General features: G+C 45.9%; 2 protein-coding genes and 2 long non-coding RNA genes across 12 annotated transcripts; 2 read left to right on the forward strand and 2 right to left on the reverse strand.

The window, feature by feature from the left end:
• The first annotated feature begins 18,445 nt into the window (after positions 1–18,445).
• Positions 18,446–88,105, forward strand: ARID1A (AT-rich interaction domain 1A). 3 transcript variants are annotated; one of them, XM_025925832.2, is made up of 20 exons: positions 18,446–19,645; positions 44,002–44,214; positions 45,569–46,021; positions 47,217–47,333; positions 70,623–70,863; positions 71,146–71,235; positions 71,796–71,963; positions 72,661–72,973; positions 74,288–74,433; positions 74,531–74,640; positions 75,854–76,063; positions 78,593–78,800; positions 79,966–80,098; positions 80,272–80,447; positions 80,812–80,962; positions 81,044–81,178; positions 81,263–81,359; positions 81,834–82,725; positions 83,073–83,203; positions 85,014–88,105. In XM_025925832.2, the coding sequence occupies exons 1-20, from the start codon at positions 18,506–18,508 to the stop codon at positions 86,742–86,744; spliced, it is 6,855 nt and encodes a 2,284-aa protein (XP_025781617.2). In that variant the 5' UTR covers positions 18,446–18,505; the 3' UTR covers positions 86,745–88,105. The 3 variants fall into 3 exon arrangements, with proteins under 3 accessions (XP_025781617.2, XP_086572254.1, XP_086572255.1); XM_086716128.1 differs by having other exon boundaries at positions 80,275–80,447; XM_086716129.1 differs by lacking the exon at positions 18,446–19,645 and adding an exon at positions 24,127–25,018.
• On the reverse strand, positions 37,814–38,313 carry LOC147577860 (uncharacterized). The gene is made up of 2 exons (XR_015254558.1): positions 38,224–38,313; positions 37,814–38,003 (listed from the first exon to the last, which is right to left on the reverse strand). It is a non-coding gene; the product is annotated as an uncharacterized LOC147577860 (long non-coding RNA).
• On the reverse strand, positions 87,380–93,065 carry LOC147577861 (uncharacterized). The gene is made up of 2 exons (XR_015254559.1): positions 92,773–93,065; positions 87,380–88,352 (listed from the first exon to the last, which is right to left on the reverse strand). It is a non-coding gene; the product is annotated as an uncharacterized LOC147577861 (long non-coding RNA).
• Positions 93,066–94,215: 1,150 nt separating this feature from the next.
• PIGV (phosphatidylinositol glycan anchor biosynthesis class V) lies at positions 94,216–104,545 on the forward strand. 7 transcript variants are annotated; one of them, XM_086716133.1, is made up of 6 exons: positions 94,216–94,625; positions 95,833–95,927; positions 97,696–97,830; positions 101,001–102,122; positions 103,484–104,271; positions 104,514–104,545. In XM_086716133.1, the coding sequence occupies exons 3-5, from the start codon at positions 97,753–97,755 to the stop codon at positions 103,763–103,765; spliced, it is 1,482 nt and encodes a 493-aa protein (XP_086572259.1). In that variant the 5' UTR covers positions 94,216–94,625; positions 95,833–95,927; positions 97,696–97,752; the 3' UTR covers positions 103,766–104,271; positions 104,514–104,545. The 7 variants fall into 7 exon arrangements, with proteins under 7 accessions (XP_086572259.1, XP_025790935.1, XP_025790936.1 ...); XM_025935150.2 differs by lacking the exon at positions 94,216–94,625 and adding an exon at positions 94,656–95,532; XM_025935151.2 differs by lacking the exon at positions 94,216–94,625 and adding an exon at positions 94,656–95,147.
• Positions 104,546–116,993: the final 12,448 nt, after the last annotated feature.

Raw genomic sequence — 116,993 nt, forward strand, 5'->3', positions numbered from 1 at the left:
CCAAACCTCTTTACCACAACGAACACGAGATGTTTCACATCTTCTAGGTAAAAAGGTAGTAAGTGTACAGAAGGCCAAGTGACAGACAAAACTGTAAATCTGAAAATTTGAAGGAAAAAAAGTCAAGGGAAAAAACCAACCCCAAGGGTGGAATCATGGGACAGTATAGCTAACTGGGTAGAAGCAGTTTGGGCAGAAACGAATACAGTAATATATATGAACATATACGTCACATAGCATAAAACTTACCTAAAGCAGAAGCAGAAAATGGAAGAAAATATGAGTTAACTGAGGCAAACCAGAATTGGTGCTTGTCACAATTAATGGGATAAGGAAGCAAAAATAAAGAATTAAAGGTGCCCAGGTGGCTCACTCAGTTAAGCATCTGACTTCAACTCAGGTCATGATCTCGTGGTTCACGAGTTCAAGCCCCACATTGGGCACTCTGCTATCAGCGTGGAGCCTGCTGACAGATCCCTGGGCCCCTCTCTTTCTGCCCCCCCCCCCCCCCCCGCTCTCTCTCTCTCTCTCTCAAAAATAAATAAACATTAAAAAAAAGAATTAAAAGCTTCACAAAGCTGCTAGAAATATTAAATAAAAACTCAGAAAAAGCACAATTCTCACTGTCATTTATTCATTAGGGGACCATGCCATTGGTTAATGGAACTTGTGAATAGCTCCCCTGATTTAAGTCATCTCATATATCTTCACAGAAGATCCTGTCCCTTTAAACCACATTGACCCCTCTACATGTCTTCCAGTCACAGGTGTTTTAGAAAATTGCCTAAGATTATTTCTTCTTCTTCTTCTTCTTCTTCTTCTTCTTCTTCTTCTTCTTCTTTAACGATTTACTTATTTATTTAAGTCACCTCTATACCCAACATGGGGCTCAAACTCACAACCCTGAGTATATGATTAAGAGTCATATAGTCTTCCAACTGAGCCAGCCAGGTGCCCCATCTAAGATTTCTTCTTATTGAACTACTTCTGTACTTGTTCTCACCCAAATCTCAACACTATATTCCACCAATCCATTATCTGCCTTTGCACTCTGGAGGGGGTGTTCATATCCCTGGCCAATATTTGGCCATTTGGCTTTCCTTGGGCAGCTTTAGGTCTGCTCTTATGGAACCTAACCCTGGACTTTAAAAGATTTGGCCTTTGGCTTAAGCTGGGTTAGTCCAAGTTATCCCTAACCCCTCCTTCAGAGGAACATTGTAGCAACTGGAAAGAAGCACTTCCACTTTATCTTCAAATAATAATTGCTGATTATAGACACAGCTGGTTGGTTACATTTATTGCCAATACATCCATGGTCAAGTTGGTCACAATGACGAGAATACATGCTGAATACCCTCTTATTATCTCTCAGCAATGGTTTTAAGGAAGGCAATTTGGCTTAATAGAAAGGATGAGGACTTTGACAGTAGCTTTCTAGGTATGGGAACCAGAGAGAGAGAGGTAGGTGGAGGTAGGGAGATGGGCACCCCTAGTCCTTAACCCTTATTCATCCAGGAGCACCCAGATTCCCTATACCTCCTTCCCCTCAACACACAGGCGCCTGAAGTTTCCTCTGCACACTCCTGTCAGGCCACTACTGATCCAGAACAAGCTGGACCAGATGTGCCTGAGACAGAGTTTTGACCATGCAACTAAGGTGAAATCCCTATAAGAGAGAGTAAAACTGGGGTGCCTGGATGGCTCAGTCGGTTAAATGTGCAACTCTTAATTTCAACTCAGATCATGATCCCAGAGTCGTGGGATCCAGGGGCGCTGAACACGGAGTCTGCTTGGCATTCCCTCTCCCTCTTTCTCTCTCTCGGCCCCTCCCCTGCTCTTGCTCTCTCTCGAAATGAATAAATAAACATTAAAAAAGGGCGGGGGGAGCAAAGCAACAATATGAAAGGAACCCAAGTCCTTGATTGACCAAGTTGAGTAGAGCTGCCTGTGGTCCAGGATCTGCCAGACTGATACTGGACAAATAAACGTCTGTTTTCTGTTTTCTGAAAGAAAAAATTAGAAAATCCAGACTTTTGATTCAGGAATGGATTTGAATATCAGCTTTTATACTTACTATTTCTTTTTTATTTTTATTTTTAATGTTTATTTTGGAGACAGTGAGAGCAGGGGAGGAGTAGAAAGAGGGGGACAGAGGATCTGAAGCGGGCTTTGTGCTGACAGCAGAGAGCCCATGTGGGGCTCGAACTCATGAACCACGAGATCATGACCTGAGCTGAAGTCAGAGGCTTAACTGACTGAGCCACCTAGGCGCCCCCAGAATACTGGAGTAAATAAAAAGGAACATTGAACTGCCTTTGAAAGTCAGTACTACCCACTTTTAGGAAAGACTCTCAAATTCAAAACCTGTTTGCTCTTACTTTACACACAATGCTAATAAATTTGGTTATCTGGTTTCCTAGGATGCAGATTAGGGAGAGGATCACCAAAGCTAGGCACCCAGGAAGTCTCAAGAGGTACTATCTAATATCTTAACAAAATAGGGGGCAAAAAGCCAGAAAGAAAATTATTATTATGGAAGCAGCCCAAGTGTGCATTGATAGATGAATGGATAAAGAAGATGTAGTGTATACATATATATATGTGTATATATATATATATACACATATATATATGTATATATATATATATATACACATATATATATGTATATATATATAATGGAATATTACTCAGCCATAAAAGAGAATGAAATCTTGCCATTTGCAACAATGAGTAGGTCTATAGAGTATAATGCTAAGTGAAATAGAGAAAGACAAAAACCATATGATTTCACTCATATGTGGAATTTAAGAAACAAATGAACAAAGAAAAAACAAAGATAAACCAAAAGCTGACTCCTGGGGCGCCTGGGTGGCTCAGACAGTTAAGCGGCCGACTTCGGCCCAGGTCATAATCTTGCGGTCCGTGAGTTTGAGCCCCACGTCGGGCTCTGTGCTGACAGCTCAGAGCCTGGAGCCTGTTTCAGATTCTGTGTCTCCCTCTCTCTGACCCTCCCCTGTTCATGCTTTGTCTCTGTCTCAAAAATAAATAAACGCTAAAAAAAAAAAAAAAAAAAAAAAGCTGACTTTTCACTATAAATAACAAATTGATGGTTACCAGAGAGGAGGGGAGGTAGGTGGGGGCGATGGGTGAAATAGGCGAAGGGGATTAAGAGTACACTTATTGGGGCACCTGAGTGGTTCAGTTGGTTAAGTGTCCGACTCTTAGTTTTGGCTCAGGTCAGGATCTCACAGTTTGTGAGTTTGAGCCCCATGTCGGGCTCTGTACTAACAGTGCAGAGACTGCTTGTGATTCTCTCTCTCTCCTCTCTCTGCCTCTCCCAGTGCTCACTCTCTCTCTCTCTCTCTCTCTCTCAAAATAAATAAACTTAAAGAAAAAAAAAAGAGTACACTTATCATGATGAGCACTGAGGAATATATAGAATGGTTGGATCACTATGCTGTATACCTGAAACTAATATAACACTGTATGTTAACTATACTGGAGTTAAAATTTAAAAAAATAAACAAATAGAAGCACCTGGGTGGCTCGGTCAATTAAGCATTCGACTTCAGCTCAGGTCATGATCTCACGGTCCGTGAGTTCGACCCCCGTGTCGGGCTCTGTGCTGACAGCTCAGAGCCTGGAGCCTGCTTCAGATTCTGTGTCCCCCTCTCTCTCCGCCTCTCCTCCACTCACACTCTTTCTGTCTGTCTCTCTCTCTCAAAAATAAATAAACTTAAAAAAAATAAAGTGAAGATTAAGAATGTAAAAAAAAAAAACAAAAGGAAAAAAGAAAATTATTAAAAGGACATGAATGAACACAAAAACACACCAACCTTGGATCATTTTGGGTAGACTAAAAAGCCTAGCATATTTCTGTGTTTCTCAAAGATGCATTACTTTGCCCTCGAGTTCTGAATGCTAATAATGACCAAGAAAATAAGATACATTTTGAGAATGCAGAAATCTATTTTATTTAATATAATATTTCATTAAAGGCAGATTTTTAAGCATCTGCTACTTAAAGGGATTACTTTCAATTATTTAGAAAACTGATTCAGACAGTTATATTTTTCAAAGGTGTGGATAAGTGCAGCTTTTCTGAATTGTAATAGCAAAGTCAGAGTAAATACGCACCAGTTTATGTTGACAGGTCTTCTAAATGTGTCTTTAGATCTGGTTGGTTGCTTTGACCCCCAAGCAAGAGAAGATAAATAATGCATTCCACTACAAGCTGACTAACAGTAAAAGTTTAACAAGCTCCCATTGGTATGCCCAGCTCTGTGAGAGACAAAAAGAGTAGAAAATAGAAAAGGTATGTAACACCCTGTTCTAAGTTCCCAAGGATTAAAGGATGGTCACGCAAACAAACCCCCAATATAAATCATTTATGCAGCTAAATAATATGAAACTATATAAATTAACAAAGATTATGTATAAGAACAATTTTTAAGCAATGCCTGATACATATAAGCTATCAGCTAAGAATTCAGAAATATGAAATCCATTACCACCATGGTTCTTAGCCTTTGTGATACCTCGGTGGCTCTCGGGGTGATTCAAGTGTCAAAGGAAGTTGAAGGTAGAAGGTTCTGGAAGGCTACCAGCCAGGACCACATCAGTCCATCTGCTTTTCTTCCTTGATGTCCAAGACAGCAAGGTCTTTCTTGCCTGCTTCAGTCCGAGAGAGCAGGGCTCATTAAGACACACAGAGGGAATCGGCCAAACACATGACGAGTCTATTACGGCTGCAGTGTACCATTATACATCCTTCTCCACGTTCTCTCGTGCAAAACGCCTTGAGAGCTGGATCCTTGTCTGCCTTGTGTACGGCACAGTTCTGGAGGGCAGTAGGAGCCAAACATTTCCTGAATGAATATGACAGAGTGGCAGTGAGAGCTTGAGGTACCTGAAGCGTGAGTTTGGAAAGCCTGTCTCAGGAATAAGGCCATGACCGGGGGACGTATGGGCTACTCAGGAAGTATGGGGTAGTGTGCAACAACCTGTAGCCAAACTGCCCACCCCAAAATGAACTCCGGCGAGGTTCTAAATCCAGCCACGAGCATCTCGAGCAAGTGTTTTCGTTATTACGCTGATTTTTCTCTGGGACCGTTAATTTAGGTCTCATATCAAGAATTCTCCATTAAAGAAGACTATCTTGATATGGGAGAACAACAAAAAAAAAAACCTCTTCCTTGTCCTGCTTCTCAGTAAGGCAGAATGTTTAAACCGACTCTCTCTCTTTTTTTATGTAAATTTTTAAAATTTATTTTTGAGAGAGAGAGAAAGCGAGAGAGCACGAGTGGGGGAGGGGCAGAGAGCACGAGTGGGGGAGGGGCAGAGAGAGGGAGACACAGAAACCCAAGCAGGCTCTAGGCTCTGAGCCATCAGCACAGAGCCCGATGCGGGGCTTGAACCTATGAACCTCAAGATCATGACCTGAGCCGAAGTCCGACGCTCAACCAACTGAGCCACCCAGGCGCCCCTAGACTGACTCTCTTCTTTAAGAAGTAACTTAGTGAATCCAAATGTCTAAGTGCACCACTGTGGTGCTGCTGGAAGCACAAGAGAAAACAATCCAGGTAGAAAGGAAAGGGGAGAGATGTTTAGGTTCCCTATTCTGCGAAGAATAACATAGGGAAATGAAAGTGAAGCGAGGAGAGGAAGAGCAAATGGTGGCTGAAGAAACAGCCAAGAGAATCAGGAAGAGAGATTGCAAAATCATGTCCCCTTTCGCCCCAAGTGCATTTGCACTTGCTTCTTTCTCGGCCTCTTGGTTGTTTGAAGGTACCAGGCATGTGTTCCCACACGGCACACCCTCGACCTCTCCTGGTCACACTCAGTCATGAGTCACAACCTTCCTTGCTGTGGAAACAGCAGAGAGCAGGACTCTGGGGAGGAAGACAGTGCCTGACCCAGTGTCCACTACTTCAAGAAATGGGCATAAGGTGGCAGCACTCGTAGTGTGCCCGCAGGTGTTGTGGAGAGAAACTTGGCCAAGGGCCAGCTGTCCTTGAGCCGCCAAATCCCAGGGAGAAGATGGGCAAAGGGAACTCTTAAAGACCTCCTTATTAGGGTAGTTAGTAATGGGAAGAGAAAGGCTTTTCCTAGGGGAGCAGTGGCACTCAGGAGTTCCATAGGGAGGACTGGGTGATGGGTCCCCTGGCCTGGCACCCACACATCTGTTGAAAGAATAACTTCCACTTATGAGGAAGGATTAAGATGAATTGATGAACAACATGGATGAACTCTGAGAACATGGTAAGTGAAAGAAGCCAATCACAAGAGACCATATATTGTATTGTGTTATATGAAATGTCCAGAACAAGCAAATCTGTAGAGACAGAAAGATTAGTGGTTCCCTAGGGTTGGGGCTGGTGAGAATGGTGGGGGCGGGGGGGGGGGGGCGACTGCTAAAGAGTATGGGGTTTCATTCTGAGGTGATGAAATGTTCTAAAATTGATTGTGGTGATGGTTGCACAACTCTGAGTAAGCTAAAAACAATTGAATTGTGTGCTTCAATGGGTGAATTTTAATATATCTCAATAAAGCCGTTACTAAAAAAAAAAGAATGACTGATGAACATTTGGTTTAAAAACAGAAAGGAAAGGTAATAATGTGAATAATGTGAATAATTCTCTCCCTCCCTGGTCTTAGGAACAAAGATGACTTCAGTGTGGGTGAGAGGCATCCCTTTTTCTGGAATCATCCATCTCTAAGACAGTGCCACTTACACTTTAATTTGTATACAAAGCACCTAAGGATCTTGTCAGAATGCAGATTGTTTCAGAAGGTCTGAAATAGGGCCTGAGATTGTACGTTTCTAAGAAGCTCCTAGGTGATCCTGAAGCTTCTAGTCTTAGAAACACATTTTGAACTGAGAGACTCTAAGACATCCACAGAAATTATGCTTATTGTCTGATTGGGATCAGTAGTATGCCAGCTCTATACTAAAGTTAAAAGACCGATTAAATAGTTGTATTTTGACCTCATACTTGATAGTGGCATTAATATGTCTAGTGGCATATATATATGTATGGTGATGCATCTAATAAAACAGTTAATACTGGTATCTTGAAAAAGTACATTACCAAATACACTATGGCATTTACTCTCTATTTTTATTGAAAAGTCAGGACTTGGAATTTGTAAGAGAGCTAGGTTTGAATCCTGACTCTGTCATTTACAAGCATCATGGCCTGGATTGCTTAATCTATCTGAGCTCCAGTATCTTGGTTTATATTTGGAGATAATAATATCTATCTCAGTGGATTTTTGTGAGCACTAGAGACTAGATGGCATGCACATAGTGGTCACTCAAGAGATTACTATTATTGTCATCAAAAGTGTATGAGATGGGAGGATCTATCCACCTTTCTTTTTCATGTCTGTATTTCTCCATATTTTCTTCTAAATCTATCCTAAATCTTGAAATTTTGGTTGTGTAAGAGATGCTTCTGTATGAATATTTTTCTTCATCCATTTGAAGAAGGCATTGTCGTTCAGAGCTCTAGTAAAATCCATATGGAATATAAAATTTTTGATACATAGATTTGTGCTTTTAAAAAATTCATTCTGATATTAAGGAATTCAAAGTAGGGGCGCCTGGGTGGCTCAGTCAGTTAAGCATCTGACTTCATGATCTCGAGGTCCACGGGTTCGAGCCCCACGTCAAGCTCTATGCTGACAGCTCAGAGTCCGGAGCCTGCTTCAGATTCTGTGTCTCCCTCTCTTTCTCTCTGCCCCTCTCCCACTCACCCTCTGTCCCTCTCTCTCTCTCAAGAATGAAATAAACATTAAAAATTTTTAAGAAAAAAGGAATTCAAAGTAAATTTGAGGTATTCAATAAGGAATTTCGGCCTCCTTGATTCTTTTTTTTTTTTTAAGTTTTATTTATTTAACTAATCTCTACACCCTACATGGGGCTCGAACTCACGACCCCGAGATCAAGAGTTACATCCTCTTCCAACTGCACCAGCCAGGCGCCCCAGTCTCCCTGATTCTTATGTGTGAGGCTGAAATAATTCAACAACAATGATCCCTACTTTCATCAAAAAAAATTTCAGACTGAGTTGCTTAATTTCATTTTAGGGCCTCTGTTATTTTCCTTTTCCTTTACAGGTACAGCATGCAAGTTCTTCTAATACCTGGCCCTCGGGGAAGCCTACAGAGAGAGGCGATTTGGAAAACCCTGTTTTGGAACAGAGCTCCTCCTTAATAGCTCCCCATGGAAGGAGGGATTCCTGCTACAAATGACATGACATCATTGGCACACGGCTTGGGCTGGAGCAAAGCCTGCTGCTTCTTCCTTCTTGAGACTCTGACCTTGGAGGTTCATGGCCTACAGCCCTAGGTGAGTCTAGGTGCCTTGTTCCCCCACGTTACACTCGGGGTATTCTCTGGAAGTTACGGACATATAAGAGGCTGCCCAATGTCTTTCTTTACTTTTCTTTTCATATTCTTCTGACTTTTAGGCCGACTTCATCTCCTTGGTTTTCCTGGTTTCTGGAAGAAAAACTGGCAAGTTCCTGCCATGCAGCCTTAGCGAAATTTGTTTCTCCTTTTTTTTTTTTTTATACTTTTATAAATTTTTTTTTTAATTTTTTTTTTCAACGTTTTATTTATTTTTGGGACAGAGAGAGACAGAGCATGAACGGGGGAGGGGCAGAGAGAGAGGGAGACACAGAATCGGAAACAGGCTCCAGGCTCTCATCAGCCCAGAGCCCGACGCGGGGCTCGAACTCACGGACTGCGAGATCGTGACCTGGCTGAAGTCAGACGCTTAACCGACTGGGCCACCCAGGCGCCCCATACTTTTATAAATTTAACCTCTTGCCAACACATTTCTATCACCGTGTACTCAGCCTTACCTATATGAAGGCCTAAGCAGTATGGAGACAAGAATTTGTTTTCTTCTCTATTTGATTTTTAAATTATAGAAGACTCTAATGCTGTCAACTGGTAAGTGTGTAGAGTTTAAGGTAAACATCACTCCAACTTTTATAATGTTTAGAGTTTAAGATAAACATCACTCCAACAGCAAACTGGTTTTGAAGATGCCATTTAAAAAAATCCATCTTATAAACAATTCTCTTGAACACATGTTTTCACATTTGAAAAAGAAAACAGGAGTTTCTACCTGCTCAATGTAGCTTTGAATATTTAGGATTTCTTCTAGTAACTGTTCTGCTTTGCATCATTGCTACATGAGGTGCTCAAAAAGACTGAGCTGGAGACACCAGTCCCCTGAAAGGAATAACCACACGCTCATGGAGTGAGGAAGTGCTAGCTGCTGGCTGGGGACTTCCCAGGTCACTAATTTTGAAACCCTTCAAACACTGATCTAAAGATCAAATTCTTGTCTTCAATAGCAAGGATCAAAAGGGTGGAAGGCTGTATTCTGTTTCCTCATCTAGCACCAGGATTCTGTTGGAGAGGTGCAATTAAACGGACTCTAAGTCCGGCTTGTTCTTTTCGCCCTCATCTGTCCAATTAAGGACATTATTTGATTTGGTGCATCTCAGCCATTCGTTTTGGTGGATAGTTGTTTCTCTTCTTAAAAAGATCAAAGACCATTCTAAACTCAGACTCAGTCAAGTAGGTAGAACAAATACCGCATCATTCTACGTAACTGCCGTAGCAGCACTGAGTTCCGATCTATGCAGGAGTCCCTGTTATGATCACTGTTATGGACAGGCGCCTGAGCTTTGAAAGCAGCTGTGTGGCATAAATTGTACCTCATGGACACTTTCGTACTATTTAGTCAGAGTCCAATTATCCGATGTAAAAGCCTATGTGACACTGAGACAAAAAGGAGAGAGAGAAGAGAGAAAAGAAGGAGGAACAGGAGAAGTTATCCAAATTCACTTGTCTGAGTTCTCACGAGGGGAAAAGAATGACTAAAATATAACCTGCATGTAAGAGCATTACTAATATTATTAATAATAATACCTTTGATAACTAGGCCGGTGATCTCAAAGTACTTTTAACATTCATTATTTTCTTGGTACTCACCAAAATCTCAAGGACCTATAGAATGGGTATTGCCATGTCTTAAGTTTTTCTTTATTTCTCTTTTCTCTTTCTTCATCAACTTTCTCTGAAAATGAGGGATCTTGACCTGAGTGCTAAGAACTTATAAGTTTTGAGTGAAAAAGGCCTATGCTATTTTGGAGGCATGTCTTTCCTCTTAAGTAGACCTTAGCCTACAACGTACTTTATAGGAGGTACAAAGGTAGGATATATACAATGCTGTACGGCACAGCAAAATAATTGTCAAAGGGCCTCCCATTTATAGTAAACTGAATGAGAGAATTGATATCCACAATCAAAAAGTGGAAAATTCTAGACTGGTTTCAAAGCATCACAGAGCAGTGATAGTCATTTGCGTCATGGAGAGCCTCTGCTCTGATGCATCTGAGCATACATAGTCCATCTGATTAGATTTCGTGAGTCTAAGATTGATCATTACAATTTATAAACGAGGATAGCCATTTGGAAATCTGCCTTAAAATGAAAGTCCAGACATTTGTCTCAAATATTGAGATAGTTCTCAAACTATAGGCTCTTTGCCTTGAATATTAGGTAGGTCATCCTCCTTTAAATCTTGTCTTTCCCTAGTTCATCTTCCATCCCCACTCATCTCCCAAAAGACCTTGACCAGAGTTTTCATCTGTCTTTGTAGTACTCCATTCCTGTAAATTCCTTCTCCATGTTTTTGTTCTGTTTCACTTAGTTTGGAAAATGGCAGTGTAGAAAATGTTTGGTATAACTCTAATGCTGGCTGGCATCTGTGATCTCTTAAAAGAATTATATATACTGTATATGTGTGTGTGTCTATGTGTGTGTGTTCTGTGTTTGAAGTACAGAATTAAAAACCTCAAATAAGGCAGAAAACAAACGTGCCTTATTATCCAGATCCCCTCCATGTTTTTAGTTGTTTAGAAAATGTTTCTCCTGTTGTTCCTGCTAAATATTTCTCATTTTGGCATTGCACACCAAAACCTAACGTCAGTGTGTGTGTGTGTGTGTGTGTGTGTGTGTGTGCGCGCGCGCGTGTGCGGTAGAGATGAGGGAGGTAGGTCAGATAGCATAATGTGCAACGGTGAAGAACTTACTAAATTAATTAATCTTCAATTAGCAGATCACTGAGAATATGAATCACTCACAGGCAGTCAAAAGGTGATGTCAGTGAACGGTTAGGGCTCGGCATGACTATTCCTGTTTGTTATTGCATTTGGTCCTAGCGCTCTTGCTATGACAAGGCTGTCCTATGGGTCTTACTGTGGCACTTTAGAAATGTCTACACCAAACATAGCATTAATAAGTATTCCAGGAGATAGTTAAAGCAAGGAGCAAGGTACTTAATGAAGTTTATAACCATGGCTTTGGAATATTCTTGTTATTAGCAATAGTCATACTATTAATTTCTAGTTGGAAGAATAACATGCTCACAAGATTTCTGAGCCTCAGAAGAGGACCCGTTTTGGTGGGGATTGGGTCAGAACAGCACATGCAACTCAAGGATTGCTGAAGAAGGGCAGTTGCATAGGGTAAGGTTGCTTCATTATGAAAGGCGAGTTAATTTCAGGGGGAAAATAAGTGCCCTCGATCTGTGGTATTTGGTTATGTTTATAAAAATGGTTTCTGTCTAACCTCTCCAGTATTGTGCTAGTGATGGATTACTCAAGATCTTCAGTAGCCAATCAGGATTACTTCCTTACCTCTAAGTTTTTTTCCTAGAGAAGATCTTTTTGAAAGCCATGTAGTATTCCAACTCTCCTAGGATTCCATTTTAGAAACACCGGCTGCTAGTTCATAAAAAACCAGACAGTAGGTGTGGAGTCAACTATCACACTTCTTTCCTAGAATACTTTGGACTTCCAACTTTAGCTGGTTGAAGGGGAAACACAACATCAGCCATAAACTCCAGTTTTTGTTGGACAGAGTGTCCATATTTTTAGGTAGCTGTGGCTGATTAGGAAAAAAAAAATAAATGAGCTCTCAGACTTTGTTCTGAGGTCGAAAGGGACCTCACATTTTTTTTAAAAAATGTATAATCTATATCCTGGTCTTAGCGTTTGGGGCAAAAATAGTGCCTAATGTTTTATGGCATTGTGTATTCTTTCGTTTGAGTGTATTTTGTGGATGAACTCTATTGATGAAAATACACTGTAGTAGAGAGGATTGTGTGTATGTGTGGGTGGGGTGGTGGGTTCAGCACTGTTTTCTCAATGGCCTGTCAGATAGGTTCAATGAAGTATGTTGGGTTATTTCTCCTTTGTCTCCTGTTCTCTCCCTCCACAGCAAGACTGGAAGAACAACACACTTGTACACAGGTTTCCAAAAGTATCTTTGGAGGGGTAGGCCAACAAGAACCAACCTGGTGGTCCCCACCCTCCAGCCCCTCTGGGGGCTTCTGAATCCAGTGTTGTTTAATTTCGGGGCAGAAAGTGATCATTTGATAAAGTGCCAAAGCCCACTGTGATTTTTTTCCCCCGGCAGCTTGCCTTTGGTGTCATTGGTAAGTTGTGCATTTCACTGGAGTGCCACAACACTACCACTAAAGTATTCCACAGCTCACTTTTTTGTTTGGTCAACTTTTCTTTTATCTTTGGAAGAAGCCATTTTCTTTCTGTAGGAAGGATGGTTGAGTTTAAATTCTATTAAAGCTAGTCAGAATGCTTTCCCTTAGGGGCCATTCACTTCCTGTCTTATGCCTAATAGGTTCCTTTGGATTTTCTTTGATTCTTACATAAAAAGCCTGGGATGATCACGCCAGGAGTATTCTCTTGAGGTGGCTGTGTGGCAGAGAGCAGGCAGAACATTTGCTGTTTTAGCCTTCCATCCTGTTTTACAGGACTGCGTGCCTGCTTCCCTCCATTTTGTCAGTGCTCACAGTTTTTCCTTCTCTTTCTCACTCTTCCATTTAACTTGTGTTGGAGCAAAAGACTCCATTCCAGATCCATTCCAGAGTTGCAACAAGAAACTTCCCCACTCTCTCTTTTTCCTATCTCAGTAAAATGGCAGTGAAGAAAGCTTTATGCAATCAGGCTGAAAGAAATACCCACCTCGAATATTTTATTTTCCTTCTGATTTTCTCCTCCACCCTCAGCTTTCAAAAATTTCCCTTGTAATCATTTTACATGTGTGAAATTTTCCTCCATTGGTTTTAAAGTAAAGCAAAACAAAAGCAGCCTACATTGGTTTCATATGGAAAGTCAAAGATAACAAACTTTTCCTGTTCCTGAGAAATAGGCTTCAATATTAAGATTGCTGACCTGATCTTCCCTTGGTAATATCGTTGGTACTTAGCTTTCCAAATCTAAAAACAACTTGGTGTAGTAAGTACCAAATACAGCATCTTGAAGTTTCTCTTCTGATGGACTATAAAGTGGCTTTCAAGCTTCTTTGCAAGTAGGCTTTTCATCTACTATTTTTGTATCATTTGGGGAATACAGACCTTCAGTGAGGCTCAGCAGAAATGTCCAAATTCCTGATCTGCCAGTGGTTTTATAGAACTCCAGTTCAGGTATGTTTGTTTGCCTTTAAAATATTGTTAGTAGTTTTACTCTATCGTCTCCAAAGGAATAGTCAGCAAACTCATCAATGAAATTTGTGGATAAGTAAAATGTGCACTCTAAAATATTAGAGTGTACGCGTTGGTACCTATTTCCTCATGTTAGATTGAACCTGGGTGTTACATTTTGTTTGCAATCTGCCACAAACCAGACCAACGTGGATCTTTATTTTATTTCTGGTTTTAGTTTTTGGTGAGGTGATGGTGAGAAGCATTCTCATTCTACACTGATACAAAAAGAAAAAAAAAAAAAAAGCAAGTTGACTTATGCCTAGAGGTATTTTTACAGAGCTACTCTTCTCGTGGGGGAAAAAAATAAGAAAGCCTCATGCAGAAATGAACATTTCTCAAAATGTGTCCCTTATTATTCTAAATGTAAATTCCTCCAAATTATTTTAAAATCTTGAGATTTTATTTTAAAATCTTGAGTGGAAGAAAGCATCTACCCAAGCAGTCGTTGAGCGCCCGCCAGGCTCGATGCCTCTACGGTTGCTGCTGCTGCTGCTGCTGCTTTAGGATCCTAGGTGCTGGGCAGCCACAATTTTACCTCTAAGAGCTGTTGAGCGCCATTTAGACTCCATTCCATTTTTCTCCGTGGCGATCCAGTTCGTAACTTACAGCTCCCGTCTGGGAGCCGATAATATAATGAATTGCCTTGACTCTTGCTTCAATCCACTTTCCTCGCTTAATATGCAGCCCAAAGTTTTGCTGCTCGCTGTCAGATGGTAGTGCTAGACTTTCACACTGCTCCCAAAGCCTCCGCTGGGGCTGTTTCTGAACACCGAGTTACAAACTTTAAGAAGCAGACAGCTCCAGACGGAAATCCACGCCAGGATTTGAACTCTGCTTCTGGCTTCCGTCAACTGACATAGTTGCCCTTTTGCTCAAACTCGCAGCTCCAGTTCGCACTCGGGAGAGCTCCGCTGGGTGTCTGATGCTTTGCCGCGGCGGGGACGCGTGTGAGGGCCACAACCCCGCGCTCCCCCGATTCCCAGCGCCTTATTCAGAACAGAGGCAATTCCTCCACTAGGGTCCTAAGGCTTAAAACGCCTTCCCCCAAAAGGAGTGAGGAAGGGAAGGAGCCGAGACTGATCTTTTGTTTGTTTGTTGAGTTTTGTATTTCGCACACTTAAGGGAAGCAAATTTCGAGAAAGGAAGGGCTGTTTCTCTCCCTGCAAACGTTTCTCTCTCTTAACAAACCCTCCAGGCCTCGGTTCCACATTTTGCAGTTGACTGCGTGGATTTTAATAGGTTGTTCTCTTATTCTCGGCCCAATCCATGCACACTGTACAAGCCAGATAAAATGAGAACATCCTCTGCCATTTTCAGTCAGTTTGTCCTGGCAGCCCTGCCCCCCTCCTTGGCTGCCGCAGCCGCAGGAGTTAAAGCAGCGCACAGAAACTCCGCCTGATCCTCTGGGCGGGAGATCCAGTCCACGTTTGCCAAGTGCTTTGCGGTCGGGGATGGTGATAAGAACTCTCTTGTGAGGGAGCGAGCAAGACTTTAGTCCGGTTTCCATGTCAACGATTCAGTCCATATTTGCCATCAGGCTGTTGGTGGCAGAGGCGCTTTCGTGAGGGTAGCGCTGTCCTAGTCCTAGTTCTCCAATCTGCGCCGGGATTCCTGAGCTGCCTGGGTGTGGGGTTAAAACACTGGGGCCGTGGGGGAAAAAAAACTCCACGGAGAGAACCCGCAGCCCCAAACCTGGGTCTTGGAGCTCCAGCCAGCCACGTGCCCAGCTCCTCCCCTCCCCCCCCCCTTTCCCGCTGCCATTGCCCCTAGGGAAAGCTGATGGGCCAGTTTCTAAGAAAGTTCCCTTCAACTCGTCCGTCCCTGGGATAGTGGTGTGGGGCTCTAAAGGTAGAGGTGGAAGAGGACCCTGTAGGATTTGAGATTTTTTTTTTTAAGTGGGAATGGAGAAATCCCACATTACCTGCTCCAGTCCAGGTGGATAGATTTTTGTGCACTTTACCTTATTGCTAGAAAAAAATGGTGGCTGTTTTCAAAACAGCGTGCTCACGTGTAGGAAAGGGATTTGGGCACTTTCCAAATTTCACAGCCACTGAAAAAAGGAGATGAGGGCTTTCTCTGGAGACAAATCCATTCTGGCTTCCAGATTTTCACTGGGTTCCAGGTTTCCCATTACAGTCCAGCTCTGAGGAAAATGGCAGGGTAATTGCATGTAAAAACTCCTCATTTGTGTGCAGGACTCAGGACTGTTTGCCAGCTCAGAAGCAGTTGATTAAATAGCCAAGCTCCATTTATGAGGCAGCCTATAATTTGGTTTCTAGGACCTAATGCACTGGGAGAGTAGTTGCCCCTGAGGACTGTGAGTGAAACCAGGGCACTGGCCCGTTCCAGTCAGTCAGATCCTGGTAGTCCTTTTGGTTCTTGGCTAGAGGCGGAAAACCCACCACCACTCTTAGACTAACAGCAAGGTTTTTGCCTCTTTAGCGTAAGATCCTATTAAGTTTTCTTCAGAGTAGGAGTGGCTTCAGGTTTTTGGAATTATTCACAGTGACCAGTGGCATGGCCAGAACTTGTCCAAGGGGCCTGCGGGATCTGCCATTTCTAAGATAATGGCTCTGTGGCTATGAAGTCTCCATTTATAAAATCTGAGGGGGGAAAGAGGCCCTGGGGTTTAGTGACTACACTGGCCTGGGCCTCTCCCAAGGCAGCCTGGGCCTGGTGAGGAGCTGGAATCCCCTCTGGCTTTTGTAGCCTGTCACGTCAGAGCATTCCAAGTCAGCTTGAGGAGGAAAAGACTGCTTGGTGCTGGGATGTGGTAGGGCCTGTAGATCTAGAAGTTTCTATGTATGCCTCTAGCTCGATTGGCATCTCTTGGAATATAATGGTAAACTGTGATGAATCTTTATACTGGAGGATAGAAAATAAATTTGGTTACATTTATTTTCTTTCTTTCTTATTTTTTTAATGTTTCTTTTTGAGAGAGAGAGAGAGAATGGGAATGTGCGGGGAAGGAGCAGAGAGAGAGGGAGACACAGAACGTGAGGCAGGTTCCAGGCTCAGAAGCAGGCTCCAGGCTCTGCTCTGTCAGCACAGAGCGGGACACCGGACTGGAGCCCACGAACTTCAAGATCATGACCTGAACCAAAGTCTGATGCTTAACTGACTGAGCCACCTGGGTGCTCCTGGGGACCTGTTAGACTGTCCCTTTTCTCTCTTTAAGGAGAAAATGGTTTCCCACTGCGTGGCCGTCCCTCTTCTGCAAAGCCTCTTCTGTGGTCTGTTCCCCAGTTTTACAGGTATTGTCTCTGGAGACTGGCACTATTGGTCATTGTGGGCTAAGTTCTCTTGGGAAAAGATTAGGGTTGGGTTCTCCTGCTGGAAGGCTGTCTTAGGCCCCCAAAGTAGCTCCAGTGGTTACCATTTTACGTTAGTGTTGGGATGAGCTAAGACTGAGATGATCAGCTTGGTCTCAAACCCATTCTTACAGTCTGATTCCATTGCTGTATATGATGCAACTTGATCACTTCCCCCCCCCCCCCCCAAGGCTAAGTACGCGGGTAGCTTTGGGGGACTTTGCTACTTTTTAAAATCACCCTCCTCCGCCCCCTGACTGACAGGGCAGTCCCCTCCCCTCGGTCTTACAATTCTAGAAAATGGGGAGAGTCGGACCTCACGCCCCCAGGGCCTTATGAGGCCCGGCTAAAGAGGGCTGGGGAGTGGGAAAACGTTAAGTCTGAACAAATGATCTGTCATTCGGTAGGGCTTGCAAAGGGTGTAAAATGTTAGGCCCTGCTCGCTCACTCAGCTGGGTCTTTAAGAGCGGGTTTGTAAAAGGCTTTGAAGAATAAAAGTGCTGTAGAGGTGCTAAGTAGCAGCCAAGAGACCAGGACCGCTGCCAGAGGGTCAGGCCTGGGCCGAGGCGGCCGCGGTCTCGGGCTCAGGCCAATTTTGCAGCCGCGAGTAAAGTTCACGCTGCCCGCTCCCCTCCGTACGGCCCGGAGGGGACCGACCCGGATAGGAAGGAACGCCAGGAGGGAGGCGGCGCAGGCTCCGGGGAGGCGCGGGCTCCGGGCCGGGTTTTCCCCGAAGCTTTCGGCGGCGGCGCTGCCGAGCGAAAGCGGCAGAGGGCCTGCCGCCGCCGCGGCTCGTTCTCTCCCCTCCTCCTTTGTGAGGGGAAGGGAGCGAGTCCGTTCCATGGCCTGCGCCCGCTCCGCGCTCCGGTCCGGGTTTGCCAGGCGGCCGCGACGGCGCTGGGTAAAATGGCAGTGCTGAGCCTCGTGTCGGAGTGAGGGGGACTCGGAGGAGAGTGGGGCGCTCTAGCCGCTCAGTCCGGCCGCCCGCCCGCTCGCTCGCCCGCTGCCGCGCAGCAGCCTCAGCTCGCGCCGCGGCCGGGGAGGGGAGGCAGGGCGCCCGGCCCAGTCCGCGCTCCGACTCTGCCTCCCGGCGCCCGGGCTGCTGCCGCGCGCCCTCCAGCCCGCCCGTCCCGGGTCCCCCTCCCCCCGCTCCCTCCCTCCCTCCCTCCCCGCCCCCTCCCCCTCGCCTCCCTCCCTCCCTCCCTCCTCCTTTCTCCGGCAGCAGAAAGCGGAGAGTCACAGCGGGGCCAGGCCCTGGGGAGCGGAGCCTCCACCGCCCCCCTCATTCCCAGGCAAGGGCTTGGGGGGAATGAGCCGGGAGAGCCGGGTCCCGAGCCTACAGAGCCGGGAGCAGCTGAGCCGCCGGCGCCTCGGCCGCCGCCGCCTCCTCCTCCTCCGCCGCCGCCAGCCCGGAGCCTGAGCCGGCGGGGCGGGGGGGAGAGGAGCGAGCGAGCGAGCGCCGCGCAGCAGCGGAGCCCCGCGAGGCCCGCCCGGGCGGGTGGGGAGGGCAGCCCGGGGGACTCGGCCCCGGGGCGGGGTGGGAGGGGGGGAGAAGACGAAGACAGGGCCGGGTCTCTCCGCGGACGAGACAGCGGGGATCATGGCCGCGCAGGTCGCCCCCGCCGCCGCCAGCAGCCTGGGCAACCCGCCGCCGCCGCCCTCGGAGCTGAAGAAAGCGGAGCAGCAGCAGCGGGAGGAGGCGGGGGGCGAGGCGGCGGCGGCGGCAGCGGCCGAGCGCGGGGAAATGAAGGCAGCCGCCGGGCAGGAAAGCGAGGGCCCCGCCGTGGGGCCGCCGCAGCCGCTGGGAAAGGAGCTGCAGGACGGGGCCGAGAGCAATGGGGGTGGCGGCGGCGGCGGAGCCGGCGCCGGCGGCGGGCCCGGCGCGGAGCCGGACCTGAAGAACTCGAACGGGAACGCGGGCCCTAGGCCCGCCCTGAACAATAACCTCACGGAGCCGCCCGGCGGCGGCGGCGGCGGCAGCAGCGATGGGGTGGGGGCGCCTCCTCACTCAGCCGCGGCCGCCCTGCCGCCCCCAGCCTACGGCTTCGGGCAACCCTACGGCCGGAGCCCGTCTGCCGTCGCCGCCGCGGCGGCCGCCGTCTTCCACCAACAACATGGCGGACAACAAAGCCCTGGCCTGGCAGCGCTGCAGAGCGGCGGCGGCGGCGGGGGCCTGGAGCCCTACGCGGGGCCCCAGCAGAACTCGCACGACCACGGCTTCCCCAACCACCAGTACAACTCCTACTACCCCAACCGCAGCGCCTACCCCCCGCCCCCCCAGGCCTACGCGCTGAGCTCCCCGAGAGGTGGCACTCCGGGCTCCGGCGCGGCGGCGGCCGCAGGCTCCAAGCCGCCTCCCTCCTCCAGCGCCTCCGCCTCCTCGTCGTCTTCGTCCTTCGCTCAGCAGCGCTTCGGGGCCATGGGGGGAGGCGGCCCCTCAGCGGCCGGCGGGGGAACCCCCCAGCCCACCGCCACCCCCACCCTCAACCAACTGCTCACGTCGCCCAGCTCGGCCCGGGGCTACCAGGGCTACCCCGGGGGCGACTACGGCGGCGGGCCCCAGGACGGGGGCGCCGGCAAGGGCCCGGCGGACATGGCCTCGCAGTGCTGGGGGGCTGCGGCGGCAGCAGCGGCGGCGGCAGCAGCCGCCTCGGGAGGGGCCCAACAAAGGAGCCACCACGCGCCCATGAGCCCCGGGAGCAGCGGCGGCGGGGGGCAGCCGCTCGCCCGGACCCCGCAGGTACACAGCTGAGTGGGGAGGGGCCTGGGGCGAGCGGGGTCCTGGGAGTGGGTGGCGGCTGCGGGGAGCAGGCCACAGCCTTGGGATACCCCCAGTCCGGGGCCCCCACTGCTGGGGAGCTGCCATTGTCTGGCTCTTCTCTTAAAATGGCTGCCTGTCTGCCTTCCTCTCCTTCCCTCCTTCAGCCTTTGTGTGGGGCTTTCCCTGAGGTGTTTGCTCCCCTTCTCCCTCCCTCCTGGTCCCCTCGAACTCCGGGGGTCTTCAAGGGGGTGTGGGGCAGAATGTGCGGGGAAGGGCCTGGCCGGGGTTGAGGGGGGTGCTGGGGGCTCAGGTTAGGGGTGTGCGGTGTTAGGAGCTCGGGAGTGGAGTGAACAATTCTTTGCTCACCTGCCGCTCCTCTCTGCCCGCCCTCCTGTCTTTCTCTAGGCCGTTCCCCATCTGTGCGTTCAAGGAGGGGCCCCTCGGGTTCGGGGGTACCTCGAGGGAGGGCAGGGGCCTGCTTGGGGGCAGCTAGAGGCCGGCTGCGGTTCACCCAGGGCAGCCTGGGCCATCTCCTGTCTTAGTCTCCGTCGGCCCAGTGGCCTGGGCTTCTCCCTGGAAGTGCTGGTAAACAGCTGAGTGATTGGAGTAGTAAGTGCAGATTGCTTTGGTTTGGGATTTGAATTATGGAGGTAAAATCCTTCTGTCAAAGCCAGGAGACAGTTGGTCTTAGGTTGACATCCTATCTGTGATCTGATTGGCTCCCCATCTCCTGCTCTTGGCCATTTATAATTGCCTCTGATGTAATGGTACAACAATCCTGATGAGCTCATAAACTTTTACACTCTGCTTTTCTGCCAGAGATAACCCAAACCATCGCTGCCACTATCTGCCTTTTATTCCAGAGCTGAAATTGGCTGTGACCTTGAGGAGGGAGGTTTAAGCAGCAATACTGTATCAGCAGGAGCAGAGTCCCAGACAGGCTGCCCTTGTTACATTGTGCCGAAACAAAAGAGGAGGCAGTGGCATTTTGCTTGTACCTTGGATTTATTTTGCTTGTTATGTTTTATGCAGCCTGAAATAGATTCTGTGTTGTCAGAACAGTAGCTGAGTTTTTCTCTACAATGGGTTTGCTGTTTGTTTTGGTTTTGTGACTTTCCTGATGGTATAAATGACTTCTTTGATGGCTCTGAAGATGCATTTGTCTTGAGTAATTTTGACCCTGTTCGCTTTGCAGAATTGAAATTATTTTACTGGGGTTTTTATCGAGTGACAAATGTGGGATCTTTATGGGAGGGGGTAGGAGGAAAACTTTTATTTATTTATTTTGAGAACTGGAAGCTTTCTGAGAGAGAATTTCATATTAGGTTCAAGTGTTCTGTTTTAAGGACGACTGGCCTCATTCTTTGTTTACATGTTGAGTCTGGTTAACACTTTCTTTTGTTAATTGAACTTTGGGAGAGCAGCTCAATTTAAAGAGAAGCCGATGTCTTTCATGATCTTGTGAGGGACTTTCTCCTAAAGGCCTGGTTTGGTGAAATTTATCATTTGTTCCTGAGATATCAAAAAGGCTAGTTTTGTATTTTGTCATCTGTTATTTTAGAGCTTTGAAATAGAGGTCGACTGTTTTTTTCTTTGCATTTTAAGGTATGTTCCATTTCCCCCCCATCTTCCAAGATAATAAAGATACCACCTATAATGATACTTGATATTTGCTTAGAAATGACAACTTTAAGGTACATTTTTATGCATTCTGTTTTATTTTAATTTTGCTCTTCGTACCTCTTCATGTTCTGCCTTCAGTGCTTTTGTCAGGAGTCCTGTATCTTTTCAAAGAGGGGGAAAGCTCCTTTCATGCCCCCCGCCCCCTGCCCCAGCAGTATTCAGTTGTACCTTCCTGCTATGAGATTTTGTTCACTGATGAGTTGTGTTCCTTCCTCATTCTAGAACTGCTTTTCTCTTCTATTAAGGTAGGAATTTTGAAAACAGTTGTGTTAAATGGCAGGTTTAGAGTGCAGTGCCTTGACTCCACATTGTCCATAGTGTTCTGTGTTTGGGCAAGAAACTGGGAGAATTTTAAATTGAATCTCTAGTGTCTAGAGGATGAGCTTAGTCTTAGCAAAGAGAACATTCTCTTGTCTTTGGACAAGAGACATGCTACATCTCTTTTCCCTTGAGGGGAGGGGGGCTGAGTCATTTACCTTTTGTAAACTATTAGAGGAGTAAATTTGGGCTAAGTCAAGGTTCATTTAAAAGCAAAAATTAAAGTTGAAAAATAATATTCAGGCAAACACTTTGTTTTTGGGGGGTATAAAACCAACTCTTGCCATATAGTGATTTTCAGTCATTAAACGAATATTTGAGCACTTCCTTTGTGCTGAGTACTATGCTGTGTGCTGAGTAAATGGTAGGAAAGTAGATACAGTCCCTGTTTGGAAGTTTGTGCTGCCCTTGGGTGAATTTTCGGTTTCACTTTTAACATCACCATTCCTAGCACTTCATACAACATAGATTCCTGTTCAATTTCATTCCAGTTGCCCTGATGCCCAGAGAATGGGCTAGTGAGCATTCACTTGTGGAAGAGACAGTGCAACTTCCAGTTTTGTGGTAGTCTCTATGAGGGATGTAGGTGGGTAGATTTTGATAGGAATTTCTCTTTGCTACTTAAAGGATAAACCTCTTATCAGACCATGATGCCTTATTCTTAAGCATTCTTAAATAATGGGGTCTTGCTCTGTCCCTTTCTTTCCTTAACTGAATCTTGGATTAAGACTGTTTTGCAGAGAATTGATTGACATAGCTAAGGTTGTAACGTTCTCATTTGACTCTGCCTTTATGAAATAAAGATTAGCTGAGTGTTTGTATTGTGGCTCTGTCTTTTTCACAGGAGCCGGAAGATCCCAGCAGGCAAACTTTCCCTTTAGGGCTTTCCATAAGTAATACTGTATCTCAAGGTGTTGAATCCTGCTACTGATGAGATACTTTTTAGTCACCTATGCACTTGAACCTCGTGTAAAGTGTTTTATTGGGGATGCTTTTAGCTCTAGTACCTTGAGAGTAGTACCAGCTCATCAAAGTAAAAAATGAAACAGAATATGTAGTCTGGGATCAAGATGGATTTGATTGTAGAAGTTTGGCTGTTAGTTCTTGCTATGGAAATATCAGACGATATTTCTAACTCCTGGGAAACAAATACAGGCATCTTGGGCTTATTATGGGAATGCCTACTGGCAGAAATTCTGGGCTGGCTAAAATACAGGACTCTTGGAACTCTCTCAAGTAGGAGGGACCAGGAAAACCACACTGAGACGGCACTTCATTGTGAGGGCTTCATGTTTCTCTACTGTCCGTGAGGGAACTAGGGGTGATGGGGGTTGGGATGGTTGCAAGAGAAGAGAAAGCATCAGGACCAAGGTTGGCTTCTTTGTATTGGGCCCTGCAAGGACTTTTTAAGGTTCCTTCCTTTGTGTGTGACACAGAGCAACCAGTAACCATGACAAGTGGCACCTACTGTAATAAGATGTCTTGGATTGCATTAAACATTCATCTGTTGGATTGGCTCCTGTAGGGTGTGATGTCTGCAGCAGGCTTTAGCAATGAGGTTAGTGGACTTTTTTTCTAATGTGGAAATAGGCTAACAAAGTAATGGTCAGGACCCTTTCCAATCCTCCCCCCCGCCCCTCTGCCGTTGTATTGATTGGCTTCAAATCCCAAAATTCTAGAAGCAACTGAAATGAACCAAGCAAATATATGGTTAAAATACGGTATTCAAAATAAATTGGCACCGAATAGTTCTTTCATGCAAGTGAGCTGGGATACCTTGGTCTCTAACATGGAGTCCTAATTCCCATGGCTTTTATGTCTGGGTTTCTCCTTGTTTAGATTGGTCATTATCATTATTGATGCACACTGAGTTGTGTGTGACACAGTGGTGAGGAGTAAAGAGTGCAGGATTCAGGAGGAAGAGGCTTTGGTTCCACATGCAGATCTAGATTAAGCTGTGTGATTTGGGGCAAGCCACTGACCTTGGGTTTATTTTCTCTTCATCAGTAAAGTGAAGTTGGTGGACTGTATGGCCTTCTTCCTCTGTGATGCTACGCATTGGGCTGTGCTTCCACACCTAACTTGTTATGAAGGCAATTTCTGCCTGTACATTGACCAGTAGGGGTCTTGAGACCATCTTTCTTCCCTTGGGCTCGAGGAACTCAAGGCTGTTTTCTCTTGAGGGTTTACAGGAACAAGCTCTGAACAGTTGGGTACCACAATGGTCTGTGGCCCTTTACAGAAAAAGCCTTACCAGACTATTTTGTTTTGAAACTGTTTATGTTTGTCATTAGTCATTCCACCTGGCTGGTGGTTTTAAAACACTAAACATTAATTGAAAAATTGGGCAGACTTGATTAAAGCAAGTCTTGAAAAATAGTTGCCTCAAAATCTCTAAGAGGGGATTTTGGGAGTAGATTTGGGGTGGGGTAGGGAGTGGATAGTCATAACATTAACACTCTGCTTCTCTTGGGGGGATAGGAAGGTGGGGAGAGGTAGCATTAAGTTCTCCAGACTCTTCAGGTGTTTGGGCAGGTCTAGGTCTGGTTTGGGCAGTTGGTTGTAATCTGAGTGCCTGAACTTGCCCTGTAAGTTTTGCTGAGAGAGGAGCAAAAGTTCCTGAGACTGGAACGGAAAAGCTAAGCATTGCAGGGTCAATTTCATAGGCCTGTTGCCTTTTCTCATACCCTTAGTTTTTTAAACTATGTGGTGTGTTTTGCAAGTGGTCCTGGAAACGCTATTCTTTCCCTTCTCCAGCACACCTGAATTTCCATTCTTTCTCCTCCTGGCTGGATAGTTTAGAAGTATAATTTAGGCATCTTAGAGGTATGCTAGAAGGAAGAAGCTTCCCTTTATAAAAGAGGAAAAAAGGGAGAGGAAAAGGTGTTTGATAATTCTCTGCTTGACACAGCAGCTCCTTCCTCTTCTGAAGGAACCAAATGTTTCAGAGCTTTGTGTAAATACTTGCTGAGCTGTCAATATGTACCCAGGAGGTTTCTGTAGTAAGATGTAAACGGCTCTATAGAATGTTTGACAGGCAAATTAATAAACAGTTTTCAAGCAAAGATAATGCTAGTCTGTTCTCATGTGGTGGAATAAAATAACTTTGGAGGAAAGGAAATGTGGATAGGGAAGAGGGTAACACTGGGGGTGTGGAGGCGTGGATGGAGGCTAGGAGAGATGATCTAAAAGAGACTGGAAGTGAAAAGACACTACGCTGGAAGAGAAGCCTCCATGGTCCTGGGTCTAGGCGTAGTTCAGGGCACATGGAGCCCCGTTCAAAATGGATTGCAGTTTCAGAGAGAAAATAAACAGAAGTCTGGAAAGAAGATCCTAAGTTTCAATAGTGAGGTAAGTGTGCTCCAAAAGCTTGGTTTATGAGACTTTGAGTTTTAAAGCCTTGTTCTTTTGGAAAGGTTTTGTAGTTTGGTGAGATGTTTCTAGGGTTGGGTTTGCATTTTTGGAATACCAGAAAGGAGAAAAAAAGATACTGCAACTTCAGCGTCGTCCTCAGCCTCTGGCTGTGGCTCTTGGAATTATAAGCCCGCTTTAAGGGTTGGGTTTATTTGTATAGTTTTTACTGGACTTCTTCTGTGCATCATATATATGTATATTTATATATTTACATATATATTTACATATATATTTACACACACACATATACATATACATATACATATACATATACATATACATATACATATACATATATATGTATATGTATACGTATATATATGTTAATGCTCCCAAGTTCCTGGGTTAGTACAAAGTCCAAATGTTTGGGGACTCACTAAATCCTGCCTGAAGGGTTATATGGATAGATTCAATCTTTGTTTTTGAAATTGCCATTTTAGGATTAAAAACATTTCTGAGTTCCTTCAGTGAAACATTCTTTTTGTGGAGGAAGAAATATTTTAGAAGTATTTTAGCTGTGTGCCTGTGGTACTCTGGTTTGGTAGCCTTGTGAGATAACCAGATTTATCTTCTAAAAATCTCTTTTTAAACAAAATCCACTGACTCTGACACTGCTTTTCTTTACAAGAAGTGTTTTTAATGTTTATTTTTGAGAGAAAGAGACAGAGTGTGAATTGGGGAGGGGCAAAGAAGGAGGGAGACACAGAATCTGAAGCAGGCTCCAGGCTCTGAGCTGTTAGCACGGAGCCCGATGCGGGGCTTGAACCCACAAACCGTGAGATCATGACCTGAGCTGAAGCCGGACGCTTAACTGACTGAGTCACCCAGGTGCCCCAAGAAGTGTTTTTATAGACCAGAGTCCTGCAAGTGTCTTTTTGATTTAGCATAGCAGTAAGGAATATGAATGTCATTATGGCCCTGACCATAATTTTTAGGTTCTGCTGACTTACCAAAGGCTATCAGCTTGTTTTAAAACAAAATTCAAAAACTTGCGTTGACACAGACAGTGGTTGCCCAGGCCTTTGTCAGTGTGGTGGTAAGGATATTAGAACATGAGGCTCATTGCTGAGAGTATAATTTTTAGCTCAGGGGGATTTGGAGATTCAAATGGAAATAGGAAATAGCTCTATGTGAACACACCAGTTAGATATTAGGAAGGGACTTAAAAGAGACAGTATCTGCTTCAGAGGAATTTCGTTTTCTTGGTGAAGCATGCTTATGTGCATACATCTGGAAAACTTGCAAAGCAGGGTTTTATAAATGGGTATAGACCAACCTAAGTGTATGGGCTGAAGGAATTCCAGAATAAGGAGCAATCAGAGTTGGGCAAGGTTAACCTGGGACAGCTTTTCAGAGGCAATGATTTGTGAAGCTTAATGTTCAAGAGGGGGAAAGTTAAAATATTAATTTGCCTTTTCATACCGCTACTCTGAGTTCCATGGGCTTTATAGAATCCAAACTACACAACCCTCCCCAGACCTGTACTTGTCTCATTCTAGTGACTTTGAGAATTTGGACTGTAACTGTAAAATTCCGTGAGAGTGGTTCCAGGGTCTTAGTGGTTCTTGTGGTTATGTGGGGCCTTTAGTACAACCTGCCAAGTTCTTGGCCAGTTCAGGGGCTCTTTTGTAGTAATTTCGGGTTTGGAAGGTTGTGTCACCTTCAGAGTTGTGTGCCCTGGACAACTCTGCAGTGACGGTGGTTTAACTTTGGTTGGAGAGCCTGTTTTTCTTCTTCTTCTTCTTTTTGGTAGAGTTAATTGAGTTTTTTTAAGCAAAACAAGAGTTGTGAAGTACCTGTCCAGACACTTAGGCTGCTGCTATTTCTGAAGAGTTGGGAGCTGTGCTGAAGCTGAGTTGCTTGGATGAGACCTTCTATTGAGGGTTGATGGGTGGATAAGCCTGCATGTACACAGTTTGCCCATCTGTTCACAGAAATGGCCTTTAATATTGTTTTTGATTAGGTTGGCTGTGGCCAAGAAGCTCATAAATGGTGCAAACACATGCTTATTCCTTATGGGAGCCTCTGCAATGTAGTGATTTTGGTTTCTCTTTACCTGCTGATCCATGTGTGATTGGAACACACATGATTTCTGGCACTTTTCAAGGACTGTAAGTGGATGCTTTAACAGCTGAAAATGCATAGAGAGTCCAGTGCCAGGCTGCTACAGGGCTTTCACCTGGAAGAGAAGGATAGGTTACACTGTTCCAGAATACAAGTACGGAGTGGAGTCTTAAATACAGATTCTAGTTTAGAAAATACTCTGGCATTTGGCAAAGCAAATTTCCAGTAACTCAGAATTAGGGCGCAGTGGTTCATCTGCCATGGATAGCTGGTGAGTAGGGGCTTGAGATGAACTCCTTAGTCTAAGTTTTAGAGGAATCCAAGTTAGGGTGAATGTGGAATTAACTATCTTGAGTATTCTTCCCTGAAATTGTGCCCCCCCCCCCCCCCCGCCATTCAAATGGATGGAATTAGTTTTTGTTGAATGTAAAAGGACATCTGAGTGAACTTTCATTTGTTTTTGTTAGTCATTTATGCATACTAGAAGATAGTCTTGGGACAAGTTGAGTCTTTATTTACCAGTGGCTTCTGCATTTTCTAAGGGTGTACTGCAATGAGCAGTCTAATGCCAAGAATGCATTCCAACATGCTGCAGAGTAGGAAATTTGATCCCTAAAATGTTGACTTAGTGTTGGTTATGGTACATATTAGAAATCACCCAGTAATCCAGGACAGATTTTTGTCGCCCTCCAGGAAGTTAATGTTGATATGAAATACTAAGGAGCTTGGGGCACTGGGGCTATGGGCTCTGCAGGCCCAGAGTGCTGCTTAAATTGCCACCCATATGAAGAGGAAATGTGCCATGTGCTTTTTTTCCTCTTCTACATTTGGGCTTCCTTATGGCTTCGTTGCTTCTGGGTTCCCAAGTCTGCAATGTTAGATATTAGACTTCCTCCTCCCTTGGCACGGGCACATTTATGATTTTCTGTGGCTCATCACCAGCAGCCAAGATTTTTGTATGCTTTTTCCCTCTTAAACTTGTTAGCTTTCAGCTTGCTTGTTTATAGACATCTCTGTTAAAAGGAACTCCCTGCTCAAGATCTAGCACCAGCATGACTGCAGCAGGGGAGTTTAGGGGTTGGTGTGATACCAGTCATTTAAAAACCCATTTGCCGTGTACTTTGTGTTTTTTATTTTGCCTCCTGTTTCCCTTGAGGTCACAACTTGCTTGCTGGGCATGAGTGCATCTGGGTCCAGCTGTTTACTCTCAACTGACTTATGCCGGTGTACTTTAAGAAAGTGTGAGTTCAGCCACGTGGTAGATGATTGAAGTGCATGGCCCCTTCCTTTTAGAGGAAACAAGTATGTCTTCGGCCTCTTCTTGCACAGTGATTTCCCCCTCTCTCTGCGTGGACCTTATTATGGCTTTCTCTTGTCCTTAGCGAACAAGTCACCTAATGCTGGGAATTAATTGCTGTTTCTTGCTGTGCCTTGCCTGGTGCATACAGATGGCTTTCTCTCTTTTTTCCTCTGTTACGAAGGTGGTGGAGTTCTTGGGTTGGTCCAACAGTGGTAGACTTCTAACTATTTATCTGTTTAGGAATCTGATTGCCAAAGATAATTCTATTATAAAGGACTGCGGGAACGATTCTATAGGTAGTTTATCCGTAACTGTGTCCTGGGCCACGGATAGGCTGAAAGCCTCACTGAGATCCAAATTTTCAAATGATGGCATGTTGAGGGTGAGTATTAATGATAGCAACCATGCATTTGAGCACTTACAATGTGCAAGCTCTATGCTGGGTCTCTCCATGAATTTACTGATTTAATTTTCAAAACCATGTGAGGTGGGTTTCTAATGTTACTCCTCCTACTTTACACATGAGGAAACAGTAAAAATGAGAAATTTGCCCTAGGGCAATATGCTAGTAAAAGGTAGAGTTCTGATATGAATCAAGGTTTGTCTGATTCTCTAGAGTTGTAACGTAAAATACTAAATTTGCTTCTCTAAAATAAATGTTTTAAGCACTAAGGCTTTTTGGGACATTATTTTTGCAATGGCCCAGACCTCTTAAATGGGGTGAAAGACTGAAAAGTTACAATTTTACATTATGCCTAGATTTCTGTCCATTTAGAATTTTTTTTAAGTTTCTGATGAGTGGCCATGTGATCCCAGTGTAAGAGTTGGCAGCATTTGGTCCTCAGGCCACTTTCTTTTCGGGAGGGGTCTTTGAAAGTGTTGGTGGGCTGGGGGTGGGTGGGTGGTGGATTGAGGCTCAAAAATAGACTCCTTCACTTTGATCTAAGTGAGAGTAACTTGCATTACAAAAATATTTGCAGAGTGATTTTACTTTCTATGACTTGGAGCACTTGCAGGAGAGGCAAAGATTATTGTCTTAATTTCCACTTGGGGAAAGTGAACACAAAGATTAAGTGCCTCACACAGAGTTTCCTAGTAGAGTCAGCTCTAAAACCAAGGTTTAAAGTTCCCTTAGGCTGTGTGACTTTAGGCAAGTCACTTCTCTGAATCTGTATCCTCAACTGTGTAATGAGGAAAAGTATCTACCTTGCAGGCTTCAATAAATATTAATGAGATATGTGAAAATACTATTATCAAATAAAATTTGAACATGACTCCTGGTTGGTAGAGGCCCCTGCTTGAGAGGGGGATAGTATTGGTGGTTAAAGACTGTTGTTGATCTTCACTGAATTAAAAGCTAGTTGGTTAAGTGTCTGACTCTTGATTTCGGCTCAGGTCCATGATCTCACAGTTCGGGAGATTAAGCCCCATGTAGGGCTCTGTTCTGACAGCATGGAGCCTGCTTGCGATTCTCTCTCCCCCTCTTTCTCTGCCCTTTTCTCCCTCTCCCTTTCAAAATAAATAAACTGAAAAAAAAAAAAAGCTATCCCATAGTTTTTAGCTGCATCTAAGTTATATTAATACTTAAAAGAAAAAACCAACAAATTTTATTAAGTACCTGTTGTCAGTTTGAGAGACAGATTTGTGCAGTGGTTCTCCAGGGGATGGGGAGTGGGGGGTCCCTAACCATTAGCCTCAGCATTACCTGGGCCCTGTTTAGAAATGCAAATACTCGTCTAGACCTACTGAATCCAAAACTTTGTTTTAACAAACCCTCCAGGCCATTGTGATGCAGGCCCAAGTTGGAACTACCAGATTTATGCATCTATGCTCAACTGGGCTAGAGTCCATCAGAATGACCCGAGGGGCTTCTTCCAGATTACACCATAGGCTAATATTTCAGATGTATGTGTTTCTCCCAAGATGTGAAAGAGTTACTGGATACAGAAAAGGTTAAAAGTGCTTGGGGTTGGGGGAGAAGTAAGGAAATACTTTTGAGATGGATCTTCTATTATGCAATAATGATAAACTCTAGTGACAGAAAATGTCTGTTTTCTTTATAGGGCTTGGGGACTCCCTGCCTTCCATTTCTCTTTCTCTTAGCTCTTTGGTGACATGTAGCATGAGGATAATCTGAATCTGTGGTACTGGTTGTTTGATGAAGGTGGAAAAGATAATTTTAGGATGGTGACCTGTGGTCTCCAGGTATGACCAGCCAAGTAAATTGCTTAAGAAAGTGATTCTTGTAGATGCCAGTTTGGAAAGCTTTAATTGAACACCATGATGTCCCTTCTGCTTATGATGGCTTGTGATCTGAGAACAGGACCTTCAGTGATCTGCTGGTCTCTCAGGTCATCCTCAAAGACCTCCCTCCCTCTCTCACCTGAGCCCCAGTGGCTAGCCAGTTGTACTGTGATTTTTCCTTTCCTTGTGTCTCTTGTCTTAAAGTCCTAGCAAATAAACCCATTAAGTCAACTCCTGACAAATCACCCATCGTTGAAGTAGATGATGTCTCTCTAAGGGGTGGACATTTGAGCCAAGACCTGTCTCTAGTTGTATGTAATAAATAATGATTGTACTTGACCCAGAAATGGAAGTTAGAGAAATGGTCAGATAATAAACAGTAACCATGCAAAAGACCTAGTGGAGAACCCGTGTTCTGGTACACCTGTGCTTTCTGAAAACCTGATGTGGTTTCTGTATCATCCCCAATACAAGCAAGTTTCCTTGTACCAGGCCTCTTTTCCTTCCTGCCTGAGGACTGAAGCTGAGATCACTGTGACCCGGCTGCAATGAAGGCTGAGGCTTTCAGGAGGCAGTATGCTGACAGTTTGATCTGGGATTTAACATTTGTATGCACAGACAAAAATTCCAGTAGGGAGTTTTATGTTCTTTGTGTGTGTGTTTGTGTGTTTTAAACTCACTTTGTCGTCCCTCTGCCTTATAGCTTTCTTTATTTTCTCTGTTCTTTTTTTTCCTCTTTTTCATTCTGTCCTCTGGTGTCTAACTCCGTTAGCAGAACACAGAGCGCATGGAGGCCTCTGTAACTTTACCACACCAGAGCTGCGTAAATGTTTTAAAAGTACTGGAGATGCAACTTACACCACTTTCAGATCAACATCATTTTAGTAAAAATTCCTGATATCTGTGTACCTCTGTTGGAGTTGCCTGGCTAACTAGCGGCAGCCAGTGCCTTTATCTAATAAACTAACAAACAGAAGTTTTCCTAAATGATCTCTACCTCTTCTGCTCTCTTTCCCCACTTTATTGCCTTGGTCTGGAGACTGTTTCTTAGCCCTCCTTGATCTGTTTTTGGGGTTGTGTTGGGACATGACAGATTTGTAACATTTTTGTTTTTCTTTCTGGTCTGTGATTTGAATTCTCTGCTTTCCCAGCGCAGCTTTGAATCGGCTTCTTTAAAACCCCTGCATAAAACCTCAAGTGACCAATATGTGGTCTCATTATGGTATTTTGGTTTAAAATAAAATGAGATTGAGATAGCTGGGTTCATCCACCCAGACACATTCACCAAAAGGAAATTCTGTGTGCCTTGAATAAAAGTGTATGAGCCAAACACACTTGGGGGTAAGGGGGTGAGGAAGAGATAAATTTTAGCTAGATTTGCATAACTTAGCATGCCAAGTACACATCTCAATTTGATTATACTGGCCAGAGATAACAAATAAAGAGGAGAGACAAATAAGCTTCAGAAAAGACAGCTGGTAACATTGGTCTGGTCCAATGTATTTCTAGTATAAATGATGAAGCCAGGGTCTCCTATACACATTTGTGTGAACAGTGGTGTAGAGAAGGTTGGTACCAATGTACTTTTGGAGCTTTGAAAAGAACTGGACAATTTACGGGACTCTTGGCTTTTCATTCAGGGAATTGTTGACCTTAAAAAAGCCTGAGGATTTGGAGGCACTATAATCTTAGTAAGGTTGGCTGTGCCCTGGGCCATTCTTTAACTTACTTGATCGTGCCTGTTATAGTTCAGAGTGAACTTAGGGGGACCAGGTGAGAGACTGGCATTTTTGGAAAGTGGTCCAAGGCAGCACTAGGAATTAAATAAACACAGTGGCATTGCTGCTGCTTCTCAGTGTCTTTACTGAAATACAGGACTTGATTGGACTGATGACAAACGGAATCTCCGACTGCATGTAAATCAAGTTCCTACAGCTCAATGATGTGTCACAGACACCTTTTATAGTACAGAAGGAGAAATTTTGGCAGGATGTAGAACTGTGCACTTAGAGAAATTTAGGATCTTTTTATATAACCCATGCAAGACCAGTCCAAGTTTGGAGTTATAGATAAAATAAAAGGAGTGGGGAAAAGGAGAGCTTTTTAAAGAGAAAGCAAATGAGGCCTTAAAGTTTTATGACTAGGAGCAGTTTTTGCCTTTGCCTTTTTTTGTTTGTTTTTGAGCAGTTATCTGCAAAGCAGTTTAATATGGAAGAAGGAGGAGTATTTTAGAAACTAGGTCAGAAGTAGGTGTGATTTAGAAGTGTTATCTTTATTGAACTTTATTGAAAAGTTGCTGGGGTGGCTCAGTCGGCTGGGCTGACTCTTGATTTCGGCTCAAGACGTGATGTCACGGTTAGTGGAATCAAGCCCTGCATCAGGCTCTGTGCTGACAGCGTGGAGACTGCTTGGGGTTCTCTCTCTCCCTCTCTGCCCCTCTCCCGCTTGTGCGCACTACCCCCCCCCCAAATAAATAAATAAACTTAAAGATAAGTTGCTGTGTACCCTCCTGGGTGAATCTCTGTAAGGTTACATGACCCTTGCCTCTCCGTGTATTCCTTAAGTGTACCATATGACTTAATGATAAATGACAAATGAGCAGGGCAGAAAATGTCTAAAAAACTGCACCACTTAGTTGGGCTTGTGGTCCATCCACAAGGTCCTTTCCCTCCTAGAAACACCAAAGGGTGGTTTGTGGGAGAAAGTACCTTTTCCTGGTGTCAATCCATCCCACCTTATGTGGGTAGCAAGATCTGCCCATTGTTTTTAATTATTGGGCATTTACTGGGATGCAGTATCCCAGCTGATCTTTCTTGCACACCATCAAGATTTCCTAGACTTTGATCATATTCCCTGTTTCTCAGTTTTGGGGATAATAACATTTTTTTTGGCTCACTTAATTACCCAGTCCTGTTACTGACTTTGAAGCATACGATAGTTGGGACTTGCCAGTGTAATAAATCTTAGTGGCAGAACTTTTTTTTGGAAAACCTGTGAGTGCCTACCTTCCTTTTGCCAATTGCTTACAGTAACTCAACAAATACTTCCCGAGCTTCTACAATGTATCAGTCACTGTGTTGTGAACATGGGATTCATAATTTCTGCCTCCATGGAGTACTTTCTAGTGGGGAAAGATGTAAGTAAATAATCACAAATAACCATAATTAAATTGTAATAAGTGCACTGGAGGAGAAGTACCACATTCATTCAGTAAATTATCTTCCAACCATTTTTAAAAGTAAATTTCTATTTATGATTACCGTGGCTACTGGGTGACTTTGTAATGTTGGGCTCTTGGGATGGGTACTGGCCAGTTCTGATTCCCTTTCCCTTCACTGCTCCAGGGTCAAGTGTTACAGGAAATTCTCCATCTAAGATTGGACTTGTAATGGGCTAGAGTCCATTGTTTCTCATCGAGGCTCTTCTTTGTGTGGAGATGCATTGCAGGACATTTGGCATCCTGCTCCCCAGGTAATAAATGCCAGTAGCACCACAGAGTTGATATGATAACCAAAAAAAGGCACTTTGATACATTTATTTCCAAACACTTCTCAGGGATTTAGTACTGTCCTGGTTGAAAACTATTGGGCTTTATTTACTGTCAGGATTCTTGGGAGGAGCTACTGAACAAATTCCTTTGGGAGAACAGACTGAAAGTAGATGGAGCTTGAAAACTGGACTCAATCCTTTTGATGTCTGACTTGTGTGTTCTTGATTCTTAAGCATTTACTTTGAAACTTTGCCTTCAACCCATTCTGCTCTTCCTCTTATTGAGGGTAGAGAGAGGGAAGTAATGTCTGTTGTATGTATAGTTTATGAACTGGTACTTTAACGAGCATTTCACATACCTAATCACTTCAGCTGTCTCGTATCTTTGTTAGGTTTTAATCCCCGTTTTACAGATGGTTCTGGTGCCAAGGGAGGTGACTTGTCAAAGCCTATACTTTTTTCTCTGTTTTAAAAAGCATAACCTTAATTTATTTGATTGTTAGTTAACCTCTAATTGACCACTTTGGGTTTCTGGTCTGGAATGCATGGGGACCAGACCTTATGTGTTCTGGTTGCTAAGCTTCGTTTCTAGAAATTTGGGACTTGTGTAGGATGATAATAGCTAACATTTTGGGTGTTAGAGGATATAGCAGTCAATTAAACACACATCCACCTCTAGTTCTTCTAGACACATACCCACCCACTAGCTTATATATTCTAGTCTAGGATATAAACATTAAGCAAGATAAATAGTAAACCATAGAGTGTTCTAGTGATACATGCTCAGGAGAAAGATTTGTCATGGACCAGGTATAAGAGGTGTGCAGGATTGAAATTTTAGATGGGTTCACCAGGGAAGACCAGATTAAAGTGTTATTTGATGTGAAAGAGAGCTAGACTAATACCTGAAGAAAGAGTACCTGGTGGAGAGATAGTGAGGCCAGAGCATATCCTGCTGGTTTGAGGAACAGTGTTTTGTTTTAATGTATCAACTCATTCATTCATTGCTGAGGGTGCTACTACTATTGTCTCTATTCTGTTGTTGCAGAAACTGAGACAGAGAAGTTGAAGGCATTGCAGGGGCAGAGCTCTTAACCATTATGTGGGACTGGCCACCCAGGGCCAAAGCATTTCCTCTGCACGAACAAGGTTAGGAATTGCAAGGCCTCTAGAATTTCACTTTCTCTTCGACAGTTTTCCTACTTTTAAAGTAGGAAAGTTTGTTTTACACACAAATCTTTACCTTCCTGGAGCTTATATTCTAGTCTAGAATACAGATGATGAACAAGATAAGTATATAGTACGTTAGTGATACGTGTTCAGGTGAACAAGATAATCCAGGGACCGGGTATAGGAATTTAGGAAAGCTTGGCTTTGACTGAGAATGCTGCTTATTTGGGAATCTGGGAATCTGAGGTGCATTCCTGATTGTTTCTCTGTTGGCCAGGCACTGCCCTCTTCAGACCCTTTCTTGGCTAAGGAAATTGGACATGTGCATCTGCGTTCTAGAGTCACTTGGTGCTAGAGATGGGAGGAGTTTGGGAAAGAGGGCATGTAGCCCAAATGCTCCTAGACTGGACGTGAGAATCTCCTGAGGCGATTCTTGGCCCTGTCCCAGAGCTGCTGATTCAGAATCTGGAGGGCAGGATTCCATTGTGTTGCTGAGGAAGTTAAGGTACAACCCGGTTAGTGCCTTGCCCCTCCCCACCCCCAGCTCACCCCAGGGAGTCAGTCAGAGAACTGGGATGGGGACCCAGGTGTCCTCTCAGCTTAGTACTCCTCACCATGTTGTGCTGCTGCCTTACTCTTAAGATTAAAATATTGTATAGAAGGGGATGTTTAATTTTGTCAGATGGCATTTCAGTTCCTGTTTAATCATCTTCTTGAGGCCTTACTGTTTTTAGAGCCCTGGGATTGAAGCAGCACCTAAAGAGGAATTCTTTCTCAAGAAGTTGTATGGTTTCTAGTGTTTTGAGGCACCTGGGTGGCACAGTCAGTTAAGTGTCCAACTCTTGATTTTGGCTCAGGTCATGATCCCAGCGGTCGTGGGATGGAGCCCCATGCATCGGGCTCCACAATGGGTGTGAAGCCTGTTTGGGATTCTCTCTCTCTTTCTCTCTCCCTCAAATTAAAAAAAAAAAAAAAAGGAAGTTGTATGGTTTTCTCAGAGGCTTTTGTAAGTCGTTGGAAATGGGAGAGATTCGTTAGCTAAGTTTGGTCTTTCAAAAAAGTGATCTTTGTCATTTACAGAAGAGCATTTTCTGTGTGAAAGGTGGCTAATTGAAAGTGTTCTGGATGAGAAAGCCTTGATCATTTGTTAATAAGTTCATTAGTTTGGTGCTGTAGCTGCATTATTTGAAGGACTCTTTCTGGAACCCAGGAAGAAATAAAGAAAATACCAGCCACCTGGTTGTGGTTTTTCTGGCATGTCTCTTTTGGGTGGACAGCTGTGAGGTGGTTATTACAGTTGGCTCTCATAATCTGTTTGAGTTTTGCTAGATGATTCAATGACTCTTACCCCTTTGGTCTCTCTTTTTTTTTTCCTACCCTTAGTTAGCGTTCTCTGTTCATCTGATCTGGAAGGATGGAGCACAGTAGCCTGAATTTCTCTGAGCCAGGGAGAGAGGCACCTTGTTCTCTATCACTTTAGAGACAGGTATGGGTTGGAAGGTCAAGTCTGATGTCTGGTTGCAGCCCCTCTTAGGGGTTTGGTCAGGCTGGTGCTTCAAGTGATGTCTTTGAAATGAGTTCTTACTTAGTCTGCAAAGAGGAACATGCCCTAATCTTCTAGAATTGTTTCTGTAAACAGGGGCGCTTTGATGGTTCAGTTGGTTGAGTGGCCAACTTCGGCTCAGGTCATGATCTCGCTGTTTGTGGGTTCCAGCCCTGCATCAGGCTCTGTGCTGACAGCTCAGGGCCTGGAGCCTGCTTCAGATTTTGTGTCCCCATCTCTCTGTGCCCCTCCCTTGCTCATGCTCTGTTTCTCTCTCTCAAAAATAAACAAACATTTTAAAAAATAGAATTGTTTCTGTAAACAGAATAGGGTTGATTTTCATTGAGTTTGGATTTAAAAAAAAATTGTTTTTAATGTTTATTTTTGAGACAGAGAGAGACAGAGCATGAACGAGGGAGAGGCAGAGAGAGAGGGAGACACAGAACCCGAAGGAGGGTCCAGGCTCTGAGCTGTCAGCACAGACCCCGACGCGGGGCTCGAACTCATGAACTGAGATCATGACCTGAGCCAAAGTCAAATGCTCAACCGACTGAGCCACCCAGGCACCCCTGGGTTTTTAATTTATATTCAACTTGGACACTTGTGGAATTTGAAAAGATTTGGTTTTTAAACCTGTCTCTTCAGAGTGGTAGATGTTGGTAATTTGTCTCTCACCATAGGCAGATGACCAGTTTGTTTAGAATGTGAATGAACTAGAACTAGAATGAATTGTTTCCCATCTCTTGTAAAGTAGAAAATTTGGGGTATGATTCTGAGATTAAGAAGGATAATAAGAATCTTGGGCTGAGTGGGTTTGATTTCCGGGGTCAGGTGTTGGTATGTCTGATGAGATATTTTTCTTATCCTATCATCAACTTCAATTTAGCTTCAGAAAATCTTAATGACTCTGGTGAGGCCAATAGGAAGTTAAGGAATGTTTTATTGTCCTAGGTCACATAAACAGTAAGGAAACCTGTTTAAACGCAAACCCAAATGAAGGAAGTCTCTTTATTTTAGGAGGCAGAGTCTGGGGATAGAACTAAACAGATTTCTGGGCAGTTTCTCTTCAGTTGGAGTAAGGGTTTTTGAACAATTTTCAAAGCCACGAAATACTGGAAGAGTAAGTAAGAAAAGGATGAGGCGGCTTTGGATACAGATGTGTGTGGCTGGGGAGGGGGACACCATGAGAATGACTTATTCTGGTTAACTAATGTGTACCAGGGTAAAAAGGGTGGTTCGTTTTAGGGGAGTCTATTCTGTCCACCCTAGGATCCCAGTGGAGCCACGTGGAGCTCGCGGGAAGCTGAAAGCGTTGGTTGGGAGAGTCCTTACCTTTTATATTTGTCCCCGCCTGGAATGCTCCTCAACAGGGGAGGGTCCCTGGATCAACAGCTGCCGCCTGTCCCTGTAATCACAGGAAGCTGAGGCCGGGTGCCTTTGTATGGGAGCTCCGCGGCCAGACAATAGTTTGTGCTGGCGGGGCCATGTGGCGAGTCACGTGACCCGGGGCTGTTTTCTGCCGGGGTCCTTACCCATCTGTTCTCTCTCGGCTCTTTCTGGGTTATCAGGCGCCAGTCCAAGTCCTCCCAGGCAGCCAGCTTCATGGCCAGAGATTACGAGCACTAACCTTCCTGGCAGGGGCGGTGTGGCTTCGCGTTTATGCAGATTAGCCATGTGTTTCTCACTTCAAGGCGTTCCACAGGAAAAGCCTTTTCCTGTGTTTGGCTCTCAGTGGGCGGTTCCCAGCTTACTGTACTGGGACTCGCGAGCAGCAGGCGTGCACGAGAGGGATCACAGTACACTGGCCCCCTCCCATTCCACCTCCAGTGCTACGTCACCACAACACAACCGCTCGCGCTCTCATACTGTTGGTGTCATTCATTCGGTGCCAAGATTGCTTTAAAAAATTCCCTTGGCCCCAGTTCAAACAGGAGTACAGCTGGGATGTGTTAGATTTTAGGCAGTCTGCCCTCAATTTGAGATGAGTTATAAATAGCAGTGCCGACTTCCTTAACTACCGCTCTCTGAGGTAAAATGCAGGTTAATTACTGTGGGAATCAATTAGGGGGTTCTTTCGGTTAAAGAGCCAGGGATGCTTTTTTTTTTATTGTTATTATTAAAAGTCATACAACAAATCTGGCCAGGAATGAATTGAAAACACAAGGAGTAAGGAATAATATTTAAATGTCCAAATTCCAGGGTATGGCACCAAGTTTATACTGGCCCCGTCTAGTTGGCATTTAGGATGACAGAACAAATGGGAGGCAAGACTTCTGCTTTCTGATGGACACCGTCTCCGCAGCCCCGGCCCATCCATCTCCCCTCTTGTTCTTGCCAGTCTTGGGATACCAAATCTGGCTCCTTACGGTTGCTGCCTGGTCACGTCCTTTCTGCGTCTTTGGATTGAGACCAAAGCCTGGAGCTTTGCTCAGTCGGACTTTCACTTCAAGAACATTGAGTTTGTCTTTCTTGGTGCCACTGCAACATGGTGTGATACATTTTGGTGAATAGTATCTTTCTGCCTGGAAGTTTGACAGGAGGCAGGGGAGGGCGGGGGGCTTCTCTGCTCTCTTCTCTATCGGTCATGGTCAGAAGTTGGAGAATTTGAAGTCCAGTTTGTTGTATCCCAGCAACCCTGAGGATTGTTATGGCTTTCCTTGGGGTCAATAAGAAGTTGTAAGGGATCCTGTTAGCTCACTGGTCTGGAGGGGCATGTAATTCTTTCTGCTTAGGATAGGGGGACTCTATGCAAATGGACAGTCTACAACCTGCTAGAGGAAGGTCTAGCCTACTAGGCCTCCTTGGCTTTGATGCCCCTAAACTGTGTCTTTTGATGCATTTTATTTGACAGGCAGTTTGTCAGTAATCTGGAAAGCGATAAGTGGTGGATGGAGGTGGATTTTTTTTCTTATGCCTCTTTCCCCCCTTTTTAAATTTTTATGTTTTTATGAATGCAGGAGAGTATATACAGCAAGAGGCCCGACTTCCCTGATCAAGGGGGCAGCGTTTTCCTCTCAATTATGTGTCTTTGTGGCAGAGCCTTTGCTTTTGAAGTGTAATCACAGTAAAATCTACTCCTGTGGTTTCCCATTGAAAGGATTTCCTCTCCATCATTCCCAGAGTGGAATCTCTGGCTCTTTGCAGCCAGAATTTGGTGTTTCCCATCCCCTGCCTCTTTCTTGGTGTCTGCAGACTGCTGATACTGGCTTTTCTGTCTTGCATGTAGTAGGGATTTTTCTGGCCTGAGATTGCTCTTTTCCAGTAAAACTGATTAGTGATGATTTAAAGCCCCTTTTCTGTTATGAGAGATTGGAAGATGGCATTTCATCTATAACTGCAAATCACAAATCTTTCACAATGGTTTTAAATGTCACAAGTATGAGTTAGGTCCCGACTTACCTCCCCTTTTGATATGAGCAAATGTTTAACTTGGACATGAGATCGGAGTAATCAGATTGTTTGAACTGAATATATTTTAGTTTGCTAAACTGAATATTCTGTTGATTAGAACTCTTTGGTGAAGAGAGGAGGTCAGAAGTCTGATGTCCAGGAAAGGGAAATGTCTTAGTTTTATTTTTAGAATAAGAATTTCTTTGATTTGCATTTATTTTTGGACTGCAAAGATTTCCTAAAGTTGATGGAGAGATCCTTGAAATGCTTATTAACTAGCCTCTGCTAAGTAGGTGTCCTCCATTGGGGGTGCAGGACCCTAGATATGAGGGAGGAAAAGGTAACTAACTGGCCTTTAGCCTTTTGTTTTTAAGGAGTGGGTTTGGGGATGCCTTTGCAATTTTGAAGACCTCTCTGGTGTAGGATGGCGCGTAAGATTCTTCTCAGAAGTATGCTTGTTTCCCCTTAGCTGTTTGTTCTACCCTGCCCTCTTTTTTCTTCCAGTTCAATCCACATTTTTTTTCTTCCCTCAAAGTCATAACCTGGTTCAGGGTATGCCCCTGACCCTACGGTTCGAGGGTTTGATCTGGACTTTGTCCCCAGAGTAGCCCCTGCCTACTTCTTACAGTAGGGCAGCCTGGCACAGTGAAATTATACTGCCCTAACTCTGCACTTGGGGTCTGTGGTGGTGGGGCAGGGTGGGGGACGGCTCTGAAGGTAAAACACCCGATCTCTGGCTTCCTACAACGTAGTCTTGAGAGATGCAGTCAGTTAATTAGACAACTAAGTGCCATATCTTAGGATTCTGACGGAATTTGCCATAGGATGTTTAGAAACGTGACAGATCAGACTGTGCTAAAGAATGGGAAGTGGCTTCATGTTGAAGGGTTGGGTTTCTGCTAGTGGAGTCCATTGTGGACAGGAGGGCAGGGCAGGGTACCATTGCGTGGAGCCGGGCTTGTATCTGTGTGGGGAATTTTGGGGTGAGGATGAAAAAATGTGTAGAACTGGAGCACATTGTGCAGGGCTTTGGAGCCAGGCAGAAGCACTATTTATCATTATTGATAATGGCTACTATTTATTGGGCATTTAAATACCAGGCACTGTGTGTAGTGTGTTGTGTGCGTTTTAGATGAAAAAGTCACTGTTTAGATGGGCTTGTGTTCAAGGTCAGACAGTGGTAGAGTTAGGATTTGAACCCAAGTCTGTAGATGTACTACATTCTTTGCTCTTTCTATGCGATAGTGTCCAGGATGTAGACAGGGAGTTTGTAGCTATTGTTGGACAGGGAAAGATGAAAATGATTTGTGGGCATTGCTCTAGAACTGTGGAGTCCAATATGATAGTCACTAGCCACATGTGGTTATATGAATTTAATTAAAAGTAAATAAAAATAATCGAGTTCTTCAGTCACACTAGCTATATTTCAAGTACTTAATAGTCACCTGTCACAGAAAATTTGATCGGACAGTGTGTCTAGATCTCAGTAGTACACATCTGAATCATCCAAGGATCTTAAGGGGTGGAGGGGGTGGGTGGGCCCAAGCCCTTGCAGACTGTATAGTGCCTGCGTCTCTCCCTAGAGATTCCATTTGTGAAATTCACAGAAAATTCTGATCGGTAGCCCTGGTTGATAGCTGCTGCTCTAGAAGCTCCATAGTAACCATGGTAATGACTGTCCCTCTTGTGTTGTGGGGAGACCTGGACTGACAGAGATACCCAGAGTGGGCTGGTCTCCCTGTTCAGTAAATGTAGTCTCTTCACCTGGGAAGAGGGTGTCACCTGGGAGACACATGGAGAGCAGCTGCAGTTTGGGATGAGATGAGGATCTGGTCGTTATATGTGGCATAACTTAGCTGCGTAAGCCCCTGAGCTCTGTATGGGGAGGACTGGTGGTGTTTTGGCTTCACTGCCAGGTGTATCTGGGGAAGGCCACATGCCATTTATTACTCACTAGTCCAATTGTTGTTAAATCTGAATTTCCTAAAAAGCCCCAAAAGAATCTGTGTAGCTCCAAAATTAATGACTGAGAGCTTTCTTAGAGCTTCTGACACAGAGGCAGGACTTAAACAAAAATGGTTTATGTAGGATGATTGAAACAACACTTTAATAATGTTGACATGTAGTAGTAATTTGGGATACAGTTTTATTGTGATTCACTGTAGTTTAGAAACTTGAAGGGTGCTCCCATCATCATTGCTAACCTTTTTAGCTGAGATTTTGCTGTAGCCTAAGAGAATTTTGCCTCAGCTTTTTTCCTCTTGGTATTTAGAAGAATATTTCTGTAGCTTTTTGTCTTATCCATTTTCCTCATGATAGCTCGACTTTCCCTCTATTATAAAATAATTATGTAGTACTCTGCCCCCCAAGAAAGATATGTACAGAGAACCAGTTATCTGAATGTGCCTCCCTCCCCTTAGAGGGGTTTTGTTGTTGTTTTAAGGTCTTACACACCTTAAATTACAGAATAATTTACTAACTACAGAATAATGGAACAGGAAGGGGGACCCTAGATATAATCTAAAGTTCTTAAGTGTGGCTCCTGGACCAGCAGCATCAACATCACTGGGGAACTGTTACAGATCATGTATGCAAGGCCCAACCCTGAACCTGCAGAGTCAGATACCCCAGGTGTGTGGGTCTCATCAGTCTGTGTTCTAACAAGCCCTCTAGCTGATTTTGATGCAGGCTAAAGTTTGAGAACTACTGAACTCCTTCTTAATTTGAGAGCTAATGATCTTCAGGTCCAGGGTATTAATATCTACTGCCCATTCCCAAATTAAAATTTAGTTTCCAAGTTTTGTGTCTGGTCCAAGCCTACTTCTCAACTTGGGTGTATCTATTTAAGGTGTTTAGAGACACTCCCTCTACCCCACCCCCCATGCCCACATCGATATGGGTAGGCATCTCTGGCTGGGAAATATGCGGGGCTCTATCCTATGTAGCTCCAGTAGGGTAGAGTTATGTCAGAAAGTGAATGAGCTGATTGAACTTGTCACTCAAAGAGCTGAAGGAAAGCTATACATATAGCCAAATACTTGTGAATTGTACTTTGAGTTTCCATTATTAGTATACCTCTATGCCTTGTCCTTTAAAGAGACAAAAGTTATAATCCTTCTTACACATTCAAACTCTTGAATATTAAAGGAGATGAACTGTTCAGTTGAGATGCCCAAGGCTCTCAACAACTGTAACTTAGCCACGTTACCCATTTGGAAGAAAGCATAAATTTAAGTGCTTGTGGCATAGTATGAACGGTCTACAGATATGCAGAAAAGGGATTCTACTATTTAAAGAATGGAAACATCTAGATGCTTATGTATTTGAATTCCCAACCACAGTATTGAAGCATTAGTTTTGGTGGTGTTGAACAAGATATAGCAGCAATGTCCTCTCCCAGCTTGCAGGGCCTTTGTTCTGGTTTTCTACATCATAGAGTACATATATTCATTGCTCTATACATGGTTTTTCCCTTGGATCTCAAGTAGTACCACACTTATACAAGATGTTTTCATGGTGGTATTTTCATTTTGCAAATGATAAAATCAAGGTTCTGAGGAAGGTTAAGTGACTTGCCCACGGGTTACTGGGTCTGTACCATTGTTTTTTCACAGTAACTGTTTTTCTATGTGGCATACAGACCTATACGCTTGGGTTTATGTTCATATTGGCCAGGGGCTATCAAAGCTTCAGGTTAATGAAATGCTTTTTATTTTGTAGCCATCCAGTCCAATGGATCAGATGGGCAAGATGAGACCTCAGCCATATGGCGGGACTAACCCATACTCGCAACAACAGGGACCTTCATCAGGACCGCAGCAAGGACATGGGTACCCAGGGCAGCCATATGGGTCCCAGACCCCGCAGCGGTACCCGATGGCCATGCAGGGCCGGGCGCAGAGTACCATGGGCGGCCTCTCTTATGCACAGCAGGTAGATGGTGACTCCAGTTACCTTAACCCTTGTTGCTGTCCATGATCTGGTCTTGAGTTATAGAATCAGAATGTGTCTCTGGCATCTAAATCTCTTGAAAGGAGGATAGACCAACTAACTCAGTTGGCTCCGGTAGGCTGCTTACAAGGCCAAGGTTATGGGTACCATCCCCTGTGTGCTTGAAGGAAAACTCCCTGGCCACAGGCTGTACAGATCTGTGTTCTTTGACCTGGCTGGCCTGCTTGTATTCACTGACTAGTGATCTCTGGGAAGGGGGGAAGAAAGGCAGCAGCTAGGCACCTATCCACAGCTACCAAGAAAAGCCCCTCATGCCCTGAGCCCTGGGGATGGAAAAGACCCTTCACGTTTCCCAAGGCCTTCAGCATATAGCTGATTCAAAATGAATGGTTAGGAGGGACTGGGAATAGAAGAGAAGGGGAAGACCGAACCATAACGATGCTAACAGTGCTGTTAGAAATGCTAAGATTTCCCTCATCTCCTCTTGTCTGGCCATCTGCACCATTATCTTTTTATTGTCATTTTTTTGTTTTGACAGCATTTTCTATCATTTATATTTGAGTAATACTCATACTGAAAATGGTGATGGACAGAATATAAAACCTAACTTTACTTCTAAGACTTTAAAGTATGCTCTTAAATATAGAAAATAGGATACTGTCACTTTGGGGTTTTTTGTTGTTTGTTTTATTTTGTTTTCTTTTGTTTGGATTTTTTTTCCAATGAGCAAACGGAGGAAAAGATGGGTAGATATTATTAGGTTGGTTGTTTTTTGTTGTTTTTTGGTTTTGCTTGCTTACCAAATATATCCCCAGTGCCTAGAATCATGCCTCGTACAAGTAAACAGGTAGGCTTTCAGATATTTTTTGAATGAAGACTAAATGAAAAAGAGAGACCGAGTAGCTTAGAGATTTGCACACTGTCTGGGTTACCAAACCCAGTTTTCAGTTGGCTGAGCCAGGCTGCTGTTGACTATTCGTTGTGGCTAGGGTGCAGATTCCTAGCACTTACAAAAACAGTCTAGGCCATGATAAAAAGAGTAGGTTCATTGGTAAAAACAGCTGCTCTTGAACTCTTGTAAGTTGTTCAAATATTAAATAGTGTAAATTTTCTGTGGATGAATGCATTCTACTTGTAAACAAACCAACTAGTAACCCAGCTTGGCTGTCCTTCCTGGCTCAGTTGAGAGAGGGATGGTAGGAGAAACCATGGGCCTTCTAAGTGGGAGGCTTGGCTTGCCTGCTTTCTATACCCATCCTTAGGGCGTAGCTTCTGACAGAATACCTTTCTTCATCCAGAAGAGTCTGTGCTAAAAGTATCCTTTCCTTTCCTACAGATTCCTCCTTATGGACAACAAGGCCCCAGTGGGTATGGTCAACAGGGCCAGACTCCATATTACAACCAGCAAAGTCCTCACCCCCAGCAGCAGCAGCCACCCTACTCCCAGCAGCCACCATCCCAGAACCCTCACGCCCAGCCTTCCTATCAGCAGCAGCCGCAGTCTCAGCCGCCACAGCTCCCGTCTTCTCAGCCTCCCTATTCCCAGCAGCCATCCCAGCCTCCACATCAGCAGTCCCCGACTCCATACCCCTCCCAGCAATCCACGACGCAGCAGCACCCCCAGAGCCAGCCCCCCTACTCACAGCCACAGGCACAGTCTCCCTACCAGCAGCAGCAACCTCAGCAGCCAGCCTCCTCGACGCTCTCCCAGCAGGCTGCATACCCTCAGCCCCAGTCTCAGCAGTCCCAGCAAACTGCCTATTCCCAGCAGCGCTTCCCTCCACCGCAGGTAAGGCACCTCTGCCTTTCACCCTTCCCTACATGTGACTACAGGCAACTCGGGGATTGGTTGTCCCGAGAACTTTGCCATACAAATTGGTTCTCAAATGTGCACTTAAAAACCAATTAAACTCTGGGTAAACATGCTAACTGGATTGATTGAACTAATAAAGGCATAACCTTAACTGCATAAAAACCTGTACCTTTCCTTACTGATGAAGAAATAGGGCAATGGAAAGTTGCATAGACGGATAAGAAATTAAAGATAACAGGACTGTTTTTGTTTTTGTTTTTGTTTTTTTATACTAGCATTCAGAACTTGAACATCTAAGTGAGTTTGGTCTTTTTAAATACAGTTGCTTTGGAAGGCTGTACTGTACATTCATTCCAACTGCCATTACATTCTGCTATTGCTCAAGGTATTTCGGACCCCTTCATTTGAAACTGCCATCAGAGCTGACATCACATAGCTTAGAATATTCTCCATGGTGGCGAGTCCTTTCATTTGTTGAAGGTGGATTTGATTTTAGGAAATAGCTAACATTCATTTGTAGTCATGTCTGTGAACAAGGTAGGTGATAAAGCTTAAAAATAACAATTTGGGTTTTATTCTTTAAAAAGCAAAAAAGAGAAGAAATGACCGAGTGGTGACAGATCCACTAAAGATTCTGTGCATTGGTAGCATTATTGGAATGAATATCTCACCCTAAGGCAATGTCTTTGAAGGAAGCAGGACTTATTTTAATGCAGAGGGATTTTTTTTTTTAATTAGTCTCATTCCTTGATACATAAAATTATAGTTAGCCATACTTCAACATTTAACTCGAAGAAACAACACTCTGTGGTGATAAATGGTCAGCAGTGCCATTCAGAAAGAGTCTTACATCCATTTTGACAAGTCCTTTTTTTTTTTAATCCAACCAACAACTTTATTTTTTTAATTCCAATTAGTTCACAGTGTTCTATTAGTTTCAAGTGTATATTATAGCGATTCATCAATTCCGTACATCACCTGGTGCTCCTTGACATGTGTCTTAAGAGCCACACCTTGTATTTTTCTGCCTTCAGATAATATTGCGGGCAATTGGGCAGTTTCTTGTTCTCACTGGCCCTCTGTGAGACGGCCCCATAGCCCATTAACCATGAAGCAAGCTTGCCTGGTTTATCAGTACCAGGCCTTCACAGCTTTTGTTTTCTTATTTTAGGAGTTATCTCAAGATTCATTTGGGTCTCAGGCATCCTCAGCCCCCTCAATGACCTCCAGTAAGGGAGGGCAAGAAGATATGAACTTGAGTCTTCAGTCAAGACCCTCAAGCTTGCCTGTGAGTATTCTTGCCAACCTCTAAAAGATGTTGGGGCAGAGAGGAAAGCAAAGAAAACTGGTTTCTGGTTGGGTGTTTTGGTGGTATGACCTAAATAAACAATGAGCTATTCCTTGAATTCAGGTTGAAAATTCTAAATAGGAATTTATGGACTGACCTTGTGGAATGTCTGTTTTGGCTCCCTGCCTGGAGAATAAGTTTGTGATCTCTATTTAGAGTTTTTTTGGTTTGGGGTTTTGTTTTTTAAATCTTGGACTCTGCGGCATGGGCCAGGTGAGGGACAGAGATGATGAAGATGTTGGAAGCACTATGTGCTCTCCACCAAAGGGGAGAGAAGTCTCAGGGATGTTTTCACCTTACTTTTCAGGGCTTAATTTTTAGGTTTTTGTTTCAGTGTTTAGCTAGGAAGTATGATCTGGGGGTGCATTCAGCATAGATTATTGCATTGAGCATAGACTGAGTAAAAGTAGTTTTTCTGGTTGTTTTGTGTGAATAGGTGCTTTTGTCTAGTCAAGTGCTTGGTGCCCAGATGCTTGATTGGTGTTTATGGATGGACCGACTGTATCCTGAGAACAGCAGTACAGTCTGCTGATGAAGAGCTTGGGCTGTGGAGCCATTGTTACTCAGTCTACCTTTTGACTCTGCCACTAACTGTAGCCTTGGGCAAGTCACTTAACCTTGCCACGTCTTAGTTTTTGCATCTGTAAAATGAACCTTAAAGTACCCACTTTGTGGGGTGGTTACTAACGTGAGATAAGTTAAAATAGAGTGCTTATGAATATCTGACCCTACATAAATGTCAGATACGATCATCGTCACTTCTGAGGGCATAGAGACTCTACATGATACCTGAGAGATGGCACCAACTAGTTAACAGTAGACTGGTTCTGGGAACATTTGCCCCAGATCTTAGCTCTGGTGCTATATGTAGGCAAGTCAGTCAGACTCTGAAAATTAATCTGGGCACAGGAATAAAATGGGCTGCTCTGAAATCTAGTTAAGACAGTAGGTATCAAACCCTCCATGGCAAATCGTGCTTCAGTTATTAGTAAATAGGAATTCAGCCACATGTATCTAGATAAAAGTCTTTTGAAATTTTGATTCTACTCAGATTTGAAGCCTGTCTCTTCAGTTATTCTGACTTGGGAGAAAATGGTTTCTGGATCTTTAAGAAAGAGGTAGGAAGCAGGAACTCTGTTCATCATGAAGCCTCTCAGGCTTCCCCTGAAGATCTCTGAGCCATGACCTGAGTAGGGCAAGATCTGCGGAGTCCCTGGGTACCTGCTGTGCAGGCATCCCAGGCCAGGACAAGTAGCCACTGTCAGATGGGAGTCTGAGACCCTTGACTTTCTCAGTTGAGGAACTGGGTGAGGATGTGTCTGAATAAGGCAGTCCCTTTTTGTTCCCTTTTCACAAACGTCTGTCGCAATCCTTTTCTGCATCCTGAACCTCACTGGAACGTGTTTTTTAACCTGATTCAGTCAGAAATGTGTAACCACTCCCTCATCATCTGTGGTCTGTAGGTAAATCTTGGTGAGGTGCTACTGTGGCAAGAAACCAAATCAGTGGGTTTTTGCCGGTGCTTTAAGTTGCTCCCCGTCAAAAAGTTTCTGCTTGCTCCTAGTAAGCTTTCAACAGAACTGTATTTGTTGTTTTTTAGTCCTGGGAAGCCTCGCATACAAACATGTTGCATGTCTTCTAACGGTCGAGAGCCTTGAGCCAGAGCTTCTGATTTGACCTGCTGAAGGGAGGGTGCTGGCAGCTTTGTGGGCCCAGGGGAGGATTGTTCCTGGGCAGCCTATCACAAGCAGCATTCCCAAGCTCAGGCTTCTACTATAGATTCATCCAAATGGGTCATTTGCTCTGTGGTAGAAGCTCTATGTGGGAGGTGAGCTGGCTGGGTTATTGGCATCTTGTTTGTTGAATTGCTTTTTATCCCTCTGCTACTTGGACTAAGAAACAAAAGGTGGTTATTCTTTGAAATTTTGGTTTGATGCCAGATTTGCCTAGCCAGGCTGGGAAACCGTCACATCTGAAGAAAGGAGAAGTTGGGATTCCCTAGAAGGGGCCCTCTCTTTTCTTAAGCGGTTGTGTCAGGGATCCCTAGGTTTCCCAGTGTATTCCTTCACTCAGCAGATGTCTAGGGGGCACCTCTTTGTGTGTGGCTCCAGAACAGTAGCTAGCAGCTGACTGGAGGGTAGCCTTTCCAGTTTTCCACATCACCCTCTTCGCTCATTCACCTTACCCACTTAGCCTTAAAAGCATTATGATTGTGACCCTTGATTTAAAGACTCATTATGGTTTCTGATCCTGATTATTACAAAAATTAGATTTTGAGGAGTTTTTGCTCAGCTATTAATGCCAGACCATTTAGCTGCTGTTATCCTGATTATGTTATCCCTCTATTTAAAACCTCTCAGTTATTTTTCATTAATCTTAGAATAAAATCCAAAATCCTTAATATTACATAGGCTGCCCCCTGCTTCTGATTTAGATCTGGAATGAGGCCTGAGACCTTGCATTTCTAACAAATCACTTGATGCTGCTAGATCAGGGATGGCACTTTGAGAACTTCTGTTTCATCCTTTTTTGCTCTTTGCCTTGCTGTCGACTTCCTCTCAGTTTTTATAAGGCCCCATGCTTTTTTCTGCTTCTGGACCTTTGCACAGACCCTTCCCTTGCCTAATACACATTTCCTCCTAATTCTTGTTCATATTTCAGACTACATATTTAAGATTATTTCCTCAGAAAACTCCTTCCTAATCAAGTGTCAAAACTCAGCTTAAATAACTTCTGCGATGCCCTCACGGACTGAAGTCAGTTTTTATTTAAAAAACAAAAAACAGGGGCACCTGGGTGGCTCAGTCGGTTAAGTGTCTGACCTTGGCTCAGGTCATGATCTTGCGGTTCACGAGTTTGAGCCCCGCATTGGGCTCCGTGCTGACAGCTCAGAGCCTTCTGTGTCTCCCTCTCTCTCTGCCCCTCCTCCACTCACGCTCTGTTTCTGTCTCTCAAAAATGAATAAATGCTAAATAAATAAATAAATAAATAAATAAATAAATAAATAAATAAAACAACTCTGCAATATTTAAGACCTATTAAAGATACAAAGAGGGGCTCCTGGGTGGCTCAGTCGGTTAAGTGTCCAACTTCAGCTCAGGTCATGATCTCGCAGTTTTGTGAGTTTGAGCCCCACACCAAGCTCTGTGCTGACAGCTCAGAGCCTGGAGCCTGCTTCCGATTCTGTGTCTCCCTTTCTCTGACCCTTCCCTGCTCACTGTCTGGCTGTCTGTCTTTCAAAAATAAATAAACACTAAAAAAAATTAAAAGATACAAAGAATGATTCAGCCTGAGGACCCATCGTTAGCAAGCAAACCTTGCTGACATAGGTAAAAGCACGTTATATAGCTCTCTGAGATCACTTCCCCATCCTTGTACCAAGGGAAACACTATCCAATATCTGAGGTTTCTTTCCTTCATGTCACTAGAGCAATTTGCTGATACCTCTACTTACTTGGGTCTTTTCCACTTGATGGTAAGCTTCTGGAGGGCAGGCACTGTGTTAATGACCTATCTACCCCTAATATCTATCACATGATGCCCCAGACCAGTGGTTCTCTACCTTGGCTGCATGTCAGAAATGCCTGGGGAACAAACGATCTTTAAAATCCAGTGGCCAGGGTTCAGAGTTCTGAATTGTTTGGCGGGGGGTGGGGCTTGGGCTTTGCTGTGGTTAGAGGCTGTCCCAGGTGACTGTGATTTGCAGCCCTGGTAGAAATCCACTAATCCAAACTGTGTCAGGTTCCTTTGCTAAAATAGACTGTCTTAGCACCCATGTTTTTTCGTCAGTATCTTTCTCAAGTGTAATTTCAAATTTAAATAAGTGTTACTTATTTAACACAAACTCATGAGGGCTGACTGTCTTGTTCCTTGGCATCCTAGTGCCTGGCATAAAGTAGGCTCCACTGAGCAGCATCTATTACATTGTTCATTCACAAAGTGTATGTCTGACAGGGGACAGCTTGACCATATTATAAGATTGTTGTTTTCACTACTAGGGCAAGGCAGGTATCACAACCTGTTACAGGAAAGCCCAAACTCCATGGTAGAGGATGGATTAATTTATTTGTGCTTCCTGACAGTGGCCTTAGGAAGAAGTGGGGTTAGGGTTTGTCATCTGTCTTGTAAAATAGCAACTACTTCACCTTATGGTAAGAAGGTTCTTGGGGTGCCTGGGTGGCTCAGTTGGTTAAGCATCCGACTTTGGCTCAGGGCATGATCTCACGGTTCATGGTTTTGAGCCCCACATTAGGCTCTGTGCTGACAACTCAGAGCCTGGAGCCTGATTCAGATTCTGTGTCTCCCTCTTTCTCTTTGCCCCTCCCCCGCTGTTTGTTTGTTTTTTTTTTTTTTTCTCTCTCTCTCTGAAAAATAAATAAACATTTAAAAAAAGAGAAGAAGGTTCTTGTAAGGGATGGGTGAACAAGCAAACAAAATGGGTGTGTTTGGGGTTTCTTTAGTTTGGGGCAAAATCTTTAAGGGTCTCGTCTCAAAATTGGTATCTGACTTTTGATTATAATCATTTCTGGGAATGGCTAGGAGTTGCAGCTTTAAAAGCTTCTGTTTGGGGTACCTGGGTGGCTCAGTCGGTTGAGCGTCCGACTTCGGCTCAGGTCATGATCTCGCAGTCTGAGTTCAAGCCCCACGTCGGGCTCTGTGCTGACAGCTCAGAGCCTGGAGCTTGCTTCAGATTCTGTGTCTCCCTCTCTCTCTGCCCCTTCCCTGCTCATGCTCTGTCTCTGTCTCAAAAATAAATAAAAACTTAAAAAAATAAATAAATAAATAAAAGCTTCTGTTTAAGTGATTCATTCAAGTGTATGTGGTTTCCCTAGAGAATGCTTCCCAGTTTTTTTTCTTACTGAGGCACATTTGTAAATTTACATTTTAGTCTTGAAATTTTACTTGGAATACAATTTCCATTCAGCGGTGGAAAATAGATATAGAATTGAAAATCCAGATCTAGAAAGGTTAGCTAGATCAGTGCTTCTCAAACTTTAGCATGCACTAAGAATCATCTGGAGATTAATTAAAACACAGATTACTGACCTCTACCCAGAGATTCTGGGTGTAGAGTGGGACCTAACAGTTTGCATTTCTAGCAAGCTCTCAGGTGGTGCTAGAGTTCTAAAAACCATACTTGAATAATAGTGAGCTTAGGTAGCCCTTCGAAAGGGGAAGAAAAAAATCAGAAGACTAGGAAGCCACAATGGTAACTTGAATAATAGTGGTGACTTAAACTGTAGTTTGACTCTTGGTGATCTGGAGGGAAGGCTGTGACTTGAAAAAGGTGGAGAGAAAAGAGACTTGGGAGAAATAGTCTGCCCACAGTTGTGGGCTCAGTGCAGTCTATTCCTGGGGTAGGGCAGCCCTTGCACTGCCAACACCACCCTGGGAGTTCTCCGCTCTATGGCACTCGTCACTGAAGCCCTTCTAGAAGTTGGCCACCAAATCCCAGTCTACCTCAGAAATGGCTTTTGGCTCTGGTTTCCCCCGTCCTACCCATTGCCTTTTTTTTTTTTTTTTTTTAAGTCCCCTGTTACTTCTCACCTAGTGTCTTCCCCCCAGACTCCCAGCTGTTCTACTTCTTTTCCTTCCAAGTCTGTCCTCATTGCAATCATCTTAAAAAGTCAAATCTGGCAAGTTAACATTACTGCTTTAAAAGCCTCTGGCTACCTGTTGCCTGTAGGTTTAAGGCCAAGTGTGACATTCAAGTTCTTTTGTGATCTGGAGGATGAGAATATTAAAAAAAAAAAAAAAAAAAAAAAAGTGTGTAAGTTTCCTGTCCCTGGAGTAAAAGCTAGCACACTGTTTGCTGTGGGCATTCTATAGAAGGCAGACAGGCATTAGACAAGGGTTAGACTTTGATGACTTCTGAGGCAGCCTGTGATTCTGAATATGACATGGTTGCTACCCTCAAGGATCCTTCTCTGTTTCATTAGTAAAACAGGTAGAAGAATGTATACCTGAATGTCATAATGGATACTGCCAAGTTTGGTTAAGTCAGTGGTCATTTATGTCTACATAGTTGAGGGAAGACATCATGGCAGAAGTTTAGAATGACCTAGATATGGAGATACTTGGGTGGTTAAAAAAGAAAAGTATAGCCTGAGCAGAGGCCAGGTGGGGGTGGGGTATAGTATAGATGATATTAGGGGGTTGGTCAGGATCCAGCTTCCAGGGGGTGGACAGTAACAGGAAGGAAAGCTAGATTAAAGGGATTAGGACCCTGGTGGGCCAAGTAAGCCATTTGGATTTGATCTTACAGGCCTGCAGACTAGATATGGAATTAGAGCAGTAACGTGATAAAACTAATGTTATAAAAAGTAATCCATTCGTGTATAGTGTGGTTTGAAAAGGGGAGAGTCTGGAAGCAAGGGCAGCAGTTAAACTGTTGAAAAAATTCTGGTGAGAGGCGTGGAGTTGTACCCCTTTGTCTCATTTGCATAGCCAAGTAGTCCCATTTATGAGGTATGCAGGAAAAAATGTATAGATCTGAGAGAGAAAGTGGCTTCTACTGGGTAGAAAATTTAATGATCTTGAAGGGTGTGCGGAGAAAGATCTCGTTGACGGAAAAGTTAAAAGGAAAACTCATTTTGGGGGAGAAGTTAAGTTCCATATAGTGAAACTTAAAAAAAAAATACTTATGGGTGCCTGTCTGACTCAGTTGATAGAGTATCCTACTCTTTTTTTTTTTTCTTTTTTAAGTTATTTATTTTGAGAGAGACAGTGTGAGTTGGGGGAGGGGCAGAGAGAGAGAGAGAGGGAGACAGAGAATCCCAAGCAGGCTCCGCACTGTCAGTGCAGACCCTGGCATGGGGCTTGAACCCATGAAACTATGAGATCATGACCTGAGCTGAAACCCAAGAGTCGGACACTTAGCCAACTGAGCCACCCAGGCACCCAGAGCATCCTACTCTTGATCTCAGGATGGTGAATTCAAGCTCCACGTTGGGTGTGGAGCCTACTTAAAAAACAAGACAAAAACATATGCTGAGTTGCTAGTTGGAGAGAGGAGACTGCAACTTGGGAAAGAGCTGAGACTAGATAGAATTGGAGAGCTGTGTGTATAGTGATTAACAGTTAAACTGTGGCCTGAAGGAGGCCTCCCAGCCCATGGCTTACGGAGAGAGGAGTCAGATGGAGCCCTGGACAATGCCTGCAGTCATCTGGTAGAAGCGCCCAGCAGATAGCTGGTGAGCTCTGAGTAGGACCAGGATTGTGTCATATTTATGGAAGCCAAAGGCAAGGGGGAATGGTCCACATCGAATTTATATTTCAAGGAATATAAAGTGGGATCTGTCATGAAGCAGGTTATTGGGATCCTTTTTAGGTGTGGAGAGGACCTGGTTTCTGAGGGCTGGAGGAAAAGGAAATTCAGGGAAAGGTATAAAGGTAAAGAACACTCCTGAAAGGTGTTGGGGGGTGGGGGCGGTGACAGCTGAATCAGCCCAAATTCCTCCACTTCATGTGAAGACCCGCATGTGTATACTGTAGATAGGAAGAAGGTTGAAGATGCTGGCAGAATATTAGGAGGGTGTAAACAGACTTATCTCTCAAGAGTTGTGAAAAAAAAGGCATCAAGGGCACTCACTGGGTTAGCTCACAAAGGACACTGTACCCTTGACTGGAGAAGTCTTAGAGGCCAGTGTTGAAGAGCTGGATCATACTTGTTTCTTCTCATTAGGTAGGAATGGAGGTTATGGATGCTGGGAATGAGGTGGAGAATAGGATTAGGATTTTTAATGTCTGTTAAATTATGTACAGATTTTTTTTTTAATCACCTGGGTTTTCAAGCCCTTTACTTAATAACACTTTACTTAATAACACTATAGCTATTAGCACTCATGTTTTACTACTGTCAGACTGCTGGGAGCTTGGGTTACAGTGATCTAGAAAGAAGAAATGGGAGGGAACTACGTTGTTTCTGTAGCATCCAGATCTTAAGACGGTAGGAGTGAGGCCAGGAAAGGAGCTATAGGCAATACCAATCCTCCTAGAAGAGCAGGAATTGAAATGTAATGAGTAACCACTCCTTTTTTATGTTAGAAGAAACTAAGGGTCAGAACTAGGATTTGAATCCAGCTCTCTCTGATATTTCAGATGAAATATTTCCTCTAGCATCCCACACAGCAGAAGAAAGGCTTGGAGAATCTGAATTTCTCTCTTCAAGTTTAACCAGAAGCCTCAACCCCTTTGTCGTTTAACATTTACCAGGCTTGTCCTGAAAGAATTGCCATTTCACTTCTGTTTTTCCAGACCTCCTTGTCATGGAGCACCGATGAGTTGTGAAAAGGGCAGCTGGGGGGGCAGGGAGGGGTGGGAGAGGGAACATGCCCAAATTGATAGGGCGCAGGGTTGCTGGAGGAAGTAACCAACTAGGGAATCGCCTCAAACAGTGGGAAGTTGACTCAAATTTGGTTCTTTTGTTCCCCTTGACTTAAATGGGAGCAAACCCTGTTTGTGCCTTTCTTCTTAGAGAACAGTGTCCTGATTAATGGTGATGTTAATCAGAGCCTTGCTACTGAAAAAATGTGGTCCTGTATCTAGCAACACAGGCATCACCCGGGAAATTGCTTAGAAATGCAGGTTCTTGGGTCCCACCCAGCTTTATTGAATCCAACACTGTTAACAAGATCCCCAGGTGATTCATTTATCTAATGGTTTAGAAACAAGGAGTTAGGGGGACTCCTGAGTAACTCAGTCGGTTGAACGTCTGGTTGACTCTGGATTTTGGCTCAGGTCATGATCTCATGGTTCCTGAGATTGAGCCCTGAGTCTGGCTCTATGCTGACAGTGCAGAGCCTTCTTGGGATAATCTGTCTCTCCTGCCTCTCTCTGCCTCTTTCTTTCTCTCTCTAAATAAATAAATAAACATTAAAAGAAAAGAAGCAGCAGCAGCAGCAAGGAGTTAGACCCTGAGAACTGAGAGTAAAATTTTCAAATGAAATGTCAAGCTTGGGGACTTTGGAATACATGGATTTTACTGACTGTGTCCAGTAAACTGTAAATAATCTCTGAGTGTGTGGGGTGGGAATGGAAGACCACCACCCGTTGTTTTGTGGTGCTTTGGGGGCCCTGGCTCTCCATGCCTACAGGCCAGACCCCATTCATTGTGGGACCAGCCACAGCTCCCAGCATACCTGTGTAGCCTCGTCCCCAGCCACTCAGGTGTGCCTCAAACTCCTCACAACTCCCAGTCCTTCCTGCCAGTGTCTTCTTGCTTCCGATGACTGCCCAGTCACTTTCCCTGTCTGTCTCTTTAATGCCTGGCAAACTCCTACTTTGGCTTCAGAACCTAGCTGCAATACGTTCTCTGGGACTTTTCCCGATTTCTTCATGGTGGCCTGGGACCTCTGCTCAGGGACCAGGTCTGCGTGTAGCACCTGTGCGAGGCAGCTCCTCGGTACACCTGTGCTGAGCAGCCCTGGGCTCCTGCTGCCCACGTGAGCTCGGGGGCCAGTGTTTTGTCATCTGTGTTTACTGGGGGGAGTGACAGAAATCCTCTGAAGGCTTAAAAAAATTGGAATGCTTGAAGGATTAAAATTTTACACTGTGTTGCCTTTTGTCACATTTCATGGTGAAAGGAAACAGGCCAACAGTTTTTGCCTAGGCTTTTGATGGCTTATTTTCAAGGGGCTGACAAAAATGCCACTAGCACTTTTGGTACTCAGAGAAGCTGGGCTTTTCTGAGGTTGGTGACCTGTTTTCTTTATATCTGACTGTGTGTGCTTGCTCCCCTTGAATTGTAGCCCAGGTGCTCTCAAAAAGTCTCAGAAAGGAAATCCCCACCCCCTCCGTCATATCTGCCCAGACTGCTCAGAGCAGCGTGTACCATGTGCAAGTAGCCGCCCCTTCTCTAGAACGCCTGTTCTCTGGCAGGGCTAGCCAATCTGCTTCTCCATCCCAGTCACGCTGCTCCGGCCCTGATACTGCCTGGTGCCTGCCGGAGCCTGTGCTGCTTGCAGCACATTACTGTATGCTTGTTCCTGGGCCCATTTCCTGTTTCTATTCTAGTCGCTGGTGGCTCAGCTCTGCTTCCTGCCTGTGTGTCTCACACAGATTCCTCTTGCTAGTACCTTTTGTTTTCTTCGGAACAACTTCAGTCTGAAAACTAACTGAGCCTTACTTCTAGTGTGATGGCTCCTGGGGTCAGTACCCTATGGAGGACTGGCAGGAAGTACCTCCTTCCCACCAAGCATACTATACCTGTTGGATTTGACCTTGTTCTTCAGTTGGTCCCCAGTCTTGCTACAGGAAGCTGGTGGCTCATTGCTTAGACCAGAAATTGCTATAAGAAGATGAGCTGGGATCTTTTGCAGCCAAACTTGTCTTCACTCCTCAGCTGCACAGGGTTGTCAGGACTGGTTCTTTTTTTTACCTGGCGCTTAAAAGCATTTCCTGCTGCTGCCAAAGACACTTTGTAGCCCTTTCTAGCCCAAACCTCCCCCCTCTAAAATCCAGAGAATACTTATATGGGGTTGGGCAGGTAATGCTATCCTCAGCAGAGTAATAGCTTGCAGAGAGTATAGAGATGGAAAGAAAGCATGTGCTGACTCAACCTTCTGTCCTGTGTAAGCAGTTCAACACCCCCACCCCCACCCCAGGGTTAGAGTGGGAGGGAGAAAGTGCAGGGAGGTTGTTAAAAAAAATTAAAGAAATGAAGAAGTGAAGGAGATTGTTCTGGACAAATGTATTTTAATGCTCTAATGCTCCTCCATCTTGCCCATTTTCCCCAGAAGATGCTGGCTTAGCAGAGAGTAGGCCTTGTGAATAATTCTATTCTCCTCTCTCCTTCATAACAACTCTTTTGGGATCATCTGGTAATCCTGTGTCAGATCAAGTGGTTTCTACACTGAACCCTAGGCCTAGGTATATTTAATAGAGAGGAACTTAATGCAGGGAATTGGGCTTACAAACTTGCTAGGAAGGTTGAGGAAGCATGCTCTAGGCTTGTCCTCCAGAAGGAAATTCCTACCTTTGAGCCACTATCAGATTAAATGCCCTAAGTCTGCTATCCAGGGATCAGTGAGCTGGAGTCAAGAAGGAGCAGCTGCTGCCGCCAGAACCAGCATCCAGTTTACTGGAAGAGGAAGCCAAAACGCTGCTGCAGAAACAAGTGAAGGAGACGGAAATATGGTCTCTGCCATACTTTGATCTAACCTCGAGTTTGCTCCTAATTAGGAGAACCTGAACTATATCTAAACCCATCCACAAGGGATCCTGGGAAATTCGGTTTTTAGCTTTTTAACCTCTATAATTAGGAAAAGAGTAGAATGGAGACAGCGTGAGCTAGGCCACAGAATATTCACCACACTAACACAAACACTACCCCTCCCCCTTACCCCCACTTTACATATGAGGAACCTAAGGCCCAGAAAGGGTAAAGGACTTGCCCAAGGTCATTCAGTAAATGAGAACATTGGGTTCCTGACTCCCATTCCAGTGTTTTTACTATTAGGACCTGTTTTTACTATTAGGAGTTTTTACTAAACTCCTCTAAAGGATCAGTTTAAAAAAACCTCCTTTAAGAGAAGGAAGAATACCATAGTCTCTTCTTTGGAGAAAAGGAAGGAAGAGGTATGTAGAGATGCGGGGTTGAGATTTCTAGGCAAAGGTAGTGATACTATACAGCTTCTGGATTTAGGTCTACTCTCCAGGAAGATGTAGGAAATATTCTGATAGGAAGAAACCTCAAAAACTAGAATTTCCTGCAATTCCTGAGTCAACATATGGATGAACTCAGTTGCCTTGGTGACCATGGCTCTCTTTCACCCCCACCCCACTTCCCTTTCTCTCCCGTTGGTACATTTATAACGTTCTGCAAGCTGTTTGGACGATTACCTCAGTGAAGTACATGCCCTGGCTTCTGCCATTGTCCTTCTCCAAAAAGACCAACAAAATCAGAAATCCAGCCCCCAGATGTGTGATTGCCAAGCTGTTTCTCATCTGTCCTTGGGGCAAGGGGGGTGTTGGGCTTTTTGGACAAGAAATAAACCAAGTTGGGGGTGCCTGGGTGGCTCAGTTGGTTGGGCATCCGACTTCAGCTCAGGTCATGCTCTCACAGCTCGTGAGTTTGAGCCCCACACCGGGCTCTTTGCTGACAGCTCAGCCTGAAACCTGCTTCAGATTCTATGGTCTCTGCCTCTCACTGCCCCTCCCCAACTTGTCCATGTTCTCTCTGTCTCTCTGTCTCTCTGTCTCTCTCTCTCAAAAATAAACATTAAAAAAAAAAAAAAAAAGAGGGGCATCTCGGTTAAGCATCCGATTTCGGCTCAGGTCATGATCTTACGGTTCGTGAGTTCGAGCCCCGTGTCGGGCTCTGTGCTGACAGCTTGGAGCCTGGAGCCTACTTCGGATTCTGTGTCTCCCTCTCTCTTTGCCCCTCCCCTGCTCACACTCTGTCTCTCTCCCTCTCAAAAATAAATAAACATTAAAAAAAATAATAAAAATAAATAAATAAATAAATAAATAAATAAATAAATAAAAAAGAAATAAATGAAGTCTTCCTAGAAATGCTATAATTTAGAACCATGAGGGCCTCCCCCTCCAACCGGACACCAGAGTGAAAATCTGTTCTGGCAAACTTGGTCCAGAGGGGAGGACCCCTGGGTATGGAGCTGTGTTAACATACCTGATAAATCAAGCATAGAATTAGTTCTGTTGTCTTTTTCTTCATATTTCTAAGATATTTGGTGTTCAACCTTTGGGGACTGGTGCTTACTCTCTTGCTCCATCCACTTCCACAGCCTGAACCTGTTCTTTCTTCCCCACCTGCTGTCAGCATGGAATTGGCTGGTATTGTGACATAGTCTCTGATTTCCGTGAGGTGTAGCTCACCTCCAAGCTGCTAGCTTGCTTCCCCATTTGACCTTTCCCAAGGAAACTAAGAAGCCATGTCTTGTTGAAAGTGGAAACTAAGAGTGGAAGGCTCAAGCTGAGAGTCAGAGAACCTGTCCCTTAAGACCAGCTTTCATGTGGGAGGAATATTGAATATTATTTACTGAGATAAGTGAAGGTAATTTCCTGACATTCTGGGGAAGGTAGGTGAAGAATTAAGTTCCAAATAAATGGGATCAGTGTCAGAAGAACTGTTATTAGGACTGTTTGGTTGTGGGGCTCCTGGGTGGCTCAGTCGGTTAAGTGTCCGACTTCAGCTCAGGTCATGGTCTCCCAGTTTGTGAGTTTGAGCCCCAATTCGGGCTGTCACGGAGCCTGCTTCAGTTCCTCTGCCCCTCCCCTGCACGCATGTGTGCTCACGCACTCTCTCAAAAATAAAAATAAATATTTAAATTAAAAAAAAGAATATTTGGTTGTTTTCCCCCCTCATCTTCTACTTTCAGAACTTGACTGTGTCTCTCCCCATGTTCAGAGTTCTGGTTTTCAGGCCTTTGGGATAGATGGCTGGCTGTCTTTTCTGGGTAAAGATGCTGTCCATTTCCTACTCTCAGATCTGTTTGTTCCCTATCGTCCCCCAAATCTTTGGATTTTATCTAGTAGGCCATGGTAGAGAAGACCACTGGCAAATATAAATTTAGGGGGTTTTAATACCAAACCGAGGAGGCCTTGGAGCTCCCTAGACCTTGGTCTAAGCTGTGTGCAGCGCAGTGCCAGTCTTGCCTTCCCTAGTTATGCACTTTGTATCCTTGCTTGCTTTCTGCTTGAGGTGGAAGCCTAAGGCCACACCCCTTCTCCCTTACACTTTTTTTTTTAATTTGAGAGACAGACAGACAGACAGACTCTTAAGCGGACTCCACACAGCCTCCGCCCTTGGGATTATGACCTGAGCTGAAATCAAGTCAACTCGCTCAAACCGACTGAGCCACCCAGGCACCCCTCCCTTAACACTTCTCCTTTCTAGAACTCTGCCTTCTTTTCTGTGCTTCTTTGCTCTTCCCTCCCCTACCCGCTCCTTGCTCAAGTTCTAGGATTTCAGCTGATGATCATGATAGAACAAGGTCTATGTGGTTGGCTTTCCTGACAGGAAATGCTTAACTTGGGGAAAGTAGGGAGTTCCTAACTTCTTTGCTTTCTCAAACTTTACAGCACTTGTTTCCTGCTGGGATTAGAACAGCCCTATTCCATAAATATGCACTGTTCTTGACTGCTCTAACTCAGGCCCAGCTCTGACCCAGTTTCATTTTTTTTTTTCAGATTTGAGTCCGTTAGCTAGTGACCCTTAAAACCCTGTACATTTTTGGCCAAGAGGTGATTTCTGACTAGATAAGACATTCTCTCCTGGCCCAAGTGAGAAAGAAGCCTTTTCAGGGGAGGGGTATGTGTCCAAAGGCTGGTCAGGTAGGTAACATGGTATTATACAGGCCTGGTGGGGACTGTGACACATTGGAAAACAAGTTAGCTCGCTACCCTATGGGAGTTCTAGGATCTGTTTTTTTCACAAGTTGGGAAACTGGAGTTTTGTGGGTTTTTTTTTTAAGTTTATTTGTTTATTTTGAAAGAGAGAGTGTGTGCATGGGAGGGGCAGAGAGAGAGAGAGAGTGGGAGAGAGAATCCCAAGCAGACTCCTCACTGTTAGCGCAGAGCCTGACATGGGGCTCGATCTCAGGACCGTGAGATAATGACCTGAGCCAAAATCAAAAGTTGGACACTTAACTGACTGAACCACCCAGGTGCCCCGGGTTTTTAATATAAAATCTTGGGATTATTAGAAGAGTCTATATGGGAGTGTCAGGCAGTGGGTTAAAAGGTTCTCTGGCACCTGTGGGTCTGTCCCTGCAGCTTCTTGTGGACTACCCATGTAGTTTTGGCTCCCTTGGAGCTGGTATTTAGAATTTTTGTGGGGGTGGGGGCCAGCTGTGGGGAATGCCATCTACCCATTGCCGGCTCTCCTTGTGTTTGGTGTTTGTTTTATTGGTTTGGGGAGGGGGAAGTGCAGGGGAGATGTTGAGCAGAAGCACTCAATGTGATTAAACCTCTAGCCGAGCAGATCTGTGGGAGCAGAATATCGACCCCTGGAAAATCAATGGCTGCTGCAGTGGCCCAGGCTGCTGTTTGCAGGGGCTCCCGCCGCAGGAGTGCAGGCAGCCCCACAGTCTCTCTTCCCCCCTTTTTCACCTCAGAAACGCCCTCGGCCCCCACCCAAAGGGTCAGAACTACCTCAAGAGATTTTGCTGAGGTGGATTAGAACGGCAGGTTCTTGTATTTTTGTAATTAGATTGAAATTTCTCCAGTGACACAGAGCCCCGCCTCCCGGCAGCCTCCTTTCCAGGCGTTCCTTCTCTGCACTGCAGTTCTATCAAGAGCTCTTACCCAAGTGGCCAGGGCCTATTCGGGGTTGTACTTGGCAGTTTTAGACAGGAGAGTTCATTCCCCTGATGCCGGCACCCAGGAGTCTATCCCTCCATCTAGAGGTCTAGAGCTCGGTCGGGTATGGGATTACTGTGGGAGTGAAGGTTAAACGAAAGAGAGACGACAGAGAGACTGGGTCTAAAGAGGATGCTTTTGAGTAGATTGGTTCATTGAGTAACATTTATGAAACATGTTGTCTTTTGTGTGCCTGACATTTTTCTGGTTACTAATAACATAAGAGGGTATAGCCTGGTCCTGCTCTGGTCCCACAGGCAGATTCAACACAGTGCTATCAGTCTTGCCGCACTGGGTCAAGGGGAACCCTTGGAGGGACTCTGAGCATCGCCCGCGGGGTGAGAGTGAAGGGCCAGAGAAGTTGTGCAGGGACTGTGTAGGCTTTGTCCCCACGAAGCTATTCTTATCTTTGAAGTCTCCAAGCCAAAAAATAAATGATTTTAGTCCATAGTTGCTGCACCTATAGCTTCAAGTAATTGGTTTTCCCACCCAGTTCTCTGGTGGCTGGGAAATGGGCCACCCGGCTGTGTGAGAGGAGAGCTCTGGTGCCCCCCTGTTGGAGAACAGCTGTGGTCAGGGGGTTGAAGCTTGCTTGCCTGCAGGTCTGGGTGAGGGTTTGAAATCGCCTGAGATGAGGCCATCTAGAGGCCAGGCATGTTTTGACTTCTCTCTCTGGGCCACACCCCTGTGCTTGATAACATTATTAGAGCACATGCAGTATGAATACCTGCAGAGACCAGATACCTTCATGGGACTCAACTTCCTGCTGGTCTCCCTGGAGTCTCAGTCACACTGTCCTTCCTCCTACCCCCTGTACATTAAGTACCCCTCTAAGGGCCCAGAGGTGAGAAGAAGTACCATACCCTTTAGTGTAGCAATAGTAAGTTTAAATTAAGAGAGTTCTAGATGAAAGGGCCAATTTGAAATAAGCCATGAAAGAAGGTCTAGAAAGGAAGGTCTCTTCTAGGAAGAGCAGCTAGGAACGAGGGGAGTGTGAGGCATTGCAGACTAGTAGAGCTAGCTTAGCTAGTTTTAGTCTTCCCTTCTACAGAGGAGCCAGGCAAGGCCTAGTGAGGTTAACTTGTTAGAACCATGGAGGTAGGCCCTCAGCATGTCCAGAGACAGGTTGTCGCCAGGCTTTTTGTGGAGCGTGGAGCATCGCCTCTCATGGTGGCAAGCTTCCCCTTTACAGTAGAAAGAGTGCATGCTCTGGAATCAGAGGGCTGTGGGTTTGAACTCCACTGCTTCTGTTTAATAGCTCTCTGTCCTTGGGCAAGTCATTTCACTTCTGAGCTCCTGCTTTGGTAAAATGGGGAGGATGCCTGCATCAGAAGACGGTTGCGAGAGTTAAATGTGAGTCAGCCATGTACCTGAGGGTTAGACACACGAGAGTCCCATATTTGTATCAGTTGTGCTTCCCTTCCCACAAGGAGACTTGCTTTATTCCTCTTTCCAGCATCCTTTGAATTTGGAGATTTGGTCTCCTTGAGCTTTATTTATGACTTCTGAAGTGTATATATAGGGGGTTTCCCTGTGGAGGTGGGCTCCTGAAAAGCATTCTGGAGACCAGAAGAGTTCTGACTCTCCTTTACCGTGCATTCCCCACCTGGCGGCCCGAAGGTACCAGGAAGAAATGTCCCCTTATCTCCAGAACAATAGCCTATTGTGAGGGAGTTCAGTGTTGGGTTTTGGGAAACTTGGGGTAGGGGTTAGGTAGGAAATCAAGTTCTCTTAGCCTTTCCCAAGAGCAGTTTCTGCCATTCCAAACAGTGGGTGTAGTTCAAGCAGGAGATGGTGTTTGGTCCTAAGCTAAAACGATGGTGCCAGCCTCTCTGCCTTTCCTTTCACCTTGTTAATCCCTGCTTAGCCCCTGACTTGAAAGTACCACCAGTATGAGGCACCTGGGTGGCTCAGTTGTCAGTTAAGCATCCGACTTCGGCTCAGGTCATGATCTTGTGGTTTGTGAGTTCGAGCCCCGTGTCAGGCTCTGTGCTGACAGCTCGGAGCCTGCTTCAGGTTCTGTGTCTCCCTCCCTCCCTCTCTCTCTCTCTCTCTCTCTCTCTCTCTCTCTCTCTCTCTCTCTGCCCCTCCTCCACTCTCTCTCACTCACTCGCTCAAAAATAAACATTAAAATAAAAAAAAAAAAAAAGTACCACCAGGATTAAGAGACAGCTTGTTCTGTGTATTGATTCGTTCTTGGCATTTCAGCCACCACCAGCTAGCCTGCTCTCTGGGCAGGGATGGCAGCTCGTCTGTTGGACTGTTGACCACTCATTGGAACAAGGGCAGAGTTTTGTAACTCTGGAATCCCTACCAGTCTGGGGTGGGTCAGATCACCCTTTCTTCCATTTAGCAAATACTGAGGAAAAGAGAACCTACAACTGAAGCTTTATTATACTGAATATCTTTTAGAAGCATTTGAGGTAGCTTCTTTTCCCCTGACACTTGACAATTAAGTTGCTTAAGGAAGTCTTTATGAAAAACCAGGCCTCCCCCAAAACTCACTTGCCTTAAGTAGTTCCTATATAATTAAGTTTGCCATACTCCATTTTCCTTGAAGTTTGTCCAGGCTGTTGCCTCCTTCCCTGCTGTCTGCCTTTCTTCAAGAATCAGGTCTCCCAGCCTTTTCTGTGTTCTTCAGGATTTCCTCCCATTCTCCAGCATGGGAGCAGCCTCCCGCCGTGGCCATGGATCTGTTAGGTATGCTGCCGGAAAAACACTTGACAAATGCCAGTGCAGATTTGGTCATTTCAGGCTGTGCATTTTCATTCAAGGAAAAGTCATTTAAGTGAATGTGGCTGAATTTCAAGGTTCCCCCCACCCCCACCCCAACATACACACCCTGTAAGTATGTGTATAGGATTTACCTGGTTCTCTTGGTGGGTGGTTTCCTCGCCAGTAGTCTGCACAACTTGGCAAAAGCACTCCTCAACTGAAAGAAGACGAGAACTCCATCTGGGGGTTAACAAAAGCTCCATTTCTCAAGGATTCAGCCAAATTTGAGAGAAAACCCTGAATCTGAGCATTTCCACGAGCCTGTACTTGAGACTTGCCTGTTGATGTTATTTAATCCGCGCAGCAAAACGAACTGATGTCATCCTCAGGCTCTGTCAGGAGATTGTTTGAATCCCCCCCCCCTCCTCTAACCCTAATCTGGTATCTTCCTGCTTTGAAAATGTACTTCATCAGACAGCCAATTCATGTTAGAGCTTGCAGCCCTTCCTGTGAGAGCACTGGCTGGCCTCCCCCCACACACCCCCCAGTGAGGTATGGACTGTGTGATTTCAGGCATGGTTTTGTTGTGGTGTGAAGAGAAGGTGTTAGCTGCCGAGTTCTGTTTGTCAGCAGAGCCTGACAAACCCATGCTGGCACTTGCTGGGGCTGGGCAACCAATCACAGCTGGAACGGTTATCGTCATGGAGTCCCTATGGGCTTCCTCTATCAGGTCACATCCCAAAATAACATTGGGCAGTATTTCAAGTGAAGAAACGAAGGCTTTCGGGGCTGTAGCCAGCCTGGAGTGTGAGATTCTGTGTGAAATACTTGGACCTGCTCCAGCGCTTTTGATCTGCATGGTAGATGAGCAATAAAATGCATGAAACACGTTGGAAACACGTGAGGAAATTCTCCCTGGCCCTGCTGCTTCCTTGGAACTGGCAGGGCACTGAGTGGGCTGATCCTTACCTCCCATCTCTCAGCAGGATTATGCTTGGAAGATAGCTAACCCGGGGAAAGAGATCTTTCCACTTAAGGGGCATTGCTACAATTCTTTCAGTAGAACTCCTGGAAGGTACCTGTTAGGTGGGCCCTTTTGGAAGAACTGAGACCCTGAGTTTTGAAATGCTAAAAGCGGCCCCCACCAGGGTGAATAGGGGCTTAGGCTGATTGAACTTTGTCTGTGTGATAGGTGTGTTGTAGAAAGTCGAACTTGTTCGGCACATTGAGGTCTGACTCAACAACCAGACATCCGGCTTTTTGTGGAACAAAAGACCTGAAAAACTGGCTTTTTGTAGGGTAGAAAGTAGAGGTGTGTCCCATGCAATAAAAGGACATGGAGTTCAGAGCACTATCTGTCCGTGTGGATAGAGGGGAGAGACTTCTCCCCTTCGGAGTCTTCCTCCCCTACCAGTCCCTCCTAATTCCCAATAAACACACTTGCTGTGATTAGCCATTGGGACTGATAGATACATCTTACATCTTTACACTGCTTATGTGTTGTCATATCTCTCATTCCAGGGTGTTACTGCCGGTAACTGCATATTCCATATGGCCCCAACCATATGGTGCCAGTGGACTTTCATGCATAGGCCCCAGGGGTACCACAAACTCCGATTTGTCCAGTCCTCCTTTGTATAACTGAGAGAACGAAGCCCAGCTTGTTGCCAGCTTTTGTCCAAGGCCATAACTGATAAGTGCCAAGCACTAGGTCTTGGTCTCCTAACACAAAGGTGTGGTGCTTTCCCCTTAGTTCATACAGTATCACAGCGTAATGGAGGAGACAGAACATAGGCTTTGGAGTTCAGCAGACCTGGGATCACAATCTCGTTTCTGCCACTTACTTGCTGGATGACTTGGACATGTAACCCAGTCCCTCTGAGCATCAGCGTGCTCATCCTCACATGTGAACGGGAGTGCTTCCAAGAGTGGTAGGAAATGAAGGAATTCCATAAAGTGCCTGGCACATCATACATGCTCAAATGGGAAATGATCTGTCTCTTCCTATGCTAACGTTTGGGTTCTTAAAAAAAAAATTTTGTTTCCTCCAATCAACTACCCCCATGCTGACCAGTTGCCATCTGCTGAAAATGACAGTTTGAGAGATTGGCCCCAAACCAACCAAATCAGAGAGATAAGATTAATGCTGCTTCCTTCCCTACTATTATTCTGTGCCCAGGCATCCCAGCCCACGTGGGGCTGCTGTTGACAGTGGTTTATTTCGCACTTTTTCTCCAAGGAGCTCAGGGTACTTTACCAAAACTGACAGCCCTCCTCAGTGTGTCTCTGAAGGAAGCCACCACACTGCCACTGCAGATACCTCCAGGGTCCTGAGAGCCCTGTCGCAGGGGCTGCTGATGTTTTCTTCCAACTCCTGGGACCTCTCAGCAGGACTAGAACATTCACTTGTGGATCTGTGGAGAGCCTGGTTTTTTAACAGAAGTTGTGGCTGAAGGAGCATCCGTAGGCCCTGCCCGACCTATATAACAGTGGTTGGTGGGTTGTTGTTGGGTTTTTTTTCTCCCCCACCCCACCCCACCCCCCCGTGAGTTCCTCGGAAGATTTCAAGGATATACACCTAGTTGAGCAGGGTTCCTCAGCTGAGGGCAGCAGAAAGAGAACAAAAGGGGACTTTGGCTTTACCTGTACTGTTGGAACTGTTTTTATCATGAGAATATTTATGCTTTACTTACTCAGTTAAAAAGAAAAATGTTCAAAACACTTACTTAATTTTTTTTAAGATTTTTAAAAAAGTTTATTATTGAGAGAGAACGAGAGAGAGCACAAGCTGGGGAGGGGCAGAGAGAGGGGGGAGACCCCGAATCCGAAGCAGGCTTCAGGTTCTGGGCTTGTCAGCGCAGAGCCCGACACGGGGCTCAAACTCCCCAACCGTGAGATCATGATCTGATTAGAAGTCAGACACTTAAGGGGCGCCTGGGTGGCTCAGTCGGTTAAGCGTCCGACTTCGGCTCAGGTCATGATCTCGCGGTCCGTGGGTTCGAGCCCCGCGTCGGGCTCTGTGCTGACAGCTCAGAGCCTGGAGCCTGTTTCAGATTCTGTGTCTCCCTCTTTCTCTGACCCTCCCCTGTTCATGCTCTCTCTCTGTCTCAAAAATAAATAAATGTTAAAAAAAAAAAAAAAAAAAAGTCAGACACTTAACTGACTGAGCCACCCAGGCACCCCAAAACAGTTAATTTTTCAAAGCCATTTGAAAAGAGCCAAGTTCTTATGGATGGACCTTTGATTCCTATTCTGTTTCAAAATACACTGATTTCTTTTTTCTGCAAGCAAGTAATTCTTACTACCAGAAGCTGGCAGATTGATAAGGAATGGATACTGAGGGAAGGAATGCTGAGGGAACCTACTGGCCCCTGTAAAAGAGAGCATTGAGCTGTGGTTTCTGATACAGACCAGAGCCTAGCAGGTGGCTTTCAAGGCCTACACAGTTGGCTCCTCTTGTCTTCTTGCTGCCTCTTTTGAGTTTATTCTCTTTGGCTTAGAAGCCAGCTGTCCCTGGTATAGCTTAGCCCTCAACATGGGGGTGGAATCCTCCTTTCTTGGAATGAACCCAGGGCTTTTTATAGCTACAGGTACTTTATTCCTTTGGAAGGGAAGACACTCTGGTGTTACCTAGAGGAGGGCCTTCTTGAGTTCTTGTCCATGATGGGACTAATTCTAATTGTATATTTAAAGTATGCTATGGTGTTCTAGGTCTGCTGCTTAGAGGAAAGCTAGATTTTCTGACTTTCTGAGCTAACACTGGAGAGCTAGACACATCCACAAATGCATACCTACATGCCTGCCTTGCGTTGAGGGCAGGCTTTGTTCACACAGTACTCAGCAGAAATGTTCTCAGCTTAGTGAAGTAACCCATGGTTTGCAGAAGGTCCAACCAACCTGGATACTTGGGAGAGAGCCTAAGAGGTACCTTCTGTCCTTCAATGTTATCATCAGACTCCAGAGTCAGAGTCATCTCGAAATAATCTTTCCAGGATGAGCTTGTTGTGGGAGTAGCAATAGACTTAGATCAGGCCATTTTGGATCTCCTTTCTCTTCAGATGTGTCTCTTTAAGAGAACTTCTTTCTTAACCATTTGAGTATTAAGAGTTTTCCCAGACCTGAGCCCATACCCAAAGCTCTCATCCTTTCTTCAGGATACAGTTAGTTCCCAGCTTGAAGTTAATATGTGGTGTTGAACCAGTGGTATTGCTAGAGAATGAAGCTGGGGCCGGCGGTGCATTTGCTGTGGCGAATATTTTTCATATTGAGCTCTTGGTTGCCAATCTTGGAGTTTACTGACCTAGAGTGAACTCTTTACTGATTAATTCAAGGCAAGCAAGGCCCACCAGTAAACATCAAATTCTCACTAAACAACAACAACAAAGCTAGGACAAAAACTGAATTTGTTCACTTGGTAAACATTTGTACATTTGTTCATCCCTGTTGTGGGCCACTTGTTAGGAATATAGTCCCAGACCTTCTTGGCAGAAAGGGAATTGTCTTTCCTATACAATACATCTTTTTCCCACCTCCTACACTTTAAGTTTATTGTATGGTAACTTGGAACAAGTGTGTCCTTGGTAAATGTACTTTATAATAACCTGATGGAGAGGGGAACTGTAGCCAACTCCTGGTGCCATCCTGGCAGTGTTTTATAAAGTTTCCCCATTGGAAAAGAACTAAAGGCTCACTGAAAGAGCAGCTTTCCTATGACTGTAGATGTTGGGGACAGGAAAGAAGACGAAAGTACTAGATGATCTGCTTCTGGTAGATAGACCATGGGTCAGCAAACTCCAGCTTATGGGCTAGCAAACTCCAGCTTATGGGCTAGTTACCTTTTTTTATAGATGTAAATAAAGTTTTATTAGAACACAGCTAGGGAAGAGTAAAAAAAAAAAAAAAAGAACGCAGTCACACCCATTTGTTTATGTATTATCTGCTTATGCTTTTGTGTTATGATGGCAGAGTTGAGTAGTTGTGACAAATGCTAATGGCCCACAGAGTCTAAAATATTTTCTATCTGGCTCTGAATAGACTTTGCCATCTGTAAGCTTTAGTATCAGGACTATATAACGTGTGCAGTGTATTTGCTCTTGGTTGGTTAAGGAAGATGTTAACCGTATAGTACGACTGTTGAAAGAAGAGTCTTTTTGCCTAATATTGCTAATATATGTCCTTGTGTGTATGTTTCAGGATCTGTCTGGTTCAATAGACGACCTCCCCATGGGGACAGAAGGAGCTCTGAGCCCTGGAGTGAGCACATCAGGGATTTCCAGCAGCCAAGGAGAGCAGAGTAATCCAGCTCAGTCTCCTTTCTCTCCTCATACTTCCCCTCACCTGCCTGGCATCCGAGGCCCCTCCCCGTCCCCTGTTGGCTCTCCCGCCAGTGTTGCCCAGTCTCGCTCAGGACCACTCTCGCCTGCTGCAGTGCCAGGTACCCTCAAATGCTGGACTTTGGGGAGAGGGAAAGGGGACTAGTCCCCAATGATATCAGGGAGCCCCAGCCTTCCACTGCCACAGAGAGCATGTCCGCAAAGTTTCCCTTCAGCATTTGAAGAAGAGAGATGGGAGCCCCTTGGTTGGGTCCCTCTGTGTACGTGGTATTGGGAGGTGGTATTGGTATTGGCCTTCCCAGGAGCCATTTCTCTCTGAAATGACCTTTGAGCTAGAATTTCCAGGCTTAGCCACTATTGGCTTCTTTCTTTGTTTGGAGCAGGCAACCAGATGCCACCTCGGCCACCCAGTGGCCAGTCGGACAGCATCATGCATCCTTCCGTGAATCAGTCGAGCATTGCTCAAGATCGAGGTGAGACCCTGGGCTTTCAAGGAGGTGCAGAGGTCTAAGGGAGCCATTTGATTATCCTGTGCAATAGCTTTGGGAGAGCTGTATGACCAGGAAGCTTAGGACAATCCCAGCAGCAAATTGTGAAGTTAGAGTGGGTTTAACCATGTTAGTGGCTCCAGAATTATGTTCCACTGTGCATGCACCACTCCTCCCACCCCGCCAGTCTTTGTTTCTCAGTGTTTGTGTTCTGATGGATTCCTCCCTACATTGTACCTAATTTGGTCAGCAAATACTGAAGACTCGGCATCAAATCTTTACCCTTCAAATCATGTACCTTTTTGTTGTCATTGCTGTTTGTCTTTTCAACCTCCATTTAATAGAAACAGTTGGCATGCCCTGGTTAATGGCCATGTTACTTCGGAGGGTCCCTAAAAGGGCACCTAATTATATAGCAAATAACATAAGAGACTTCATGCAAGTATTTGCTAAAGAAATGTAGATGGTGAAGTCCTGTGATAAGGGAGCGCATTTATTCTCATTGTATTGAGGTAATAACTTATATGGACACTACCCACAAATAGGTTACATGCAGAGGAACCCCCAGATGCCCCAGTACAGTTCCCCCCAGCCCGGCTCGGCCTTATCTCCGCGTCAGCCTTCGGGTGGACAGATGCACACAGGCATGGGCTCCTACCAGCAGAACTCCATGGGGAGCTATGGTCCCCAGGGGAGTCAGTACGGCCCACAGGGTGAGTATATTGCCCAGTTAGGAGTACATACAGGTGGGAGGGAGGAGAAAACAGTTCCTTGTCTGATATGCTGCTATCTGGGTTGCAAGAGTAGGATTGCCCTTTGCTTTAAATCCACCAAAGCCAGGCCCTAAAATAGTCTATGTTTACATAGCCAGGCCCTAAAATAGTGGAAAGTCTCTGAGCCTTTTTTTCATCTGTAAAATGGGGAAGAAGGTGTTTAACCCAAGACTGGGCACAGACACTTAATGGTAATTAAAATAAATTAGTCCTTATAGAATTTATCTTTGCTCAAAATGAGCCCTGGACAGTTGTAAAACTGAATGTCTTACACAGAGCATGGGAGAGAATGCAGGTTTTGCACGTAGAAAGGAAAGAGTTCCGGGAGTTGAAGGGCTTGGATAGCAACAAAGCTAGCCTCGCCAGCCAGCCAGCCTTGCTTTGTGCTGTGTACTGTCTTTAAGATGAGAGGACAGCTGAGGCCTGCCTTTGTATGCTCCTGGCCTCCCCCCACCTTTTTTTTTTTTTTTTTTTTTTAATGGGGTGAAGGCTGCCATGAAGTTGGTCTTACCAGACCAAATATTGAGTGATTCCCATCATTTATTATCTTTGGAGTTTTAGAGCTGAGCAAGATTTGGGAGTTGCTAGCGAGTCACTAACCAAATCTCTGTGTCTTCTCTTCTTCTTTCCCTCCCAGGAGGCTACCCCAGGCAGCCAAACTATAATGCCTTGCCCAATGCTAACTACCCCAGTGCAGGCATGGCTGGAAGCATGAACCCTATGGGTGCTGGAGGTCAGATGCATGGGCAACCTGGCATCCCACCTTATGGCACACTCCCTCCAGGGAGAATGAGTCATGCCTCCATGGGCAACCGGCCTTATGGCCCTAACATGGCCAATATGCCACCTCAGGTTGGGTCAGGGATGTGTCCCCCACCAGGGGGCATGAACCGGAAAACTCAAGAAACTGCTGTCGCCATGCATGTTGCTGCCAACTCTATCCAAAACAGGTAAGGTCTGGGAAGTGAAGAGAGTGTCAGCACAAGGAAATAAATTGTAAAGTGATTCAGGTTCTTGAGACACTTCTGGTTCTAAACCATGTCATCTTGGTAAATATGTATTTTATTGAGAGCTCTTTTGAAAACTGAGTTTCCTTACAGTGAAATACACAACAAAAGTGCTGGTTCTTTTTGTGTGTGTGTGTGTGTGTGTGTGTGTGTGTGTGTGTGTGTGTGTGTGTGTTAAGTTTATTTATTTTGACAGAAAGAGAGAGAACTAAGAGAACCAGTGGGGAGGGGCAGAGAGAGCCGGGGTGGGGGGGTGGACACAGGATCCAAAGTGCTGATTCTTAAGCGTCTTCAGTTGGTATCAAGTTTCACATGACCTGATGTTGTATGTAAACATAGATTATTTTGATGAGTAAAATAAGTCTTCAGAGTTTCTTTATTTCTTGTGTTAATCTAGTTTTTTGGTTTCCAAAAGGATTTTTAATATACACATGACTTGGATCTGTAGTGTGAGAAATAGAGGATGGCAGGGTTGTGGTTTGCCATTTTTCTACTGTTCTGTATGGTTCTTTGTGTTTGAGTCTGGTACTAAAGTGCAGAGAGCTCATGTGATTTGGTTTAATGACTTGAAGATTCATCCATTCTTCCTTGGCCACTCAATTTGGTGGCTGTTGACTTCAGTGAATATGATTCTACTAGTTTTTGAAGGCTCTGTCCGTGCACTCCATTGTTGGTGGCTACAGTTCTTAAAGTGACTCTTGTCTTATGGAAATCTTGATGAACTAAGGTAGAATAGGGTGATTAATGGTAAAGAGGTGAGTTTGATAGTACTTTGAAGAATGATGGAACCATAGGGTTTGCAGTAGGTCCATCCAGGTGCAATGCTGTGAGGGGTCCAGTTTGGTTGGGATTTGACGTAACAGAGAATGGTAAAGTTGAGCATTTAATTTAGGCCTTTTGCCATACAGAAGGTCCTTATACGGAAACACATTTTGACACTGGAGGTGCCTTAGAGGGAGGCAGTACTTAAAGAGAGACGCTGTAGGACTTGCTTCTTCAAGTACTGTATCGTTTAAAATTGAGCTTTACTGTGTCCTGTTTGGAGCCTGAACCCTCTTAGAACTTCTGGTGGGAGGTAGAAGATGGGAATATCTAGGTCAGGTGGTACATGGTTTTGGTTTGAGAAACGCATAAACTTTTTCCTTGTATAAGCCTCACTAGATAATCTTGGTTCACAAACTCTATTCAGCTCAGGTCCAAGTGTGAAGCTCAGTGTCTTCTCTCTCTCTCTCTCACACTTTCCATCTTCTTCCTCAGGCCACCAGGCTACCCCAATATGAATCAGGGAGGCATGATGGGAACAGGACCTCCCTATGGGCAAGGGATTAATAGTATGGCTGGCATGATCAACCCTCAGGGACCCCCGTATCCCATGGGTGGAACCATGGCCAACAATTCAGCAGGTAAGTACAAGTCCTTGCTCACTCCAGGAATTTCGTCTAGAATGATCTTCCTGTCACACGCTTGTTGGACTTGAGATTTTTTTCCCCTCTTTTATAGGGATGGCAGCCAGCCCAGAGATGATGGGCCTTGGGGACGTCAAGTTAACTCCAGCCACCAAAATGAACAACAAGGCAGATGGGACACCCAAGACAGAATCCAAATCCAAGGTAATGATTTATATCTTGACTCCTCTCAGCTCTCTGTCCCATGCTTTCCAGTGATAGGAAGGAAAAAGAAAAGAGGGTGACTAGATTCTCTAGTCTTTTATGACATGGATTAGATCATCTCAGAAAAGGCTGCTCTTACCTCTTCTAATCATGAAGGTTCCCAGGCTAATAGCTCATGGAATTAGATTTCAGTTAGCCTAAGGGGTCCTGATGTAAATAACACAGTGTTCTCACAGCTGTCTGTTATAGACTAAGTGCCAGGCCAGCAGTGTAGAATTCTCTGTAATGCCCTCTGTGAAACTGCACCCTGTTCTCATGCATTGATAGGTGGTGTGTGCCATAGGCAACTAGTTCCTCTTCTCTTCCTGGACCTTACTCAGAGCAGTAGGAATGGTTGGTGCCCTGGGTTCTCTAAAGAAGGAGATGAGGCAGGTGGGGTTTGGGCCCTTGCTTGGCCTCCCTGTAGGATGGTCCTGAGCGTGCTATCTATTGGGATACGTGGCAATCTGGGGACCTGCTCAGTGTTTGAGTCATTTGAAACATTTCTGCCCTTTGTCATACCCCATTTTCCCCATCTTATAAAGTAGGGGAAAGTAAAAATCTACAGCTGCCACCTCCTGTGGACCTTCACCTCTGGCTCTCAGACCCTTTTAGCCATCTTCCTGTCTTGGACAGGATAATTAACATCCAGAGCCTTTTCAGGCACGTAGGAGACCCTTCCTTTCTTGAGAGGAGGAAGTTTCTTTTTGTTTTAGTCCATCCCATTGTCTCAAGATCATGTTTTGAGTTTCTTGAATTCTCAGAAACAGTGTATAAAAGCATGCCTAGGCTCCTGGGTGATAGCAGGGGAGTAGTAGTGACATTGATGTGAGGTGGATAAGGGTTTGACACTTAGCTCTGCTGCTTAAAAACTATGAGATTTTAGGAATGGCCTCCATGTGCCTGCTTCCTTATCTTTGAAGAGGAGAATAATTTATAATACCTAATATGAAAAGGCATTTAGCATAGCACCCAATGCATTATATATAGTCAGTGTTAGCTTCCTTCCTTTACAGGAAGAATTTCTAGCTCTCATTTGGTCTTTTGACCTTGCAAATGCAAGGTACCCCAGAATAAGAAGCTTTACCACTACTCTAATCAAGGGACTTCTGAGACCCTTAGCATAGGCTTTGAATCTGACCGATTCCTATGAATCTTGACCTGCCCCTTCCAGAAATCCAGTTCTTCTACTACAACCAATGAGAAGATCACCAAGTTGTATGAGCTGGGTGGTGAGCCTGAGAGGAAGATGTGGGTGGACCGTTATCTGGCCTTCACGGAGGAGAAGGCCATGGGCATGACAAATCTGCCTGCTGTGGGTAGGAAACCTCTGGACCTCTATCGCCTCTATGTGTCTGTGAAGGAGATTGGTGGATTGACTCAGGTGAGTGCCTAGCACTTGGCTTCCCCTGTGGTTTCAACAAGCCTCTCTCTAGGTGCTCAGTGGCTTCACCTGGTGCAAAGCATCCCACAGGGACGTCACCGTCTCCTGCTCTCTGAGGCACATACTGATAGACTGGAAGCATGGGGCTTCCATAGGCAGGAGGCTGAGACCTCCCTGGCTAGTATGAAGTATTAGCATTGAGTTTACCATATGTCTAGGGTCTCACTGGGGTGCAAAGATAGGGAAAATGTGGACATTCTGATTCCATGGGAGGCAGTCTGGCATTGCAAGCAAGACCATGGTTTGGAGAGATGGTCCTGGTTTTGAATTCTTCCTTAGCCACTTAACAATATATGTCACCTTAATCAAGGTGTATGGCCACTCTGAGTCCTAACTTTTCTTATTTGTAAAGTAGGGATAGTGTGTATCCTGCTAGATTGTCTAAAGCTGGAAATAATATGCAAAGCTTACAGCAAGATTTCTGCCACGTAAATTGGTTTGTGAGATGGTACCCAGGTAGCCAGAGTAGTGGCTGACCCTTTCATTCCTGGAAACTTCCCGGTGAAGATGGGATTTCAGGAGCTATTTAGTAGAAATAGTTTATGAAGGACAAAGTAGGTTGGGAAATTGTTTAGTTACTCTGTATGGGATATTTAAGTGAATGGATTCATTTCTGCTGAAAAACTCTGAACTGAACTCCATCCTGAGCCCTGCCTCTGCTCTGAAACCTTATAGTTTTGCTTTACACTCAGCCCATGAGGCACACAGTTGAGGCAATGCTGTGCCTTGCAAACTTTCCTCCTATGTGTGTTACGTAGTCATTAGATCAGGAGCCTGCTGTTGGATCTGAGTTTGTGGCTTAGCTCAGGGGGAGGCGTGGCAGGGAGAGATGTGTTCCAAACCTTCTAAATCAGAAGAGGAAAACAGCTGTCACCAGCAGAAAAGAAAGTGATTGGAATGAAGCCAGCCAACAGTCAGTTATGAATTCCTTCTCCCTTCAGGCTTTATTCCCCTCCCCCACAAAGGAAAACAAAACAAAACAAGACACGTGCACACTGCCACATAACTGGCGTGGGAAGCAACGCCACAGCAGGCTTCTGAGGTGACCCTGGGCTCATTCCCGCCGTTATCCCTGGCGTTGAGTTTTCCTAGCCAGGCTTCTCCTGCCTGTGGGGATGGGGTCGGGGGTGGGGGGGTCGTTGGCTTAGGTTTGGCACGCTTTTGATTGAATGGGCTTCTGGATTCATTAAATGACGTAGGATGAGGTACAGAGGGAATCCTGAAGCCTGCGCCTGTCTTGCAGTTTGTGAGAGAATGCCAGCCTTTTAGGCGCTATGATGTAATTGAACGCTAAAGACGGGGTTCAGAGGAGAAATAGCGCTGTTATAAGCTAGTCTGTAATGCTTCCAAGAAGGCAGAAAATGAGTCCTGAGCTTCTGTGAAGGATTAAGTAGGGTGTTAGGCAGAGGAAGGGGCCATTCCAGTTGACTGGCCTAAGTGGCATGGAAATAGGAGAGAGTCTGGAATATACACAACCAACACCATCTCCAACCTTCAGAATTCATCTCAGACATTACCTGTTCTAGGGAAGTGTTCTGGTCACCTCCCCGCCATCTAGGTTGTCCCTCTCTTTGCTTCCTTATCACTCTTCTCTCTGGTATCACGGGTACCAGATCAGTAGATATGACAACATATTGAACTTCCGTTATGGGTTAGGACTGGAAAGCTGGTGTTCCCAGCCTTTGAGGTAGATGAATAAGTGTAAGAATGCATGAAGAAGGAGGCCTGCCTGACTAGAGCAGAAAGACTGTCTAATTGTAGGGATTGGGGCATGGTCTTGGTCAGCGTGTCCTGAAGCTTAGGAAAGGAGGCAGAAGGGTAGGTTAGCTGCTGGGAAGGCACAGAGAAGTTATAGGGCCTGAAGCATCTCCTGAACAATCAGGATAGTGACTAGTAGGGAAGGGCTTGTAGTTAGTTACATGTCACTGAGAAGGAGGGCAGCAGTGGCACAAGAATGTAAAATGTGCAAAGAGCCCCACACCAAGAAAAAAGAAAAGAAAAGAAAAACCCGGAAACCTCCAGTTTGACAAAAGTAAGTCAGGCAGAGTGGTGGCTGACAGTACCACATCTCCGTTTTTGAAAACTGATTTTTTATTGTTGCCTTGAAAGGGGTTTGGATCTGATGGTGATTTGCACAACAGTTTTCAGTAATATACTTGTGTAAAGCATCATACCTTCTAAATTCTGTTCTCTCCCACTAACAGTGATGTGAAATTTGCCCTCATGTGAATAAGCACTGTCTGCTAGTTGCAGTGATCTGTGGATAGAGCCTGCTGAGGGTGGAGGGACGCTAGCCATGGATTTAATACTTGTCATGGACTTACGCACCAAGCGGGGTTAACTTTGGTGGTTGACTGAGAACTGTGATTCCCTAAGAGATGAGAACCTGGAAGCCTGATGGGGTCTGGGGCTTGTGGGCAGGAAGATCAGGTGGAAGACGTACCCCGACTCTTCTGGTTGGTTGTACAGGTCAACAAGAACAAAAAATGGCGGGAACTTGCGACCAACCTCAATGTGGGCACCTCAAGCAGCGCTGCCAGCTCCCTGAAAAAGCAGTACATCCAGTGTCTCTATGCCTTTGAGTGCAAGATTGAACGGGGGGAAGACCCTCCCCCAGACATCTTCGCAGCTGCTGATTCCAAGAAGTCCCAGCCCAAGATCCAGCCTCCCTCTCCTGGTAAGGATCTGGGTGAGCCGCCCCACCAAAGCATTCAGGGTCCAGGCTCATTATCCGGCAGTGCCTGGCACCGGGGACGTGTACTCTGCCCTGTCCTACCACAGGGCTTTAACGAGTTGGCAGACTGAAGAGCGGACGGTGGCGACTCCCTTGAGATGTAGTCTGTAGCAGCCCTTAAGTTTTAATTTTCATTGTGCACCTGGCATCTTGCCAAATGTTTGTAAACTAGTGAGTGGGAGGGACACCAGAGGAGTGGGGAAATCTGACAAATAGCAGTGAGGCAGGGCCATCTGGGAGCTTTGGCCCACTGATGTCAGCGCCTTAGAATGCCGCTCAGACGAGAGCCCTGAATTCCCCAGGGAGCTCAGATGCTAATGAATGGGAAGGAGCGGGTAGGGAGGGATATGAATGGAACTCTCTGATGGGAGGGCCTCTGCCCACCCTCCTTTCTGAGAGGAGGCTGGGTCCTGGGCAAGCATGGGAAGGAGAGGGAAGAGGGCCAGGGCTCCTAGAAGGTGGGTGTAAACACATGTGCCCTGGTATTGACCTCTGAGGGTGTAATGAGTGCCTGAGATGACTCATCAGCTGGGGAGGCCTAAGCAGTGGGATGTCTGCTGTTGGGAATGGTAACTAATGGAAACATTAATTACTGGTGGTTCTGCTCGCATCAGCTTAGAGGAGGAACATTGGAACCTAAGTGGTGACACTGCTAGATTCTTGTGAGTAGGAGCTCCTAGGTTCCTAAAGCACGCTGCAGGTTTAGGGCAAGATGGAGCCTTGCTACCTAGGATTCTAGGGGCTCTGCCTGGGAACTTGGGCTCCCGCATTACAGGGTTTAGTAAGTTAGCCAGAGTCCTTGGGGAAGGAAAGCAAAATAGTCAGGGAAGCTGGCAGAGAGTCCAGGAAATCACTAGTGTGGTGATGGCATTGCCACACTACTCCTGTTCTCCAAATGTGAAATCGTAGCAAGGAGCAATAGACCCCTCAAATTCCCTCCTCTATTACCTGGCCTTATAGATCGATCTCCTGCTGAGAAGGGTGCTTCAGGCTTTAAAGAACCCCAGCTTTAGCCTTATAGCAATCCCTTCCAAAAAGATCCCGGGGCATTTGTGTATTTCTGTGAGAGTTAAACACTTGCTGGCTCACCCCACATCTCTGTCCACAGCGGGATCTGGGTCTATGCAGGGGCCACAGACACCTCAGTCAACCAGCAGTTCCATGGCAGAAGGAGGAGACCTGAAGCCACCAACTCCAGCATCCACACCACATAGTCAGATCCCCCCCTTGCCAGGCATGAGGTAAGGCCAGGAGCAGGGGCAGGGGGGTTGAAAGACCTGAGCAGAAGTGCATGAGCTTCTGTGCAGCCCAAGAGTGGTCCCTGCTCTGCCTGCCCGGCCAGTGACTCGCATGTGCCCTGCTTACTGGAGGAATTGCTTTATTTGGGGTTTAATTGGCTTTCCTCACTCTGGAGCAGGAGCAATTCAGTTGGGATCCAGGATGCCTTTCCTGATGGAAGTGACCCCACATTCCAGAAGCGGAATTCCATGACTCCAAACCCTGGGTACCAGCCCAGTATGAATACCTCTGACATGATGGGGCGCATGTCCTACGAGCCAAATAAGGATCCTTATGGCAGCATGAGGAAAGGTGACCAATTACTGTTGGCCTCGTGCCCTTGAGGACAGGGCCAGGGAAATGGGGGGATGTCTTGAGAGTGGCTCAGGGTTCTTGTTGAGCCATTTTTTGAGATAAGGCATTTCTAGACCTAACCACCACTCTTCGTCCCTATCTCCTTTCTTGTCTCCCTCTCCCTGGCCTTACCTTGTCATACCTTAACAAGTATGTGCTCTTTGCTGGTTGGAGCCTCTTTAGATCTCTTTTGAATTTGCCGGTGAAACCGTAGGAACAAACCCAAGCTCTAAACAGGGCCTGGTCTTTGGGGCAGGCAAGGTGTGGGTTGCTAGGCCTGCTGGCTTACCCGTTTGCTCACTGCCTTCCTTTCTGTACTCAGCTCCAGGGAGTGATCCCTTCATGTCCTCAGGGCAGGGCCCCAATGGCGGAATGGGAGACCCCTACAGCCGAGCTGCCGGCCCTGGGCTGGGAAATGTGGCGATGGGACCTCGACAGCACTATCCCTATGGAGGTCCTTATGACAGAGTGAGGTAAGCATGGCCCCCGCTCCTGTCCCACCCCAGCACCCCACAGCTCTAGTGGACTCAATCCACTTCTTCAATTGTGTTTAGGACGGAGCCTGGAATAGGACCCGAGGGAAACATGGGCACTGGAGCCCCACAGCCGAATCTCATGCCTTCCAACCCAGACTCGGGGATGTATTCTCCTAGCCGCTACCCCCCGCAGCAGCAGCAGCAGCAACAACGGTGAGTGAACCCTGGTCCTAGTGTCGCTGTGGCTCAGGCTTTGCCATTTCCCACCCTGATCCTCTGATTCTCTCCCTCCCGCAGACATGATTCCTATGGCAATCAGTTCTCCACTCAAGGCACCCCTTCCGGCAGCCCCTTCCCCAGCCAGCAGACCACAATGTATCAGCAGCAGCAGCAGGTGAGGAGGGTAGCAGGGTGAACTGACACACAGGTTCCCCTTGAGAGGCAGTTAGAAAACGAAGTTGAAAAGTTTAGGCTTGCTTTTGATACTTTGGTGTTCTCCCACCTACATGACCAATTCTGCTGAAGAGCCAAGCCCTCAACCTTGTCCTGTTGAGATTCTAGTCCAGTCTCTCTAGTTCTCCACAAGGGCCAGATACAGGCCTTATTTTGATTTTTAGACTTATGTACATTTTTCTACGCAGAGCAAGGGAGAACCAGAGGGGAATAGGGAATGGTTCTTGATTTCAGAAACAACTTTAAAAGATCATTTGTAAAGGTGAATCCTTTGTTCGCTTGGAGACCGTGTCCTCTTCTAGAGGAGTGGAAGTAAGCCTGGCGAGTGTCTGGTGTAGCCATCTTGGCAGCTGCGTGTGGATCTTGGGTCCCTGAGTGCAGAATTTAACCTCCCCTCTGCTTGTCCCTGTCTTAGAATTACAAGCGGCCGATGGATGGCACGTACGGCCCTCCTGCCAAGCGGCACGAAGGGGAGATGTACAGCGTGCCGTACAGCACGGGGCAGGGGCAGCCCCAACAGCAGCAGTTGCCCCCAGCCCAGCCCCAGCCTGCCAGCCAGCAGCAAGCTGCCCAGCCTTCCCCTCAGCAAGATGTGTACAACCAGTATGGCAACACTTACCCCGCCACTGCCGCTGCTGCTACTGAGCGCCGACCAGCAGGCGGCCCCCAGAACCAGTTTCCATTCCAGTTTGGCCGAGACCGTGTCTCTGCACCCCCCGGCTCCAATGCCCAGCAGAACATGCCACCGCAAATGATGGGCGGCCCCATACAGGCATCGGCTGAGGTTACTCAGCAAGGCACCATGTGGCAAGGGCGTAATGACATGACCTACAATTACGCCAACAGGCAGAGCACTGGCTCTGCCCCCCAGGGCCCCGCCTATCATGGTGTGAACCGAACAGATGAAATGCTGCACACGGATCAGAGGGCCAACCATGAAGGCCCGTGGCCTTCCCATGGCACACGTCAGCCCCCATATGGTCCCTCTGCCCCCGTGCCCCCCATGACAAGGCCCCCTCCATCCAACTACCAGCCCCCGCCAAGCATGCAGAATCACATTCCTCAGGTATCCAGCCCCGCTCCCCTGCCCCGGCCAATGGAGAACCGCACCTCCCCTAGCAAGTCTCCATTCCTGCACTCTGGGATGAAGATGCAAAAGGCAGGTCCCCCAGTGCCTGCCTCGCACATAGCACCTGCCCCTGTGCAGCCACCCATGATTCGGCGGGACATCACCTTCCCACCTGGCTCTGTGGAAGCAACACAGCCTGTGTTGAAGCAGAGGAGGCGGCTCACAATGAAAGACATTGGTAAGGAGACCTCCCCGATCAGGTTGCTTTATCTCTTCTTAAAGTCTTGTCCATTTTTTTTGTCTCCATCCCAACATTCTGGATGAGATAAAATCTGGTCCAGTGTTGTCTGAAATAGAGCCAAAGAACTTTGGATAAGGAAGACAGCTGGTATCAGGCTTTACTAAAAGCAAGCGCCATGCAGTGATGTCCTAAGGGAGCCTAGAAGCAGATGTGTGTCCTCTCCTAGATAGGAACTGCCTCCCGCCATGTGTTATCTTCAGAGTAGCCTGACTGATGGGCCAGCCCTGGGGGAGCATCCGGCCAACCTGGGCTTGGTAGATGGACGACATGGAGGTTTATTTCAGGAACCCCGGAGGCATGGCGGGTAATGATGTCCCTCAAGTCTGGGCTGCTGGCAGAGAGCACATGGGCATTAGACACCATTAACATCCTGCTGTATGACGACAACAGCATCATGACCTTCAACCTCAGTCAGGTGAGTACAGGTGCCTCGGAAAGATTGGAAGAATGGGAGGGCCTGAGATCTTCTTGAAGTAGACAGTGCTACGTGACACAAGGAATTAAGCCTTCCCCGGCCAACATGGTCTCCCCTCTCTCACTCACTCTCTGGTATCTTCCATGCCAGTGCTTTGATTCCATGCCAGTACTTTGCCACTGGCCATGGGCCCAGAACACTGGGAACAATAATAATTTGTGTAAGGTATCAGGATTGACTTCAAAGGGAATTGGGGAGAAACTTTTTGGAATCGGTAAGAAATGCAGATTCTGTTGGTGTGAGTGAGGACACCACGTTTTCAGACTACAAGAAAAACCTGTGGTCTTTATTAGTGAGCATGACAGTTTCTTTTTTTCCCCTTCTTACTTCATCCACCATGAGTACGGGAGGTCTTTATCAATCCCATTTTCCTAAGGTATAGAAAGGGAAGTGGAAAGAAGTAGGCTTGGCGGGGGGTATTTTAATTACATTCTTGCAGAGAGATGGTTCTCTGGATCCTCTCTGCACAGGATGTGTGCACCTTGAGTTTTCCCACTAGCTGGGAAGAGTTTCTGCTGCACCATCCCAGTCTTTTTGATCATCCTTAGCACTTACCAACCCATCTATCAAGGAGCTGACTAGGGAGCATTGTTATTAATAGTTAACCATTTATTGTGCCGTCACCTTGTGCCAGATCCTTCATATTTTCTTTCATGTCAGCCTCACAACAGTCTTCCGAGGCACATGTGGCCTCTTAGAGATGAGTAAGTCGGTTGAGAGTCTTATCTTTGCCCAAGTTCACACAGCTGTCATCAGGGTCTTTCTGATTCCAAAGCCTGACTTGATGTCCATTTTATAAGATTGCCTCCCCATGAGAAAGAAAAGGAACAGATACTGATTTCCATATGCCAGGCATTTGATATATTCCATTTAGTCCTCAGAACCAATGTGTAAAGTTTAGGAATTTCCGTCATGTTCAGTGGAAAGATAGAAGAAGTACAGCTTAGAGAGTTTAAATCATATGGCTAGTTCCTAGAAAAGCCAGAATTCAAACCTAGGTCTTTCTAATTCTAAAGCCCTTATTTTTTCCATTTTGCTGTAGTCTTGCCAGAGATTTAATCTGACCGGCAATTAGGGTTTTCTTCTAGAGATAACTAGCCTGTTTTGGATCCAAGCTGGGATTTGGGTCTGTCTAGCACCAGCTTGCACCAGTGTTTGGAGGACCGAAGCCTCATCCCTTTCATTACATTGCACGATTGATTCATGGAGGTCTAGCCTCCTGGAATGTTGGGGAGCTTGGAGAAGACAGCAGGTGAACATCTGTCCACACTGCATCTCTTCTTCTCTCAGCTCGTGTTAGAGGGGTCACCCCACCGTGCCTAGCCTCGGGCTACACTTGGCAGTGTGACGTAGGGTGTCGTAAGAGGGACAGTAGCATTGACCAGTGGGTAGGAAACTGGGCCTGAGGAAGAAAAGCAGGGATTGGTAGGGAAAGAGGAGGCTGTGAGATGGTGAGGTGCAGGGCTGTCGGTCAGCACGTCTGTCCTGCTGGAAGCAGGCTTATGTGGAGGTAGGCTGAGCAGAAGGGAGAACTGTGTGCTGGGCATTGGAGAGACCCAACGACTTGCTCTGCGGAGAGCCTTTGGGGAAAGGAGCAACTCTCATCTCTCCCAGGGATACAGATGTCTGACCTACAAGGAAAGCGGGGAGATCTGCTAGAAGACCTTGGGGGGGGCCTCTCAAGTCAAGGATCCTCTCGTTTAGCCCACTTCTCTCCCTTAATTTATCTCCTGTTTTTTTCCTCTTTTAGCTCCCAGGGTTGCTAGAGCTCCTTGTGGAATATTTCCGGCGTTGCCTCATCGAGATCTTTGGTATTTTAAAGGAGTATGAGGTGGGTGACCCAGGACAGAGAACACTACTGGACCCTGGGAGATTCAGCAAGGCGTCTAGTCCAGCCCCTATGGAGGGGGAGGAGGAGGAAGACCTTCTAGGTCCTAAACTAGAGGAGGAAGAAGAGGAGGAAGTAGTGGAAAATGATGAGGAGATGGCCTTTTCGAGCAAGGACAAGGCGGCCTCGGAGAGTAGTGAGGAGAAACTGGTTAGCAAGTTTGACAAGCTCCCGGTAAAGATCGTGCAGAAGAATGACCCGTTTGTGGTGGACTGCTCAGATAAGCTTGGGCGTGTGCAGGAGTTTGACAGTGGCCTGCTGCACTGGCGGATTGGTGGGGGGGACACCACTGAGCATATCCAGACCCACTTTGAGAGCAAGACAGAGCTGCTGCCTACCCGGCCTCATGTGCCCTGCCCACCAGTCACCCGGAAACACGTCACGGCGGCAGAGGGGACACCAGGGACAACAGAACAGGAGGGCCCCCCACCCGATGGCCCTCCAGAGAAACGGATCACAGCCACAATGGATGACATGTTGTCCACCCGGTCTAGCACGTTGAGCGAGGAGGGAGCTAAGAGTGCAGAGGCCACCAAGGAGAGCAGCAAGTTTCCATTTGGCATCAGCCCGGCACAGAGCCACCGGAACATCAAGATCCTAGAGGACGAGCCCCACAGTAAAGATGAGACCCCACTGTGTACCCTTCTGGACTGGCAGGATTCCCTCGCCAAGCGCTGCGTCTGTGTCTCCAACACCATCCGAAGCCTGTCGTTCGTGCCAGGCAACGACTTTGAGATGTCCAAACACCCGGGGCTGCTGCTGATCCTGGGCAAGCTGATCCTTCTGCACCACAAGCACCCAGAGCGGAAGCAGGCACCACTGACTTACGAGAAGGAGGAGGAGCAGGACCAAGGGGTGAGCTGCAACAAAGTGGAGTGGTGGTGGGACTGCTTGGAGATGCTCCGGGAAAACACCTTGGTCACACTCGCCAACATCTCGGGGCAGTTGGACCTCTCCCCATACCCTGAGAGCATTTGCCTGCCTGTCCTGGACGGACTCCTACACTGGGCAGTCTGCCCTTCCGCCGAAGCCCAGGACCCCTTCTCCACCCTGGGCCCCAACGCCGTCCTCTCCCCGCAGAGACTGGTCTTGGAAACCCTCAGCAAACTCAGCATCCAGGACAACAATGTGGACCTGATCCTGGCCACTCCCCCCTTCAGCCGCCTGGAGAAGTTGTATAGCACCATGGTGCGCTTCCTCAGTGACCGAAAGAACCCGGTGTGCCGGGAGATGGCCGTGGTACTGCTGGCCAATCTGGCGCAGGGCGACAGCCTGGCGGCCCGTGCCATCGCAGTGCAGAAGGGCAGCATCGGCAACCTCCTGGGCTTCCTGGAGGACAGCCTCGCCGCCACACAGTTCCAGCAGAGCCAGGCCAGCCTGCTCCACATGCAGAACCCGCCCTTCGAGCCAACTAGCGTGGACATGATGCGGCGGGCTGCCCGCGCTCTGCTGGCCCTGGCCAAGGTGGACGAGAACCACTCGGAGTTCACGCTGTACGAGTCGCGGCTGTTGGACATCTCGGTCTCACCGTTGATGAACTCGTTGGTTTCACAAGTCATTTGTGATGTACTGTTTTTGATTGGCCAGTCATGACAGCCGTGGGACACCTCCCTCCCTGTGTGTGTGTGCGTGTGTGGAGAACTTAGAAACTGACTGTTGCCCTTTATTTATGCAAAACCACCTCAGAATCCAGTTTACCCTGTGCTGTCCGGCTTCTCCCTTGGGTCAAAAGTCTCTCCTAGTTCTCTTTCCTCCTCCTCTCCCCCCCACCCCCCCCTCACCTGTCTGTTCCTTGTCCTCACCTCACTCCCCTCAGGACCCCACCCTGTTTGGAAAGACAAAGCTCTGCCTACATAGAAGACTTTTTTATTTTAACCAAAGTTACTGTCGTTTACAGTGAGTTTGGGGAAAAAAAATAAAATAAAATAAAAATGGCTTTCCCGGCCCTTGCATCGACGGGATGCCACATTTCATAACTGTTTTTAATGGTAAAAAAAAAAAAAAAGGAAAAAAATACAAAAAAAAAAAAACCCTCTGAAGGACAAAAAAGGTGACTGCTGAACTGTGTGTGGTTTATTGTTGTACATTCACAATCTTGCGGGAGCCGAGAAGTTCGCAGTTGTGGACAGACTCTGTTCACTGGAGAGGCCTGTGCAGTAGAGTGTAGACCCTTTCATGTACTGTACTGTACACCCGATACTGTAAACATACTGTAATAATAATGTCTCACATGGAAACAAGAGAAAACGCTGGGTCAGCAGCAAGCTGTAGTTTTTAAAAATGTTTTTAGTTAAACGTTGAGGAGAAAAAAAAAAAAAAAGGCTTTTCCCCCAAAGTATCATGTGTGAACCTACAACACCCTGACCTCTTTCTCTCCTCCTTGATTGTATGAATAACCCTGAGATCACCTCTTAGAACTGGTTTTAACCTTAGCTGCAGCGGCTGCGCTGCCACGTGTGTATATACATGACGTTGTACATTGCACATACCCTTGGATACCCACAGTTTGGTCCCCCTCCCAGCTACCCCTTTATAGTATGACGAGTTAACAAGTTGGTGACCTGCACAAAGCGAGACACAGCTATTTAATCTCTTGCCAGACATCGCCCCCCTCGGCGCGATGCTGTACAGGTCTCTGTAAAAAGTCCTTGCTGTCTCAGCAGCCAATCAACTTATAGTTTATTTTTTTCCGGGTTTTTTGTTTTGTTTTGTTTTCTTTCTAATCGAGGTGTGAAAAAGTTCTAGGTTCAGTTGAAGTTCCTGATGAAGAAACACAATTGAGATTTTTTCAGTGATAAAATCTGCATATTTGTATTTCAAACAATGTAGCTAAAACTTGATGTAAATTCCTCCTTTTTTCCTTTTTTGGCTTAATGAATATCATTTATTCAGTATGAAATCTTTATACTATATGTTCCACGTGTTAAGAATAAATGTACATTAAATCTTGGTAAGACGTTTGTGAGGCTTTTTACTGTTTTCCGACTATTTAAAAGCTTGATCTTTCGGGGGGGGTGGGGCATGGGGAGTTGCCGGTCTCGGTTTTTGTTTTGTTTTTTTTTTTTTGTTTTTTTTTTTTTGGAAATCTCCTGTGGTGCGCTCTCTCTCCCCACTGAGTGGTGGCATCCTGGACGATGTCACTGTTGCATCACATCCTGCTTTACCTTCTACAGTGCAAGAAAGCGTCTGAGATGATTACACCTGCAATAGGAAGTTTTAGACATAAAAAACACATTAGCCTCTTGAAATGAAACGGGTGCAATAGCCAAAGAAATTGATGATGCTCTAGGAAAGAAAAAAAAAAACTTTCGGAAATAGTTGGCAAAGGGAGGATATCTGCTTTTCTAGAAAATCTTTAACAGTAAGACAATCATTTATCTTGAGGCAGCCTCCAACTTAACTTTATTTCTCCAGACTGGCACTCTCCTCTGTTACCAGATTTGAGCATTCAGCTGCTTCTTGACATCTCTGCTTGGAAGTTTAATTTGAACAGCCCCCCCCCCCCCCCAAGCTAAAATGCTCTGACTTCCCCCTAGAAGCCTGCTTCTCCCATAGTTTTCCCAGTAAACAGCAACTCCATTCCTTGGCAAAAAAAAAAAAAAACCAAAAACCCAACTACTATCATTTCTACATCCAGTATGTTAGCACTCTCCAAAAAAGAACCCTCAGTCTAGCCATTATCACTGTAGTTCGAGACGCTATCCTATCTTTCTTGAATTCATGAACTACTCCCCAAACTGACCTTCTTGCTTCTGCGTTGCCTGGTTGAACCTGTTCTTGACATAATAACCAGAAACGCTCCCTTTAAAACCTAAGATCAAAAAAAAAAATCCTTCAGTGCGTCTCACTCCGTTATCTGGCTTGCTATTATCTCCCTGGGCCCCTTTTCTCTTCCCCGTTGCTCGCTCCACCACATAGCAATGTTTCCACCTCAGGGCTTTTGCACTTTACTGTTCCCTCTGTCCAGAATACTCTTTGACCAGATAACTACACGGCTGAAGTCCTTCTCTCCTTCAGGTCTTTGCTCAAATACTGTATCAGCGAATCCTTCCCTGGCTACCTTATTTAAAATAGCAATCTCTGCTCCCCTACCTTATTTCCCTCTCTGCTTTACCTTACTTGGTAGCACTTGTTACCATCTGGCCTATTGTATGGTTGACCCTTGAACAGTGCGGAGGTTAGGGGCGCACCAACCCCCTGCCCAAGCAAAAAATACATGTGTAATTTTTTTTTTTAATTTTACACATGTTGCTTTTATTTTTTTTTCTTTTTAAGTAATCTTGACCCACGGCGTGGGGCTTGAACTCATCACCCCAAGATCAAGAATTCCCATGCTCCACCAAATGAGCCAGCCGGCTAGGGGCCCCAGAAATAACACGTATAACTTTTGACCCCCCCCAAAACTTAACACTATTGGCCTACTTTTGACGGGAAAAGGCTTACTGATACACAAACAGTTGATTAACGCATATTTTGTATGTTACATGTATTATATACAGTGTTTCTACAATCAAGGTAGAGAGGGAAAATGTCAGGAAAATCGTAACAGAAAATACACTTAGAGTACTGCACCGTATAGAAAAATCTAAGTGGACCTGTGCAGTTCAAGCCCAGTGTTCAAGGGTCAACTGTATATTGTACTCCCCTGTCGTCTTCCACTAGAATGTAAGCTCTCTGAGGGCAGGGAGGTTATTTTGTTCACTGCTCCATCCCTGTCCTACAACAGCCTGGCCACTTAAGTAGCTGTTGAATGAAATTGTAGATGTTGGCCAGATGCAGTTACTTTTATGAGGCTAAATGTTGCAATATAGAGCTTCTCTGTTCATCTCCTTCTTTGGGGAAACAACGGAGAGATCAGAAGCAGTAACAGAGAAAATGCTATTGTTGTGGACACTTAGAAGTAAACTTGAAACCACCGTTTTCTAGTGAGTACCTACTTGGGTACCAGATGTAGTAGGTCAAATAACCTTACAAGGGAGGATTGAAGATTGTGCCTGTGAATCGGTATTCTGGTTCCCATTTTACAGTTGAAAATGGTTTGAGCTGGTTTGAGCTCACACACCAAGCAAGGTCCTGCTGACGAAGGCCCTCCTTCCTGGGTCAGAGGACAACAAGGAGTAACTGAATCTAGCTGTGGAGCTCCGCAGGAAAGATCTTTGTTGTATTCAGCATGAGGTAAAAAGTGTCCCAAGAATATCAATCAAGTGTTCATCAGCCTAAGTGTGGTTGTTAATATTTGGGTCAGGGACAGGAATGAATAATCAGTGTTTTTCTCTATTGATTAAGGGGGAGGTAGAGACAATGGCGAACCTCCGTCAACCAGGATGCCTTCCTAGGACTTTCCTGGAAAAAAAAACTACATGGGAAACTTTTCATATCTATATTTTGGTGAGCGGTGTTGCTAATGGCTATATTTGCACCGGGCCTCTTCAACTTCATTTTCTAGTCTAGAAAGTGCATTTCTGGGCTGTGTGTGGAGCATTACCTAGGAGTTTGGTTTCCTGGGTTCCTTTCATCTACTCTCCTGCAATGCAGGGGGAGCCTAGCCTGGTCTCCAGTTTCTGACTGGAGTTACCACAGGCTGAGAGAACTGCTAGCCACTGAGCTGTGAGTAATTTGCTTTTGAGAAGTAAATAGAACCTCGCCAGTAGAGAACCCAGGGGTGTGGCCAGTAGTTCTTTTCCCAGGCTCCTCCCTCCCCACCCCCCAAATGACCTTAACCTTCTTTCATAGCTGGAGAGCAGCCAAGTCTGGCCTAAACAATACTCTCAACCTCATTGGCTCTTTTGCCTTGCAGCCACTGCCACCCCCAAGTGGCTAAGGCCCTTCCCACTAGGCCTCTCAGTGGGGTCAAGGTTTTCTAACTACTGAAAGGCAAACACCGAAAGAAGGGTGAAAAATATTTAGTGTCATGACCTTTAAAGGGTCAGTGTCTGGTGGCTCCTGCAATTGAGAGGCAGGGTGGGGACTTTGTCCTATGGTGGATGGACATCTTCAAATGATACAACAGAGGCCAAAAGGATGCTGCTTTTGGTAAATGTCCAAAACCTGGCTGGTGCCACCCCAGATCTCAGGATGGATGTAAATGTCACCGGGCACCCTTGGAAACTGCCAGTGGATACCCACAGGGGAAAGAAGTGGCATAAAGTTCTCGTAAGGCACAGATGCCTGCCTGTCATCACAGGCATTAGACCTGCCTGCTAACAGTTGGCGGTAACTGAATCAGAAGCCAGTGCGGTCACTTTTATCCCATAATGGCGTGGCCTCAAAGCCAAGATCAGGGTCACCTACTCCATCATTCCCATAGGACTGGGGCCATGGAAAGTTTAGTGTCTCGGGTGCCTGGGTCGCTCAGTCAGTTAAGCATCCGGTTCTTGACTTCGGCTCAGCTCTTGATCTCACGGTTCGTGAGTTCGAGCCCCCCCATCCGGCTCTGTGCTGACAATGAGGAGCCTGCTTGGGATTCTCCTTCTCCCTTGCTCTCTGCCCCTCCCCTGCCCGTTCTCTTTCTCTCTCAAAATAAATAAACTCAAAAAAAAAAAAAAAAAAGGAAAGTTTAGTGTCTGAAAACTGAATTACTGAGAATAGATACACTGCTCGGTCTGGGGCTTGGATACGGTGCAGGAGCAAGGCAAGGCAGCTACAGAAAGAAATGAGTCGTCAGGTTGCTCAGCATGGTGAGTGCTCCATGAGAACTACCAACCTTCCTTCTTCACACCTCCCCCTTCACACACTCTTTCCCCTTTTTTGTTCAGGGAATTACAACAGCCCATCTTTATCGAGCCCTTTGTGCCAAGCACTATAGAAACCATGAGGTAGATATTACCACCATCTCCACGAGGATGAGGACTGTGTCTGTCTTGCTCTGTGTTACATTCTCATCCCCTGTCACACAGTAGGCAGTCCCATTTTGTTGACTAAATCAAAGAGGTAATATGGGAATTTACTAGAGGAAAGAGGAGATAGGAGCCGTTAAGCCATGGTGTGCCCGATGCAGGATTCTTGGCATAGCCTGTAAAGATTCGTAGTTGTGTGGAACAAAAGGAAGAGAGGGAAAGAGATAAACCTGAAAAAGACTAAAATAGTGTGGAGTGACAGAAAACCAGCTTCAGAGGCCAGAGATCCGAATTCAAGTCCCACCTTCACCACCAGCTATGTAACTTCAGGCGAGTAACTCCTCTTTTTCTGAGCCTTAGTTCCCATATCCATAAACAACTGGTGTCAGGTTAAGCTGATTCATAAACCAGGTCTTTACTGAGTATATACGATGCGCAAAGCACTGTTCTAAGTGCTGGTAACACTTTGGTGAACGAGGCCTGTGCTGTCATAGAGCTTATATTTCATAAGAAGGAAACAGACAATGAAAGGAGGAAAGTTCCTAAGACAATCAGGTGATGATAGGCGCTATGAAAATAACAGAACAGGGTGATGGGATAGTACAGGGTGCTGGCTGTGGCCAGGTAGTGGCAGAAAGCCCCTCTGACAAAGCCACCTGTCAGCTGAGACCTGAAGGTAGTGGGCTGGCTAGAGGGTGGTCTGGCAGTGAGGCATTTCAAGCAGGGGAAGCAGCAAGAGCAGAGCCAGGCAAGTCGAAGAAACAGAAATGCTGTAACCCTCTTACCTTCTAGGATTCTAGAAATAGTGACGCATTGCTTGTATTGTTTAGGTCAGGGGTTTGTATTATGACATCATTTGTTGGTGGTATGGGACATTTGCTTCTTAATGGAAGTGGATGGGTGGTATAGAGTCTTTGTGGAGCCCTTGGATACGTCTCTGTCTCCCTGGCTCTCCCACAGTGCTGGTTGCTCAGCTGGCTCCCTGTGTAGATGCAGACTCCATTTTAGCTGCAGACTCTAAACGCAGACTGGAGAGAGCTGCCTCCTCAACTACTTACCCACGGCCTTGGAGGCCCAGAACCCCCTCCCATCCCACCTAGTCTTCTTCCATTCTGACAAGCCAGGGCTTTGAGAGCACAAGGTTCAGCTTTCTTGTTTTCCTGTCAGAGCAGAAGCCAGAAAATGAAACAGGAAACAGAGCGGAAGAGGAGGGGGGTGGGCAGCAGAGAAAGGAAGGAAGGAGAAATTGCTGGAAAGTAGAGCTGAAGGTCTGGACAAAGTTCTACCTCTAACGGGTGACAGTTGAGCTGTTAGAAAACATTCTGACTTGTCACAAGAGACCCCTGTCCTTTTTACAAATAGATTTTTGAGAGAATTTGGTGTGGATAGAGGGAACCTTAGGAATGCTGGTCTTTCTCCCTTGTGAATTCACAAAGCAAGTACGGTACAGTGCTCAGTTTTGTCTCTGCAAACTGAGTGCTGCTGGGAGCCTCATGGACTTCTAGAGATTCAAGCCACAACCTCAGGCCCCAGTCACGAGTGTGCACCACAGCCTGGCCGATTCACTTAGGGGCGTCTGAAGCTGAGGACAAGTGTCCCTGAAAAAAAACGGGGGGGGGGGGGAGTCCTCTCCATTTGTTTCCCTTCTCCAACACAGGACTAAAATGTGATTTCTACCCGATCCACCTTACACACAACAGTACCCTAGGGCAGCTTAGGTCTCAGAGCCTGAAATGAGGGAGAACCAAAAGCTACAGTCCCTGGCCCCCACAGAACTGATGGAGGCTAGTTTTCTCTGCCTGGAGAGATAGCAACCATCCCTTTGTTCCCACCCACGTTAATAGCTGTGGCAGAAGATAAAACCCCTCCCTCAGCCGGGGCTGTGGCCAGAGGCTAACCCAGACCCTCTCTCCGTTCTGGAGGGCCGATAACTGAAACCACAGAAGGCTTTGGAATCCTGAGAAACAAGAAATCCACCAACGGAGAAGGATTTATTATCTATTTCCTTTAAGGAGGGTGCAAAGTTGTTCCAACAGTTTCCGTTACAGGGGTGCCCACCGGCCGCTCCTCCCTAACAGACGGTTTTGTTGAGTTAGCTTCTTTTTCTTCTTCTTTTTGGCCTCACTTCCTACGAGAGCAACTGCCCGATTGAGGAAGAAGAGTCGGGGGGGGGGGGGGGGGAGGGGCGGGGCGCATTCTCTTAAATTTCCTTCATAATCCTCGTTAGTCACCTGAGGAGGTGGGGTCGAGGATCGAAGTAGGACACGAGGTGCCCGGGAGCTGAAGGGGAAAAGCAGGGGGATCCCCCACTTTCCTCACACCCAGGACGCAGAATGCCACTGCTGGCCACAGAAACCCCAAGGCGTTTCTTTCTATTCAGGGAACATCTATTGTGTGCCAGGCCCTGTGCTGAGCTGGGGTGGCCTGACAGCAGGGAAAGTGCGGCTCTCTCCGGCTTCTGCGAAGAGGTCGCGGGGCGGCCCGAAACTCCGAGAGCCTCAGCACACACACATCGGGAACTCAGTGGATGTTTGCGGGATGCAACCCGGGCGAGAGCGCCGACTCTGACACACGGCGGACTAACGGAAGGAAAGGGAGGGGGCCTGAGGCGCGTAAAGCGCCAGGGGGAACTCTTCAGGTGTCACCAAGGCGGGAAGGTGCCAAGGCCGAGGGGCGCGGACTCTTGGGTCCACGCCGTCTCCGCCCCGCGCGCCCGGAGTCAACATGGCCGCCGCGGAAGGGGGCGGGGCAACACCGAGTCCGGGCAGGAGGGGGGCGGGGTCGCCTCGGCGGAGCCAGTGCGCAAGCGCGGGATGCTCGGGGCCCCGGATGGAGGAGCCGAGGTTCGGGCCCCGCCTGGGAGGTCGAGACGGGCCGGCGTTGTGGACCAGGCGCCAGCTCGGGAGCCTTGGAGTTCTCGGGGGAGGGAAGCCGTCAAACGGAGGCCGAGGGAAATGAGGCGGAGGCCGCCGAGAAGCGGGGAGCCCCGCCCCTCCGCCATAGCGGCTTCCCGGTGCCGCCTCTTCCTTTACAGCCTCCCTCCCTAGCCTGCCTTCCGGCCTTAGGCCGGGCCCCGCCGGCCCCCTCGGGAGTAGTCCCTGAGCCGTGGCTCCTTTTGGGAGAAGAGGTGCCCACTGTCCATTTAGGACTATGTCCGAGAGTAAGGGTTAGAATGGGCTTCTGACCCGGCTGGGCTGGCAGAAGGCGGCCCCTGGCTCGCGACAGCCAGCGAGGCCTCTGGCCCCAAGGACCCTGAGTCACGGAAACTTCCTCACTCCACAGAGGATGCTCCAAGGGAGCATCCAAGGGTCCAGGGCTCCGATTCAGGCTCCCCCAGAGTCTCAGATAGGGCCCTCCCTTGCCCTGAGCATACCCAGTAGGAGCATGCGCTGTCTTTGGACAAGTATTGGGCTAGGACTTGGGAGACCTGGGTTGTTGCCCTGGCTGTGAAAGAGCGCATCCCCTTTGGCCCGGGTGAAGGCTGGTCGGAAGACCATGAAGTTCCAGAAGGAAAAAAATGACATTCTCTTTAAATATAGCCTAAGGTGTGTCACTTGACCCCAATGAGCCTCAGTTTCCACATCCATAAAATGGCGATGGTAACCATACTGGCCTCACAGGGTCTAATGAGATCTCTGATGTAAAAACCAAGGAGATTTTTATTATTCACCACTATGGGCATATTTGTCTCCCGGGAAGATAGAGTAAAACTAGTTGCCCTGTAAATGTCCTGCCAATTCAAGAGTCTGATTCCGTCAAGGGGTTGTTGGGAAGTGAGGTCTGCAACTAGCCAAGAGGGACAACTCACTGGCTTTATTTTGTTTTTTACTTGGTTTACCTGTAAGCTAAGAGTAGGTTACAAGTCTCCGGTGGTCGCTGGGGCTAGAGCTTGACTCTGGAGAGAGGAAAGGAAGAATGGAAGCCTGGTGAAGAGGCAGAGGTGGGTTAACTGCTTTTCTGTCCCCAACTTTTTCTTCTGCATGTGAGTGGGAAGAGAAGGAAGGGAAAAAGTGAATTCGCCCTAGGATAAAGAATCAGCCGCCGTGTGAAGTTGGCTGTACTTGTTTCTACAATTCCTCTCAATTCAGCGAGTCAGATGCTGGAAATGTTGGGTAGATTCATAAACTACCGCGGCTCTTTGGTTTTTTTCAAAAGCTTGCCTTTGAACTGAATCTTGATGAGCAAACCGGTGTGGCGTTAACGGCCCCTCCCTTCCTTCGGGCCTCCTGGTGATGGAGTGAGCAGCAGGCGCCCCCTTCTGCTGAGGACAGTGTACTGTCAGCCTTGGCCAACTTTGCTCCCTTTCTGGAGGAATTGTATTTTCCTGTGGCTTCTGTGACTTAGGTCTTGATCTTACCGTGAGATATGGTGGGAGGAATACTTAAAGCAGTGATTTTGTATCCCGAGCCAATGAACTGGTGATGCCATATCTTGTTCTTGCCACTTCCACTCAATGGGAACACAGGCTTGAAATGCCTGTTTATAATGCCAGGCCCTGGGGGTATAGTTGGGAGCAAAACAAAGCCCCCCGCCCTCACAAGCAACTTAAATAAGCAACAGCAGTAAGGACGACAAGGCAGAGTATAATGAGAGCATATCAAATAGTCTAGTGAGCATCAGAGAAGAATTCCAGAAACAGGTGACACCTAAAGATGTGATAGGTATTGGCCAGATAAGAAAGAACACTCTTCCAGCCCTCTCCATTAATTTCTAAGTTTTAATATTTTTTCTGTTAGGGATAGTGCACCCCAAATCAGTGATCTGCCTCTGGTGCTCTTGCCTCCACTTCTGATTTCCCAGACTGGTGTTTGAATGTTCTGTAGGAGCCTTTGCTACTTCTTTCAGCCCAAGGAACTGTTTAGGACCAAAAAAAAAGAAAAAAAAAAAGCCTTAAAGTTCATTCCTTGCCTCAGAATGGCTTTGCAATTGTTTATACATTGCTGCCATTCCAACAAAGAGATGGGGAAATAAGAGTTTTCTCCATCCCTAGTAGTCGACTCTGTCTTCCCCCTAAGTTTGTTTTAGCAATGTGAGCTGGCCGAAGTCCTGCTGAGTGGTGGTTTTCTTTTCCTTCTCCACTTAATTTAACAGACCAGCTGAACACACATCAGAGAGCTAGGCTAGAGTGTGTAGTCATTATGGTCTTCCAGTTCAGTTCTGTGCCCCACTTTTGGGACTCTGGTTTGGGATCTAGTTTATTATTCTGGGCAGGAGGAAAAGGGCACACACCAAATAATAGCAACCACAACATGGGTTTGCTAGTACTTTTTCACACTTTCGTCCATTTCACCATCATGACAATTTTGTGAGAGAAAATAGTCTGGGGAAAAAAATAGTCTGATCCCATTTTATACGTAAAGAACTGAGGCTCACAAGGACTAAATGAGACCTTGTGAGCGACAGAGTCAGGACTTGAACCCAGGTCTTTAGTTCCTACGTAGAGGCACTCAACAGTCTTTTAAAGGTTTTCTGCGAGCTTAGCTGCCAACCTCATGCCAATCTTCATGTAGAACTTTCCTGACAATACAGTGCTTCAGGGTGATACCAAGTGGGTCCCATCTGCCTTCAAGATGCTTTTCCCTCATCTGGGCCGTTAGGTGGTTGAGTTTGCCATGTAATGCCGAAGGGGGAGGCTCCTGTGAAGAATGCTTTCAAGAATTTACTTTCGGCCCACATGTAATGTTTTCTCCTTGGGTTTTGGAGTTTAGAAGCCCGAGGGAGCTCAGTCCTGGCAGCAACACCCCTGAATTCCCGGTGGTGAGAGGATGTGGCCCATGGATCCATCCAGGAAAGAGGTGCTGAGGTTTGCAGTCAGCTGCCGTGTCCTGACTCTGGTGCTGCAGGTCAGTCTCTGATCTTTTGTCCTGAACATGCTGGGCTAGGCACTAAGAATTGTCCCCGTATTCTTTCTGCCTCCCAGGTGTACCCTTCCATGTGGTTGGAACCATAGACACCTATACCTGATAACTGAGAAATGGTCGGGACTCTTAGAAATGGTCTTTTTAAAAATATTTTATTGACTTTTTAAAGTAAACTCCATGCTCAGTGTGGGTCTCAAACTCACAACCCCAAGAACAAGAGTTGCATGTTTTACTGACTGAGCCAGCCAGGTCCCCCAGAAATGATCTTTTAATCCCTTGTTTTACACATGAAGCAGCAGAGGCCCAGAAAGGTTAAATGGCTTCCCTAAAGACACACAGCAAGTTAGAGAAGGGCCAGAATCAGACCCCAGGGTTCCTAACTCCAGAGGTAGTGGGCTTTCTAACAGACCATGAAGTTCTGTAATGAGAGATGCCATTAGGGCATGACAGCACAAGGCATTGCCCTAAAGTCCCCTTAGCAGGAGACTGAGCACTGTGTCAGTCAGTTGAGTGCACGATCCTGAGACACTCTATGTATACTCAGTTAGTCAGCAATGTCCCAACTCTTCCCCTGGTATCGTCCCTTGCTGCCTTACCCACCACAACCCTCAGAATGCATTTGCACTTTTACAATTCCCTTTCCCCTCTGAGGCTGGCCTTGATATATATTTTAATCAAATTTCACACATATATGAATTCTAGCTGGTGCCTAGCACGGTGCTCAGTGCTTAGTATGTTCTCACTGTGTGTTGTTGAATGGATGTCAACAACCTAGTGATGTTATATTAGCATAATTATGTGTGCTTTTTTTCACAAATGGCACTTCCTCAGGCTCATAGCTGGTTCCTTTCTGGAAACCTCCTTTCTCCCTTCCCACACAATGAGGCATAGCAGCCTCTGCTGGGCCCCAGGTTTAGTTAAAAGTAGCTTCAACTTGGAGACTAGGGCCATTTTCTGTGACTATCTCTCCTGTCCCATTTGTTTTCACTGTTGAAAGTGGCCTGATAAAGAAACTGGCCAAAAAGAGAGAGAGCCTTAAAAATGGGGTCATATGGGGAAAATGACTCAGTGATGGCTTTGAACAGCATCAGATGAGTGACTGGCAGGACCGTGAACTGGCATCTGGGATAGGGAACCAGGACTAATTCCAATGGTGATCTGGAAATGAGTATGTCTCCTCTTCTGTCACTCAGCCACCACAATTGTATGAAGTGCCTACTCTGTTCTGAGTACTGTGCTAGGTGATGAGTATGAAAAGTCTTGGCACTCTCTTTTCCTTTAAGTAACTGACAATCTAATGATGCAAAAAGACACTTGACAATAATGCTATTTCATCATGCCTCTCTCTCCCCCAGCCCCCTTCCAGCTTTAAAGCTCACGCCTCAAGTGATATCCCCAGTTACCCTTCATTGTTGCTGGCATCTCTGTTAATGACAACTCATTCCTCTTCATTCCTTGAAGATTTTAGCTCCTGACTCACCATTGCTCTTTCCAGAACTGTTGATTTCTTGGTGGTTTCAATATTAATACAGCTGATACAACTAACCACTATCTCCTATCTTTCCAGCTCACTCCCTCTAGTAACCCAGTTCTAACGGTTCTCCCACCCCCTCAGAACTTAAAATCCGTTGGTTCTACCACTGTTTCACTGTGCCTCATCCACCTTATGGCTTCCATGCCCCTTCTTAGCCAGCTAGATTCCATGGTCCACCAGGCATACATGTATAATTTGCTTGCTCCCTTCTCCCTGGCTTACAACACAAAAGCCCAGTCACAGCTCAGTTTCATTCTCTGTCTACTGCTGTGTCTGCCCAGAGAACACACAACTGTATTGACTAGTCTCTTTCTCTGCAAGATCATTGGCCCAAGTGAGTCTTTAGTGCTACCTGGCAATCTTAGTGTATTTCCCAGGCCCATTCACCCTCCCATTCTCTCAGATTGTTCTGTACATCAGAATTCTCCTGGGGGAGCTTTAAAAAAAATGTCAATACCCAGGCTGTATCTCATACCAGTTCAATCATTAACCCTGGGGATAGGACCCAGACATTCAGATCTCAGTAGTTTTTAATTTCCTGGGGTGATTCCAGTGCACAGCCTATTTTGAGAACTAGAGTCAGAGATGACTTATTTTACACGTTTTCCTCTTTGTTCAAGTCCCTAACACCTTTTCCCCAACTTGCTTCCCTGAGTGAAAACTCAGAAAAATAGATGCCATCAGAAATGGCCTTGTGAGTGCTCCCACCTCCTCCGTCACACGCTTGCATCTGCACCTCTGGGCCTTCACTGCTGAAGTGAGGCTGAACCCAGCTCTCCTTTCCAGGCCCGCCCCCCACCTCTAGCAGTGTAGCAGTTCCTACCCCCTTCTGCCTGCTCCAGCCATTCTCCCCTCTCTCCTGCAAACCTGGTGGTTGCCTTTCCACTGGATCGTTCCCATTCACAAACAAATACTTATCTCCCACATTGTCATTCACTACTACCCCACTTACAACCAAACTTATCCAAATAGTTGTCTGTTTGCCTCAGTCTGCCTTCTTCCCTTCTCTGCCAAACCCAGTCCATGAAGTCTGCTGTGTCCTCAACTCTACTGAAATAACTCTTGTCAAACTTACCAGTGACCTACACATTTCTAAATCCAGTGGTCACTTTTCAGTCCCCATCTTCCTGACCTCCCAGCAGCACTTAACAGAGTTGGTCACTCCCTTGCTTCACTTGGTTCTAAGACACCACTCTCTCCTGGTTTTCCTCGTACCTTACTGACTGTTCCTTCTTTATCTTCATTCTGGATCCTCATTGTCCTTCAAGCCCCAACCCTCTAAATGTTGACACATCCAGGGTCCAATCCTCCCATATCTCTTCTCTAGCCATACTTCCTCTCCAGGTGATCTCATTCAGTGTCATGCCTTTAAATACCTTCTGTGCACTTATGTTGCCTGAATTTACATCTCCAGCCCTGACTGCCCTCCTTACCCTCAGACTCCTAGATCTCACTGCCTTGTTGACCTCTGCGCTGGAATGTCTTAACTCAAATTTAGCTAATCTAGAACCGAACTCCCGATTGTCCTCCAACAAGTCGGTTCTTCCTCATTTTATTAAACGGTAATTCTTCCCTTCCAGTTGCTCAACCGAAATCCTAGTTCTCCTTCATCCCGCAGGCTCTCTTCAATGTCGTCATCCCAGATCACCGTGCAGAAGCCTTCTCTCCTCCTCGCCTCACCCCCTCGGGCTCTGTGGACCAACTTGTGGAAGGTCTTCTGGGTGGCCTATCTCACTGGGATGCGGAACACTTCCTGTTCATTGCCGAGCACGGCTATCTGTATGAGCACAACTTTGCCTTCTTCCCTGGCTTCCCCCTGGCTCTCCTGGTGGGAGCTGAACTCCTGAGACCCCTGCGGGCATTACTGAACCTACGGAGTTGCCTGTTAATCTCAGTAGCATTGCTCAATTCTTTGTTCTCCGTCCTGGCTGCAGTCGCACTTCACGACCTGGGCTGTCTGGTTTTGCACTGTCCCCGCCAGGCCTTTTACGGAGCCCTGCTCTTCTGCCTCAGCCCAGCCAATGTCTTCCTGGCAGCTGGTTACTCAGAAGCTTTGTTTGCCCTCCTGACATTCAGCGCCATGGGGCAGCTGGAAAGGGGCCGAAGCTGGACTAGTGGACTCCTCTTTGCCCTTGCCACTGGTGTACGTTCCAATGGGCTGGTCAACATTGGCTTCCTCGTGTATTCTCAGTGCCAAAGCTTTCTGTCTTCTCTCATGGTGCTGAATCCTCTGAGACAGCTCTTGAAGCTGATGGGCTCTGTGTTCCTCTCTGTGCTCATACTTGGCCTTCCCTTTGCCCTCTTTCAGTATTATGCCTATACTCAGTTCTGTCTGTCAGGCTCAGCCCACCCCATCCCTAAGCCCTTGCTGCAGTTAGCTGTTGACAAGGGCTACCGGATCGTGGAGGGAAATGAGCCACCTTGGTGCTCCTGGGAACTTCCCCTAATATATAGCTATATCCAGGATATCTACTGGAATGTTGGCTTTTTGAGATACTATGAGCTCAAGCAGGTGCCCAATTTCCTACTGGCTGCACCAGTGGCCCTCCTGGTTGCCTGGGCCACGTGGACATATGTGACCACCCACCCTTGGTTCTGCCTTACCCTTGGAATGCAAAGGAGCAAGAAGAGTAAGACCCTAGAAAAATCTGATTCTGGATTCCTCGGTCCTCGGGTGTTTGTGTACCTGGTCCACGCTGCAGCACTGTTGCTGTTTGGCAGTCTGTGCATGCATGTTCAGGTGAGGTGGGATAAGGGTGTGAGTTCCTGGCTGGGATAAGGGTGTGAATACAGGCAGGACCCCTTGGCCGGGGACAAGGAAGCCTGCTAGCTTCTCCCATTTGAGAAACCTGCACCTAATTTATTCATTCAACAACTATTTGTGGGCTTTCTTTGTCTAGATCCTGGGTCAGACCACTGAGGAATGGAACACAAGTGAGATAAGGTTGCTGCCCTGGTGGGTCTCATGGTAGAAATGGGGAGACAGACACTTCCCAGATAAAATTCTAGTATAGCGGGATGGAAGAGGAGTTGCTGTTTTGAGATCAAGTATTGTGGAAGCACAGAGCAAAAAATGGACTGAAGGAGTTGAGGAGGGCATCATACTAAGGCTGGGTCCTAAAGAGTAAGAAGGAATGCGTTTAAGAAGCAGAGGAAAACTATTTTGGGCAGATGAAGGGTGTGTGCGGAGACACGAGAGTTGTAGAAGGACCTGATGTGATGGTGATAAAGGAGTAAGTGCAGAGGAGAGCTCGGGACCTTCCCCTCCTGTATGGTTAACACCCAGAGTGTCTGCTTGAGTGTTGACTTGTTGAGGTGCTCTCCACTCTGGCAGATACTCCATCTTCAGAGGAGCTCCCTTGTGCCATGTTTGGGGTGGGGGTGGGGAGATAGGAATGGGAAGTGTTTGATACTTTCTATTTTTTTTTATTCCTGGCTGTGGCCCCATTTCCCACATAATCTCGAGGAAGTTGTTTTTCTCCGTGCCGGCCACTCCTTAGCAGTTTCTGCCTCTTGGAGGCGCACATTGGCTGTTTGTGAAGTTCTCTGGGCTGTGTGAAGAAGAGGCACAGGGGAAATAGAAAGTAGCATTCTGTGTTTGTAGCTGGATTAACTAGTAGAGTGCGTGCCAGCAAAGCTTAGAGTTTCCAGCTTAGATGAGGGAGGCCATGTGGAGACTTGGCTCTGAACTCCCCTAGAAGGGAAAACGTTGAACTGCAGGATTGTCTGCCCCTTTTCCCTCTGTTTTGCCATTCCCAGGGGATGAGGGAACCACTTCAGGTCCCCAAAGCCCACGTCACAGCCTAGTGTTTACAGTCCAGGCCCTAGGCTAAAATTGGACCCCAAAGAGTTTTTAGTATTGATTGGCCCATTACTGTAGTAATTAGCCTGTAGCTGTTTATTTGTAACATTGAGGTCACCCGGCTGGTGTTACACACAGCTTTATCAGGCAGATCCTAAGTTCTGCTGTGTCTCTTCCAATACAATACATTTCTAGTCATGGGGCTGTAGTTCACCTAGCAGCAGGGAAGTCCCAGGCTGGTCCGGTTTGAAGCATTGACAGTCCAATAAATGTCGGTTTTCCCTCTCTTACGATTTCAGGTTCTCACCAGATTTCTAGGTTCCTCCACTCCTATTGTGTACTGGTTTCCAGCTTACTTGCTTCAGGATCAAGAGCCACTGTTGAGATCCCTAGAGACTGCGCCTTGGAAGCCGCTTGCAGGGGCCTGCCCACCAGGACAAAAGGTCCCCAGGAATTCTATCGTGGGACTTTTGTACAACTGGAAAACCTGTTCTCTAGTCACACGATGCATTCTGGGCTACTTCCTGTCTTACTGGCTCCTGGGACTACTCCTACATTGCAACTTCCTGCCTTGGACGTGACCTGAAGTCTCAGGGGTCTGGAAGTAGAGATACACACTGGGACTGGCTGCACTGCCCTGGGACCGTTGCTCCGTCCATTAGAACCCCTCCGTCTCTCTCTCTGAAGGCTGGTCAGGACTGGGAGAAGTGTGAGACACTGGAGAACCCCTGCTGGTCCTGGCTGTGGCAAATTTTAGATTAGTAGCAGCTATTTTCTCTGTGAGTAAAGAAATCATACTCTAGGTCTAAAGTTACACTTGGATCTGTCCCCTCAACCAAGCATAGCAAAAATAGTTGCAAACTTACCACTGACCCACATGTAAATTTAAATGTAAATTGTTTAAATGTCTATTTCATCAAAGGCTCTAGCTGACAGGCTGGTAATAGTCCACACATGATGGCAGAGGCCTGAACAGTGTAGTGGCAGTAAGAAGTAAAGTAGGACCACCTTTTTAATGGGACATTGTTTCTGATTACTTTTTTCATGATTCGTTCATTTATTTATATGAAAAAACTTGCAAAGATAGGCAAATTAGGGGCGCCTGGGTGGCGCAGTCGGTTAAGCGTCCGACTTCAGCGAGGTCACGATCTCGCGGTCCGTGAGTTCGAGCCCCGCGTCAGGCTCTGGGCTGATGGCTCAGAGCCTGGAGCCTGTTTCTGATTCTGTGTCTCCCTCTCTCTCTGCCCCTCCCCCGTTCATGCTCTGTCTCTCTCTGTCCCAAAAATAAATAAACGTTGAAAAAAAAAAATTAAAAAAAAAAAAAGATAGGCAAATTAAACAACTGTTGGTTATGCAGGCAACGAATTAACCTTTTTTAAAATACTACAAATTTCTTAGGGAAAAAGTCATGGTAAAAAGAACATTGCACAAAGAAGCAGGAGACCTGGATTGTAGTCCTCTCAGTAAAACCCCACTTACCAGCTGTGTGACTTTGGGAGGGTTTTCACAGCCTTAGTCACCTCTTCTGAAACTGGGGGAAATAATATTATCCTATTGGGAGAGGAGAGGGGATGGGCCATATAATCTAGTAGGTCTCTTTCTGCTCTAGGATCTTAAGAGCTGCGTTAAGCCATGGAATCACCCCAGTCTAAACACTTCATGTAGTGGCTCAAACATGTGAGTTTAGGAGAAAAATATCAAATTCTCCTGCTTTCAGTACTTGGAAGGAACTCTCCCTTCTTGGGTGCAACTCTGAGGAGTAACTCAAGTGACCTTTCCTTTGAATGAGGGAAAGCAGCGACACCTGGCAAATGCGGCTCCCTGACCTGTGTAAGTAAATCTGTGCCGGGCAAGTAAATGGTCAAAGTGGTGACCGGTTTCCTTGCCCTGCCCAAGTGTCTGTGCTTGCTTGATTGGTAGACATGGGTCAGAGGAGCCAACCAGGCAGCATGAATTGAAAAATTGTGAGTAAGTACAGGGTTGAACGAAATGGTATCTTTCTGGCTCCCATTTGGTTATGAGCCCATCACTGTACTGGTGGTAAGAGCATTGACCCCTCCTCAGCTATTTTTGCTCATTCTTTGAGCCAGGTAAGAGGCTCTGTATCGTCACCACTCGATCCCGGTTTGAGCTAAAAATTCCAACAAGCAGAAATTTCAAAATAGATGGGTAATCGTAGCTTCTGGAGAGCACTGAGAATTGGAATTTTGACATGCTCCCTCTGACCATGACAGAAAGCTAAACTTGCCAGCTGAAGGGAAGCTCCTGGCTGAGCCCCAACACCCTCTGTTGGAGCTTCTAGTCAGCCTGGCCAATAAGCATTTCCCATCCATTGCCCCAGCTTTAGCACAGCTGAGAGCATTTGGTCCAGAGTCAAATGCTTCTGAAAATGTACACACAGATTGGGGCAGCCCTCTGCCTTCTGCCAAGACACCCGAGTGCCCTTCTTGGCAAAAGAGGATAACCCCTGCCCTAGTGTCCCTCCAGTTGGCAGAAACCATTCCCTCCTTCCTCACCAACAGCTGCAAATCCACCCCGTGTGCAGGAAGACTTGAGGTCCTATTTCAGCTCTGTACCGCAGAGGTAGGAGCACTAGATGCTTTGTTTTCATGGATTCTCCTCTTTACCTCTTTTTGGGGGGTGAACAGGACATATTGCTTGCAGACACAAATTCTTTCAAGGACCAGAAACCCTACAAATGGAAATCCCACCTTCTCAACTAATACCGAGGAATCAACTCTTGGTGTTCTGCAAAGGCCTTCATGGTTACATTTGATCATAGAGGAGATAACTGAGGACCCCAGCTAGGTGGACACACCTGGTTTGTGACCTGGAGACGCGCACAGTTTTCTCTCTGACCTTGGAGGGATCTAGTTGCTATTCTCCAAGGATCTAAGGAATGGGCTGATTTTATGGCCAGCAGCTGTCCTTTTACCATCCTATTAACAGTCTTTAATAGTCTGGGAGAGGGACATGAAGGGCCCAAGGCAGGAAGCTTCCTGTTTACCCTAAGGTCTAACAATGCTGCAGCTGGGTTGGGCGTCTACAATTTCAGAGAAAAGTCATTTCCTTCTGAGACCCAGCTAAAACAGAAACCAGACGCTTCATACACCTAAGAAGTAGATGCTTTTTTGTTCTTTAATGAAGGTGGGAGGAGAGGGAGTGTTTGACATGTCTTTACCAGTCCCCTTGAGGAAAAATCACTTCTTGAACAGACCTTCTCACCTTCGTCTAAAAATGTAGTGTGTGCAAGCTCAAAGGATTTGAAATTGATGGATTCTTTCAACAATTGTTTATTATGCCTGTTTTAGGGACGAAAGGTGATTTGCTATATGTCCTGCCCTCAAATAACTGTCTAACAGAGTTGCTAGCAGATACACAGAAACATTAATCAAGGTAGAAACTGGAAAATTCTGAAGACTGAAGGGCCACATAAACTTCTTGCTCTGTACCTCTCTACTTGAACTTTTTATGACAAGGAAGAGTCAAAGTTTTGCTTGTATGCTTAGGAAAAGGTAAGTGAGGTACAGATTAAGTCCTCGGTAAATTCACACAAGGTGGTGATCCCTTCCAGTTTGTAATACCTGAACAGACTTGGCGGGGAAATAACCTTTGAGCTGGACTTGGAAGGACAGAAAGGATTTGAAAGTTAAGGGCAGAGAATGAGTATAGGAAGCAGGCCATGGACCAGGACTGGAAGAAGCTTAGCTTGAGTGGAACTGAGGTATTGTCATTGAGATCTGCGTACTGACGCATAAATGTGAGCCAGATACTGAATCTCTGAGCCTCAGTTTACTCATCTGTGAAGTGTGGATAACACTATCTACCTCACAGATGTGAATAATATCCGTCTCATAGGGTTGTTGTGGAAACTAAATGAAAAGTGTTTAGAACAGTCCAACAAATGAATAGCTGCACTTCAGACTTGCTGAGTTTACAATGACAACACATTCAACACATTCATACGCCAGGAAATGTGGAACTGGAGACAAGGAGAGAGGTCAGGGAGCCATCCACACAGACATGATCATTACAGCAGCAGCCATGATCTCGGATGAGACTGTCAGAAAAGTATAGAGTAGGAGGGCCTAGAAGACCTTGGGCAAGTGATTCAACTTCTCCAAGCCTGTTTTCTCATCCTGAAAATGGGGGTGATAGCACCAACCCCACAGAGTAGTTACGAGGATTAAATGAGACACTAGATAAAGCACTAGCACGGCACCTGGCAATAGTAAGAACTTCATGAACAGTGGGTATTTATCATCATCATCATCATCATCATCATCATCATCAAAGGACTAGAAAAAAAATAGGGAAGAGAAAGTTTCAAGAAGAAAAAGATAATTACTAAGATCACACACTGTTAAGGAAAGGATGGGAAAAGTTATTGATTTAGGGATTAGGGATATTATTCAAGATAGACTAACTGCTGTAATAAACAACTACTAAAACTCAGTGGCTTAATCATACAAGCTCCTTTCTTGTTTACATCGTAGTCTGGTGCAGCTTTGGAGAGGGAGGCCTCTTCTACCCAGTCGTTTGGGACCCAGGCTTCTACCATTTTGTGACTCTCCCTCTAGATGCTCAGAGTCCTCTGCTTTCAGAGAAGTTTTAAGAGGCCAGGCCTAAAGGAGATGCACATCACTTGCACTTCGTACCATTGGCTAGAACTCAGTCACATGGCCGCATCTAACTGCAAGGGAGATTGGGAAGTAGGGTTCCCAGATGAAATACAGGATGTTCAGTTAAAATTTAATTTTGGGTAAACAAATTTTTTTTTCAGTATAATTATGGTTTCAAACATTGCACAGGACATGCTTCTACTAAGAAAGTCTTCATTGTTTATCTGAAATTCAAATTTAACCAGGCAGCCTGTATTTTTATTTGCTAAATCTGGGAACCCTACTGGGAAATAAAGTCTGGATGTGGGTTTAGGAAGAAGAAAATACAGATATTTGTGTCACAGTCTGCCTCAGTCTGTCTTTCAGAGCCAAATACCTGTTTTTGCTCTTCTCACAGAGAGAACACACCCCTTCCCAAGGGAGATAACCCCAAATCCCATCTAGTGACTATATTCAGCTCCAAGTCTCTCAGTCTGCTTCTGATTTGGTTCCTTATGAACTGAAAAAACAAAACATCCAATGGCAGAACAAGAATAACGTCCATAGAAATATCTATTTAGAAAAGGAAAGAATTGAAGATGTGTCACAGTCTGATCCAAAGCAGTTCTGAATCTCCACTGGTCAGATTATCAAAGTCCTCTTCCCTGGGGCTGGAGACACTCCTTGATTAGACCCTGATTTGTTCCAGGAGGGACTTCTTTGTCCATTGTTCTCCATGCCTCTTGGCTGTGCCCTCTGGCTCATTGATTATCCTTTAGGGCCGCATCTGAGATGGGCTTTGGGCAGTATGACCTCCTTGGAGAATGTGCAGGTTTCACAGTCTACTTCCTGCTGGTGCAAGCATGGGGACCAAAAAATTATTTTAAATCATGGCCAGCCAGAGACACCCATGTGTGCACTCACGGGCACTCATGGGTATGTATATGTTAAAATATACATAACATAAAACTTAGCATTTTAACCACTTTTAAGTGTGAAGTTCAGTGGCATTAGTATATTCACGTTGTCATCCAACAATCACCACCATTCAGCTCCAGAACTTTTTCATCTTTCCAAACTAAAACCTGATACCCATTCAGCAGTAACCCCCCATTCCCTCTACCCTCCCATCCTCTGACAATCATCATTCTACTTTGTGTGAATCTGGCCACTCCTACACAATATTTGTCCCTTTGTGACTAGCTTATTTCACTTCTCATTATACCTTCAAGGTTCATCCGTATTGTATATAGCCGATATCACATTTTCCTTTTCATGGCTGAATAATAATCCATTGTATGAATACACCACATTTTGCTTATCCAAGCATCTGTCAATGGAGCATCTGTCAATGGATATTTTGGTTGCTTCCACCTTTTGGCTATTAATGAATAATGCTGCTATGAATATTAGTAGACAAGTGTTTGTTTAAGTCCCTGCTTTCAATTCTTTTGGGTATATACCCAGCATTGGAATTGCTGGATGATATGCTAATTCTATGTTTAACTTTTTGAGGAACTGTCATGCTGTTTTCCACAGGAGTCACACCATTTTACATTCTGACTAGCAATGCACATGTTTCAAATTTCTCCACATTCTCACCAACACTTGTTTTATTTTATTTTTTAAAGTAGGCTCCATGCCCAATGTGGGGCTTGAACTCACAACCCTGAGATTAAGAGTCACATGCTTTACCAACTGAGCCAGCCAGGTGCCCCTATTTTGTTTTGTTTTAACTAATAGCCATCCTAGTGGGTAGGAGGTGATGTCTCATTGTGGTTTTGATTTGCATTTCCCTAATGATAAGTGATGTTGAACACCTTTTCATGTGCTTGCTGGTGCATGAAATGTATACCTTTGGAGAAACATTCAGATCTTTTGCCCATATTTTGAAAGTCTATTTATTTTGAGAGAGCGAGAGAGAGAGAGCATGAGCAGAGGAGAGGCAGAGAAAGAAGGAGAGAGAAACTCCTAAGCAGGCTCTGTGCTGTCAGTGCAGAGCCTGACATGGGACTTGATCCCACAAACCATGAGGTGACCTGAGCTGAAATCAAGAGTCGGATGCTTAGTCGACTGAACCACCCAGGCACCTCTCCTTTGCCCATTTTTAAATCAGGTTGCTTGTTTTTTGTTGTTTTTGAGTTGTTGGATATTTTGGATACCAGTCAGATACATGATTTGCAAATATTTTCTCTCATTCCATAGGTTGCCTGGTTGCCTTATTGCTTTGTTCATAGTGTCCTTTGATGCACAAAAGTTTTAATTTCGATGCAGTCCAATTTTATCTATTTTTCTCTTGTTGCCTATGCTTTCAAGGTTATGTGCAAGAAATCACTGCCAAATCCAATGTCATGCAGTTTTGCTCTTTGTTTTCTTCTAAGAGTTTTATGGTTTTAGCTCTTATGTTTAAGTGTTTGATCCGTCTGGGGTTAATTTTTGTATGTGATGTGAGAGAAAAGTCTAACTTCCATTCTTTTGCATGTGAATATCCAATTTTCCTAGTACCCTATGTTGAAAAGACAGTCCTTTCTCCATTGACTGGTCTTGGGGCCCTTGTTGAAATCATTTGACCATATATGCAAAGTTATTTCTTTTTCTTTTCTTTTTTAAAAATGTTTTTTAGGGGCGCCTGGGTGGCGCAGTCGGTTAAGCATCCGACTTCAGCCAGGTCACGATCTCGCGGTCCGTGAGTCCGAGCCCCGCGTCAGGCTCTGGGCTGATGGCTCAGAGCCTGGAGCCTGTTTCCGATTCTGTGTCTCCCTCTCTCTCTGCCCCTCCCCCGTTCATGCTCTGTCTCTCTCTGTCCCAAAAATAAATAAACGTTAAAAATGTTTTTTAAAATTTATTTTGAGAGAGAGAGAGAGAGAGAGCAGAGGAAAGGCAGAGAGAGAGAGAGAGAGAGAGAGAGGGAGAAAGAGAATCCCAGGCTTGATCCCACAAACAATAAGATCATGACCTGAGCTGAAATCAAGAGTCAGACACTTAACTGACTGACTCACTCAGGTACCTCTATGCAAGGTTATTTCCAGGCTTTTAATTTTATTCCATTGGTCTATATGTCTGTCTTTATGCCAGTACCATACTGTTTTGATTCCTGTAGCTTTGTAGTACATTTTGAATATTTTTTTATGTTTATTTTATTTTTGAGAGAGAGTGTCAGAGCATGAGTTGGGAAGCAGCAAAGAGAGAGGGAGAGGGAGATCCAAAACAGGCTCCAGGCTCTGAGCTGTCAGCACAGAGCCTCATGTGGGGCTTGAACCCACAAACGGTGAGATCATGACCTGAGCTGAAGTCAGATGCTCAACCGACTGAGCCACCTAGGTGTCCTGTAGTACATTTTGAAATCAGGAAATGTGAGACCTCCAATTTTATTCTTGATCAAAATTGTTTTGACTGTTCAGGGTCCCTTGAGATTTCATACTAATTTTAGGCAGACAAAGGTTTTTTAAAATTTGGTCTCATGGATTCTTTGGCAATACAGTTACCACAAAGCCTTTTTGGCATATAAGTCAGAGTTCTCCAGAGAAACATAACTAATGGGATATATTAAGTGTACATATGTGGGGTACATATAGATGGGTACAAGGGAGAGAATTGGCTCATGATTATGGAGGCTGGGAAATCCAAAATCTGCATGTTAGGCCAGCAGCTAGAGACCGTGGAGGAGTTGATGTTGCAGTTCAAATCTGAAGACAGTCTGCTGGCAGAATTCCCTCTTCACTGGGGGAAGTCAGTCTTTTTTCTATTAAGGCCTTCAACTGATTGAATGAGGTCCACCTACTTTATGGGGAATAATCTGCTTCACTAAACTCTATTTATTTAATGTTTACTTATTTTTGAGAGAGAGAGAGAGACCGAGTGAGATCAGGGGAGAGGCAGAGAGAGGGAGACACAGAATCCGAAGCAGACTCCAGGCTCTGAGCTGTCAGCATAGAGCCCGTTGTGGGGCCCAAACCCACCAAACGTGAGATTCATGACCCTAGCTGAAGTCAGATGCTTAACTGACTGAGCCACCCAGGCGCCCCTAAAGTCTGCTGGTTAAATGTTAATCTCACCTTATGAGGTGTCTGGCTGGCTCAACTGGCCGAGCAGGCGACTCTTGATCTCGGGGTCATGGGTTCAAGCCCCACATTGGTGTGGTGATTACTTTAAAAATATATTCTTTTTTTTTTTTTTTTTTTTTTTTTTTTTTTTTTTTAATTTTTTTTTCAACGTTTATTTATTTTTGGGACAGAGAGAGACAGAGCATGAACGGGGGAGGGGCAGAGAGAGAGGGAGACACAGAATCGGAAACAGGCTCCAGGCCCTGAGCCATCAGCCCAGAGCCCGACGCGGGGCTCGAACTCACAGACCGCGAGATCGTGACCTGGCTGAAGTCGGACGCTCAACCGACTGCGCCACCCAGGCGCCCCTAAAAATATATTCTTAAAAATATTAAGAATATAACATTTCTGAGCCTAATCCTGGGTGGCTCAGTTGGTTAAGCATCTGGCTCTTGATTTTGGCTCAGGTCATGATCTCACAGCTCATGAGTTCGAGCCCTGTGTTGGGCTCTACGCTGACAGTGTGGAGCCTGCTTGGGATTCTCTCTCTGCCCCTCCACCACTCTTTCTCTCTATCAAAAATAAATAAATAGGGGCGCCTGGGTGGCGCAGTCGGTTAAGCGTCCGACTTCAGCCAGGTCACGATCTCGCAGTCCGTGAGTTCGAGCCCCGCGTTGGGGTCTGGGCTGATGGCTCAGAGCCTGGAGCCTGTTTCAGATTCTGTGTCTCCCTCTCTCTCTGCCCCTCCCCCGTTCATGCTCTGTCTCTCTCTGTCCCAAAAGTAAATAAACGTTGAAAAAAAATTTAAAAAAAAAAATAAATAAATAAACTTTAAAAATGTTAAACTCACCTTAAAAATACCTTCACAGAAACATTTAGAATAATATTTGACCAAATATCTGCATATGGTGGCCTAGTCAAATTGACATACAAAATTAATACAACAGGTTTCTGTTCTATTTGCTTCTAGTCAGATCCATGGGACACTAACCACCCTCAAGTTCTTTCGTAGATAGAATTCTCAAGCTAATATATTTATTTGCTTCATCACCCCTTGCCTCATGCTTAATGTAATGGTGGCTACACCAAAGTCACGTGAAATAATAATTGGGAAGTCCACACTCTTCAGCTGATATTTGCCTTACAGGTGCTCACATCTTTCAAGACCCTTTTCAGTCTTACACTACTTATTGTCTAAACGCAGTCAGCTTTTCTGACTCTGAAAGTCCCATTACCTCTGGACTGTCTCTATTTCCCTTCCATCTCTGCTTGAAAACCAGCGAATTCTCACCTAACTTCACCTCTTTCTTCTAATACTTTATAAAAGCGCTCGGGCTAGTTAGTGAGTTGCTGTCTCGCAGCTCTAAACCCACCCTCTGCTTTCTATTATGAGATCATGGAGCCGGGATTCTGCAAATCACATTTCTGCTCTGTCAGCGGGCTCTGTATTTGGCTCTGCCAATAAGGACCACTAGAGGGAGCCAGTGAGTCCAGAGGAGGAAGAGAAGCGCCCTCCTGTTTGCTTCCTTTTCCTGTGAGGTCACTGTAGCGACGCCCCTTCACCTGGGTGGCAGCAGTGCCTTCCCGTAGCAGCAGCTGAATCCACTTTGCAGATTTTTCCCAACGATTTCAGAACCAGCTTCACGGTGTCCCAGTCAGAGACACCAGCGCCAGCCGGGTGGCACTCCTTCCTCAGCGGTGTTGGTCCCTCCTCCATGCGCAGAGACACCAGACACCAGCATTAGACACAGGGGTCTGAGTGTCAGCCCTGTGGAGCCCCTCTTCTAAGTTGCTAAGTTTGAGTGATTCCAAATGCTCCCCTTTGTTCTCCTAGCCCTACGAGCTATAGATGCCTCCTGCTGTTGCCGCCTCCGTGATCTCTCAGGGTTGTCTTTTTACAACTTTAAAGTTGTCTTTAGGGGCACCTGGGTGGCTCAGTCGATTGAGCGTCGGACTTCGGCTCAGGTCATGATCTCCCGGTCCATGAGTTTGAGCGCCCAGAGCCCCACATCCGGCTCTGTGCTGACAGCTCAGAGCCTGGAGCCTGCTTTGAATCCTGTGTCTCCTTCTCTCTGCCACTCCCCTGCTCATGCTCTGTCTCTCTCTCAAAAATAAACAAACATTAAAAAAAATGTTTTAAGTTGTGTTTCATAACTTCCAGTTATTTAGCTACAGCTTTATACCTAGTTAACGGTTCCAACTGTTCTTTATACTAAATCCCCTCTATGCAATGACGGGTATGGTTCTGTCTCATTGGCTGGACCCTGACTGATACAGAAATTGGTACTCAGGGGGAGTCCCAGAACATCTCAAAAGACAGGAATAGGGATCTGGTTTGGTCGTGTCATTGGATTTCAGGGTGCTGAGCTCCTTGCCGATGGGAAACACAATGGGACGAATCCACCGCATGCTGTGGCATCATGATTAATCAAATTATCACCTGTGGTTATTTGTGATGAAGTGCCAACTAAAGCAAGTGCCTTGGGGGCCCAAGTGATTGTTGCACTTGACTGTTATGGCAGTGATGATGACTACAGGAATGCTTCTGAATGCATCAGAGTTCTTGCAGACAGAAAATGACAAGGTTGGATCTTTAAACTCTCCGTCTAAGTCACAGTCAGAGAATCAGAGAGTTTCCAGGATAACCATAAAACAATGTCTTATTTCTTCTAGCCCCCAGACTTATCTGCTGCAAATAAAACAAAATATCGTGCATGTTGGGGCGCCTGGGTGGCTCAGTTGGTTGAGCGTCTGACTTCAGCTCAGGTCATGATCTCGCAGTCTGTTGAGTTCAGGCCCCGCGTCGGGCTCTGTGCTGACAGCTCAGAGCCTGGAGCCTGCTTTGGATTCTGGGTCTCCCTCTCTCTCTGCCCTTACCCCACTCATGCTCTGTCTGTCTGTCCCTCTGTCAAAAATAAATAAAACATAAAAAAAAATATTGTGCATGTTGCACAATTACATCAGTTGAATTCAGTCTTATTAAGTCTTTCTGGTGATTGAGAAGGACTGGGACCCTGAAACTTGGAATAAGGACATCTAGTTTGACTCTCAGAGTCTCCTCCATTCTGCTAGCAGATGGGAAGGGAGGAAAGATCAGCACTTGGGACTTTTGTGAGCCAGCTTGTCACTTCCACTCACATTCCATTAGCTAGAATTCAGTCACTTGGCCACACCCATCTGTAAGAGAGGCTGGGAACTGTGGGTATTGGTGAGAATGAGCAGTTTATGCCACACTAAGTGTGTCATTAGTGACATTTAAGATAGAAGGGTTTTTTTAAAAGTTTATTTATTTTGAGAGAGAGCAGGGGAGGGAGAGAGAATCCCAAGCAGGCTCCGGCACTGTAGTGCAGAGCCTGATGTGGGGCTTGAACCCACAAACCATGAGATCATGGCCTGAGCCAAAGTCAGATGCTTAACCGACTGAGCCACCCAGGCACCCCTTAGATTTTATTTTTAAGTAATCTCTACACCCACTGTGGGGCTTGAACTTACAACCCAAAGACCAAGATTGCATGCTCTACGGACTGAGCCAGCCAGGTGCCCCACGATAGAGGTTTTAGAGGAGTGATGTCAACAGAGGCTAAATTGAAAAAAGTCAAATGCATGGGTGGTGTGCAAGTGGTAGCTGCTCTTTAAATCGGAGAGAAAAAGATAAACCTGACTCTAGAACGAGGAGGGAATGCTGTTTCTGTTACTGATATTTTAGTTTCATTTTGCCTTTTAATTGATAGAGGAGAATAGAGTGTGTGTTTGCAGTCTGTATGAACGGAGAGCAACATGAGTGGACATGAGTGGACGCGTGGCCATGGGCAGAAGGAAGCCCACATCTTTAAGACGAGAGGAAAGGATCCATGCAAATGGGGAGATTATGAGGTAGAGAGGAGGAAGGCTGAAATCAAGCAGGATAGTTTGAGTTTCTGGAAAGTGACAAGGAGCAAGCAAAGGTGTAGGGCTGCAAAAGAACCCAGTTGGGTGGGACAGCAGGACTCTTTACTGAAACCAGTATGTCCAGTTTTTAACTTTGTTCTACAGCCAAGGAGCAAGAGGGGAAGAAGCCCACAACATGGTTCACTCCAAGGTGGGGCTCATCAGACCCAGGATCTTTGGCACCAAAGGCATGGCTGGGCAGCCTCTGGCATGTGTAACAATTAGTGATTCCTTGAGGTCACTGTTGTTACCTTTCCACCCCTCTGCATCGTGTATTTTGACTTTCTTTTTTACTCTCTCCTATGCTCGTCTCCGGCTCTCCCTTTTCCTATACTTTTCCTTAGGTTTTCCAGTAACTCCAGTGTTGTGGACAGACCCTAAGGTAACCCCTAGTGATTCCTGCCTCCTGCTATTCACATCTTTTTTGTGATTCTCTCTTTTTGAGTTCGAGTGGGACCTGTGACTTTCTTCTCACCTATAGAATATGGCAAAGGTGACGGGACGTCATTCCTGCTACATACATAGTAAGTTACATTATGTGAAACTCTGACTTAGCACACTGGAGCCAGACTCTCCTTGTGGGCCTGATGAAATAAGCAGCCATGTTGGAGAAACCCACATGGCAAGGAACTGTGGGAATCTCTAGGAACTGCAGATGGCCTCTGGAACTTGAGGGAAGCCTCCAGCTGACAGCCAGCAAAAATCTCAGGCCCTGAGTCACAGAGTCTAAGGAAATAAGTTCTGCCAACAAAACTTGAGTGGGCTTGCAAGTGGATTCTTCCCCAGTTGAGTCTCCAGATGAGGATGCAGCCTTGCTGATACCTTGACTGCAGCCTTCTGAGACTCAGAGCAAAGGATGCAACTGACTGGGTTGGGGCTCCAGACCTGGAATGTATGAGATAATAATGTGTATTGTTTTAAGCCACTAAATTTGCGATAATTTGTTACACAGCCATTTGGAAAGCAAACACACCCAAAATTCTTGAAAAATACTGAGGCCTGTGGCATCAACTCTACATCAACCCAGATATCTAGATAACCCTTGGTCTGGGTCCAGATCACAGATCTGGGTGAGGGAAGGTCAGGATGTGCCACACACGCCCACTGGGCATTGTGAACTCCAAGACAGTCGTTAACAGGCCCCTGGGTTTCAAAGCAGATTGTGTCCCCACGCCCTCCCCGCCAGTCCCCACGCCCTCCCCCCCCCCCCCCCCCAATACCTATCCAGTCAGACCTCA

The sequence above is a fragment of the Puma concolor genome, chromosome C1, assembly GCF_028749965.1.
Source record: "Puma concolor isolate L17-30 chromosome C1, mPumCon1.1.hap2, whole genome shotgun sequence".
In the NCBI taxonomy this organism is placed as follows: Eukaryota; Metazoa; Chordata; class Mammalia; order Carnivora; family Felidae; genus Puma; species Puma concolor.

Coding starts and splice junctions, on each gene's coding strand:
- PIGV (XM_086716133.1), top strand. CDS start 97,753: ATGTGGCCCATGGATCCATCCAGGAAAGAGGTGCTGAGGTTTGCAGTC. Junction 97,831..101,000: donor TCCTGACTCTGGTGCTGCAG/GTCAGTCTCTGA, acceptor TTCATCCCGCAG/GCTCTCTTCAATGTCGTCAT. Junction 102,123..103,483: donor GTCTGTGCATGCATGTTCAG/GTGAGGTGGGAT, acceptor TTACGATTTCAG/GTTCTCACCAGATTTCTAGG.
- ARID1A (XM_025925832.2), top strand. CDS start 18,506: ATGGCCGCGCAGGTCGCCCCCGCCGCCGCCAGCAGCCTGGGCAACCCG. Junction 44,215..45,568: donor GCCTCTCTTATGCACAGCAG/GTAGATGGTGAC, acceptor CCTTTCCTACAG/ATTCCTCCTTATGGACAACA. Junction 71,236..71,795: donor GAGCATTGCTCAAGATCGAG/GTGAGACCCTGG, acceptor ACCCACAAATAG/GTTACATGCAGAGGAACCCC.